General features: G+C 38.3%; 2 protein-coding genes and 1 long non-coding RNA gene across 3 annotated transcripts; 2 read left to right on the top strand and 1 right to left on the bottom strand.

Moving 5' to 3' along the window:
* Nucleotides 1–2,204: 2,204 nt before the first annotated feature.
* On the top strand, nt 2,205–3,450 carry LOC101127179 (olfactory receptor 10J1). Its single transcript, XM_004027066.4, has one exon. It carries the CDS (start codon nt 2,242–2,244, stop codon nt 3,202–3,204), a length of 963 nt encoding a protein of 320 aa, XP_004027115.2. The 5' UTR covers nt 2,205–2,241; the 3' UTR covers nt 3,205–3,450.
* Nucleotides 3,451–49,505: 46,055 nt separating this feature from the next.
* Nucleotides 49,506–88,730, top strand: LOC129527058 (uncharacterized). Its single transcript, XR_008671914.2, has 3 exons — nt 49,506–49,764; nt 77,751–77,855; nt 88,668–88,730. It is a non-coding gene; the product is annotated as an uncharacterized lncRNA (long non-coding RNA).
* A 12,705-nt stretch (nt 88,731–101,435) lies between these two features.
* On the bottom strand, nt 101,436–102,365 carry LOC101128282 (olfactory receptor 10J5). The gene has a single exon (XM_004027067.5). The coding sequence runs from the start codon at nt 102,363–102,365 to the stop codon at nt 101,436–101,438; it is 930 nt and encodes a 309-aa protein (XP_004027116.3).
* Between the last annotated feature and the right edge of the window lie 41,814 nt (nt 102,366–144,179).

Raw genomic sequence — 144,179 nt, 5'->3', positions numbered from 1 at the left:
CATATACACACTCACAATGTGCTTATTCAAACAATTAAAAATCAACTAAATAAACCAGCTTCCTCAAATGTTATTTCAACTTGAAGCAAAAACTTTCCCCAGGCTCCCCAAGCGCTAGCCTGGAATTGAGTAAATGAGCCCTATACATAATGAGACCTCCAGGTACCTGATACCTGCATCCTCCCAGCCCCAGGGGGGTGGCTCTCAGAATGTCTTCAGGGAGTGACCCCCAGAAGCCCAGCTGCCTGATCCTGGGAGAGCATCTCCTCTGGCTTCAAAGACTTTTCCACACAGAGGGGTTATCAAGAATGCCTATGACTCTCAAACCTGACTATATTCCTACTTGTGTGTGTTTATGCCCTGCCTGCTCAGCCTCAGGTCCTGCCGTAGGCACTCTTGGTCATCTTGCTCACCTTGCTCACCCTATGCCTATCCTTTGTGGCCAAGGGAGCCTGACATTTCAATCTTTACTCCTCGGCCTCCTCCAGCCCAGCTTTCCCGTTGTGCCTCAGTGCTAAGCAGAGTCATGTGAGTGGTCTTTAGAAGAAGGACTGAAGTGGGGCTCATTACATATGAGCTGACTTTAATTTATTGTAGTATTTCAGGTCCTATCACAGCTGGACAGGTCTTCATAAGCTATATTTGCTCTTCCTTCCATTTCCTTTGAAGAATTATAGACTTCCAAGAGTGGGGAGGATGCTAACCAAATCATAATAGCCATTCTTCTACCTCAAGACAGACAAGTTTCAGCCAGATAAGATGATATTTTAGCCGTGTGTTTCTCAATGGGAACTTTATTGGTATTTGGAAGAAGGCAATTCTTCCTTGGGCAGAATCACCACAAGTTTTGCAGGACATTTCACATCATGAATGGCCAAGAGCTTCTGTGCTCATTATTGTAACAGTCAAAAGCTCTGCCAAGCATTTCTGATTTCACCATAGAGGCACCATACCACTCCGTGGCTGGACTACTACATAGTTTTTGCTCAGAAGCCTCACAGAAGACAAATGTCTTTAGACATATATTTTAGTATCAAATGATTTTCTTTGTTGGAAAATATTCTCTATTGCAGCTTTACTTTCTTTTTAGCATTCTTAGTGTAAATGATTAACAGCTGGTCATCAACTTCTTTTAACTAGATTTTTATGAACTTGAAGAAAGTCTCCGTGCGTACTAACCTTCATCATTGATGTGATTTACTTTATGCAAAACTTCTCTTTCTGAATATGCATAAGCAAATCAGAATATCATTTAAATACCCTAGAGAAGCTTACTGTTTAAAGAGATAAAAATGTGAAATATTACATAAATTGAACTGATCCCCTTCCTTCAACAAAATGATGTATCTTCAGTGTAGCTGTTTTTTTATATTCAGGGTCTGCTTTTGCTTTAGGTGAGGGACACTTAAATTTGCTGTATCTTTCCTGATACAATTGTTTATCTCTGCGGAGTGGGTGTAGGCTTACTCACAAAGTTGTATTGGCTATAAATTTGCCTTCTAGTTTAGGGAAGGTAAAGATGTAGCATAGTTTATAACATACGTGAATCAGTGCTCTGAACTGTCAGCAGACTTCATCACTCAGACAGAAGTGGGGAGAGGCTGGTGGTTGGCTAAGATTTTCCTTTTTCTTCTTGAAGACAAGATGAACCTTTCTACTTTGCTTCTACTTCTTAAAGGACGTGCAAGGGGGATGATTCATAGTCTTGAAAGAAAAGACATCACTAGTCCATCCCTAAACAAATTATTTTCAAGCACCCAATCCATGCATAATTTGGAGCTAGTGAAATATGAAAAGATGTAAAAGGTATTATAAAGTTGCTAAGTGTTTGTGTGAGGTGAGGCAGCAATAATGGGGTAAAAATAATCCAAATAAACATGAGAACCTCCGAGTGTAATACGGTTTTATGAAGGCTTGAAAATGTGCACTCGTCTCTGAAGAGTAGGAAAGAAATAAGAGGAGAAAAGAGAAGCCATTCCAGATGTCAGGGAGGAAGAGTAGAAATGAAGTAGGAGCATGTATGGTTATACAGTGAAAAAGTGAGACTATATGATTCTGTGATGCATGGAAAATTATAACAGATGGTCACAGAGTAAAAATATTTTAAGTAAAGATAAGTAAACCCAGGGATTAACTTAATCCACTAGGAAATATATCACCAGATTTGTAACTGAGAACTATTGAACTTCAATCAATTTCAGAAATGTGCTTCTACTGCTTTACTGAGACTATGTGACTTTTATGCTTTTATGTTTCAGATTTGGGAACCAATCAATGAAAAGAGAGAACTTTACTCTCATCACTGACTTTGTTTTCCAAGGTTTTTCTAGCTTCCACGAGCAGCAGATCACCCTTTTTGGCGTGTTCCTTGCACTATACATCTTAACCTTAGCAGGCAATATCATCATTGTGACCATCATCCGAATTGATCTTCATCTTCACACACCCATGTACTTCTTCCTGAGCATGCTGTCCACTTCAGAGACTGTATATACATTGGTCATTCTCCCAAGAATGCTCTCCAGCCTCGTAGGTATGAGCCAGCCCATATCATTGGCAGGGTGTGCCACACAGATGTTCTTTTTTGTAACCTTTGGCATCACTAACTGCTTCCTGCTCACAGCAATGGGATATGACCGCTATGTGGCCATCTGCAACCCCCTGAGATACATGGTTATTATGAACAAGAGGCTGCGTATCCAGCTTGTCCTGGGGGCCTGCAGCATTGGGCTGATTGTAGCGATAACACAAGTGTCATCTGTATTCAGGTTACCCTTCTGTGCTAGAAAGGTGCCCCACTTCTTCTGTGACATCCGACCTGTGATGAAGCTCTCCTGCATTGACACCACTGTCAATGAAATCCTGACTTTGATTATCAGTGTGCTGGTGCTTGTTGTACCTATGGGTCTGGTTTTCATTTCTTATGTTCTCATTATCCCTACAATCCTCAAGATTGCTTCAGTTGAGGGCCGGAAGAAGGCTTTTGCCACCTGTGCATCCCACCTCACTGTGGTCATTGTCCACTACGGCTGTGCCTCCATTGCCTACCTCAAGCCCAAGTCAGAGAACACCAGAGAACATGACCAGCTGATCTCGGTGACCTACACTGTCATCACTCCCCTATTGAACCCTGTGGTATACACCCTGAGAAACAAAGAGGTCAAAGATGCTCTGTGCAGGGCTGTTGGTGGGAAGTTTTCCTGACCATTTAGGAAGAGTTCTCCTGAGGCTGTCAACATCCACACTAGGCAGGAATATGAGGTGTAAACTCACAAACGCTTGGCTCCTAGAGACCTGCCCCTTAAATAAGAGGCAAAAGAGGAATGGCAGTTTCATACAACTGGGAGTCTGAAGCTTTAAATAAAGTCACTGGATAGAGTGTTATCCCTATTTTTGGGGATAAATAGACAAACAAGGATAAGATATGCCTAAATGAAAGGTCAGAAAGTAGTGTGGGCTGAGAATTTTTTACTGATCTTTTGGTTTCTTTGTGAATCTCCACCTAATGAAGGCAATAGAAAGCCCCTTGAGAAAATAGAATCCAAGACACACTTTAAATCTTTTTCCTATAATTCCTTTCTTCCTATACTAGAGCACCAGGGCTTCTGCAACTGGATTCCCTATTGGAGTATGTTTATGACATGTCAAGTAATAAGTTACTGTGTGGGGAGGGAAAGTGGCCTCAGGATTAGATAGCCCAGGAGAAATAGATGTTCTCTCCTGGATGTGTTAATTTATCCCAGATTATAGCAAAACTGCTTATTAAAGATGGTGAGCATACACAGTTTAATTAGAGATGCTGGCAATTCTACAGTCATCATGACAGTGTTTTGAGGGCACAATCTGAGATACTCCTGGATCCTTTCAAATTTGGTTAAATCAGAAAACACATAATGGGCAAGAGCTATGAACTAGCCTCTGTGCTAGGTCCTGGAGAAATAAAGATTAAAAAAGCTTTCTTGTCTGGCTTCAGGAAGCTACAAGCCTAGTGGTAAAAACAAGCATTTGACAGTATGGTTTCAGTTCTTTATGATAAGTGGCATTTACAAACAATTAAAGAAGAACTCAGAAAAAGAAAGAAAGGGAAAGGGGAAGAGAGAGAGACTGTTGGAGATGTTAGGGAAGTCTTTAAAGAGGAGGGGACCTGTGATTTAAACTGTTTTTAAAACACAAGAGATTGTCTGAATGATTAGAAAGAATTCCAAAGAGAAGAAACAATGTAGCTACAGGTATGAAAGCAAAAGGACTGATCAGGTAACGAAAAATGATTCAGTTGTGCTGACTCCAGGACATGGAGGAGGTGGGGATTGAAGGAGATAAAACCAGAAGGGTAGGTTGGGGTCATATTCTGAAGGCCTCATATGCCAAATTAAGGAATTTCAGCTTTAACTTTTTTTTTTTTAAAACAGAGTCTTGCTCTGTTGCCCAGGCTGGAGTGCAGTGGCACAATCTCAGCTCTCTGCAACCTCCACCTGCTGGGTTCAAGTGATTCTCCTGTCTCAGCCTCCTGAGTAGCTGTGATTACAGGTGTGCGTCACCACATCCGGCTAATTTTTGTATTTTTAGTAGAGACAGGGTTTCTCCATGTTGGCCAGGCTGATCTCAAACCCCTGACCTCAGGTGATCCACCCATCTTGGCCTCCCAAAGTGCTGGGATTACAGGCGTGAACCACTACACCTGGACAGTTTTTACTTTTAAACATGGGAACTACCCAGGACTTAGGAGAACTAGGATTCAGTTTGTGAAGCATCTATATGAATTCTTAACATCTTTATCATACTTAGCTCCCCTGAGATATCTAAAAAGCCATATTGGGGGAGGGAGACTTTGGACTCCAAGCCAAAAAGCTCATGAGTAAAAAGAAAATGTGACTAAGGTATTGGGGAGAATACACAGAAATAATTATGTACTTAAGATGAAGCTGAATCAGACTGTCATAGAGAACATGGAGTGAAGGCTGTCCAAGGACTGTCATGTAGATTTGGGGTTTGAGATACAGATGAGCACCGAGGGAAGAATAAGGATTTGCTGCCAAATCAGTGACTAGGCTGGGCCTCAGACCTGGTGGCAGTATGGTCTCAGGGCACACTTTCTACTAGGCTGAAAGTGTGGACTCTTTAATCAGAAATGCCTTCGAACAAACAAACAAACAAACAAAACAGCAGAGATCCAAAGGACACATGTATCTGCATTCCAGACCATAATAGAACTACTAGGGCATTTTTCAGGATTAACAAGGTCAATGGCAAAAATAAAACCATATCTAAAGTTCTCTAAGAACATCATAAGGTGGCTAAAAGTAACTAAGACAAGTTGTTAACTGACAAGAAAAAAAACTGAAAAATTAAAAGCAAAACATTGCTGGTAAAGATTTTGACAGGCATTCAGTAAACATTCATGAAATGTTTACCAGTCATTCAATAAACATTCATAAAGTCTTTACTATGTGCCAGATACTATGCTAGACATAAAAAAATCTTGAAGTAAGCCCTGTACTATCCCTTAAATAGTTTCCAGTCTTGAAAGGGAGATGGTTTTATGCAGAATTCACCGTAATTCAATGTGATGGAGAAATGAACAAAGTATGCTTAATATTTAATGACAAAAATGTAAGCCTCGGGATATTTTTTCCTGATCTATATAAAGCTAAATTTCATCAAGCTAAGAATGGACTTTGCACGTTGAAGTTCAGTGAAATAAATGCCTGTTACCTGGACAGTAAGGTTGCCTTGATCTGTGTGTAGTGCTATCTCCTGGGGCCAAAGGCTATGCAGCTCCTGCTGGGCATCCCTCAGAACATTTCATCACCATGGAATTTTAGAATATTTATCACTCAGGTTTTTCAGAAATCTTGTTTGAACAGAATAGCTTAACAGTCAGACATTATGGAATCAAATGTTTTCAACATTCCCTTTTTTTGGAATTATTTTAGTCATCATTCATGCTCGGTATCACTGCTTTCATACTGTAGCCTCTTGCCACAAGACAATTTCCCAACCATTATCTCACTAGGTCCTCAGAACAATCTCAAGGGAGACAAAGATAAGGCTCTCATTATACAGATAATAAGACTGAGATAGAAAAACGAGTGAAGGCAGAACTTGAACTTGCACCAGTTGGCTGGCATTTTCTGTTTTCCTAGAATAAATCCTCACCCAAGGGCGACTCACAATGGAGATAGTGATGTACTAGAGAAATCAAACTAGGCAAAATTTACATTCTCCGGGGCCTCAAACATTCCAAATAAATCAAAACCTCATCCCCAAGGCTTTTCCAAGAGAGGTTCTATATAAAAGGGCCACCTGGGACCCTTACTCTAGCCAGTGGGGACTCACGAGGAAGAGCATCTCCAGCACAGCACAAGCTGTAAAGTCTTATTCATGCAGAACCAGCTAAGAATTTAGGGAACATGAGTATCCATTTTCTCCAATATTAAAACAAATCATAGAAAAGCATTTAGAGCTCCACAAGCAAACCTAACCCTTACTTAAACAGATTCAAGAATTCAGTAGACACTGTGTTGCATTAGATCTGGAGCTAGGTGCTGGGAATAAGTGGTCAATTATGCCAAGTGTCTGGCCTGTGGACAGAGAGACTGATATATATATTTCGTAGACTAATGAGTGCTAAACTAGAGCACAGAAGGAAGAAAGCTTTAGTTCCAATTGATGTTTCTAAATTATAAATAACGAATAATAAACGCAGGTTCTTGGCCAGTCAACCAGCTCACCTCTCTTCAAGCACATACTAAACACCATTAGCAATAGAGGGACAGATCATGCAATAGAGGGATTTGAGATCTTTATGGTGGTGCAGGACTCTTTTATGTAAGGAAACTTCCACAACTCAAACTTTAAACTCTTATTTCTGTGGATACCATCAAAGACTTTAGAAAGCATGAATACCTCACTCACTCACTGCCTAGTAGAACTGAGGCTAGGATATGTTAAATGCCTTTGCAATATTTCTGTTGGACACACACTCCCTCCTCCCCAGCAATCTACAGACATATATCTCTGAGACATCTGTAAGCCCAAAGGAAAGCCTATGCACTTGTACTGGGTGGGGGTAGGGAGACACAATATAAACCTGAAGGCCACTGAACTGAGATAGAAGTTAATGATTCACCCACAAAGACCTCTTGAAATTGAGAGTCACAACATGTAAGCAACTCAACCAGGAATAGAGAGTTAATGAATGAGAGAGCTAAGGCTTGAATTCAGTCTGCTGACTTCAAGCCTTCCCATTCCTTATGTTGTAGCTGTGAGAAGTGACTGGTAAAAATGGGCTCTTAACCAAAGTCCACCATGGGATCCCAGTATTCACTAAAAGAAAACTTTCACCATGGGATCCCAGTATTCACTAAAAGAAAACTTTCAGTGGGAATAGAACAATGAGAACACATGGACACAGGAAGGGGAACATCACACTCTGGGGACTGTTGTGGGGTGGGGGAAGTGGGGAGGGACAGCATTGGGAGATATACCTAATGCTAGATGACGAGTTGGTGGGTGCAGCGCACCAGCATGGCACATGTATACATATGTAACTAACCTGCACATTGTGCACATGTACCCTAAAACTTAAAGTATAATAATAATAAATAAAACATTTAAAAAAAGAAAAAAAAGAAAACTTTCATACTTTAAACAAAGTAGATTAGATTAAGTAAATAGGAAGATCTATTCAATAGGGTTGGGAAAACAGAGAAAGAGTATGCAGAAAGAGTACGCATTTTTCTTTGGCGATAGAATTTTCTTATCAAAGACTAGAAGTGGATGTTGCAGTTTCTAGATGTCACTCTTGAGGCTTTCAAGGATCCTCAAAATAGCTTCAGAATAGGCTGTGCTCCCACCAGAGTCTGGACTTTCTTCCTGTCTTCTCATTTGCCATCTATCAGCCATCTTATTTTTTCCTCATTTGGCTTCTGGACCCCTAGCCTCAATAGCTCCTTCACTGTTGCCCTGGAAATGAGCTTACTGTAGCTTCTTATGGCCTGTGGACCCTTAATGTAATGTGTTAACAGCACCAGCATATAGTTTATAAAGCATTTTCATTTGACCCTCACCACATGTCTGTGGTATTGGTAGAGATAATATCATTGGCACTTTATCTGTTAGGAAACTAAGGCTCAGAGGAGAGATGGGTAACTCTAATAGGTAGTCAAAGTCATATAGCTGGTGATTGTCAGAATTACTTAAACCCAGGTAGTTGCTCCAATCCTTCTTATTGCACTATTCTTCTTTGCTTAAGAGAAGTTCCTTTCATTTACTGTGTAGCAACTGAGGTTTAGCTCCAGCATTCCTCCATCCTGATAACCGAACACATCTGTATTTAAACATTTTCTGCCTTCTTTGGAAATGACAGCAAAGCATGCCCTCAGGCATGCTGTGTTGTTGCATTATTGTGGTTCAGAGGAGAGTTTTCTAGCTGGTTCCATATTGCCTCAACTTCCCTAAATATAAGGGCTTACTTTTTTACCCCCTACTGTAACCTCAATTTCTCTCTAATGTTCCCTTCTTCTCTTGTACTATTTCTACCTCTTCTTCTTCTTCTATTCTAGAGGCTTTTATCTTTTTTCTTTGCTCTTTCATGAGGGACTATCTACAAAGGTATTTTGGGTGGGAGAATTGCTAAGCCACTTCTCGATGATCAATAAACTTCCAGCTGATTGCTGTCAACAAACCTCACTAAACTGCAACAAGATGGACATCGCATCTTGGTTCTAAACTCTCAGAAAGTTTCCTGCATTGTTCAGACAAGACTGGTAAGTGTTTCACTGCTAATTTCACTCCTGTGTGGTTCCTTCCTTTGAATTTGACCAGCCCAAAGCTATATCTAGTTTAAGAAACTAAAAAATCTGCTCTCCAAGTGTGCATGCAAATATTTCTATTGTATACCTTTTGGAACTTAAAAGTCAAGAATTTTTCACTTTTGTTTCTCGAGCTTTTTAATTATCTCAATTTTTTCAAAGGAATTGAGGAACTGAGTGACCAGAGTTTAATTCTGTGGACTGGAGATAGGAGGTGGGGAGAGGAAAGGCCTTTAGGATGAAAGTAAAATATAAGATGAAATGGGGGAAGGAAGGAAAACAATGGAAATATTTTTCAAATTTATTTCTCTAGTCTTTCATTCGATTTGTTGATTTCTTGATTTAGAATGTTTATCCCACAGAACAATTTAGACTCTAGGCTTTCTGTTACTGGGCAATTTTAGCTAAGTTTCTTATTTCTAACCAAACTAGGAATGAATGGATGCTACCGTTAGTGTTCAATCTGTACAACGTCTTTTTAAGGTTTAATCAGAGCAAAAGGAGTTTAGAAGTTATCATTCCATCCTTAGAATCAGAAAAAGCTGGACAAACTAAAAGCCAATAACTTTTTTGGACCCATTAGAGAACTGAGGTTGCAAGTCAAGTTGCCACCTGGATATCTGAAGAGATATTACAGCTAAGACACAGCTGAGATCTGCCTCCTTTCAGGAGGCACTGGAGCCATAAACTAGAGTACTCGAATGGCAATTTTGATGAACTGCTGGGAGCTGAGTATGGACTAGCTCGACAGTGAGAAATTCCTAGGGGTCACAGTCTTATAGGAGCTCCCACACTTTCATGGATTTTGCATACAGGAACCTCACCAGATTCTCATGGTGAAGATTCAAAAAGGATCTCCTCTTGGCTCTGGCAGGGGGAAGGGAAAATTAATCATTGTGAAATACACTCACATCCTTCTCCATAACAAAGGCCTGTATTTCATAGAAAACTAACTTTGCTAGAGTCTTAGGTCAGGGGAAGGAATCCTTTCTATCCAGTCACCTTTACCCTTTCCATCTCAACTAAGAAGGAAAAATTGTCAACACTGGTCAGGACTTCAAATGAACAGATGGGCAATTCTGCAGGCAGGGAAAGGAGATGACCTGGGGAAAATATACTAAAGGAGAAAATCATGTGATGGTCACAGCTTTGAGACATGGGCCAACTAAAAGACTGAGAACTAATTAGTAGATAATAGAAAACTTCTTCCACCCTAAATTACCACCATACCAACAGGGCTCCAGTATAATAACAGTGGATTACAGCTGAGAGAGTGTCAGATGCAGACTTTTTGAGGAAGAGTACTTATGGGAACCCAAAGTCAAAAGGAGAGACAAAAACAAGGACAGGAGAGGAATTTGAAGTCTCTGATCAGATTAGCATAAATTCTTGCATTAAAGGCCTATTTATGTTACTTTCTATTACCTAATACAACATGTACAGCTTTCAACAACAACAAAAATTATAAGGCATGCTGAAAAGAAAAAAACAGAATCTGAAAACAAAAGTCAAGCATCAAACCAGATTCAGATATGTCACAGATATTGGAATTATCAGTCAGAGAATTTTAATAACTATGAAGATCTAAAATACATGATAAGGGCTCTAAAGGAAAAAGTAGACAACATGCAAGAAAGATGGGTAATGTAAGTAGAGAGAAAACCTAAGAAAGAATAATAAAGAAATGCTAGAAATCAAAAACAGTGAGAGAAATAAAGAATGCCTTCCATGGACTCATTATTACATTCAACATGACCAAGGAGAGAGTAAATGAGCTTGGAAATTTTTCAATAGAAACTTCACAAACTAAAATGCAAGAAATAAAAAAAAGAGAAGAAAATAAAACAGAACATCAAATAACTGGGGGAAAATATCAAAAGGCATAACATACGGAATAAGAATAACAGGAAGAGAAGAATGAAAGAATGTAATAAAAAAATTGAAATAATAATGACTAAGAACCTTCCAAAATTAATGACAGGCATGACACCACAGATCCAGAAATCTTAGAGAACACCAAGCAAGGTAAACCAAATGCTCCTACGAAAAAATAAGCAAACAAACAAACAAAAACTCCACTTAAGCAAATGAGTCATATTATATCCCAGGCTCAGAAAATCAAGGACAGAGAAAATCTTTAAATAAGCCAGAGGGAAATAATTATCTTAACTACAGAGGAGTGAGAATAAGAATTAATGCAGACTCCTTATCAGAAACCCCTGCAAACAAGAAGAAGGTGGAGTAAAATGTTTAAAGTGTTAAAATAAAAAACACAGCCACCTAGAATGGAGAGCAAAACTATTCTTCAAAAATAAAAGAGAAACAAAGACTTTATCAGACAAGCAAAACTAAATGAACTTAATGCCAAAAGACTTGCCATTCAAGAAATGCTAAAATAACATATTTATGAAGAAAAAATTATATAGGTCAGAAACTTGAATCAACATAAAAAAGGAAGAAAGTAGATTATTCTTAATTGAACTAAAAAAACTAGTTTTTTTTTAAACTTTTATTTTAGGTTAAGGGGTGTGTGTGCTTCTTTAAAGCAATAATAGTAGCAATGTACTTGGATAGTGGAATAAATAAATAAATAAAATAAACAAAAAGTAGCTGGGAAGAATTGGGAATAATCATTATTATAAGATATCTACACTACATGTGAAGGCAGAGTGTTTTTTGAAAGTGAACTTAGATTAGCTTAAAATGTATATTGTATACTCCAGGATAACTATTATAATTTTTAAAGAACGAAAACTGGCTCCCTCTCCCTCTCCCTCTCCCCACAGTCTCCCTCTCCCCACTGTCTCCCTCTCCCTCTCTTTCCATGGTCTCCCTCTGATGCCGAGCCAAAGCTGGACTGTACTGCTGCCATCTCCGCTCACTGCAACCTCCCTGCCTGATTCTCCTGCCTCAGCCTGCCGAGTGCCTGCAATTGCAGGCACGCGCTGCCACGCCTGACTGGTTTTCATATTTTTTTGGTGGAGATGGGGTTTTGCTGTGTTGGCTGGGCTGGTCTCCAGCTCCTAACCGCGAGTGATCTGCCAGCCTCGGCCTCCCGAGGTGCCGGGATTGCAGACTGCAGACGGAGTCTCCTTCACTCAGTGCTCAATGTTGCCCAGGCTGGAGTGCAGTGGCGTGATCTCGGCTCGCTACAACCTCCACCTCCCAACCGCCTGCCTTGGCCTCCCAAAGTGCTGAGATTGCAGCCTCTGCCCAGCCACCACCCCGTCTGGGAAGTGAGGAGCGTCTCTGCCTGGCCACCCATCGTCTGGGATGTGAGGAGCCCCTCTGCCCGGCTGCCCAGTCTGGGAAGTGAGGAGTGCCTCTTCCCGGCTGCCATCCCGTCTAGGAAGTGAGGAGCTTTTCTGCCCGGCCACCCATCATCTGAGATGTGGGGAACGCCTCTGCCCCATCACCCCGTCTGGGAGGTGAGGAGCATCTCTGCCCGGCTGCCCCGTCTGAGAAGTGAGGAGCCCCTCCGCCCAGCAGCCGCCCCGTCTGGGAAGTGAGGAGCATCTCCGCCCGGCAGCCACCCCGTCCGGGAGGTGGGGGGCAGCCCCCACCCGGCCAGCTGCCCCATCCAGGAGGGAGGTCAGGGGCAGCCCCCGCCCGGCCAGCCGCCCAGTCCGGGAGGGAAGTGGGGGCGCCTCCACCCGGCCACCGCCCTGTCCGGGAGGTGGGGGGCACCTCTGCCCAGCCGCCCCTTCTGGGAAGTGAGGAGCCCCTCTGCCCGGCCGCCACCCCATCTGGGAGGTGTACCCAACAGCTCATTGAGAACGGGCCATGATGACGATGGTGGTTTTGTCGAATAGAAAAGGGGGAAATGTGGGGAAAAGATAGAGAAGTCAGATTGTTGCTCTGTCTGTGTAGAAAGAAGTAGACATAGGAGACTCCATTTTGTTCTGTACTAAGAAGAATTCTTCTGCCTTGGGATGCTGTTGATCTATGACCTTACCCCCAACCCGGTGCTCTCTGAAACATGTGCTGTGTCCACTCAGGGTTAAATGGATTAAGGGTGGTGCAAGATGTGCTTTGTTAAACAGACACTTGAAGGCAGCATGCTCGTTAAGAGTCATCACCACTCCCTAATCTCAAGTACCCAGGGACACAAACACTGGAAAAAAAAAAAAAAAGAACAAAAACTGGTATGCTAAGAGACAATATGGAGTTATAAACCACAGAATACAAAAAAGAAGAAAACAAACAAAGAACAAATGCAATAAATAGAAAACAGTTGCTTCAATTAAAAGACAGACTGTCAAGGTTATAAAAAACAAGACTCATTTAAAGGTTGTTTAAATATGAATGGTCTAAATACATTTAATTAAAAGACTGTTGAGGCACACAGGATTCATTTATAGGTTGTTTATAGTTTCTATCTGAATAAAAACCCATGTACACAGCTTAAAAATAAAGAAATGGAGAAAGATATACCATGCTAACACTAATCCAAAGAAAGTTGCAGCAATTATATTAATTTCAGACAAAGCTGAATTCTGAACTGGGAAGATTATGAAGTATAAAAAAGGGTATAACATAATGATAAAAATATTGATTCTACAAGATGAAAAAATATATAAATGTGTATGTTTGGAGCAAAAAGACATCAAAATACATGAGTCAAAAACTTTTAGAACTGAAAAGGTAAAGCACCAAATCTATTATAGGTGAATACTTAAATGCCCTTTCATCAGTAATTGTTTAAGAACACAGAATATCAGAAAGAATATAGAGGAACTAAACAGAACTATCAACCACTTTCTCTAATTGATATTTATAGAATACCCCACCCAATGACAATGGAATACACATTCTTCTCAAGCTCACATGAAACATTCACCAAGATAGACATTCTGGAGCATAAACCACACATTTACCAATTTTTAAAAATAGAAATTATACAATGTATCTTATCAGATCACAGTGAAGTTAAAACCAGAAATCAAGAACAGAGGATAGCTGGAAAATCCCAGCATATGTGAAAGTTTCTATATAACACATTGGTCAAAGAAGAAGTCTGAAGAGAAATTTTTAAAATATATTTTGAGCTGAAAGAAAATGGAAATACAACTTATCATTTTTGACATGCAGAAATAGTAATATTTAAAGGCAAATTTAAATCATTAAATGCATACAAAAGAAAAGAAGAAATATTTGGCATCAATAACATAAGCCTTGTCATAAGAAACCAGGGAAAGAAAAACAAAGCAAGCAAAAGAAAAATAAATATCAGCAGAAATCAATAAAATTGAAAGTAGAAAAACATTTGATATTGACTATCAGCAAAGTTTAAAGCTGATTCTTTGGAAAGATCAGTAAAATTTATAAACCACTTGAAAGAGAAAGAAGAAAAATAAAAGAACACACAAATTAGCAATACCCTAAATGAAAAAGGGGCCATAACTACTGACCCACTGATATTAAGAAGATTATAAGGAAATAGGAAAAACTCTATGCCCAGAAATTTGACAACAACTTAAATGAAATAGGTCAATTCCTTGAAAGATACAATGTACCACAACTCACACAAGGAGAAATAAAGAAACTGAATAGCCTTATATGTATTAAAAAAATAATTTAATAATAATTAGCCTTTCAAAAAATTAAAGTAACAGGCCCAGATGGTTTTACTGGTGAATTCTACCAAATAATTAAGTAATAAATAATGCCAATTTTCCACAGTCTCGTCTAGAAAGTGGAAGCAGAGAAAATGTTTTTTGAGTAATTCCATGAAGTCACTATTACCTTCATACCAAAATCAAATAGACACATTTTTTAAAAACATAGACAATATATCTAATGAATGTTAAGGTAAAAATTTTGACAAAATATGAGTAAATCAAATACAACAATATATAAGATAAAGTATACACCATGACTAAATGTCGTTTATTTCATGTATTCAAGGCTAGTTCAAGATTCAAAAGCCAATCAATGTAATCCACCAAATCAACATGATAAAGAAGAAAAATCATATGTTTATGTCAGTTGGTGCAGGAAAAGCATCTGACAAAAGCCAATGCTGACTTCTGATTTAGAAAAAGTAAAATTCTCAGCAAATTAGGAATAAAGAAGAACTTTATCAACTTGATAAAGAATATTTTTTAAACCCACAACTAACATTATACTTAAGGTGAGAAACTGAATTCTTTCCCCCTAAGATCAAGAGCAAGACAAGGATGTTTCCTCTCAGCACTTCTATTCAACATCCTACCAGAAGTCCTGGTTTCTGCAATAAGACAAGAAAAAGAAATAAAAGGTATATAGATTGGAAGAAAGAATTAGTGTTGTCTTTATTAACAATTGCCATTATTGAATAAACCCCAAAGAACCTACAAACAAAGCTTCCAGGACTAATGAGTATGGTAATGTAATAGAATACAAGGTCACTATACAAAAGTCAATTGTTTTTCTATGCACCAGTAATGAAAAAATGAAATTAGAAATAAATACCACAAATAATAAAATAAACATAAATCTAAACAAAAGTGTAGAATTTTCATATAGAAAACTACATAACACTGAATAGAAAAATCAAAGATTATCTAAATAAATTGAGATATTTCATGTTCTTGGATTGAAATAGTCAATATTGTTAAGATAGCATCTTTTGGAGGAGGAGCCAAGATGGCCAAATAGGAACAGCTCCGGTCTACAGCTCCCAGCGTGAGCAACGCAGAAGACGGGCGATTTCTGCATTTCCATCTGAGGTACCGGGTTCATCTCACTAGGGAGTGCCAGACAGTGGACGCGGGTCACTGGGTGCGCACACCATGCGTGAGCTGAAGCAGGGCGAGGCATTGCCTCACTTGGGAAGTGCAAGGGGTCGGGGAGTTCCCTTTCCGAGTAAAAGGAAGGGGTGACGGACGCACCTGGAAAATCGGGTCACTCCCACCCAAATATTGTGCTTTTCGGACCGGCTTAAAAAACTGCGCACCATGAGATTATATCCCGCACCTGGCTCGGAAGGTCCTACGCCCACGGAGTCTCGCTGATTGCTAGCACAGCAGTCTGAGATCAAACTGCAAGGTGGCAGCAAGGCTGGGGGAGGGGCGCCCACCATTGCCCAGGCTTGCTTAGGTAAACAAAGCAGCCAGGAAGCTCGAACTGGGTGGAGCCCACCACAGCTCAAGGAGGCCTGCCTGCCTCTGTAGGCTCCACCTCTGGGGGCAGGGCACAGACAAACAAAAAGACAGCAGTAACCTCTGCAGACTTAAATGTCCCTGTCTGACAGCTTTGAAGAGAGCAGTGGTTCTCTCAGCACACAACTGGAGATCTGAGAACGGGCAGACTGCCTCCTCAAGTGGGTCCCTGACCCCTGAACCTGAGCAGCCTAACTGGGAGGCACCCCCAGCAGGGGCACACTGACACCTCACACGGCAGGGTATTCCAACAGACCTGCAGCTGAGGGTCCTGTCTGTTAGAAGGAAAACTAACAAACGGAAAGGACATCCACAACAAAAACCCATCTGTATATCACCATCATCAGAGACCAAAAGTAGATAAAACCACAAAGATGGGGAAAAAAACAGAACAGAAAAACTGGAAACTCTAAAACGCAGAGCACCTCTCCTCCTCCAAAGGAACGCAGTTCCTCACCAGCAACGGAACAAAGCTGGATGGAGAATGACTTTGACGAGCTGAGAGAAGAAGGCTTCAGACGATCAAATTATTCTGAGCTACGGGAGGACATTCAAACCAAAGACAAAGAAGTTGAAAACTTTGAAAAAAATTTAGAAGAATGTATAACTAGAATAACCAATACAGAGAAGTGCTTAAAGGAGTTGATGGAGCTGAAAACCAAGGCTCGAGAACTACGTGAAGAATGCAGAAGCCTCAGGAGCCGATGCGATCAAGTGGAAGAGAGGGTATCAGCAATGGAAGATGAAATAAATGAAATGAAGTGAGAAGGGAAGTTTAGAGAAAAAAGAATAAAAAGAAATGAGCAAAGCCTCCAAGAAATATGGGACTATGTGAAAAGACCAAATCTACGTCTGATTGGTGTACCTGAAAGTGATGGGGAGAATGGAACCAAGTTGGAAAACACTCTGCAGGATATTATCCAGGAGAACTTCCCCAATCTAGCAAGGCAGGCCAACGTTCAGATTCAGGAAATACAGAGAACGCCACAGAGATACTCCTCGAGAAGAGCAACTCCAAGACACATAATTGTCAGATTCACCAAAGTTGAAATGAAGGAAAAAATGTTAAGGGCAGCCAGAGAGAAAGGTCGGGTTACCCTCAAAGGGAAGCCCATCAGACTAACAGCGGATTTCTTGGCAGAAACCCTACAAGCCAGAAGAGAGTGGGGGCCAATATTCAACATTCTTAAAGAAACGGATTTTCAACCCAGAATTTCATATCCAGCCAAACTCAGCTTCATAAGTGAAGGAGAAGTAAAATACTTTACAGACAAGCAAATGTTGAGAGATTTTGTCACCACCAGGCCTGCCCTAAAAGAGCTCCTGAAGGAAGCACTAAACATGGAAAGGAACAACCGGTACCAGCCGCTGCAAAATCATGCCAAAATATAAAGACCATCGGGACTAGGAAGAAACTGCATCAACTAACGAGCAAAATCACCAGCTAACATCATAATGACAGGATCAAATTCACACATAACAATATTAACTTTAAATGTAAATGGACTAAATGCTCCAAATAAAAGACACAGACTGGCAACTTGGATAAAGAGTCAAGACCCATCAGTGTGCTGTATTCAGGAAACCCATCTCACGTGTAGAGACACACATAGGCTCAAAATAAAAGGATGGAGGAAGATCTACCAAGCAAATGGAAAACAAAAAAAGGCAGGGGTTGCAATCCTAGTCTCTGATAAAACAGATTTTAAACCAACAAAGATCAAAAGAGACAAAGAAGGCCGTTACATAATGGTAAAGGGAGCAATTCAACAAGAAGAGCTAACTATCCTAAATATATATGCACCCAATACAGGAGCACCCAGATTCATAAAGCAAGTCCTGAGTGACCTACAAAGAGACTTAGACTCCCACACAATAATAATGGGAGACTTTAACACCCCACTGTCAACATTAGACAGATCAATGAGACAGAAAGTCAACAAGGATACCCAGGAATTGAACTCAGCTCTGCACCAAGTGGACCTAATAGACATCTACAGAACTCTCCACCCCAAATCAACAGAATATACATTTTTTTCAGCACCACACCACACCTATTCCGAAATTGACCACATAGTTGGAAGTAAAGCTCTCCTCAGTAAATGTAAAAGAACAGAGATTATAACAAACTATCTCTCAGACCACAGTGCAATCAAACTAGAACTCAGGATTAAGAAACTCACTCAAAACCGCTCAACTACATGGGAACTGAACAACCTGCTCCTGAATGACTACTGGATACATAACGAAATGAAGGCAGAAATAAAGATGTTCTTTGAAACCAACGAGAACAAAGACACAACATACCAGAATCTCTGGGACGCATTCAAAGCAGTGTGTAGAGGGAAATTTATAGCACTAAATGCTCACAAGAGAAAGCAGGAAAGATCCAAAATTGACACCCTAACATCACAATTAAAAGAACTAGAAAAGCAAGAGCAAACACATTCAAAAGCTAGCAGAAGGCAAGAAATAACTAAAATCAGAGCAGAAATGAAGGAAATAGAGACACAAAAAACCCTTCAAAAAATTAATGAATCCAGGAGCTGGTTTTTTGAAAGGATCAACAAAATTGATAGACCGCTAGCAAGACTAATAAAGAAAAAAAGAGAGAAGAATCAAATAGACACAATAAAAAATGATCAAGGGGATATCACCACCAATCCCACAGAAATACAAACTACCATCAGAGAATACTACAAACACCTCTACGCAAATAAACTAGAAAATCTAGAAGAAATGGATAAATTCCTTGACACATACACTCTCCCAAGACTAAACCAGGAAGAAGTTGAATCTCTGAATAGACCAATAACAGGACCTGAAATTGTGGCTATAATCAATAGTTTACCAACCAAAAAGAGTCCAGGACCAGATGGATTCACATCTGAATTCTACCAGAGGTACAAGGAGGAACTGGTACCATTCCTTCTGAAACTATTCCAATTGATAGAAAAAGAGGGAATCCTCCCTAACTCATTTTATGAGGCCAGCATCATTCTGATACCAAAGCCTGGCAGAGACACAACAAAAAAAGAGAATTTTAGACCAATATCCTTGATGAACATTGATGCAGAAATCCTCAATAAAATTCTGGCAAAACAAATCCAGCAGCACATCAAAAAGCTTATCCACCATGATCAAGTGGGCTTCATCCCTGGGATGCAAGGCTGGTTCAATATACGCAAATCAATAAATGTAATCCAGCATATAAACAGAGCCAAAGACAAAAACCACATGATTATCTCAATAGATGCAGAAAAAGCCTTTGACAAAATTCAACAACCCTTCATGCTAAAAACTCTCAATAAATTAGGTATTGATGGGATGTATCTCAAAATAATAAGAGCTATCTATGACAAACCCACAGCCAATATCATACTGAATGGGCAAAAACTGGAAGCATTCCCTTTGAAAACTGGCACAAGACAGGAATGCCCTCTCTCACCACTCCTATTCAACATAGTGTTGGAAGTTCTGGCCAGGGCAATTAGGCAGGAGAAGGAAATAAAGGGTATTCAATTAGGAAAAGAGGAAGTCAAATTGTCCCTGTTTGCAGATGACATGATTGTATATCTGGAAAACCCCATTGTCTCAGCCCAAAATCTCCTTAAGCTGATAAGCAACTTCAGCAAAGTCTCAGGATACAAAATCAATGTGCAAAAATCACAAGCATTCCTATACACCAACAACAGACAAACAGAGAGCCAAATCATGAGTGAACTCCCATTCACAATTGCTTCAAAGAGAATAAAATACCTAGGAATCCAACTTCCAAGGGATGTGAAGGACCTCTTCAAGGAGAACTACAAACCATTGCTCAAGGAAATAAAAGAGGATACAAACAAATGGAAGAACATTCCACACTCATGTGTAGGAAGAATCAATATCGTGAAAATGGCCATACTGCCCAAGGTAATTTACAGATTCAATGCCATCCCCATCAAGCTACCAATGACTTTCTTCACAGAATTGGAAAAAAACTACTTTAAAGTTCATATGGAACCAAAAAAGAGCCCGCATCGCCAAGTTGATCCTAAGCCAAAAGAACAAAGCTGGAGGCATCACACTACCTGACTTCAAACTATACTACAAGGCTACAGTAACCAAAACAGCATGGTACTGGTACCAAAACAGAGATATAGATCAATAGAACAGAACAGAGCCCTCAGGAATAAGGCCGCATATCTACAACTATCTGATCTTTGACAAACCTGAGAAAAACAAGCAATGGGGAAAGGATTCCCTATTTAATAAATGGTGCTGGGAAAACTGGCTAGCCATATGTAGAAAGCTGAAACTGGATCCCTTCCTTACACCTTATACAAAAATCAATTCAAGATGGATTAAAGACTTAAACGTTAGACCTAAAACCATAAAAACCCTAGAAGAAAACCTAGGCGTTACCATTCAAGACATAGGCATGGGCAAGGACTTCATGTCCAAAACACCAAAAGCAATGGCAACAAAAGACAAAATTGACAAATGGGATCTAATTAAACTAAAGAGCTTCTGCACAGCAAAAGAAACTACCATCAGAGTGAACAGGCAACCTACAGAATGGGAGAAAATTTTCGCAACCTACTCATCTGACAAAGGGCTAGTATCCAGAATCTACAATGAACTCAAACAAATTTACAAAAAAAAAAAAAAAACAACCCCATCAAAAAGTGGGCAAAGGACATGAACAGACACTTCTCAAAAGAAGACATTTATGCAGCCAAAAAACACATGAAAAAATGCTCATCATCACTGGCTATCAGAGAAATGCAAATCAAAACCACAATGAGATACCATCTCACACCAGTTAGAATGGCAATCATTAAAATGTCAGGAAACAACAGGTGCTGGAGAGGATGTGGAGAAATAGGAACACTTTTACACTGTTGGTGGGACTGTAAACTAGTTCAACCATTGTGGAAGTCAGTGTGGCCATTCCTCAGGGATCTAGAACTAGAAATACCATTTGACCCAGCCATCCCATTACTGGGTATATACCCAAAGGACTATAAATCATGCTGCTATAAAGACACATGCACACATATGTTTATTGCAGCATTATTCACAATAGCAAAGACTTGGAACCAACCCAAATGTCCAAGAATGATAGACTGGATTAAGAAAATGTGGCACATATACACCATGGAATACTATGCGGCCATAAAAAATGATGAGTTCATGTCCTTTGTAGGGACATGGATGAAATGGGAAATCATCATTCTCAGTAAACTATCACAAGAACAAAAATCCAAACACCGCATATTCTCACTCATAGGGGGGAATTGAACAATGAGATCACATGGACACAGGAAGGGAAATATCACACTCTGGGGACTGTGGTGGGGTGGGGGGAGGGGGGAGGGATAGCATTGGGAGATATACCTAATGCTAGATGACGAGTTAGTGGGTGCAGCGCACCAGCATGGCACATGTATACATATGTAACTAACCTGCACAATGTGCACATGTACCCTAAAACTTAAAGTAGAATTAAAAAAAAAAAAAGATAGCATTTTTCTCAACAGATTTACAGATTCACACAATTCTAATCCAAATCTCAGCAAGGTATTTTGGAAATATTGACAAACTGCTTCTAAAGCTTTTATGGAAAGATAAAGCATCTAGAATAGCCAACACAATACTGGACAGAACAAAGTTAGAAAACTGAAAGCTACCGAAATTGAACTTGTATCCAAAATGTACAAAGAACTCTTACAACTCAACTATAACAAAACAAGTAACCCAATTTAAAAATGAGCCAAATAACTGAATAGCAACATCATCAAAAATCTATAGATAGCAAATAAGCACATGAATAAATGTTCATCATTTCTTATTAGGAAAATGAAAATTAAAATAACAATGAAATACCACCACGTAGTTATTAGAATGGCTAAAATTTAAAACACTGACAACTCCAATTGCTGGTGAAGATGTGGTACAGTAGGAACTCTCAATCATTAAGGGTTGGGATGCAACATGGTATAGCTACTTTGGAAGAGAGTTGGACAGTTTTACACAAAGATAAACATATTCTTGCCCTATGATCCAGGAACCACACTGCTAGGTGTTTATCTAAATGATGAAAAACTTTTGTCCACAAAGAAATCTGCATACAAAAGTTTATAGCAGCTTTCTTCATAGTCTGTAAAAATTGGAGTCAACCAAGAAGTCATTCAATAAGTGAGAAGGTAAATAATCTGTTGAACACCCACACAATGGAATCCTATTCAGTATTATAATTAATAAGCTTTCAAACATTTTAAATTTTGATGACGTTTTGAATTTTAATGAAACCCAATTTATCACATTTTTCATGGATCATAATTTTAGTTTAAAGAATCCTGCCTATATTTATGTGAGTAGTCTACTTTGACTTAATTTTTATATCAGACGAGACTTAGGTTGAAGTTTATTATTATTATTATTTTTGCCTGTGAATCTCTAAGTGCTCCAGCATCATTAATTGTTGAACAGGCTATCTTTCTCCATCAAATTACTTCGTAATCTCTCTAAAAAATAAGTAGGACATATTTGTGACTATTTTAGTTTCTCTATTCTGTCCTATTGATCTGTTTATCTATCTTTCTACCAATACTTAACAGTCTTTATTATTATAAATATATAATAAGCCTTAAAATTTGGTAGACTTATTTCTTCACTTTACTCCTTCTTTCCTATATTATTTTAACTATTCTAGTTCCTTAGCTTTTCCATATAAATTTTAGAATAATCTTTTCTATATCTACAAAAAAATTCTGAGATATTGATAGAAATTACATTATTTCTATATGTCAATTTAGGAAGAAGTAATGTATTCACTACGTGAGTCTTCCAATCCATAAACACATATATCTCTTCACTTACTTTGATCTTTGATTTTTTTATCAGCATTTATAGCTTTGAATATACAAATCCTATACATATTTTGTTATACTTACTGCTATTTCACTTTTTTCCAGTTGTAAATGGCTTTTTGCTACTAATTTCAGTGCCTGTGTGTTCATTACTAGTATATAGAAATACAATAGATTTTTGTAGGTATATCTTACATTTTATGATCTGACTGAACTCACTTATTAGTTCTAAGAGATTTTTGTAGACTCCTTGGAATTTCTACATAGACAATTATGTCTTCTGCAAAGAAAGACATTTTATTTCTTTTTTTTCCAATCAGGATGCTTTTTATTTCCTCTTTTTGCCTTATTGTGCTAGCTAGTTATAGCATTGTGTTAATAAAAGGAAGTGGACATATTTACCTTATTTTCAAACCTATAGATAAAGCAGTCAGTCTTTCACCATTAAGTACAAAGTTAGCTGTAGGATTATCATCATATTATGTCTCTCTCTTTCTCTGGTCATTTTCTTTTCTCAGAAGCCTACCTTACCTCATATTACTATACCCAATCCTGGTTTCTTTTAATTAATACTTTCATGATTATTCTTTCCCATTTGTTTATTTTCTACCTGCCTATATTTAAGGTTAATTTCTACTAGACAGCATATATTTAGGTCATGTTATGACATCCACTCTGCAATCTGTTTTGATTTGGTATATCTAGACCATTTATGTTTTATGTAATTATTAATATGCTAGGACTTAAATCTGCTATTTTATTTCTTTTCTATTTTATCTGTTTTTTTGTGTTTCTCTTTTTCATGCCTTCCTATGGGTAACACGGATATATTTTCAAATTCCATTTTGATTTTTCTGTTCCATTTTAGATGTAGATTTTGGTATAGATTTTTGGTGGTTGTGGTAAGTATTATATATCCAAAATTTATCATAGTCTTGGTGTCATCAGTTTACCAGTTTGAGTAAAGAGTAGAAATCTTACCTCCATTTATATCCCTTTATCCTCCTTCTTTTATAACATAATTGTCTTAAATATTTCCTCTACACAAATTTAAAACCACATCAACCCTTATAGCACTGACAGTTATAATTTTCATTTTAGCCAAACATAACTTTTAAAACTCCAGAGAAGGAAAATCTATTTTATTTACCTCTATTTTCACATTCAATTTTCTTTCTTCCTCCCTGATATTTCAAGCTTCTTTCTGGTACTGTTTCCTTTTTAAGAGAACATTCCTGTCTGGGAGGGAGAGGTATGTCTCGTTGCCACTCCTATGTGACTTCCACTGAGCCTATGAGTGGGGTGGTCTTATTACTACCGGCTGGCAATATAAATCCTGACATGCAACTCAACCTCTTCTGACCCCATCCCAGCAGGGGAGGAGCTGGGCCCCTCATTACTGCTGGGTGGAGTGGACATAGACATTCAGAAAGAACTTCTATTGGCCATTCTTTTAGGGTAAGTCTGCTGGCAACAAATTCTTAATTTTCTTTTATCTGAGAATGTCTTGTTTTCCCTTTTATTCCTGAGGGGTATTTTTGCTGGGTATAGAATTCTGAGTTGTTTTGTTCAGTACTTTAAAAATGTGGTATTGTTTCCTTGTAACTTTGTGGTTTCTGATCAGAAATTCTCTCCATTTGAGTCTTTTTGTTTGGTTGGTTGTTTTTGTTTTGTTTTGTTTTGTTTTGTTTTGTTTTGTTTTGTTTTGGTATAGGTAATTTGTTGTTTCTCTAACTGCTTTCGAAAATTTTCCTTTTTCTATAGCTTTCAGAAGTTGGACTATGATGGATCTTGGTGTGAATTAGTTTTAATTTATCTTGTTTCAGGTTCTGTCAAGTCCTTGAATATGTAGCTTTATGTCTCTTGCCAAATTTGGGAAGTTCTCAGCCTTTAATTCTTTGAATACTTTGAAAGAATTATTTGAATTCTTTCAGCTCTGTCCTCTTTCTCCTTTGGTTCCAGGAAATCAGTTACACAAATGATAGCTCCTTTGTCATATCCTCCCAGGTCCTTGAAGCTCTGTCAATTATTTTCCATCTATTTCATCTGTTTTTCAGACTGGATAGTTTCTATTTTTTAATCATCCAACTCACTGATTCTTTCCTCTGTCCCCTCCTGTCTAGTGTTGAGTACATACATTGATTTTTTTTTTCAATTCTAAAATTTTCATCTAGTTCTAATTTATATCTTCTTTTTTGCTGAAAATTTCTATTTATCTGCTAAGATCTTCTATTCTTTGTTTTAAGCATGTTCATAATTGCTCATGAAGCATTTTTATGGATGGCTGCTTTAAAATCTCTCAGCTAATTCTAACATTTGTATCATCTTGATATTGGCATCTGTTGATTGCCTTTTATCATTCAGTTTGAGGTATTCCTGGTTCTTGATAAGATTCATGATTATCTATTGAAACATAGATATTTTGTATTATGTTATGAGACTTTGGATCCTTTTAAAAATATTCCTTCTTAGCTGGCTTTCTCTGACACTGCTGTTGCAGAAGATGTGCCACCTCATTAATGTGAAGTAGGGACAAAAATCCAGGTTCACCACTTGGCTTCCACTGACACCTAAAGGGAGGTCAATCTCCTTATTACTGATGGGTGAGGATGGGAATTAAACTTTCTCACTAGGCTTCCACTTAAACCATCCTGGCTCGGAGGGATAGGTGTGCCTTGTTACCACTCCTGTGTGACCTCCACTGACTTCCACTGACACTATGAGGGGGATGGTCTTATTGCTACTGGCAGGTAGTATAAGTCCTGACACTCAACTTGGCCTCCTCTGACACCACCCCAGCAGGGAAGGAGCAGCACACCTCATTACTGCTGAGTGAAGAAGACATAGAAGTTCAGGCTCCTTATGTTGTCTCTCCTCAACATTTTAAAACATTCTTTTTTGTGTGATGCAGAATATTTAAGCACTCCAAATCTCTCTTCCAACCAAAATATCCAAATTCACCTTAACTTGGATGACAAGTGAGTGCTTTACTTTAGCATAGTCCAATCTCTTTAAAGAGCAGTTGGAATTATACCTCTCAATAATATTTTGCTTTAAATTACATATTTGGGTTACTTCCTCTGTAATGGGTTTTCTGATTTTATTCCAATTTTCTTGCTGAGTTTTCACCAAAGTTAATCTTAGCCTGTCAGCATTTAAAAAAAAAAGCAAAGACATCATTTATGAGGATATATGCATATTGGTAATATTGCAATAGAGTTGTAATACCCATAGCTTCATTATTAAGATTGTGAACTGCTGAAATCCACCAGAAAATAATTTTTTAAATTTTTAATTAAGTTTTTTAAAATTATCACATAGGAAAGTTGACGTGTGTGTGTGTGCAATTCTATAAATTTAGCAAATATTCATTTGTGTAACCAGCACCACAATTAGGATACAGAACCATTTGGTCATCTAAAAAACTCTCTCATTCTATCCCTTCAGTCACAACTCTCATTCACCCCAATCCTAACAATTACTGATCTATTCTCTATTACTGTAGTCTTCTCTTTTCAAGACTATAAGGTAAAGGGAATCATACAGTATGTGACCTTTTGAAATTGTCTTCTTACACTTAGCTTAATACTACTGAGATGCAGCCAAGCTGCTGAGTCAATCAACAGCTTGTTCCTTTATAGTGCTGAATGGTATTTCATTGTATGGATGTATCTCTTGTTGTTTGTTCATTGAAGGAGATTTGGGTTGGCTACAGTTTTTGGTAATTATGAATAGAGCTGCTAGAAACATTAGCCTATTGGGTTTTGTGTGAATATAAATTTCCATTCTATTTGGATAAATAGCAAAGAATGAGGTATCCATGTCATATAGTGAGCGTATGTTTAATTTTATAAGAAACTGCCAAACTGTTTTCTAGTGGCTGTACATTTTTTCTTTCCCAATGTGATAATTCCAGTTGTTCTGCATCCTTGCCAGTAGTTGGTAATGTGTATGTGTGTGTGTGTGTGTGTGTGTGTTTTATCTTTTAGCCATTCTTTTACATGTGTAGTTGTATTATAGAGGTTTTACTTTCTATTTCTTTAATGGCTTATAATACTGAATAGTTTTCCATATGCTTATCATCATTACATCTTATGGTGAAGCATCTGTTCAAATATTTTGACATATTTAACTGGATTGTTTATATTCCAAGTCTCGGATTTTGAGAGTTCTTTATATCTTCCGGATACAACTCTATTGTCATATATATTTTTTGCAAACATTTTATCCTGGGCTATTGCTGGTATTTTCATTCTCTTTACAATTACTTTCACAAAGCAAAAGTTTTTTATTTTGATGAAGTTTGATTGATCAGTTCTGTCGATTTTTGGCACCATGTCTGAAAACTCTTTGCCCAATTCCAGTTCAGGAAGATTTTCTCCAAAAAGTTTCATAGTTTTAGATTTACATATGTATCTATAACATATTTAAGTTTATTTTTGCATAAGGTGAAAGTTAGGTCAGGTTTCATTTTCCTATTGAAAAGATTATCCTTTCTCCACTAAATAGTTATTGTATTTTTGTCAATTGTACATATTTGTGTAATATTTACCATTGTCATTCTGGAATATAATACGTCTTTTGTAAGATCTGCCCTCTTCCCATCACGTATCTTTGTATTGCTTCATTTTGTCTTCATTAATTCACTTATTTCTAGGAATTTTGCTAGACATTTTTAGCTAGGAATTTTAGCTGGAAATAAAGGTTGTATGCTTGAGGCAGGAGAATAGGGTCTGGAGGCAGGGAACCTAAGGCTGTTTCATGCCGACTTCCTAGAACTAAATTGAAAGGAAAATCCTAACTTTACACGCCTAAGTAACAAAAGGACCAGAGGCTACTCCCTTTGACCTTTTCTGCAGACAGATGGGAAATTGTCTGTCCGCAACAAATCAGACTGATTGCAGGTCCAGACTTCCTTTGCAAGTTTGTAACTTCACTCCAGCTTCTGAATGGTTGCTGTCCACAACCAATCAGATTGATTGTGGGTGGAGTATTCGTTTGCATGGAAGTATAACTTTGTAACTTCACCCTAGCCTCTGATTGACAACCAATCAGATGTTTGCACAGGAGTGTGACCTTTGTAACTTCACTTCAGCCCCTGGTTGGCTGTTTTCTGCAACCAATCAGACTGATGGCAAGCTACCACTTCACTGACATGAGGTGAGCATGAAGTGGCCAATGGGAAAATTCTAGGGAGTATTTGGACCCAAGAAGATTCTGTATCCTGGCCCTAGAACTACCGCTCAGCACACTCCCACACTGTAGAGTGTACTTTCATTTTCAATAAATCCCTGCTTTCATTCTTTCATTCTTTTGTTGCTTCATTCTTTCTTTGCTTTGCTGGCGTTTTGTCCAACTCTTTGTTCAAAACACCAAGAACCTGGACAACTTGCAATCACGACCCTCTACAGGTGACATGCTGACTGACACTGTGTCTTTCAGTCTTCTCAAAAGAGTAGAAAAACTTCTCCAAGTGGCATTGCTCTTCATTACATAGAAACAGAAACAGACTTTTTTTTCTTTTTTGAGATGGAGTCTTGCTCTGTCGCCCAGGCTGGAGTGCAGTGGAACGATCTGCAAGCTCCGCCTCCCGGGTTCACGCCATTCTCCTGCCTCAGCCTCCGGAGTAGCTGGGACTACAGGCACCCACCACCACGCCCGGGTAATATTTTGTATTTTTAGTGGAGACGGGGTTTCACCGTGTTAGCCAGGATGGTCTCGATCTCCTGACCTCATGATCCGCCCCCCTCGGCCTCCCAAAGTGCTGGGATTACAGGCGTGAGCCACTGCGCCCGGTCAGAAACAGACATTCTTATTCCTACAGAGCCCGTCATGACAACAGCTGCCCTGCAGCACCTCTTCCAGACATCACAATGGGAAACAGGAAATACGCTGTCCCTCTCCAATCTCTGCCTTCATCTCCCCTCCCCTTGTACAAGTTCCTTCACAGAAGTTCTTTCACATAAAAATTATTTTGTGCAAATGGATTCCTGTGGACTTCAACTCTGACAAGTCTGAATCCCAGTGGAAATGTAAGTTAGCCTCAAACTGAGAACCTCATACTACATTCAGAATATGTTTTAATGTTTCCAAAATGTCACCAACAATGAGATGACAGGAACCTGAACCAAAAGGATGAGAGTAGAGATGGAAAGTAAATGTTGTTACAAAGGCTAAATCAGAAATTTGTCCCAGATCTAGTATGGATCATGAAGAAGAAGATAGAATGAAAGAACACTCTTACCATTCTGAGTGCCGAAAGCAGGAGGTGGTTCCTAAAAATATGAAGTTTGGGTGAGTTCGGTTGTAAACACATTTAGTTAGAGATGACTTTAAAGACATTAAGTGGAAATACTCAGCAGAAAGTTGAAAAGATAGGTAAGAAATTCTTAGAATATAAAATAGGGAGCTATCAATATAAGGTGAAAAAGTTAAGCTATGAGAATGAACAATATCTCTGAGAGAGAGAGATTATAGGGAAAGAAAAGCAAAAGGGTGAGGATTTAGCCTTGAAATTAATGAGTAGCATTCAAATGGTCACCAAAGACCAGGCAAAGAGAGGTGCCAAACGCAAACAGAAAAGAGGTAGTTGAAAAGGGGCAAAGAGCTTTCCTTTGCTGCAGGCACTAAATTAATTTTTGCTTTAACGTAAGGAGTTTGTTGTATATTTGTTTTGTTTTGCTTGCTATTGTTACTGTGTGTTTGCTGTACCAGCTGATGCTCAGGAATACCACTCTCTACTTGGCCCTGCTTTATCTTCTTCTATAAGGAAGAAAATGCTTTCTGCTCTCTGAGGGGTGGGAAAGCCAGGAGACTAAACTTTCACACTATCACCAACAATATAATGTCCTGTAATGATAATTTTCTAATTTTACCCTTTCAAAAAAAAAGAGAGCATTTCTGCTTTCAGCAGTTTTATTGCTACCAGATATCTTCTGATTAATTATTTGCCTTTATGAATAACTGTTCTTTCCAAAACAATCTAAGAGGTTCCTTATATATTCCAAGACTTAATCAGATTATACACAAGGAGGTTTTCAAATTAAGTATTTCGTTTTCCAATTACAAATAAAAATACTGTGGACCCATTTGGAAAAAATAGGATATTATAAAAAATACATAAAGAAGAATGAATGAATCATTCAAAATCCAACTAACTGGACATTATAGAAAGAACATTTCTTTTAGTTTTTTTATGTTGAGATAATATTTAATATAAAAGTCACATTTTACTTTTTCACTTAATAAAGTAAAAGATTTTCTCTATAGTATTACAGACTCTTCATAAGCATAATATTTAAAGCATGCAAAATAATTCAGCATAGGTGTGTCCAATATTTATTAGTCATTAGCCAGTTTTTAGCATTTGAATTGCAATCTAATTTTTTTAGTACAAAAATATTGTAGAAAACTGTAGTTTTTAATTTTTAAAATCATCAATTTTTTACTAATTCCCACATAAAATAGATTTAATATGAACATCAATTTCAGTTAAATGCAGAAAGGTGATGTTTCACTGCATATGAAATTCCTCAGGTCCTCTCTGCATGTGAAATTCCCATCATGCACAAAAATGATCCAAAGACTTCTTTCTGGGTAATGAATACAAAACTAGAGTTAATCCTTCTCCTTTGCTGTATTAATCCCAAATCTCTCTTCTCATAACTCTATTTCCTTTTCCTTTTTAAAAATCCTAATTACTTTAAATTATTTTCTGCCATGAAGTTCACTGGGCTTTGGTTATTTATAGGTATCCTATACAATGAGAGAAGAATGTCTATCTTCATTATGTTCAAGTACCCAGATAAATGAACCTGCTGTTATAAGGTATTATCTTAAAGCCTTTCTGATGTTTTCTCTTAGGACTTGATTGCAATGAAATGTTCACACTGGGGCTGGGGTACATAGAATACTAGGCAGAGAGTTATTTTTGTGGTTTAAAAATTTGTTACCAACAGTTTATAAAATTTTTCAACTAAAGCAATTTTTAAAAACATGTAATCTGAGAATAATATGGTTTCAAAATTAAGCTGTATGGTGTTTTCTCTACAAACAACTTCTACTGCTTCTCTTACTATACCTTGCTAGAGTTCTACTTTTGACCGTCTTACTCTTTGCCTCCAAAGTTTTGGGGCAGACATGCAGTTTGGTCCTTTTGTTGAGTCACTGAGCACAAGACATTGGAATGATCTAGTACAAAGGCTTCATTTTATAAGTGAGGTAACTGGATCTTACAAATTTTAAGGAATCTGTCCTACATCATGCAGCTAGCTGGTACATGGCTGATTTCAAACTAGTGTATTTTCCAAAATACTATGCTACATCATAAAGAGGGATAATTACAAGTTAGCTGAAAACATTTCTTCTGGGAGGGTAAATCATTCAGAGAGAAAAATTGGGATGACTTTAGGCTTTAATTTAAAAACCGTTTGTAAAGGTATGAACCATACAGAGCAAGAGCATAAATCTGACTCAGGATAAATCCACCCCACTTTAGCCGTGGTGATCTTACCTTCAGTGAGAGATGAAAAGAGGAATCTTGAAGCTTATTTTACCAAATGACTTCAGTTGTATATTAGTCCATTTTCACATTGCTATAAAGAATTGCCTGAAACTGGGTAATTTATAAAGGAAAGAGGCTTAGTTGACTGACTCATGGTTCGGCATGTCTCGGGAGGCCTCAAGAAACTTACCATTATGGTGGAAGGCAAAGGGGAAGCAAAGCACCTTCTTCACAGGGTGTCAGGAAGGAGAATGAACACAGGTGGAACTATCAAACACTTATAAAACCATCACATCTCGTGAAAACTGACTCACTATCATGAGAACAGCTTGGAGGAAGCCGCCTCCATGATTCAGTTGCCTCCCCCTTGTCTCTTCCTTGACATTTGGGGATTATGGTGATTATGGGGATTACAATTCAAGATGAAATTTTGGGTGGGGACACACCCAAACCATATCAAGACCACTTTAATTACAGTGGCTATTTTAATAACCTCATCGTCCCCAGTAATCTTGTGCTGCATATATACAAGGGTTGTGGGTTGGGGCATATTTGTCACGATAAAAAAAAAACAAAAAACTTGTACATATGTTTCCCAGGATAAAACTTCCAGTATATTCTCAGAACCAATGTTAAATTAATTTTTGTTTTCATGTAAGGAGTTTTTTGTATATCACCCTTAGTTGATTCTGCCCAAAACTAAGATCTTCTCCAAAATGATTTTTTCTTCATTATTATTTATATAACTAGCTAGGACTTTAAAATGGCAGTTTGCCTTACTAAAAAAGTAAAGAAAAGAAAAGCTAAAGGGAAAACTAAAGGTTCTGCTTTTTTGAGCACCCAACTATATAAGTCAATACATGTTTAAAAACAAGATCTCTCTATATCCTCCACTACCAAGTATTGTGTTTTGCACAAACCAGTTCACCATTAAATATCTATGGAAGGAGAGAAATATCCATGGAAAGGAGAAAAAGAAAGAAAGGGGAGAAGGAAGAAAAAAAACGTATGAGCTTTAGACAAACAAGAAAAAGAAAGAACTAACATAACCGACATCTAACCATTTGTTGGACATTTGCCTTATAGGCTTATTTTATCCTAACAAAGAGAAGAGGAATTTTATCTATACTTAGCTGATGAAGGAAATGAAGTTCAAAGTTCATGTATAGTTAAGGAGCCATGAAGAGAGAAATTCAAACTGCTACACTTCCAGCTCTCCCTGTCTTCACTATGGTATTTTCCTAGGATTACTGTAACGGCTTCCTGACTCTCCTTGCTTCCACTTTAGCTTCCCTAAAAATAGTAACTGCTCAGCAACCAGAGCCTCTTTAAAATATAAATCAGATTGTGTCACTGTTCCCTGTGTGAATCATTCTGGTGGCTTCCTTTTGCATTTAGAATAAAATGTAAATTTCTTCATAAGTCTAAAAAGCCCTACCTGACCTGGCCTGTACTTCTGTCTCCAACACCCTATCACTCTCACTCTCACTAGCCTCCAGCCATACTATTTTCTAAGAATACAAGAATACAAAGCCTACACCCAGCCTTGGCCTTTCAACTTCCCAGATTCCTCCTGCCTGAAATGCTTTCCTCTGCAGGCCAAATCTGACTCCCCCACCCCTGCCTGTTTTTCTAAATAAAGACTTACACGGGAGCGATGGCTCAATTCCAGCACTTTGGGAGGCTGAGGCAGGCAGATCACGAGGTCAGGAGTTCGAGACCAGCCTGACTAACATGGTGAAACCCCATCTCTATTAAAAATACAAAAATTAGCCTGGTGTGAGGGCGCACACCTGTAATCCGAGCTACTTGGGAGGCTGAGGCAGGAGAATCACTTGAACCTGGAATGCGGAGGTTGCAGTGAGCCAAGATTGTGCCACTGCACTCCAGCCTGGGCAACAGAGTGAGATTCTGTCTCAAAAAAAAAAAAAAAAAACAAGACTTATTAGTACACACCCACACCCATTCCTTTATGTATTACCTATAGCTGCCCTAAATTATGACCTATTGGCCTCTATCTGTTCACTTATATGATGTTTCCTTCTCAGTTGCTGCTTCCAAAGAGAGGCCTTCTCTGACTACCCAGTCTAAAATACCTCCTTGCCACAAATCTTATCATCCTATTGTCCTTATAAGATTTATTTTACTCATTTATTGATGTATTAATTATCTAACTCCTCTCTCTAGAATCTGTGTTCTATGAGAGTAGTAACCTTACAAGTCTTATTTATAACATTTGCCAGTTACTAACATAGAGTCATCTCTTGATAAATAGTTTTAGTAAATGAATATACGATGGAACACTTTGTTTTTATTACTCCAAAATTCAAGATTTTTTATTACATAATGACTCTCTCTAACAACAAAAGAATGTCTGGCCATAGGAAAGAACAATGTATAATTAAGCAATTTTTGTTCAGTTCTGAAAATCTTTTTGATATTCAGCAGAGATAGGCATCATACCATCCTCTAGAAAACCGTAAAGTCTATGAAACACAGAGTACACATTTGTAGAATACATATTTGTAGCGTACTCTCCAACTTAATGGGCAGTGCCATATGAGATCAATTTATAACAACCAGGCAAAAGCATTTGGAAGGTTTCCGCATGGGGAGGAGTTCGTTCTGGGTTAGTCCTGGAAAACACTTCAAAGTAAGCAGTGTATCTTTTGAGCTCAATAACTTGACTTTTGTCTTCATAGCATTCCCTCTTTCCACTGATGCAATCACTACCCTCCGGCTGATTAATCATGATATACCCAAACAGTATCAAAGCTGCTATGGTCTGAATGTTGTGGTCCCAAAAATTCGTATGTCAGAAGCTAATACCCAATATGATACGAAGGGGCCTTCAAGAAGTGATTAAGTCATGAGTGCTGCACCCTCATAAATGTAATTTGTACCCTTATAAAGGAGGCTTAAGCAAGCTTCCTTGCCCCTTCTGCCAACTGAGGACACAGCAAGTGCCATCTATGTGAAACAGGCCCTCATCAGAACCAAATCTGCTAGCACTTTGATCTTAGACTTCTCAGCCTCCAGAGCTATAAGCAATAAATTTCTGCTGTTTTATAAATTACCCAGTCTAAGGTATTTTGTTACAACAGCCCAAAAGGACTAAGAAATAAGCCCATAAGACAGCTACCCAAGCTTGTGACAGCCTTTTCTGATAAAGTTTACTCATCTTGAGGTTGATTCCTTAAATACCTTTATCTGCTACTAAAAGTTGATGGTAATACACTGATCATGCAAATAAAAAGCTGGTAACAAGTCAGCTGATATGTTGCTCCCTACTTGAAAGAGCTGTTCTTGGAAAGCCATTTGCCTTCATTTAGGGTCATTAAGAAAAAAGATATTTTAAACCTTTTTGCAAGCCAAGTTACTATCATTACCTCCTGGATGTCCCTAAATGTATAATATTCTATCAACCAAGTCTTGGGGTAAGAATGGCTCTAATTAGTTGGGACATCTGTAGTAATTGTAAAGTGAGTATATAGGATTAGATAATCTCTAAGTCACTTCAATTCCAAAACCCTATGCTTTTATAATGAACTTTATGGACTTCAGAGCAGTGGGGAAGTATATGGAGCATGGACCCTGAATGAAACATCACATTGATGGGAAATAGAATGTCGTTTTTTTGGGGGGAAATACCTTAATCTTGTTAAGCCGTAGTTTCCTAGGTACAATATAGACATAATAATGCCTGCCTCTTCTGTAGTTATGATAATTACAATGCGCTAATTGCATATAAAGCAACTTAGAGCTGTAGCTAGCTGATAAATGAAACCTAGTTTTATTATTATTGGGATTCTAGTGTTCTCAACTCTCAATATATTTATGGTAGTATGATACTGAATATTACATTGGTTATGTTCTGCTAAAATCATCATCTTAGGAAATGAGACATACTAGAGATAAATTTCAAAGAACTGGAAGAATATGGAAGAGTTGATAAAGTGAGTCAACAAGGATGAGCTCTTGTCTTGGAATTTGGAGGGTTAATTAACACAGCTACACAAATGAACTATGACCTATTTTTGACCTTAAATTAAGAAACTTGTTATCAAAGGGAGATTATTAAGGACACATGGGGGTAGGAAGGGACATAAATGAGAAAAATATGTGTTGGCCTTGTCTTCAGACTGATGAACTGCTCTTGTAGTGTAAAACAAGATGGAACCTGCCTTGTTATTAGAACGGAATGTGCAAGCTGCAGGTAGACTATATCAACCCAAATGTGATGAGGAATGATTGTCTTACACTAAGGAGGCTTGAGACTTGGTAAAGCTCCTTATTATATTTACCAAATTTCTTAGCATTGAAATCTTTACTTTCTAAACTTATCCAATTTATTCTGTGTAATGAAATGAAGAAAATCATATTTCCCAAAATTCCTCTTAGGGAGACTTTGTATTTATTCAAAAGAAATTACTTTTTTTGGAGTATGAGACCCTAAGGAAATGCCGAAGGAACACAATACAGCAATTAAATTGTTCCGCTTACTGAAGGGATGAGGAATTTTAACAGGCGTGTATCTTAGAGGCGGAGGAAGAGGCCAGTGAGGCAGGAAGATAGTGGAGAGAGGGAGGAAATAGTAGGAGGGAGCCAGAAACCCTATTCATTGAGTAACAGAGAAGGGATTTAGGAAAACATTAGAAATGACTAATTGGAGGGGGTGTTAGATTTGCTTTAAGGGTGCAATGTAAAGTCCTTCATCTATTTTCTTTTACAGCTCTTCAAGAATACCATTATCATTGCTTACCCAGGCTTTTGGAGATTATTTTGCAGACTTGAAGAGGTGCCAAGTTCTGTGTTCAGGTTAGTACAGGGAGAAAACAGAATGTTCCAGAGTTTCATAACTTAGGGGACAGGGTGGGAGAGCCAATATCAGAGTCAGATGTAGTCATATTTCTTTGTGGTTTCTCATAATGTTTTTAATGAATTTTTTAAAAAAACCTCATGTAAACTGTAATATGGATAATTAAAACCAGAGAAGCAGGAGAACTCTAAATGCAACAGAAAGACCCTCACAAGAGGGAGATGCAAACTTAGAAGGTAGAGTTCAGGGACTAGTTCTGGCATTAATGTCCAAAAGAAATATAATTAAATTACATATGTAATTTTAATGTTTCTAGTGATCAAAGTTTTTAAATGCAGAAATAAAGAAATAAAATTAATTTGAATAATGTATTTTATTAAGTCAATATTTATTTAAAATATCATTTCACCATTTAATTAGTAAAAAATTATTGATGAGACATTTTACATTTACTTTATACTAAGTCTTTGAAATTCAGTGTGCATTTTATTCTTATAGAACAGTTCATACTGTTCTATACCGGACAGCACTGACTTAAATTGTCAGTCCTATACCTAGTTACATCACAGATGGACAAATTGACAGTAAATCCATCTTTTGAATATTATTGACATGATTTGGGGTTGAAAATTAATACTCTTGATTATGAATAAATGGTTTAAGAAAGAAGACCCAAGAGTTATTGAATATTACTACATTTAGCTGCTGTAATAAGCAATTCCATATATTATCACATTTAATCCTTTTCAAAAAGCATCTGATGAGGGATCGTTATTGAGATGGAAATGGTGGACTCATGTTCAACATCTACTTCACTTTTCTAGTTTGCCTTTCCAAATGGCAGAGAGTGAAAGGCTAAAAAGTATATTTCCTGGACTCCCTTGAAACTACAGTTCTCAAGGTGATTTTGGTTCAGCCCATCAGATATTTAGAGGCTGGTAGTAAGACAGAGACTACATATCTTCCTCTTTTTTTTTTTTTTTTTTGCCATTTTTACTGACAAGCACAGGGACTGATTTTTCAGCAGCAGAATTGAACCAAGGTGCCATCTTCCAGCCTTTCCTTATGGGTACTGAGAAGCAGGGCCCTGGGCAATGTTGCTGGAGTAGATTAGAGCAAATGCAGTGCAACTCTAGAGGAAGCATCTCTCTAAATATGTGAACTTTTGAATTTTGTGGATTTCTAATGCTGGTTGTAACGGTGTACATTGTGGAGCAATCTGCATCCTAATTGTAAAAGAAGCAGGTGTTCCTTTGACTCAATTCTGCAGTATGGATGCAGAGGCTTCTCCTCAATGCTCATGCTAGATTCTGTTCCTTTCATCCAATGGTTCTGAAAGCCATTGCCACAGAACATCACACTGATCCACCATATCAATCACATCATGTTAATCAGACAGGGTGAGTGCAATGTGGCTAGCATACTAGAGGGTTTGGTAAGATACATGTACTACAGAGAGAAAGAGAAAAAAAACTCTGAACACTCAGAAATTTGTCATTTTGGTTTCAGAAATCCCGTGGTCAGAGGTATGCCACGACACTCCCTCCAAATAAAACAAGTTGGTGCATCTCACATCCCCTACCACAAAAAAAGGAAGCACAATACTTAGTAGGCCCCTTTTCATTCTGGAGGCAGTAAGTCCACAAACTAGGTGTAATGCTCTAGCTTTTATATTACATGATAGCCTTGCAACTTTGAGTAGGACTTGGAATAGAAGGAGTTCTGCAGCAGATACAGGTTGTAGTGCAATTAGACCTGTCACTTGGGCTATATGATTTAGCAGACCTTATTTTGTTGTAGCTGTCAATGGTAGAAAAATACGTAGTGTAGAACATATGGCAAGCTCTAGAGGAAGAATCACAACATGAGTCTTTGAGGTTCTGTAGCAGGGTTATGCCTTCTAGAGCAGAGAATCACAAACTTTTGGAAAATCAGACCCTGGCAAGCTACGAGGCCCTAGTAGAGATAGAATGTTTGGCAACAATGGACACCAGTGATCATGCATTTAGAATTTTTCTTCATGAAGTAGATCTTGCTTGACCTTCAAAACTGTAAAGTCAGATAGGCCCAGTAACAATTATTCAAAAGATCCACAGTATACATCAGAGACAGCACAAGCAGGACCAGAAGGCAAAAACATAAAAGCAAGTTGCATAAACATGTAAACTAAATCTCCATGTCACCAGCCAGGGTGGTATCTGCATCACCCTTCCTTAGTTCACTATGAAGGTTCTGCATAAAGAAAATGTACTAGCTTGGTTTGTGGATGCATCAACTCAATATGTGGGTACAAGTCAAAAATAGATGCATTATAGCCTCACTCCAGGATAGCCTTCAAAGATGGTGCAGAAGGAAAGTTTTCCTAACTGGTGGGGCTTTGGATGGTACACTTGATTATTTACTTTTTGCTAAATGAGAAGTGCCCCTACATTAGAATTTGCGTAGACTCATAAGCATAACAAATAGCCTGACTTGTTTGTCAGGAACCTAAAAGGAAAAGGATTGGAAGATTGAAGACAAGAAAGTCTGAAATAGAGGCATGTGGATGTATATGTGAGAGTGGACATGAAGTGTGATCTTTGTATCACACATTTGTTACTACCAGGAAGCATCAACCATAGAAGAATCACTAAACAATCAAGTAGATGGAGTGACTCAGCCACTTGATATTAGCCAGCTTTTATCAGTGATCAACTTAGTCCTGATTTGATAGGAACATCTTCAACAGTGCCAGAGGTAGAGGCTATGCATGTATTGCCATTCACTAAGCTTTTGATAACTACTAGCACCTCTGATTATCCACCTGCCAGTAACAGAGACCAATAATGAACTCCAAGTATGGCACTATTTATCAAGGAGACAAAACAGCTATTTATTGGCAAGTTGACTACATTGGGCTCCTTTCTTCCTGGAAGGGTTAGAAGTTTATTCTCACAGGACAGAAACTTACTCTAGGTAATGGTTTGCTTTTCCTGCCCGGAGAGCCTCTATCTGCACCTCTACTAGGGGGTTTACAGACTACTAGATCCTCAAGCATGAAATCCTGCTCTATAAAGCATCCAACCATTGGACCCACCTTGCAGCAAAGGAGGTGCAGGAGTGGGCCCATGACCATGGGATCCACTAACTGTACCACGAACTGAATAATTTAGAAGCAGCCTTCCTGAGAGGATATTGGAATGACCTGCTAAAGACATAGCTGAAGTACCAGCTTGGAATAAACCATTTGCAAAGATAAGGTGCTTTCTTCCAAAACACAGTGTGTACACTGGATCAGAGACATCTGTCTATATGATGCTGTGTCACCAGTGGGAATAATGCATAGGTCCAAGTCCAAGAAGTAAAAACAGAAGTTTCCCCACTTACCATCATTTCTGTGTCCCCTTGGGAGAATTTGTGCCTTCTGTCTGTTTATTCTGAGCCTTGCAATGTTAAAGGTCCTGGTGCCCCCAAAAGGCCCACCCTACACAGGACACATCAAGGGTGCCATTGAATTACAACCTATGACTGCCACCTGGGCGTTTTGGACTTTTTATATTCAAGGGCTAGCAGGTAAGAAAACGAATCATCATTGTGACAGCAGGAAGAGGTAGGGATGTTTTTACACAATAGGGACACCAAGAAATAATTGTGGAACTCAGTGATTCATTTAGATTAGATACTTCTTGGTAATTCCTTGACAATTGTGATTGTGAATGTTCAAGTGCAATAACCTCTACCTGTGAAGGACGTGATTACTAGACTCAGACATCTCAGGAACAAGGGTTGCGGTGAAACCACAAGTAAGCCACTGAGAACTTTAGAAGTGAGAGCTGAAAGTGAGGGGGAAGTTAGAATTAATAGATGAAGAAGAAAATAATAGTATCAGTTGTGGCCCCAAGACAGACTGCAAAGATGAAGGCTACAGTTTTTCCCACTAATCTCCATCATCTAGGTTTCTCTTCAGAAAGAAAGGCTCCGTAGAAGCCTTAAAGAGGCACTGCCTGAAGGTATATTGAAAATGTATCCATGCCATATAAAAGGTAGACTATTAAAGGTGTGGAGATAACCTGTTCAGATTCCCTCTTCAAGAAAGAATTTGTTACCTATACGCAAAGAGTGTGGACAGATAAGAGTCTCAAGATGTTAACACCTCCAAGTCCATGGGGGCTTTTGATTCAAGGTCATATTCTTTTGGGGGTCTCCCAGCCAATGACTAAACAAGACTGTGGTACGGAGGCCATTTCTACCAATATGGGATTCCTTTACTAAGTCGTTATCTCTCCAGTGTTCCCCAATGGGTTGGGAGGGACTTTGTCAAATCTACAGCACAGCCTGATCACACACACTCCCTGTCCTCGCTTCCTCCCTTTTGCTTTCATAGGTCACTCCACAATAGACCTTTCACACTCCTATCTCCAGTTCAGATTCTGTTTCCTGAAAGACTCAGATGAAATAAAGTGTTACCTTTTTTCATGAAGGTTTCTTCTTGGTAGGGAGAAGTATCATAAACAAATACATAAATATACAAATATAATGTCACACATTATTTTTAATAAAATAATACAGAGCAAGGGTAATACAGAGGCTTTTTTTTTTTTTTTTTTTGAGACGGAGTCTGGCTCTGTCGCCTAGGATGGAGTGCAGTGGCGCGATGTCGGCTCACTGCAAGCTCCGCCTCCCGGGTTCACGCCATTTTCCTGCCTCTGCCTCGCGAATAGATGGGACTACAGGCGCCTGCCACCGCGCCTGGCTAAATTTTTTGCATTTTTAGTAGAGACAGGGTTTCACTGTGTTAGCCAGGATGGTCTCGATCTCCTGACCTCGTGATCCGCCCGCCTCGGCCTTCCAAAGTGCTGGGATTACAGGCGTGAGCCACTGCGCCCGGCCAGAGGCATTTTTATTAATGGGCTGGGCTTGTAAGACTTCTGTAAAAAAGCGACATGTGAGTAGAGACCTGAGTAAAGCACAGAGATATGAGATATACAGATATCTGAAGAAAGTGAGTATGTTTTTGCCTTATATCACATTCAACACAGTGGCTTTTCCAAATCACCAACTATAGCCCTACTCATTCCATTCTTAGTCAGTGACTTGGTATCCTACCTTACCAGGAATATTAAGGCATTTTGACATGTGTTCCTTCAAATCTCTCCTCTTAACCAAATGTCTCTCTGTATCTTTATTCTACCTCTGTTGCCCTGTGACCCTCTTTGGGAAAGAAGAGTCTGCTCTCATGGCCAACACTAATCTCTCCATTTGTAACTGAAGACAAGCAATGTAGTGGTGTTCTCAACTGCCAAGGAAAAATTGTGCATTTCTGCCTCCGGGGAACACTGCCATTTTCACAGAGTATGAATCAGAAACTGCTGATGCTTCATAAAATAAGACAGATGACTCTCAGTGCCATATTGCAAAAGGACATGTTCAGTAGACTGTTCATTAATTTATTATTTAGTGAGCACCTGCTTATGTGCCTCATATTAGCAGTGATAATAGAAAGATAGCCAGGACCCCAAATCTTTGGCCAGCTGTCTCCTGCTATAAATTCTTAATAGGGCATGTTCGGCACAGATTACACTCCAGGAAATTGCATACATTTGTCCCCAAATAAAGTCCAGTGTCTGATGACCAGGACTGGTTCACATGTGCCGTCTGGCATTTTTTTCAGCTGGTGCAGATGTAAAGTCTTAGGATAACCTCTTTGGCTTTTCCCACCAGGTCTACTACAGGAATTTGGCTAGCTGGGGTTTTTCGTTTGTTTGCTCATTTGTTTGTTTGTTTTAATGAAACCGTAAAAGGAGGGACAGAAAGAAGATCCTGAGAATAAGAACTCAAATCTCCCTAAGGCCCAGAGTACAGTCCAGGCTTCCCTCACTCCAGGAGCTCACTCCAGGCTTCTCTCTGTGCCCTTTCCAGTACTGTCGGCCTGTCCTGATGCAGACATGCTTCAAAGCCTGGGAAAGTAGGCACTATTGCTGTACCAGCCCCATTGGAATAAGGGCAGAAGCAACAATAATTCCAACTGACAACCTTCTTGAAAAAAACATGTAACCTCTTTGACCAACCTTTTAAAAAGATATACCTGTTTCTTTTACTCCTCCCAACATCAACACTCTATTATAGTGCCCCAAGAAACCTAAGAATCTTTTTGCTTTTATTCTAAAGCTGATAATTGCTTCTGTTGTCAATGATGTATCCTGCTTTTATGACCTGTCAGAAAATAAATAATCATATAATAAATAACTGACAAATCATTACACATAAAGTTCAGCATTTTCCATGTCTAAGTGCATCAGAATTTAAGTTCAGTTCTTACTCTTGCCATTGTTGTCTGGATAAACTTGGAAGGATTACCTCCACACACAAACATCATCACTTACACCTTGCACCTCTGGATTCTTTCTAACTCTCACAGAAACTTTGTTCCTATTCCTGAAATTGTGATTTCCCATCTTTATGAAGACAATCAAAACTTTGGGAATCATGGTGATGAGCTCTTAGAAAACCTTTATCCACTTCACAACTGGATGAATTATCTTCTTTCTTTCATCAAGATCAAGTCTGCCACTTGTTCGGAACCCAAATCTAGCACTATAAAACTTCAAAACAATTCTTCCAAGTGTGTAATAATATTCAATGTGTTCTTAAACACGATGTCTGCTATGACCCCCCAAAAAATTTTTTTAATTGTAAAGTGAGCATAGCAGAAAGTGTTAGCTCCATTTTATAGGAGAGAAATGTGGTACACGTTTTTTGTGAACCTGTCAAACTCCAAATGTTTTCTTCACTGTAACTGCCTTTACTCTGAATCCATATTGTTTAATTCTCAAAATTTGTCTCTTTGTAATGTGACCCTATCTTTGATCAGAGTTGGTTGAATCAGAGAAGTTTATCAAATCCCAGTTGGATCACTCTGATTCCCTCATTTAGGAATTTGGAACTAGGAAAGAAGTAGAAATTGGGAAGTAAAAATGTAGAGAAGAAAATGAAACAGGAGAGTCAGGAAGTGATGGGGAAAGATGAAAAGAAACTGTCCATGTAGATTAAACTATAACATTAAATTGGTAGTTTTTGTGAGGAAAATAGCCATCCGAACAGAAAAAAAGGAAGTAAATAGATTACAGACAGAAATGGAGACAAAAAAGTGAGAGAGAGTGCTAAAACTTCCCAACTCCATCATCTAATGTCTTCTTAAGTTGTGGCTACATTCTTGCACTTAAGTTTTATGGGATGCTGCTACAATTTACAATGAATTTTTCTTTTTCTTAAGCTAGGTCTAATTGATTTTTACATTTGCAACCAACATGAAAAATAAGATTCAAAGTGATTAATAGTACCAAAGATCACATTGTCTGATAATGAAAACTGAAAAATTCAAAAGCAAAGCCCAGGTCCCCTGACTTCTAGTGAATTAATTATGATGGGTTATTTTATCTTAGAGACATCTGTGTAGATCTAGATGGAGCAAAGATAGAAAGATTTGTGCATCAAAGTCAAAAGGAGGAAGACGGTCCCATAATTTTAAAAAGCAAAGATGATTGTAAGGTTGAATGTTGGCCTTGAAAAGATATGTCTACCGGGAACCTGTGGAGGTGACCTTATTTTGAAAGTGTCTTTGCAAATACAATTAAGTTAAAGATCTTGAAATGAGATTATCCTGGATTGGGTGGATCTTAAATCCAAAGACAAGTGTTGTCCTCATAAGAGGAGAACATGAGAGAACAATTGAGTATACTTAATGAAATAATTTTCACAGAAAAGAAGTCAATGTGAAAACAGAGGCAGAGATTGGGGTGATGCATCTGCAAGCCAACAAACACCAAGGATTGCTGGAAACACAGAAAGATGGGAGAGAGCCATGGACTTGACCAGCTCTGCAGAGGTCTTGATTTTAGACTTCTAGCCTCCAGAACTGTGAGAGAATAAATTTCTGTTGTTTCAAGTCACCAAGTTTGTGGTCATTTTTTATAGCAGCCACAGGAAACTAATGCAATGCTTAACAATATAAATAAATATGGAGAATGAAAAGAAATTAGAGAATAAGAACTAAAGAATACATTACTATAACCTGGGATATTTAAGCTATAAAGTCCGTACGAGAAGGATAGGGTCAGTATTCACTTGATTCAGGTGTGGTCATCCAGCTTTTATTTAACACTTTGTAAGTGCTGGGGAGACACACTGCCGAGGATACAGGGAGGAGAAGAAAACATTTGACTTCAAGGAGCTCCCAGTTTGTAAGCCTGTGTTGAGGCTGAGTTGTTGACACCCATGCTGCTAAAGAATAATTATTATTCTTAAGTTTACTGCTAAATTTTATTTCTTTGGAAAAAATTATTGAGAAATTAATTGTTTTCTTTTTTCTGTTATGGCCTCATTAGAGAATACATGTCTTTTTTTTTTGCTTCCTCATTAACACCAACAAATATGTTATATGCTTCTCTACCACTTCTTACTTTGGAAGCTCTTTGACTGCAGGAGAGTAGTAAACTGTATTTTTTCCATACACTTCAAAACGAGAAAGGCCACCAAGTGGGTATGGTTGGAGACTGTAGCTTTGGGGGGGAGGTGGGTGGCACAGTTTCAAGGGAGTTCATTCTCCTAGAGGAGGAACAGGAGAAGATGGGTCACTTGAAAAAGCTCCATGTCATGGATTCATGAATATCTGCACATTCTTCAAACACAGCACCCCACAAGCAGAAAGATCCCAGAGGACAACAGCCGTATGAATGCCCATGGAGATTAAACTCTGTGAAAAGAATAATTTTGCAGATTATAATGAAACTAGAACCTGTGAAGGCATCTTTTATTTGTGGTGGAATCAAGGAGAAGAAGTAGACCATAAGATATGAGTTCTCCCACACACATTTTTTCTTTCACTGAAAAAGAAGAGCTTATATGATTTACAGAGTAATGAATCAGACTAACGTACAGCTGATTAGTTCGTTTGCAATTTTAATGAAAAATTCAGTTTCCTATAATGTATATTTTATACATAAAATGAACAGTATATGTTTTATAACTCTTCAAGTGATGGCTACATCTCAGGGTGATTACTTAACACTTGAGTATACTTAATGAAATAATTTTTCTAGGAGGAACTTGTGATAAATAGCTCCAGAAAACCCTGTGACTATCTCGGAAAGTTTCTTGCTTCTTCTTAACAAATGGAACAAGAAACAGAGCCTCATGCATTTAAATTTCATGTTCTCTTAGTACCTTGTGCTCCCAATGTCACTAGATTGTGAAAGTTCTTCAACCTCTTCTCACTTACTTTACTAGGGGGAGACATGACAAGCTTTACGTGTTGAAAATACAAAGAGCCTGACCCTACAGGAATCTTTCTTTCCAGCCTTTTTCATCGCGAGTACATGCTTTTGATTTTGATCATGGTTAAATAGAAAATATTTAGATTATAATTTCTATCCACAAGGATATAATTTCTATCCACAATTTCTAACCAACAAGATTCCCCGTGACTCACCTGGCACAGAAGTTGGGAAACTTCAAGTTGATTTCCAGGCCTAAGTATGGAACAGTCTTTATCACTTTCCAAAATGTAGCCTGTCCACATTTTCTTGTGCTGCATAAGCCCAGCATCCCAATATAAAACAGTAGAGAAAAAGAAACTGATGCTGAAATTCTCATGGGCTTTGATGAGCAGAAACTTGGTAATATAATTAATTTGATTTAGAAAAATAAAGAAACATGACATTTGTTATCCCTAGAGATTTATAAATTGATTCAAACTTATCATTACCGCACGTGGAGAATCCGTGCTTAGGAAGGACTACCTGTGTTTATTCCTCAAAAAATCAGGGTAATTTGAGCAAAGTTGAAAAATGTTGACTAAAGACTCATCTTGGCCAGGGCACAGTGGCTCACACCTATAATCCCAGCACTTTGGGAGGTCCAGGCGGGTGGATTGCTTGAGCTCAGGAGATTGAGATCAGCCTGGGAAGCATAGTGAAACCCCGTCTCTACAAAAATACAAAAAATTAGCCAGGTGTGGTGGCACGCCTGTGGTTCCAGCTACTTGGGAAGCTGAGGTGGGAGGATTGTTTGAGCATGGGACGTGAAGGTTTCAGTGAGCTGAGATTGCACCACTGCACTCCAGCCTGGGTAACACAGCAAGATCCTGTCTCAAAAAAAAAAAAAAAAAAAGACTCATCTTTAATCTTTTGTGATGATTTGTTCATTATGCTTAATATATATGATCTGCCCATAGCTTTAAAAAATGATGTAGTATTAGTCTGTAAATCCTCCTTTCTTTAGTATTACGTCTTCTAAAAGCTTATGCTGAATGCATACTGCCTCAGCTACCAACTCAGAAAGGAAAACCCCACTGGTATCCAAATCAAGTGTAGTAGACTGAGCCCTCTCCCTTGTAATTACTGCCACTCCCACTTCTCCAGACACTCTTTCCACCCCATCAGCTCACCAACAAAACTTACTTTCTATGTATGTTGCAGTGGCAAGCACTGGTCTGTTGTCCCTCTGGGCCTTGATCTTGAGTAAAAACTGGTTCTCCTTCTAGTGCTATATTCTTTTTGTTGCTCAAAACACAACACTACCGACTTGAAACTGTGACATTTCCTATTTGCTTATATTGTTGTTGGTATTTCTTTCTATCATCCCAGCAATACTCATGTATAAGATCTAGGGACTTCCTGGCTCTCAAAGAATCTGAGCTCTCAATATCCCAGACTGAAGGCCCAACCCAGCCTTTGATCAGAATTATAAAGTGCATTTATTGCATAAAAAAACAGTTATCCTGAACACAAAAATTAGATGAAAATAAGATCCTTGGAAGTTTTTGCTGCATAGCCGTTTTAGATATATTTATTAAGCACCTATTGATCCATCACTAAATAAATTTACTGTGCATATTTGTTAATATTCAAGAAACAAAATGGACAAGTTCTCTGCTATTATTCTAGTAGTTATGGAGAGACAATAAATATTTAACAAATAAATACATAATATTTCAGACGGCAAGAAATGCTAAAGAGGAAAAGTCAGGCAAGGGAAGTAAGGAGTGCTAAGAGCAGGGTTTCTATTTTATATGGGATACTTCAGGAAGACATTACTAATGAATGACTTTGCAGCAGAAACTTGAAGAAATGAAGGAGTCAATCATGCAACTTCATGGTCAAAAAGCATTCCAGAAGAAGCAGAGAATCATTTCAAAGACCTTGTGGCAGTACTGTGCTGTGCATGCAGGAGGAACAGAAAAAGAAAAAAAAAAAAAAAGCCAGTATGTATGAAACTGAGTCATCTGGAAGGGCAGTGGTTCTCAAATGTGGCTACATTTTGAAATCACCTGGGGATATATTTTTTTAAATGATGCCTTGATTTACCAGCTAGATATTGTGATTCAAATGGTCTGGGGCATAACCAGGACATTAGGATTATTTTGAAAGCTTCCCCAGGATATTCTAATATGCAACAAATTTGGACTAGAAAAATATGATAAGGTTGCCTAGCAATACTTGAACCCACAGTGTCTTTAACACAGAGTGGAATGAAAGGGTCTTTGTGTTGTTCTCCAACTGTCTACTGTTTGTTTCCGTGGCAAAGTAGGTTGAAAGTTGGATTTAACTAGGGTTGGATATTTTTTAGGTAAATGCAAAGGAAAGAGAAATTAGCTGATACTCTGCCAGAGAGTGATTATAAAAAGGGACCATGGAATCTAAGGTGGGTAAGAAGAGAAGCTAGGACAGGAGAAGAGTAAGAAACAGTGTTAGGAGCAACAAAGTGCTATTTAGGTCAAAGATTTGTTCCCTCAGATACTAAAAGGAGAGAGCTGGAAATATAGGCAGTGACGGACATAGTGATTAACAGAGGGGATATAGTTTTTGATAATGGACAGATCTAGCATAAGACATAGAAATATGTGGCTGAGCTAGAGTAAGAACAAAAATTATCGGAGGATAAGACAAAACAAAAGCACCAAGGTTTTGACAGGATAGTCTACATGGTTATTAAAATCACTAAGAATTATGATAATAGCATTACAGAGAGTGATAGTAATGTAGGAATTAAAATATTCAAGGAAGTAAAGGGAGTAACCAGAAGTGTCTTTAAATGACAAACAAAAAAGGACCGGGCGCAGTGGCTCACGCCTGTAATCCCAGCACTTTGGGAGACTGAGACGGGTGGATCATGAGGTCAGGAGATCAAGACCATCCTGGCTAACACGGTGAAACCCCGTCTCTACTAAAAATACAAAAAAAAATTTAGCTGAGCATGGTGGGGGGCGCCCGTAGTCCCAGCTACTCGGGAGGCTGAGGCAGGAGAATGGCGCGAACCCAGGAGGCGGAGCTTGCAGTGAGCTCAGATAGCGCCACTGCACTCCAGCCTGGGGGACGGAGCAAGACTCCGCCTCAAAAAAACAAAGGGAGAGACAATTCCAGTAGTGGAGTCTGATAGCAGGAGTTTCAAAGCTGAAAAATTTTTAAGGAGGATGGAGAGAAATGGACTGGAAGCAGCAGTAAGGAGCAAAGAGCTACCCTATCCCCAGGACAGAAAATATCTACTCTATGAGGGGCCACAATAGAGACAGAGCTTCAAGGGAGTGCCAGATTTCAGTGTGAACACAAAGGTGAAGGAAACATTCAAGAGAAGAGACAAAGATATTAGGGACCTTGCCAGTAACGTGCCATGGATCCCCTAGGGAAACGATATGGCAACTGGAAGTGGAGAAAGAGCAATTTAGACTGTGAATGAAGACCTCAGTCGAGAGGGGTGACTTGGTGTATTTGATGTGAATATGTGTCAAGCCATTCAGACAGTGTCAGGTATAGAGTAAGTGCTCTATAGTCAGCCACTATTGGTTGTATGGTGACTGATGAGTACAGAGATGTAGGTCATGATGGAATTAGTTCCAATGGACTCCTGGGATGGTTGCATTGATAAATACATGATTTGGGGGGCAAACTATGAGTACAAGTCTTTACAAAAATTTGTGGAGTTCTGGTCTTGTATAAATGGAAGTAAGTACAGGACCTAAAAAAAGGAATGGAGAACCTAGATCACCACAGCTCAATGAAGTTAAAGAAAAACTATTAAGAAAGTACTTCACAAACCTCTGGAGAAAAAGAATGTCTTCAGTGGACCTGAAATTTTTAGGAATTCCTGAAAGCTAGAAAACAGCAGGGTACCAATGAGTATTGTGTGGTGGTCGTAGCTTAATGTTTACACACTCTCACATACTCTTCGCTTCAAATAATGGAGCCTAACTCCTCTCTCCCTGAGTGTGACCTTTGCTTAGTGACTTGCCACTAATGGAGTAGAATGTACAATAGGGACTGCATGTGACTTCTGAGGCTAGGTCATAAAAGGCACTGTGGCAGTATCCTTGCTTTCTTCCTAGGATCAGTAGCTCTGGGAGACGCCAACTGTCCTATCTCTAAGGACACTAAGCAGCCCTGAAAGAGGGCACACATGAGAGAATTTAAGGTCTTTCGACAACAACCAGCTCTAACTCACTAGCCATGTGAGTGACCCCCTTGAATGCTGGTCCTCCAGCCCCAGTTGAGTCTTCTGATGAGCCCAAGAAAATACCTTGACCCATGAGAGGCTCTGATCCAGAACCAACCAGCAAAGTCACTCCCAGTGTCCTGACCCACAGAAACTGTATGAGCTGGTAAGTTTTTTGTTTTAAATTATACTTTAAGTTTTAGGGTACATGTGCACAATGTGCAGGTCATCATTCTCAGCAAACTATCACAAGGACAAAAAACCAAACACCACGTGTTCTCACTCATAGGTGGAAATTGAACAATGAGAACACATGGTCACAGAAAGGTGAGCTGGTAAGTTTTGAAGTAATTTGTTATGCATAAGTAGATGGTTAATACATTATGTTTGAGCTTTGATGTTAGACTAGACATACTTTTTTATTTTTTTAAAATAACTATAATTGGCATGTAATAATTGTACACATTGTGGAGTATATAGTGATGTTGTGATACATATATAGAGGGTAATTAGCATATGCATCATCTCAAACATTTATCATTTCCTTGTGTTGGGTACATTCAATATCCTTCTAGCTATTTGAAACTACATAATATATTATTGCTAACTTCAGTCATCCTACAGTGCTATAGAATGCTAGAACCTTTTTAAGTAGGAAAATTTTCTCATCCCTTTAACTCCTTTTTGGGGGCATGACCCATTACCCCTTACATTCTTCTTAAGCTGGATGCATACCAATTTAGGAACAGGACGGGGATGGGATGGGGTGGGAGAAGAGATCTTTCTCTTCACCTACTTACTGAACCTTGACTAATAGACTTCTCATCCTGCAGCAAGTCATGTACCTTGCACAGAGTGCAGAAGGTTTATATTTTTATAACATCCCTCAAAGCACAGAAAAGAGACGAATTTCTTAGTACAGTAATGCACAGGAGCTGTACTAAGAGGCAGTCACTCTTGGCAATGTAAAAAGTCTGATGGACTATAGATGTTTGACCCTGAGGCCATACCATCCACAGCATCTCTTTTGTTGTATTCATTCCCTCTACAATTTATTGAATTTTGCTTTCAAGCTACAAAAGCAGTACCTACTTGTTTGAACAATAAAACAACTGTCAGCATATAAAGAAAGTCAACAGTCTCTTCACTTTTCCTCATTCCCAAAGTAATCAGTGTTAACGGTTTATTCTCTATCCTTTTACCCCTTATCTTTCTGCATTAACAAATATAAAGATACCTATTTCCCTTTGTTTCTTTATGTTTACCAAGACTAAACCACATGCATTACTCTGCAATATGCATTTTTTCACTTAGAATATGCTATAACTGTCACTTCAGATTAATACACACAGGTTTAACTCATTTTATGTAGCTGCATAATATTCCATAGTAAATATGGAGTATAATTTATTCAACCATTCTCCTGTTAATGGTTGTTTTACATATTTACAATTAAAATATAGTGTGACAATCATTCTTTTAAATATATTTTTACACACTGGGACCTATTAGGTTGTTAGACCTTAGTGATTTATGAGTCAATGGGTATTTTTTTAAATTTTATAACAGTGTTCCAAGTAACTTTAAAATATTTGTAGCCTTTCACAGTGATATCACCAATATATGAATCCCCATTTCTCCATATTCTTGGAAGGGCTGAAGAGTTCTAAACTTCTGTAACTTAAGGCAAAAATGATATCCCAATACCGTTTGACTTGCACTTCCCTGATTAGATGCTGAGAATCTTCTAATGTGTTTTGGGACACTGGCTATTCTTTCAGTATCCACAAGATTTGCTGAAGAAGACAAGAGAGGATGGATATTTTATTTTATTTTATTTTGTTTTTTGAATTTTAAAATTTAGTTGAATAGACTTTATTTTTTAGAACAGTTGTAGGTTCACAACAAAGTTGAGCAGAAAGTACAGAAAGTTCTCACATACCCTCTCCCCACTCCCACATACAGCCTCCCCAACCATCAATATCCAGCACCAGTTACAATCCATGAACCAACATTGATACATCATTATCAACCAAAGTCTAAAATTCTCATTAGCATCCTCTTTGTGTGTTGTACAGACTATGGGTTTTGACAAGTTTACAGAGACATATATCCACCATTATATAATCATACAAAGTAGTTTCAAAGCACTGAAAAAAATCACCTCTGCACCACCCATTCATCTTTCTGATGATAGCCCCTGGGGATGTTGTTTATATAACTAAGTCATCTAACACAACCTGTTAAGAGAAAGTTAGATTCTTTCTGAAATGGGAAGATAGATATGGTAGAGATGGCTCCCAATGGCTACAGTGGAACTCTGGACTGATATCCTTCTGTTACCCAGCGTAATGCCTATGTGACATAGCTGAATTTCTACTCTGCCCTAGCTTTGCTGATCTTTAAGAAAAAGAATACCTGCAATAAAAATTTTCCTTTATAGCCAGACCAGCTGAAACTGGTTATAACCAAGAGAGATCAACTTCAAAAAAAACCTCAGGTTTCATTATAATCTCATTTCCATGCTAAATGACACTCCCATCAGTGCTGTGACTGTTGACAATCGCCATGGCAATGACCAGAAGCCATAAAACGACAAAAAGGAAGGGAGAACTCTGGTTCCAGGGAGTTCACGGCCCATTTTTGGAAAACACATGAATATTTCTCCCCTTACTTGTAATGTCATTAAAGAAACATTCATTGAAGAAATATTATATTTTAGCCCTCTCACCCTTCACTAGTGGAGAAATTGATTTGTGAGCCATGCCCCCACATCTGAATTCTATGGCCATCGAATAAAGTTTGCTCTGCTTGATGCTCACTTTTAGTTTTGTGTATTGGCTTCATGACAGGAAACAAGGAAAGACTCTATCTTTTGGGGGACCAGCTTTGTCAGGAACACTTCTGCTGAAGACAAGATGAATGATGCAGGCAATGTTGAATGCTACCGGATATCAAAACCTGATAATTTTTAGGGATACAGAAAAGAAGAGAGAAGCTTGAACTGTTGATTCAAGTCCTATTGAGTGGTCACTAAATTCACTCATACTACAAGTTCAGATTCGCAGAGAAAATACAAATTCTTTATTGTCTATAGCTGATTTGCTTCCTGCCAGGTCTCTAGTCATTGGTTAACAGGAATAAACAAGTGTATTACATAGTTTAGTCTTAGTCCTATGCAGTAATTTCTATAGTTCATTTAGATAGTAGCCTCTCATTTGGAGAAAAACACAGTCTCTCAGGTAACCTTTCCCACCCTTTTCTCTCTTCCCAAGATCTTGTTGAAACCAAGGGCTAATCTTTTTAGTCACTTGCTTTTTGTTGATTTTTTTTAACCCATGTAGCTGAACGCCACACTGCTAAACACTATAACTTAACCTTCATGAGCTCCCTTAGAGATAATGCCTCTGATGTATATGTCACCATGGTAACAATTGCTTAAGTTGTTTTCAGGAACTTGGGGGTCAGCTTTTGTCCAACTTAAACCAGTTAAGACCACTGACCTTTCAACTGGGCCTGCACAAATGCTCAAGAGGCGAGCTTTTGATGTCAAAGAGCCAAAAATTCTTCTCTCAAATCGTGATAACACCACCATTTTCTGAACATGCATCCTATAAGGAGCCATGAACACCAACTACACTTGTGCACATCATCAGTTACCTCATTTATCCCTACTGCCAATCACTTTTCTTCATGCTTTAGACCACCTCGCTTCTTTACCCCATGAATATCCCTGAGCCAGCCTTATCTTCAGGGAAGCCGATTTGAGAGCTGTTCTCCTGTCTCCTCTCTGGGTTTCCCTATGAATAAATCTTTCTCTACTGCAAAACTCATCATTTCAGTAATTTGCTGTCTGCATGATGGGCAGAATGAGCTTGGTTCTGTATCAATATCGGGTAGTAGTGAGAAGGGTGTGTGGGTGATGCTTCATAGGTGGAGAAAAGAGGAAAAAGTCTCCCTGTCTCTGCGTGTACCCACCGGTCTCCAGATCTCTACTATTGTCCTCCTGCTGGTTGTAATTCTGTAATGATTAATTTGATATGTCAACTTAACTAGGCCATGATACTCAGATGTTTCATCAAATATTATTCTAGTCTAGATATTTTCGTGAAGGTTTTCTTTCTTTTTTTTTTTTTTTTTTGAGATGGAGTCTCACTCTATACCCAGGCTGGAGTGCAGTGGTGCAGCCTCAGCTCACTGCAATGTCCACCTCCCAGATTCAAGCGATTCTCCTGCCTCAGCCTGCTGAGTATCTGGGACTACAGGTGCCCACCACCATGCCGAGCTAATTTTTTTATATTTAGTAAAGACAGGGTTTCAGCAAGTTGGCTAGACTGGTCTTGAACTCTTGACCTCAGCTGATCCGCCCACCTCGGCCTCTCAAAGTGCTGGGATTACAGGCATGAGCCACCATGCCCGGCCCTTCGTTAAGGTATTTTTAAGATCAGACTAACATTTAAATCAGTAGACTTTGAGTAAAGCAGATTATCCTTTATAATGTGCGTGGCCTCATCCAATAAGTTGAACGCTTTAATAAAAAGAGACTGACTTCCCTGAAGAGGAAGGGATTCTGCCAGCAATCCACCTTTAGACTCAAACTGCAACTCCTCCCTGGGTCTCCAGCCTGCTGCCTTACCCTGCAGATTTTGAACTTTCCAGCCTCTCCAATCATATAAGCCCCATTCCTAAAATAAATCTCTCTTTCTTGATAGATATATACATAGATAGATAAAGACAGGGTGATAGTTGCTTCCTTGGACCACCTGTCTTCTGGTTTATCTGGGCAAAAAGATACACACATATACACACACTTATATGTATATACACATGCATATATGTATATACATATGTGTGTATATATATGTGCATGCACACACACACACACACACACACTGTAGTCTGTGGCTGGTGAACAGATGATCCACTCTTCTGGCTTGGGTTATTCTTCCATGACATCATCCATATCTTCCTGAGCCAAGGTGGACTCCCAGCTTTGGGTGTTTACCACATCTTCCTGCAGAACCCTTGGCTTGGCAATTCTCTCCTCTTCTCCAGCCTCAGTTGTGTTGTTTACTTTCCTTGCCACAAGTTTCCCAGAAGTCCCATATCTCTTGATCTATTGTCCTTACCTAAAACCGCTGAGAGTGTCTTGGAACTGTCACGTATGCCTTCTCTCTTATCGAGGTTGAGCTGCCTTGTTTTGGACTGCAGGCTCCTGCACATCAGATATCTGGAATTCAAAATCAGATCTGAGTCAGGAGCTGTCTGTTCTTAACATTGCCTTTACTTCTCAAATGTTCCCTTCACCCAGTCCGAGCTGAAGACCCACATTTTGAATATAAGACTCTCCTCCCTCACACTGATCTTCTTGTCCCTCAGTGGAAAGGGAGCAGGGCCTTCTTAGACTTCCCTTATTTTTATCTGTTTTGTATATAAAGAATCAATCCTCATGGAATAGCTACCAAAGGTAGAAATACCTTCTTCTCTACACTATAGGAAAACTTTAGAATTTACTTTTCCTCAGGGCCAATTGTTGATAGGTAAGCTATGTATGGGAGGAATGGAGTGCTTCTAAAATAATTTAGCAAATTATTTCATAGCACAGTAATCTAGCTTGTAAAGTTATTTACCTATTGCATCATCTCATTGTGTCAGAAGCCAAGTATTGTCTGGGTCTTCCTTCTTTCATCTCTTCTATAACATTTATTAGCATTTTCCTCACCCCCACTCTATCCCAGATGGAGCCACAGGCCAACTAGGTGAAGGACACAGCCTCAGCATGTCAGAAGAGAAACACTTATATTATGCTCACGGTGTACTCTTCTAAACAGTTATTTATATTAATTTATTTAGTCATCATAACGGCTCTACAAAGTAGACACTAATACCATTCCTGCACTTGAGGAAACTGGGGTACAGAAAGTTTAAAAGCTTGCCCAAAATCACACGGTTATAAGAAGCTGAGCCAGGACACAAACCCAGACAGTCTGGCTCCAACATCTTTGCTATTAATCACTCCTATAGCTGCTACTATATTCACTGTGAATCATGCTCCTGGAATTTTTGTGCCATACAGCAATCCTATCGGAACGCCAACTGAGAGTGATCTATTCTATCCTAAGCCCCGAGTTCATCTCTGTGTGGCCATTGTGGGTCCAAGTCCCTGGAATGATTTTTCTCTCAGCTTCACACTGGTGAGGCTGTCAGGGAAGGTATTAGCACAAACAGGTGAAATTCCATGCCAAGTCCCAAGCACAACGTTACAAATCACTTTTATCTTCCATGTGCTCTATGAAAGACATCTAAGCCACTTCCCTAAAATGACCTGATGGCTTTTGTCACCCAAGTGCCAAGGACTACCTAAGCTTAAGGTATATGGTAGTGAACTAGGAATTTCTGGAGAATATAGCTGAGGAGAGAGGACAGTAAGGCCTCTGATGCTATGAACTGCTCTGGACTCTGGGCATGGCTAGCATGGACACTCTAGCAGCTAGCTTGGTGCCTGCCCAAACACCTGCCCAAGTTTTGTGCTTGAAACCCAGTGTGTCCGGAATTGGTGGGTTCTTGGTCTCACTGACTTCAAGAATGAAGCCATGGACCCTCACGGTGAGTGTTACAGCTCTTAAGGTGGCACGTCTGGAGTTTGTTCCTTCTGATGTTCGGATGTGTTTGGAGTTTCTTCCTTCTGGTAGGTTCGTGGTCTCGCTGGCTTCAGGCGTGAAGCTGCAGACCTTCACGGTGAGTGTTAGAGCTCATAAAAGCAGTGTGGACCCAAAGAGTGAGCAGTAGCAAGATTTATTGCAAAGAGCAAAAGAACAAAGCTTCCACAGTGTGTAAGGGGACCCCAGCGGGTTGCCACTGCTGGCTGCGGCAGCCTGCTTTTATTCTCTTATCTGGCCCCACCCACATCCTGCTGATTGGTAGAGCCCAGTGGTTTGTTTTGACAGGGTGCTGATTGGTGCATTTACAATCCCTGAGCTAGACGCAAAGGTTCTCCAAGTCCCCACCAGAGTAGCTAGATACAGAGTGTCCATTGGTGCATTCACAAACCCTGAGCTAGAGACAGGGTGCTGATTGGTGTATTTACAAACCTTGAGCTAGATACAGAGTGCTGATTGGTGTATTTACAATCCCTGAGCTAGACATAAAGGTTCTCCAAGGCCCCACCAGAGTAGCTAGATATGGAGTGTCCATTGGTGCATTCACAAACCCTGAGCTAGACACAGGGTGCTGATTGGTGTATTTACAATCCCTGAGCTAGACACAAAGGTTCCCCACATCCTCACCAGACTCAGGAGCTCAGCTGGCTTCACCCAGTGGATCCCGCACCTGGGCTGCAGATGGAGCTGCCTGCCAGTTCCCCGCGGTGCACCCGCACTCCTCAGCCCTTGGGTGGTCGATGGGACTGGGCGCCATGGAGCAGGGGGGCGCACTCATCGGGGAGGCTCGGGCAGCACAGGAGCCCATGGAGGGGGTGGGAGGCTTAGGTATGGCGGGCTGCAGGTCCCGAGCCCTGCCCCACGGGAAGGCAGCTAAGGCCCGGCGAGAAATCAAGCGCAGCACCGGTGGGCTGGCACTGCTGGGGGACCCAGTACACCCTCCACAGCCGCTGGCCCGGGTGCTAAGCCCCTCGGGGCCGGCAGGGCCGGCCAGCTGCTCCGAGTGCAGGGCCCGCCAAGCCCACGCCCACTCGGAACTCCAGCTGGCCCGCAAGCGCCACCTGCACCCCTGGTTCCCAGCGCCTCTCCCTCCACACCTCCCTGCAAGCTGAGGGAGCCAGCTCCGGCCTTGGCTGGCCCAGAAAGGGGCTCCCATAGTGCAGCGGTGGGCTGAAGGGCTCCTCAAGTGCTGCCAAAGTGGGAGCCCAGGCAGAGGAGGCGCCAAGAGCGAGCGAGCGAGGGCTGTGAGGACTGCCAGCACGCTGTCACCTCTCACCAGGACCCTGGTAGTGTAGGCTCAGGAGAGACTCTCCTACTCTGTAGATTGCAAAAATCTGAAAAGCATAGTAGTTCTCGGGGTGGGTAGCACAGTCCCTTACTGCTTCCCTTGGCTGGAGGGAGGGAGGTCCCCTGGCTCCTCGCACTTCCCAGGTGAAGCAACACCCCATCCTGTTTCTGCTTGCTCTCTGTGGGCTGCACCCACTGCCTAACCAGTCCCAGTGAGATGAACTGGGTACCTCGTTGGAAATGCAGAAATCACCTGTCTTCTGGGTTGGTCTTGCTGGAAGCTGCAGACAGGAGCTGTTTCTCTTCAGCCATCTTGGCCTGTCCCCCCATACAAATTTTAAATAGGTTTCTTTTTTATGGCTGCAAAGAATGTTATTGGTATTTTTTTTTTTTACTTTTTTCTTTTTTTTAAATTTTATTATTATTATACTTTAAGTTTTAGGGTACATGTGCACAACGTGCAGTTTTGTTACATATGTATACATTTGCCATGTTGGTGTGCTGCACCCATTAACTCGTCATTTAGCATTAGGTATATCTCCTAATGCTATCTCTTCCCCCTGCCCCCACTCCACAACAGTCCCCGGTGTGTGATGTTCCCCTTCCTGTGTACATGTGTTCTCATTGTTCAATTCCCTTGATAAGAATTGCATTGACTCTGTAAATCACTTGGAATACTATGGACATTTTAACAATATTGATTTTTCCAATCCATACACACACAATATCTTTCCACTTAGTTGTTATCTCTCCAATTTCTTTCACCTCTGTTTTATAGTTTTCATTGTGGCATTCTTTCACCATCTTGATTAAATTTATTCCAAGGTATTTTATTTTTTGTAGCTATTGTAAATGGGATTGCTTTCTTGATTTCTTTTTTAGATTATTCATTATTGGTGTACAGAAATGCTACTGATTTTGTATACTGATTTTTTATTCTGAAACTGTATTGAATTTGTGTATTAGTTCTAGCAGATTTTTGGTAGAGTCTCTAGTGTTTTCTACATATAAAATCATGTCCGCTGGAAACAGGAATAATTTGACGTCCTCCTTTCCAATTTGTATGCCTTTTTTTTTTTCCTTTCTTTTCCCTAATTGCTCTGGCTAAGACTTCCAGTACTAAGGTGAATAGGAGTAGCAAAAGCTAGTATTATTTCCTATTCTAGATTTTAGGGGGAAAGCTTTCAACTTTTCCTAATTTAGTATGGTGTTAATGTGGATTTGTCATATATAGCCTTTATTGTGTTGAGATATGTTCCTTTTATATCTAAGTTACTGAGAGTTTTTATCATGAAAGGATGTTGAATTTTATCAAATGTTTTTTCTGTATCCACTAAAGCGACAGTTCTTCTCCTTGATTCTGTTAATATCATGCATCATGTTTATTGATTTGTGTGTGTTGAATCATCCTTGCATGCCTGAAATGAATTCCACTTGAGTATAGTGAATGATCTTTTTAATGTGTTGTTGAATTCAATCTGCTAGTATTTTGTGGAGAATTTTTGTATGTATGTTCATCAGAGAAATTTGCCTGTAGTTTTCCTTTTTTGTTGCTGTTGTGTCTTTGTCTGGTTTTGGTAACAAGGGATGCTGGTCCTATACAATAAATTTTGTATTTTCTTTAATATTTTAGAATAGTTTGAAAAGTATTTGTATTGGTTCTTCTTTAACTGTTTGGTAGAATTTAGCACTGAAATCATCAGGTCCTGGACTTTTCTTTGGTGGGAAACCTTTTATTTCTGAATCAATCTTCTTACTCGTTATTGATCTGTTCAGAATTTTTATTTCTTTTTTTTTTTATCTCTGCATTCTTTTTTTTTTTTTATTATACTTTAAGTTTTAGGGTACATGTGCACATTGTGCAGGTTAGTTACATATGTATACATGTGCCATGCTGGTGCGCTGCACCCACTAACTCGTCATCTAGCATTAGGTATATCTCCCAATGCTATCCCTCCCCCCTCCCCCCACCCCACAACAGTCCCCAGAGTGTGATATTCCCCTTCCTGTGTCCATGTGATCTCATTGTTCAATTCCCACCTATGAGTGAGAACATGCGGTGTTTGGTTTTTTGTTCTTGCGATAGTTTACTGAGAATGATGGTTTCCAATTTCATCCATGTCCCTACAAAGGACATGAACTCATCATTTTTTATGGTTGCATAGTATTCCATGGTGTATATGTGCCACATTTTCTTAATCCAGTCTATCATTGTTGGACATTTGGGTTGGTTCCAAGTCTTTGCTATTGTGAATAATGCCGCAATAAACATACGTGTGCATGTGTCTTTATAGCAGCATGATTTATAGTCCTTTGGGTATATACCCAGTGATGGGATGGCTGGGTCAAATGGGATTTCTAGTTCTAGATCCCTGAGGAATCGCCACACTGACTCCCACAATGGTTGAACTAGTTTACAGTCCCACCAACAGTGTAAAAGTGTTCCTATTTCTCCATATCCTCTCCAGAACCTGTTGTTTCCTGACTTTTTAATGATTGCCATTCTAACTGGTGTGAGATGGTATCTCATTGTGGTTTTGATTTGCATTTCTCTGATGGCCAGTGATGGTGAGCATTTTTTCATGTGTTTTTTGGCTGCATAAATGTCTTCTTTTGAGAAGTGTCTGTTCATGTCCTTCGCCCACTTTTTGATGGGGTTGTTTGTTTTTTTCTTGTAAATTTGTTTGAGTTCATTGTAGATTCTGGATATTAGCCCTTTGTCAGATGAGTAGGTTGCGAAAATTTTCTCCCATGTTGTAGGTTGCCTGTTCACTCTGATGGTAGTTTCTTTTGCTGTGCAGAAGCTCTTTAGTTTAATTAGATCCCATTTGTCAATTTTGTCTTTTGTTGCCATTGCTTTTGGTGTTTTGGACATGAAGTCCTTGCCCACGCCTATGTCTTGAATGGTAATGCCTAGGTTTTCTTCTAGGGTTTTTATGGTTTTAGGTCTAACATTTAAATCTTTAATCCATCTTGAATTGATTTTTGTATAAGGTGTAAGGAAGGGATCCAGTTTCAGCTTTCTACATATGGCTAGCCAGTTTTCCCAGCACCATTTATTAAATAGGGAATCCTTTCCCCATTGCTTGTTTTTCTCAGGTTTGTCAAAGATCAGATAGTTGTAGGTATGTGGCGTTATTTCTGAGGGCTCTGTTCTGTTCCATTGATCTATATCTCTGTTTTGGTACCAGTCCCATGCTGTTTTTGTTACTGTAGCCTTGTAGTATAGTTTGAAGTCAGGTAGTGTGATGCCTCCAGCTTTGTTCTTTTGGCTTAGGATTGACTTGGCAGTGCGGGCTCTTTTTTGGTTCCATATGAACTTTAAAGTAGTTTTTTCCAATTCTGTGAAGAAAGTCATTGGTAGCTTGATGGGGATGGCATTGAATCTGTAAATTACCTTGGGCAGTATGGCCATTTTCACGATATTGATTCTTCCTACCCATGAGCATGGAATGTTCTTCCATTTGTTTGTATCCTCTTTTATCTCCTTGAGCAGTGGTTTGTAGTTCTCCTGAAGAGGTCCTTCACATCCCTTGTAAGTTGGATTCCTAGGTATTTTATTCTCTTTGAAGCAATTGTGAATGGAAGTTCACTCATGATTTGGCTCTCTGTTTGTCTGTTGTTGGTGTATAAGAATGCTTGTGATTTTTGTACATTGATTTTGTATCCTGAGACTTTGCTGAAGTTGCTTATCAGCTTAAGGAGATTTTGGGCTGAGACAATGGGGTTTTCTAGATAAACAATCATGTCGTCTGCAAACAGGGACAATTTGACTTCCTCTTTTCCTAATTGAATACCCTTTATTTCCTTCTCCTGCCTGATTGCCCTGGCCAGAACTTCCAACAATATGTTGAATAGGAGCGGTGAGAGAGGGCATCCCTGTCTTGTGCCAGTTTTCAAAGGGAATGCTTCCAGTTTTTGCCCATTCAGTATGATATTGGCTGTGGGTTTGTCATAGATAGCTCTTATTATTTTGAAATACGTCCCATCAATACCTAATTTATTGAGAGTTTTTAGCATGAAGGGTTGTTGAATTTTGTCAAAGGCTTTTTCTGCATCTATTGAGATAATCATGTGGTTTTTGTCTTTGGCTCTGTTTATATGCTGGATTACATTTATTGATTTGCGTATATTGAACCAGCCTTGCATCCCAGGGATGAAGCCCACTTGATCATGGTGGATAAGCTTTTTGATGTGCTGCTGGATTCGGTTTGCCAGTATTTTATTGAGGATTTTTGCATCAATGTTCATCAAGGATATTGGTCTAAAATTCTCTTTTTTGGTTGTGTCTCTGCCCGGCTTTGGTATCAGAATGATGCTGGCCTCATAAAATGAGTTAGGGAGGATTCCCTCTTTTTCTATTGATTGGAATAGTTTCAGAAGGAATGGTACCAGTTCCTCCTTGTACCTCTGGTAGAATTCAGATGTGAATCCATCTGGTCCTGGACTCTTTTTGGTTGGTAAACTATTGATTATTGCCACAATTTCAGGTCCTGTTATTGGTCTATTCAGAGATTCAACTTCTTCCTGGTTTAGTCTTGGGAGAGTGTATGTGTCGAGGAATGTATCCATTTCTTCTAGATTTTCTAGTTTATTTGTGTAGAGGTGTTTGTAGTATTCTCTGATGGTAGTTTGTATTTCTGTGGGATCGGTGGTGATACCCCTTTATCATTTTTTATTGTGTCTATTTGATTCTTCTCTCTTTTTTTCTTTATTAGTCTTGCTAGCGGTCTATCAATTTTGTTGATCCTTTCAATAAACCAGCTCCTGGATTCATTGATTTTTTGAAGGGTTTTTTGTGTCTCTATTTCCTTCAGTTCTGCTCTGATTTTAGTTATTTCTTGCCTTCTGCTAGCTTTTGAATGTGTTTGCTCTTGCTTTTCTAGTTCTTTTAATTGTGATGTTAGGGTGTCAATTTTGGATCTTTCCTGCTTTCTCTTGTGGGCATTTAGTGCTATAAGTTTCCCTCTACACACTGCTTTGAATGCATCCCAGAGATTCTGGTATGTTGTGTCTTTGTTCTCGTTGGTTTCAAAGAACATCTTTATTTCTGCCTTCATTTCGTTATGTACCCAGTAGTCATTCAGGAGCAGGTTGTTCAGTTTCCATGTAGTTGAGCGGCTTTCAGTGAGATTTTTAATCCTGAGTTCTAGTTTGATTGCACTGTGGTCTGAGAGATAGTTTGTTATAATTTCTGTTCTTTTACATTTGCTGAGGAGAGCTTTACTTCCAACTATGTGGTCAATTTTGGAATAGGTGTGGTGTGGTGCTGAAAAAAATGTATATTCTGTTGATTTGGGGTGGAGAGTTCTGTAGATGTCTATTAGGTCCACTTGGTGCAGAGCTGAGTTCAATTCCTGGGTATCCTTGTTGACTTTCTGTCTCGTTGATCTGTCTAATGTTGACAGTGGGGTGTTAAAGTCTCCCATTATTAATGTGTGGGAGTCTTAGTCTCTTCGTAGGTCACTCAGGACTTGCTTTATGAATCTGGGTGCTCCTGTATTGGGTGCATATATATTTAGGATAGTTAGCTCCTCTTGTTGAATTGATCCCTTTACCATTATGTAACGGCCTTCTTTGTCTCTTTTGATCTTTGTTAGTTTAAAGTCTGTTTTGTCAGAGACTAGGATTGCAACCCCTGCCTTTTTTTGTTTTCCATTTGCTTGGTAGATCTTCCTCCATCCTTTTATTTTGAGCCTATGTGTGTCTCTGCACGTGAGATGGGTTTCCTGAATACAGCACACTGATGGGTCTTGACTCTTTATCCAACTTGCCAGTCTGTGTCTTTTAATTGGAGAATTTAGTCCATTTACATTTAAAGTTAATATTGTTATGTGTGAATTTGATCCTGTCATTATGATGTTAGCTGGTTATTTTGCTCATTAGTTGATGCAGTTTCTTCCTAGTCTCGATGGTCTTTACATTTTGGCATGATTTTGCAGCGGCTGGTACTGGTTGTTCCTTTCCATGTTTAGCGCTTCCTTCAGGAGCTCTTTTAGGGCAGGCCTGGTGGTGACAAAATCTCTCAGCATTTGCTTGTCTGTAAAGTATTTTATTCCTCCTTCACTTATGAAGCTTAGTTTGGCTGGATATGAAATTCTGGGTTGAAAATTCTTTTCTTTAAGAATGTTGAATATTGGCCCCCACTCTCTTCTGGCTTGTAGGGTTTCTGCCGAGAAATCCGCTGTTAGTCTGATGGGCTTCCCTTTGAGGGTAACCCGACCTTTCTCTCTGGCTGCCCTTAACATTTTTTCCTTCATTTCAACTTTGGTGAATCTGACAATTATGTGTCTTGGAGTTGCTCTTCTCGAGGAGTATCTTTGTGGCGTTCTCTGTATTTCCTGAATCTGAATGTTGGCCTGCCTTGCTAGATTGGGGAAGTTCTCCTGGATAATATCCTGCAGAGTGTTTTCCAACTTGGTTCCATTCTCCGCATCACTTTCAGCTACACCAATCAGACGTAGATTTGGTCTTTTCACATAGTCCCATATTTCTTGGAGGCTGTGTTCATTTCTTTTTATTCTTTTTTCTCTAAACTTCCCTTCTCGCTTCATTTCATTCATTTCATCTTCCATTGCTGATACCCTTTCTTCCAGTTGATCGCATTGGCTCCTGAGGCTTCTGCATTCTTCACGTAGTTCTCGAGCCTTGGTTTTCAGCTCCATCAGCTCCTTTAAGCACTTCTCTGTATTGGTTATTCTAGTTATACATTCTTCTAAATTTTTTTCAAAGTTTTCAACTTCTTTGCCTTTGGTTTGAATGTCCTCCCGTAGCTCAGAGTAATTTGATCGTCTGAAGCCTTCTTCTCTCAGCTCGTCAAAATCATTCTCCATCCAGCTTTGTTCCGTTGCTGGTGAGGGACTGCGTTCCTTTGGAGGAGGAGAGGTGCTCTGCGTTTTAGAGTTTCCAGTTTTTCTGTTCTGTTTTTTCCCCATCTTTGTGGTTTTATCTACTTTTGGTCTTTGATGATGGTGATGTACAGATGGGTTTTCAGCGTGGATGTCCTTTCTGTTTGTTAGTTTTCCTTCTAACAGACAGGACCCTCAGCTGCAGGTCTGTTGGAATACCCTGCTGTGTGAGGTGTCAGTGTGCCCCTGCTGGGGGGTGCCTCCCAGTTAGGCTGTTCGGGGGTCAGGGGTCAGGGACCCACTTGAGGAGGCAGTCTGCCGGTTCTCAGATCTCCAGCTGCGTGCTGGGAGAACCACTGCTCTCTTCAAAGCTGTCAGACAGGGACATTTAAGTCTGCAGAGGTTACTGCTGTCTTTTTGTTTGTCTGTGCCCTGCCCCCAGAGGTGGAGCCTACAGAGGCAGGCAAGCCTCCTTGAGCTGTGGTGGGCTCCACCCAGTTCGAGCTTCCCGGCTGCTTTGTTTACCTAAGCAAGCCTGGGCAATGGCGGGCGCCCCTCCCCCAGCCTCGCTGCCGCCTTGCAGTTTGATCTCAGACTGCTGTGCTAGCAGTCAGCGAGACTCCGTGGGCGTAGGACCCTCCGAGTCAGGTGTGGGATATAGTCTCGTGGTGCGCCGTTTTTTAAGCCGGTCTGAAAAGCGCAATATTCGGGTGGGAGTGACCCGATTTTCCAGGTGCGTCCGTCACCCCTTTCTTTGACTCGGAAAGGGAACTCCCTGACCCCTTGCGCTTCCCAGGTGAGGCAATGCCTCCCCCTGCTTCGGCTCGCGCACGGTGCGCGCACCCACTGGCCTGCGCCCACTGTCTGGCACTCCCTAGTGAGATGAACCCGGTACCTCAGATGGAAATGCAGAAATCACCCATCTTCTGCGTCGCTCACGCTGGGAGCTGTAGACCGGAGCTGTTCCTATTCGGCCATCTTGGCTCCTCCCCCAGAATTTTTATTTCTTCATGATTCAACTTTAGTAGGTTGTATGTGTCTAGGAATTTATCAATTTCTGTTAATGGTTTTCCAATTTATAGGCATATAGTTGTTTATAATAATCTCTAACAATCCTTTGTATTTCTTTGATGTCAGTTGTGATGTCTACTTTTTCATCTTTAACTGTATTTATTTTAATCTTCTCTCTTTTTCTTGATTGGTCTGGCTAAATGTATGTCTGTTTTGTTTATCATTTAAAAACTCTTGGTTTTATTGATCTTTTGTAATTTTATAGTGTAATTTATTATTTCTTTCCTTTAATATTTTTGGGTTTAGTTTGTTCTTGTTTTTCTAATTCCTCAGGTGCAACATTACGTGGTTTATTTGATATCTTTCAAATTTTTGGTGTATGCATTTATTGCTATAAGTTTTCCTCAAATAACTGACTTTGCTGTATCTAATAGATTTTGGTATGTTGTATTTTCATTTTCATTGTTTGAAGAAAGTTTTAATTTCCTTTTTAATTTCTTAATTGACCCATTTGTTATTCAGGACTGTATTGTTTAATTTTTGTATACATTGATTGTTTTCAAGATTCCTCCTGTTATTAATTTCAGATTTTATCCCACTGTGGTCAGAAAAGATACTTGATATGATTAAGATATTTTTACATTTTTTTGATACTTGTTTTATGGCCTAACATGTGATCTGTCCTGGAGGACATTCCATGTGCTGATGAAGACTGGATTTTATAGCTGTTGGGTGGAATATTCTGTAAAAGTTTCTTAGATTCATTTTATATAGAGTCCATTTGAAATCCAATGTTTCTTTACTGATTTTCTTTCTAAATGATCTGTCCATTGCTAAGCATGGGGTGCTTAAGTCCCCTACTATTATTAAATGTTACAGTTTATCTCTCTAATTAGATTTATAACATGTGCATTATATATTTGAGTATCCAAGTGTCAGATGCATATAAATTTATAGTTGTCATGTCCCCTAGTTGAATTGACACCTTTATAACCATCTTTGCATCTTTTTTACTTTTTTAACTTAATGTCTAGTTTATCTAAGTATAGCTACTTTTGCTCTCTTTTGGCTTTCATTTGCATGAAATATCACTTATCCCATTTCCATAGAATATCCTTTTTCATCCCTTTACTTTCAGTGTATGTGTGTCTCACAGGTAAAATGACTCATTTGCAGGCAGCATCTAAATTGGTCTTTTTTTCTTTTTTATCAATTCACTCACTCTATATCATTTAATTGGATAACTTAATCAATTTACATTCAAGGTTATTACTGATAGGTAAGAACTTACTACTGTCATTCTGCTAGTTATTTTCTGGTTATTTTATAGATCTTTTGTTCTCCCTCTCTTGTTGTTTACCTTTGTGGTTTAGTGATTTCTTTAGTGATGTTTTGTTTCCTTTCTCTTTCTCATACGTGTATCTGCTGTAATTTTTAAAATAACTCTGGGTTTACATCAAACATTACAGCTATAAAATACCATTATAAGTTGATAACAACTTAGCTTTGGTCACATACAAATATTCTAGACTTTTACCCTCTTCCCCACAATTTTTCATTTTGTTGCCTTAATTAAAATCTTTCTATGTTGTGTATTTCTTAACAGTGTATTTAGTTTTGGTAATTGTAGATGATTTTTAACCTTCATACTAGACATTTGAAAGATTTACATACCACTATCACAGTAATGCAGTATTCTGAATTTGATTATGAGCTTTTCTCTCAGTGAGTTTTATATTCTGTGATTTAATGGTAATAATTAAAGTCCTTTCACTTCCAGTTAAAGCATTCCCTTAATCATTTGTTGTAAGGTCAGTATAGCAGTAATATGGTTTGCCTGTGTCCCCACCCAAATATCATCTTAAATTCCCATGTCTTGTGGGAGGGACCCAGTGGGATGTAATTGAATCATGGGGACAGGTTTTTCAGCAGTATCACTTATTCGTGATAGTGAATATGTCTCACAAGATCTGATGGTACTATAAGGGGGAGTTTCCCTGCACAAGCTCTCTCTCTTTGCCTGCTGCCATCCATGTAAGATGTGAGTTGCTCCTCCTTGCCTTCCACCATGATTGTGAGGCCTCTCCAGACACGTGGAACTGTAAGTCCATTGAACATCCTTCTTTTGGAAATTTCCCAGTCTCAAGTAATGTCTTTATCAGCAGCATGAGAACAGACTAATACAAGCAGTGATACATTTCCATAGCTTTTACTTGTCCGGAATTTTGTGTCTTCATTTTTGAAAGATAGCTTTGCTGAGTATAGTATTTTTAGATGATGATTTTTTTCTTTTAGCACTTTGAGTAGGTCATCCTATTCATGATCCTATTCTCTCCTGGCCTGCAAGGTTTCGTCTGAAAAATCTGCTTATAGTCTAATGATGGTTCACTTACATATTGACTTGATGCATTTAGAATTCTTTTTGTCTTTGACTTTTGATAGTTTAATTATAATGTACCTTGGAGAGGATCTCTTTGAGTTGAATCTAATTAGGATCCTTCAAGCTACATGGATCTGCATATTCATATCTCTCCCAAAACATGAGACATTTTCAGCTATTATTTCATTCGATAAGTTTTCTATGCCTTTCTCCATCTCTTCTTCCTATGAAAATCACATAATGCAAACATTTGTTCATTTAATGGTTGGTGTCCAAAAGGCCTCATTGGATTGTTTTTGCTATTTTTCATTCTTTTTTCTTTTTTTCCCCTGACTGGGTTATTCAAGAGACTGGTCTTCAAGTTCAATATTCTTTCTTCTGCTTGATCTTAGACTGCTGTTGAAGCTTTTAAGGGTATTTTTATTTCATTTACTGAAGACCTCAACTCCAAGATTTCTAAGTTTTTTTTTAAATGATAACTATCTCTTTGTTGAGTTTCTCCATCAAATCATGATTTATTTTCTTGATTTTATTGTATTTTCTATCTGTATTCTCTTACATCTTCCTGAGTTTTCTTAAGATCATTATTTTGCATTTTTTTCAGGTAATTTGTAAATTTCCATTGCTTGAGGTCAGTTACTGCAGATTTCTATTCCCTTGGTGATGTCATGTTTCTTTGCATTTTTGTATTTTTTGTGTCCCTATGTTGATATCTGTGCATCTTGTGGAATGGTCACTTCTTTCAATTTTATACAGTGGCTACCAGAGGGAAAGATTTTTGCCTGCAGATGTGTCCTAGGGTATTGTTTGAATAGGGTGCATTGGCTTTGGCTCCATGTGGGCTCAGAAATATAGTCTCCATGCAGTTCCTTTAACTGTAGTCAATGTCACCATGCCTTCAAATACCTTAGAAGCCTAGGCTGCAGGAGTTTGTGCAGCTGTTCCACTAGATTGGGTGTAGCCACCCCACTAGCGGGTGTGGGGTTACCAGGCCATTCTGCATGGGTGCATAGAGGCTGCTCTGCTGGGGTCATTCCCAGCCTCCCTACTGGAGGCAAAAACAGCAGTCTGTTTTATCAGTGCCTGAGGTCAGCTGGACCAGGGTTGGGCATGTCCTTTTTACTGGGGAAAGGGACATGAGGCTGCTTCACCAGGGTCAGGCAATGCCTCTTTCCTAGGCATGACTATCTGTTCTTTGGACAGTGGGGCATCAACTGGGCCTGGGTTCCACAGTTACAGCTGTACTGCTGGGCCTACACTGCAAGTAAATGAGGTTGGCATGCTACAGGCACTGGGATGGAAAAGATGAAGTGCCTCCTAGGCACTTTATTCTTAAGGGGTATGGGGCTATGGCTACTTGACTAGGAATAGTTCACTACCATGTATGGGCATGGTGTAGTGGTGGTGGAACCTTGGGGATGGGGAGATGCAGTGGCTACTGGCCCTGGAACATGAAGTACTGGAGAAGTGACTTCAGTCTTAAGATGGCACTTTAGGGTAGCAGCTTAGATCATGGAGGAGGGAGCATAATGTGGGCTGCTTCTTTGAGGTAATATGGCCATGTGAACTCCAGGCAGTTTCCTTGACTGGTCTGGGGGTCTTTGCAGACTGCAGAGTTCTCCAGCAGCAAAGACTGCAGCAAGTGTCCATGGCTTTAATTGGAGCACTTGGGGGTCTCCCATTCACTTTTTCCCAGTAGGAAGAGTCCATCCTGATTCTAAGCTGATCCTAATTGGGGAGCTGGGGTGGCAAAGACAGGGTATTTTGTTGCCTTTTTAATGCAGCCATCTCAAATCTCCATGCCTCACAGGGTCTCTGTCATTCCCCTGTTTTACTCAAGCACTCTCCTTCAGATACTGTAGTTGAAATGTGATTGTTTATTGTTTTCGTCCTTTTTTGTGCAGAGACAAGCATTAGGCAGCACTAACCAGCCATCCTGCTGATGTCACTCCCTTCTACTTCCTTCCCTAGAAATTCTCAATGTGAGGATTTCATCACAAGGCCTTTTGTGAAGGCTTTACCTCTATCCATCTTAAGAATTTCTCAGTAAACACAAAGGGCAAAAACAAAAAACAAGCCTCTTCCCTTTAAGTGTACAAGCTAGTAGATCCACATCTCTTCCATTTACATTGACCTATTGGATATAATGTGATCATATGGCATCTGTTGTTTTTAGGGTTTCCAAGTGAGATATTGGTGGATCACTAAGAGTCTCTTACACATTCACTAAACCAGTGATGGTTCTTAATATAGGCTGTCCACACATTGATGAATGTGCAAAATGATTCATTGGACTGGGAAGAAAATACTTAACATTTTATTTATTTGTATCTATAACATAATAAAAATAAGGTTTACAGATATGTAATGTGCATATTGGCAATGATACACTCAGAGCCTATTTGAGATGGATTCATTTCACATACAGTACACATGCTTTCCTGAGTGTGAATCTATGGCCCAGGGCCATTAACAGTAGGGACCCTCACACATTATGCACTTTCAGCATATTGAATATTAAGACAAAAATAATGTACATGTATCTGTCTACATAAGTTTACAGATGATCTCATCTAGTTTTTATTACATTAACCATCATAAGAGGAATGAGGGACTTAAAAAGATTCCTGTGAGAAATTGCAAATTAAAGAGACTCTTCATAAAGCAAGCACAAGCAAACAACCAAAAAGTGGAAGTCCTATTACTTTTCCTGCTAGAACAATCTCTTTATTGGCTACACTGTGAGCTGAAACAATTACACATTTACTTCCACTATTATTAATGATGAACTTTGCATTGATGATATATAGTGATGTAAGAGACTAGCTAAACTTGATAAAAAATTAATATTATATATTTCAAATTTAACTCAACTATTTAAATGTTTTATTTTTGTGTTTTTAAATGCACAGATTAGTATAATCAACTATGTATAACTTACAAATAAATGAATTTGTAACTAAGAGATGAATTCAAAAAATTATAAAGAAAATTGTGAATGTTTAAAAAATAGGTTTGAAGACCACTGCACTACACCCATCCCAGTCTCCGTCTTAGGAATGTAATGAGAGTTATGTTATAAAACTGCCAGCTTCCTTCAATAGGGAAAATGGTCATGACATGTGTCTTTTCCCTCTTCTTGAGAAGAGGGAAAGGAGCTGGCATTCAATAGAAAATAATGAAGAAGAGGTATTAGAGAAGAGAATGATGGAAAAAAATCAATCTTCCATCACAGGAAGAACATATAAGATAATATTTCAAGTTAAGGTAAGTGAGCAAAGACAAGTCAGTTCCTGGTTAAGATACCGGGTAAAAAAGAAAAGACCACCAAAAGAACAAGGGTGAGGCTGTCTCCACCAGAGAACTGATTTACGGACTGTACAAACATTAGAAGGGCCCTTCTTTTTCTCTTGGTGGATCTTTGCATGTGCTGAAGGCTGAGCTGCATTATTAAGCTCAGCTCCACTAGCTGGGGGAAAGAACACCGTTGCTACAATCCTGCTCCATAATAGCCTTTCTGGGAATGCTGTCTTCCAGTTAGCCCAGTAAACCAGAGAAGAGCTGTCTTTCTCTCCAGGGAGCCATGTGGGCCACAGCTTATCTCTTCTCCTGCCTGGATCCCCCAGAGTTTTTTCCAAGGGCAGAGGAAGTTTGCATGAGACGTGCTGATGCTCTCAGGTTTTGTCCTCTCTTGGGAACTTTGTAGACTTCATGTCACCAGCCCCCTCCACTGGAAGCACTAAGTTTTTCCTTGTCCTAGGTGCTGAGGGTTCTCAAGAGAGGTAGAGCCCTTTATTTTTCTGAGCCAGAGGAGCGAGATTTCCAGCTATGAAAGAAAGCAAAAACTTTATTCCTAATGATGTTAGTAGCTGGGGCCTTCCCCATACCTCCTAGTTTCTGAACTCTCTGTGCTGCTGAAAAACAAAGACAATGCAAAGTCAGGTCCTAGTTCATCTAAAGAGATCAATGCTGCTCTTACATCATTTCTACGATAAAATGATGTCAATAAGAACAGTTTCTTCTCAGTCCACTCCATATTCTCAGCCTTCAGCAAGACAAACACCATGCACTGACATATGAGGCATAATGTTCCTTCTCTCCAAATCAGACAAATGTTAGAAAAGAATTGCAGTGAATTAGAAAAAAAAGAATGAAATCTAAGACCACTATCCTATTCTCTGGCTTCTTCCTCCTCCCTTGCATGCAGCCACGTATTCAAAGACAATTTCATCCCGTATCTTAAAAATCCCATTGCTCACCACAGGCAGTTTCACCCTTTAGTTCTTTCTTACATTTTACAAATTCGAGCTATCTGACTCCTCTGTTCAGTCATTTTAGGCTCTGAAGGGGCTTTTATCAAATAAAACCTAGTATTAAAAAATGAAATAGGAGCTGGAATGTCCAGGCTGACATTATTCTTTCCAAAATATCACTAATGGATAGAATTATTTCTCCAATAATGCAGCCAACTTCGTGCAGTTAAGAGGAATGTCTTTTTATAGAAATTCTCTATTTCTATCTCCTGCCCACACCTCTCCAAGGACAGTATTACTTCAACTCCCAGGGAAGACCTCCCTTTCTGGGATAGAAAGTTAATTCTTCCTTGTTGGAGACCCTCAGAACAAGCATTCGAGCAGATCAACCACATCCACATACAGAGTTAAGCCTATAAGGGCCAAATGCTCTACCCCTAAAAGAGATTCTAGAGCAGTGAAAAGTAACTTTAAAATTTCATTGATCAGTAAAATTTCCCATTTTTAAAATTTCGCCAAGTAATTTTTTAAAAATCTGTCATTATTACTGCTTTATTAAATTAACAATATTTTATATCACCAAACTACCAAGGCATCATTGTAGGGACATTTCTTTAATTTAGTGTTTTATTTAAATAGGTTTATCATTATTTTTCTAATTTACCATGTAGCCCTTTATTTCTTTTTTTTCCCCCTCAAGCTAGGGAAAAATAGTGGAAATTTGACAAATACAAGTCTTTGTGCTATCCATTGAGCTAGAGGAGAGTAGCAGAGAGCAAGCAGCTTCCAGGAGTTTATTCTGTTACGTGTTAAAGGTGAAAGACAGGGAAAAGAAGTTGACATGATCATTCTGGGCTCGAAGGACACATTTTTACAGGCTTTTAACCCATAGGATGTAAACTTTTTTTATTATACTTTAGTTCTAGGGTACGTGTGCACAACGTGCAGATTTGATACATAGGTATACATGTGCCATTTTGAAGATAAAACTATGTCTTGCAATTCTTCAGATTCCCATGGAGTCAAACAAAGAACGTGTGGGCAGTACAAACATAATAATATTTTTATTTTATTAGGTATTGCTTGCTTTAATTGATTTTTACAATTTGTCTCACTTATTCAATACTTAACATACATTTATTTGCACACTTATTTTTCTTCTGTTGTGCAATCTTGTGTACTTTAACTAAAAATTAAGCCCCTAAAAATGGATAACTTTAATTTTTATATAGTTGGGTAGCAGATATAAACCTCAGTCTATGAATATACGGATACAATAAAATGTACTTTTTCTTCTCTTTTTTTTTTTTTTTTTTTTTGAGACAGAGTCTCGCTCTGTCGCCCAGGCTGGAGTGCAGTGGCTCGATCTCAGCTCACTGCAACCTCCGCCTCCCGGGTTCAAGCAATTCTTCTGCCTCAGCCTCCTGAGCAGCTGGGATTACAGGCACCCGCCACCACACCCAGCTAATTTTTGTATCTTTAGTAGAGATGGGGTTTTACCATGTTGGTCAGGCTGGTCTCGAACCCCTGACCTCGTGATCCACCCATCCTGGACTCCCAAAGTGCTGGGATTACAGGCGTGAGCCACCACGCCTGGCCTAAAATTTACTTTTTCTGTATTTTGGCCTATATCTTTCCTTTTTTATTGATACACATAGTAATACATATTTATGGGGGTACATGCGATATTTTGATAACTACTATGTGTAATGGTCAAATTAGGGTAATTGGGATATTTATCACCGCAAACCTTTATCATTTCTTTGTGTTGGGAACATTCGAAGTTTCTTTGCTAGCTATTTAAAAATATACAATAAATTCTTGTCACCCCGATGGGTTAACAAACACTAAAATTTATTCCTTCTAATGGTATTTTTGTATCCATTCACCAATCTCTCTTCATTCTCCCCTCTCTCCAAGCCTTTCCAGCCGCTGATTATCACCATTCTACTTACTATCTCCATGATATATATTTTTAGTTCCCACGTATGAGTGAGAACATGTGATATTTGTCTTTCTGTGCCTGGCTTACTTCCTCTAACATAATATCTTCCAGATTCATCCATGTTGTCACAAATGACAGGATTGCATTTTTATGGCTAAACTGTAGTCCATTATGTATATATCCTACATTTTCTTTATCCATTCATCCATAGATGAACATGTAGGTTAATTCCATATCTTGAGTATTGTGAATAGTGCTGCAATAAACATGGAAGTGCAGATATTTCTTCAATATACTGATTTCCTTTTTTTAGGTATATACTCAGCAGCAAAATTGCTAGATCATATGGTAGTTTCTATTTTTAGTTTTATGAGGAACTTCTATATTGCTTTTCATACTTGCAGTACTAATTTACTTTTCTACCAACAGTGTATCAACATTCCATTTTCTGCACATCCTCACTGGTATCATTATTTTCAGTCTTTTTGATAATAGCCATTTTAACTGGCTATATCATTTTAACTGGTCATTTCATTGCAGTTTTGATTGCATTTTCCTGATGATTAGTGACATTGAGCATTTTAAAATATATATTTTGGCCATTTGCATGTTTTCTTTTGATAAATGTATATTCAGGTCTTCCTCCCCCTTTTAAGAATGAGATTATTTGGGATTATTTTTGCAATTGAGGTGTTTGAGTCTCTTGTTTCTTTTCTCTTGCTGCTTTTAGGACCCTCTCTTTGTCCTTGACCTTTTGAGAGTTCGAATGTTATATGCCTTGGAGTATCGTTTTTGAGTTTAAGCTGCCTGGTGATCTTTGACATTCTTGTGCTTGGATCTCTATATGTTTCTCTAGGCTTGGAGTTTCTCCAGTATTATCTCTTTGATTGAACATTCTACCACTATCTCTTTCTCCACTCCCTTTTTAAGGCCAATGACGCTTAGATTATTTTTGAGGCTATTTTTTAGATCTCACAAGCATTTTTCATTTTTTCCTTTCTTCTCCTCTGATTGTGTGCTTTCAAATAGCCCATCTTTGAACTCTTTTTTCTGCTTGATAAATTCTGTTGTTGGGATACTCTGATGCATTTTTTAGTTTGCCAACTGTATTTTTCAGCTCCAGGATATCTGGGTGTTTTTTTAAATTATTGCTTCAATCAAGAGATTTTTAAATTTATCTAATAAATTTCTAAATTGTTTTCCTGTTTTCTTAAAGTTTATTGAGCTTCCTCAAAACAACGATTTTTAATTCACTTTCTGAGAGATCACACATTGTCACATTGTCTTCACTTTAGGATGTCACTGGTGACTTCTTTAGAACATTTGTTGAGGTTATATTTCCCTGAATGTTCTTGATGCAGGTGAACATGCATCAGCGCCTGATGTTCTTGTTCTTACAAAGGTGCTTTCTTGTGTGAGTAGTTGTTCAGATGATTTTACTAAAGGAGGACAATTGCTCAAAGATTCTACTCAACCGTCTTCTTCACCCCCTTCTCCAAACCTGATCTATTCTTTTTTTTTTTTTGAGCCTCTATCCCATTGAGCTTTGAAAAAATATAGCCTCACTTTACTAGGGATTCCCCTTCTGTTCCCTAAGTTGTACCAGTTTTTCAGAGTCTTGTGAATATTCAACAGCACAACACTCCCATAGGAGTGGCCCTATAGGAATTGGGTCATCTGTCCACACAGGTAATCAACTGAAAGATGTCCATTATCTTTATCAGCTTCCTTTTCAGATCCAGTAGTTCTCTCTGCTGCTTTCATGCCACACCTGGGACATGAAATTATAGTGGAAGTATTTGACACAATTATCAGAAGCTGATAGAATAGTTAAATGAAAAATTGTATGGAGACAAAAAGTTTAAACAACTCATTAACAAACTTGATTGAATTTATATATACATGTATATAGATACAGATGTCACTACTCACCAACTGTTGAATACACACTCTTTTCAAGTGCATACAAAACATTTTTTAAACTTGACTATATGCTACATCATAAAGCAATTCTCAAAAAATTTCAAAGAATTAAAATCATGTAGTGTATATTTCCTGACTTATAATTAAGCCAGAAACCCAAATCTGTTAAAAAATTATTTTTAAAATTTTAAATATATTTTTAACAAACAGCAGGTGAGAAATAAATCTCAGTGGACATTAAAAAATAATTTATCTGAATGATAATAAAGATAAGCCATGTAAAAACTTGTCAAATATTGCTACAGCAGTGATTATAGAGCAGTATACAGCTTTAAATGCACATCTTAGAAAAGAAGATAAAAATCAATCAATTAAGCATTTGTAACTTAAACTAAGGATCTATAATTCAATAAATTAAGGCAAGAATTTGTCAAATAGAAAAGAATAAACTAGAGAAGATCAATAAAGCAAAAAGTTTGTAATTTGGAGAAACCAATGAAGTTAATATTCCCCTACCTAGACAGATCAAGAAATAAAGAAAGCAAGCACAAAAAACAAATATCATGAACCTATGGGCATGTGAAATCATAAGAAGATATTACAGATAATTTTATATCAAATATTTGAAAAGTTTTAGATAAAATAAACCTAAAAATATAACTCATAAAATCAAACACAAAAAAACTGAGAATCTAAATAAACTTATATTAAAGAAATTGAATTTATACTTTTAAATCTTTGTATAAAGACAACACCTGGATCAGATCAGATGATCGCTGTTAAGCACCAATCTTACAAAAATTGCTCCAGAGAATAAAAATGAGGGAACTTTTCCTAATTTATTTAGTAAAAGCATAGCCTGATAGCAAAATCTGACAAGGACAGTAGCAGTATTTAAACCTGGTTATTCATCACAATTGTGTTGGATTTACTCCAAGGATTAAAGCTGGGGTTAACATTTTTAAATCAATACATTTATTTCACCACAACTACAAAAATAAGAAAAGCATGTCATCATCTCAATCTATGTGGAAAAAGACTTTCATGAAATTCGGCATCCATTCATAATGAAACTCTTAGCAAACTAATCCCAGAAAAAAATGCTGCCAATACATTTTAGAGCATAGATTTATTTAGTCACATCATTCTGGCTGTTCAAAATATATTTTCGGTTACTCTTTAATTCTCTGCTGCTCAGGGTAATAAAGAACTGATTAATGAAGATCTTAATAACTATACACAAAGCCCTCTGTTTAGGAAAAAAAATCATTTTACAAGCTTAACAAAGCATTTAAAAATTAAATTTTGCAGGCAACTTGAAGCATAAGCAATGCAAAAGTAGTAGCAGAAACATAAGGAAAGTAAGCTAATAATGATCCAATTCAAATGCCAGTCATATTTATTTCTGAGTTCTTAGATGGGGCTTGGTGATAAAAAACATTTTAGTCTAGAGTTCAGAAGTGAACTCTTTTCCATTGCTCTAGAATATCAGGTTGGCAGATGTACCTCACTTATACACACACACGCAAAAGAATCTCTGATAGCCAGATTACTTCCACAAAGAACTGGTCCTTGTGGAACCCATTTCCATAGAAATCCTACTCGTGTCCCAGGACTGTCTTGGAATGAGCCCACAAAATATCCCTGCTATAGACCTTGCCTCACCATGCCTTTCTATTGACCCAGGGTCCAGCAATGCCTCAGGAGGACTCCTAAAGCTAGTAGCAGTGAGCGCTAAGGTGGTTAAATCTTCAATGATTTGGAGAGCAACATTTTAACCCCACTGTACAAACTGTATTCTTTAATTCTCGACTTAACTAGAACTAATTCACTGTCTTTGTACTAGGTTTTAAAGAAATGGAGCCTGCGGGTAAGGGTGAAGCTAAAGAAGGCTCAAGAACAAAGCAAATGTCTGCAGAAGTTTCTCTAGCTGTAGAACCAAGCTCACATAGTAAGTAATAGATTCTCTAAGAAACAAGAACTCACTCTTATGTATGCCCAAGAAAAAGAAAAGAAGAAAAATATTTACCCAACAAAATGTTAGGTAAGAAAAAAGCAGATTGAACCCTTTTATTAGCAGTTTTTTTCCCCACTTTTCCCACATGCCTTCCAGCCCACCCCACTACCTCTCCTATATGTCCGAGCAAAGTCCAATGCCAGCAGCAAGTTTGAGCAGGCTACACAACACCCTCACAAAGTGCTAAGTGTCTCACTAGTTAGAGGAGCTTCTGCCACAGAGCTCAGACCATTTACAGTTTACCTACATAGGGTAGGAGGTGGAGGGTGTGGAAGAGAATCAATAATTTGGATTTTTCACTTCTTCACATATCTATGTGTCTTGAGTCTGAGCTTCAGAAAGGTACAAAGAGAATGACCTTTGGCTGCGAAATCAGTGATAGTTAATTATTAAAACTACCAGTTACTGTTTGCCTCCCAACCTTTGTGGCCCAGATTCCAGTAACGAGAAGATCCAGAAGCATTTGAAAGTAAGATGTATATAGCCAACATCTTCATGCCCCAGGAGCCCAAGTTTGGAGATCTTTGTTTCATTCTCAAAGGACAGCTCTACTTATCCTTCCAATGATCACTGCCAAGTTCTCTTTAGCCATGGTAAAGTCTCCATTAACTCTGGCCTTGTGGTCTGAAGGACAAATCCTTAGAGTATGTATGTTGACTTCTCTCACATTGATTAGAACAGTAGTTCCCAGAACAATGACAATGTGCTCCATCTTCCTCCCTCCCTCCCTTCCTTCCTTCCTTCCTTCGTTCCTTGTGCTTTCTGAATACTCACTATGAGCATTGCACAGGCCCAACCTTATTCAGCACCCTCACTTTCAGCAGATTGCATCACCTTCTCTTTTATAGAGATCTAAGGAGCCTTTCCACTCAGAACCCAAAACCCCACAGTGTAACCCTCTCTCTCTGGCCTAGTATCCTCTGGAAAAAAAAGTGTCCCTATTGCTGCACAAATTCTGGAGCTAAGGACAAACACCTTCACAAATAATTCCTGTTTCACGTGATGCAGTCTGAAGAGGATGTGGAAAATGCTGATAGATAATGCTGTGGAGTCAGTGTCATTTAGGGAAAAAAAATCACTCAACTGCTGATTCTGGAAATATTATTCTCTATAATCTTAACTTTAATCATTTAAGTTTAACCCGGTTCCTTTCTATTCTCAAGTTTAAAACCTTGCTATTATAAACCAATAAAGGTTTATCAGTGTCTACCTTAACCAATAAAGGTTTATCAGTGTCTACCTAGCACAATTTACATTTGATAGGTATGCCGCATATTTCTTAGGGAAACAGATATCTCCTCAGTGCAACCACATTTTGTTTATTTTCTAATAAAAATTTTTTACATTTAAAAATAAAAAATATATATCTATCATTATTATTGTAATCCTGTGACTAAAGTCACAGTGGTTCTTAGAGATTATTGTTTCCTCCTCTTCTCAATACCTCAGAATTCCTTCCACTATTGTCATGAGAATTTGGAATAGTAGTAAAAATTTGGAGGTCAATGGCAGTAGATTCCTAGAAAAATATTTTATAACTCTCAAAATTCAACAGTAAGAAAGCAAACAATCTAATTGAAAATAGGCAAAAAACACATTAATACTATGGAATATTGATCAGCAATATAAATGAATGAACTATTGATATATGCAAAACTTGGATGGCTCTTACATTGAGTTTGTTTTTCTCCATCTAGCTTTTTAAGATAGAAAGATAGATCACTGATTTTATCCCATTCCTCTAATCTTATATAAAAATGCAATGCTATGATTTCTCCCTAAGCTCTACTTTAACAGCATCATGACAATTTTTTAAATTTTCATTTAATTTAAAATACTCTCTAAACTTTCTTTTGATTTATTCTCTGAGTCATGGGTTATTTAAAAGTGTGGTGTTTAATTTTTAAACACTCAGGTATTTTATACATATATTTATGTTATAGTAGAAGATACTCTGTATTATTATACTCCTTTTTAATGTATTTTAAAGGATTTAGACTTATTTTAAATTCCAGCAAATGGTTTCTCTTCATGATTGTCCCATGAACACTTGAAAGGAAAGTGTATTCTGCCACTTTAAAATGGAGTGCTTTATAAACAACAAAGAGCTCAAGTTAGCTAAAACTGTAGGTATCCTTTTTTTATTCGTCAACATTTTCTTCCTTTTTCTTCAATTCTTTTTATTTTTTCTTTAATTTTATTGATTTTATGTCTACTTGTTACAATTATTGAGGGAGAAGTATTAAACTATCAATATAGCACAATATAATTGTGAGATTGTCAATTTTTCCTTTCAGTTTTATCAGTTTCTGTTTTATTTATTTTGAAACTCTGGTATTAAGTGCATAGATATGTTATGTTGTTATGTCTTCTTCATTCTTGATGTTTTTTATCATTTTGGAATGATAATATTTATGATAATATTCTTGTCATACTACTCCTATTTATCCATGATAATGTTCTTTATTCTGGAGTCTACTTTGTCTGATATATCATATGAAACCTATGATGCTTACTGTTTTGCATGGCATACATTTTCCATCCATTTACTTTTATCTATTTGGTATTTATAATTAAAGTGCACTTCATACAAACATTATATAAGAGGTACTGCTTTTTTAATTCAGTTTGGGAAACTTTAACTTCTAATTGAGATGTTTAGTCTACTAGGTTGAATTGCTAATATGTTGCTAATATGGTTGGGTTTAAGTCTCCCGTATGGCTATTTATTTTCTATTTTATTTATTTGTTTTTCCTGTAGTCCTCCTTTCCTGCTTTGTTTTGCATTAATCATGTATTTTTAGTGTTATATTGTACCTGTTAGATTGGCTTTTTCAGCCCCTCCATCCCCTCTTCCTCCTCCCTATTTTTCTTCATCATTGATCTATGATTTATATTATAGACATTTAAGTTTCCAAAGTCTATCCTTAATTCACATTATATCATTTAAACATAACACAAGAAAATTAAACAGTTTGATGCCATTTACTCATTCCTCTTCTTTGTGCTGTTTGTAATTCATTTTATTTCTACATATGTCAAAACCCTGGAGTTCACCATTAAGTATAATTATGGCTTATTTTAAAGGACAACAAATTGTACAAATCTAAAACAAATCAATCATTATGCTTATGATAATAGCTGGCAGTTGAGAAGATTCTTTCCTATTTCTAGGTTGCCAGAAGATTTTTCGTGAATGAAGGCTAAATTTTGCCAATTTTTTTTCCTGAATCAATTTTCAGTTAATCACATGACTTTTCCTATATACAGCAAATTGTAGTAACTGATTTTTAAATGTTAAACAAACCTTTTATTCCTGGGGTAAATTTTACTTGTTTATATGACCCATTTTAATTATTGTTGGGTTTTATTTACTAGCATTTTGTTAAAGAGCTTTGCATCTGTATTTATGAGGGAGGTTTTTCTTTAGTTTTTCTTTTTTTATGTTGTGCATGAAGACTTTGTCTGATTTTGATATCAGAATAAAGCTGGCCTTATAAAACTAAATGGAAAGTATTTTCACTTCCTTTTTAATCAGAAAGTTTGTGATGAATTAGTACATGTTCTTCCTTAAATCTTTTATAGAATTTACTAGTGATGTCATTGAGCCTGGCACATTCTTTGTGGGAAAATTTAATTTAATTTAATTAATTTAATAGATATATGGCCATTCAGATTTTCCATTTCTTATATTTTCTTGAGTAAAATTTTATCACCTGTGACTTTTGAAGAATCATTCACTTCTTAAAAGTGGTGGAATTTATTGGCACAAGTTCTTCATAACATTCCTGTTTTAATCTTCTTATATTTACAGAATTTATAGTTGGAGTCCCTCATTAATTATGTCTTCTTCTCTTTCTTGGCTCATCTAACTAGAAGTTTATCTTATTTATTTATTTATTTATTTATTTATTTATTTATTTATTTATTTATTGTACTTTAAGTTTTAGGGTACTTTTTTAAAAACTTTTGGGCTTTTTGACTTTATTTTTGTTTGCTTTTCATTTCATTGATTTCAGTTCTCCTCTCTGTTATCTTATTCTATCCAATTTGGCTTCAATTTTTCTTTCAGCCTCTTAAAATGCTTAATCATTGAATTTGGACATTTCTTATTTACCAATATAAGCCTTAGAAACTACAGATTTCTGTCTAAGAACTGCTTGATGTTTTTTCTACAAATCACTAAAGCACAGTTGATTGTTTTCCAATCTTTTCTCTCTGTGTGCTCCTTATTTTGATAATTTCTATTGCTTTGTCTTCAATTTAAATGCCCTTTTCTTCTGCAGGTTCTAGTCTGCTACTAATCTTATCCAGTGAAATTTTTATTGCAGATATTTTCTTTGATTTCTAGAAGTTACATTTGGTTCTTTTACCTCACTCATTCCTCTCCTTATTACATCCATATTTCCTCTTAACCTTAAACAAATTTGTACTATTTGTAATTGTTTTAGCATCCCTGTTTGCTAACCCCATCATCTTTTTCATTTCTGTCTCTTTTTTTCTCAACTGACTTTTCTTCTGATTATAGGTGACGTACTTCTGCTTCTTCATATATCTAGCAGTTTTTTAGTGAATATTGGAGATTTTTATTTTATGTGTGGAGAGCTGCATTTTTTTCTTATGTATTTTAAAAGAGTATTGAACTGTGTTCTGTTAGGTATTTGAGTTACTTGTAAATAAGCTTGACCTTATTGAACTTTCTTCCTAAGTTTGATATGGCATTTCGCATTACCCATTACTTCAGTGTTAGAGTAGCCCTACCACTAAGGTATGGCCTTATTGAGATCTCAGTTGAGGGCCCACAGTATTCAGTTAAGCATCTCCAATCTAGCTGGTTACAACATCCCCCAGCCAAGCGTAAACTTAATAATCTCTGTTTAGCCCATATCTTCCCATAATTCTTCTCTGCCAGCCTTATGGTATCTGGCCCAGTGTACACATAGTTTAGTATTCTGTTACAGACACGAGGGATGCTTATGCAAATTTCTGTAACTCTTATTTTGTGCAGCTTCCTATTTTCTCATGCTCTGCCTCATAATTTCCAGTTATATTGCCAGTGTGATCCACCTGGCAGGTTTCTTTAGTATAGGCTGACTTCACCAATACCAAATTCCTGCAACATGGTCAGCTTCACCAACATCCATCTCTTGCAGTACACAGTAATTAATAGCACCAAGTTTCCCTCAACATCCCTCTTTGCATGGTGGAGTGCCTCTAGTAAGACATATTCTTCTGAATAACTTTCCCCAGTACATTAGAGAGCATCTTTTTTGGCAAAATTTCAAAAGTATAGATCCCATCAAGTTCTCTCTGAATGGCACATTGCAGCATCTTAATTGCAACATCACAGCCATACAGTGGATCAATGCTGAGACAGGGTCTCACTCTGTCATCCAGGCTGGAGTGCAGTGGCACAATTACAGACTCAGTGCAGCCTCGACATCCTGGGTTTCAAGTGATCCTCCCACCTCAGCCTCCTGAGTAGCTGACAGGCACATGCCACCATGCCTAGCTAGTTTTTGTATTCTTTGTAAAGATAGGGTTTCACCATGTTGCCCAGGCTCATCTCAAACTCCTGGGCTCAAGAGATCCACCCACTTGTGCTTCCCAAAGTGCTGGGATTACAGACATGAGCCACTATGCCAGACTGTGCCCTCTCTAATAAAGTCTGGGTATAAGCCCTGATGCAGGAAGGGTTGCCTCTGGGTGCATGTCAGCTTTTAATGTTTATCTTTATTAAATTTTCCTTAATGCACACATTAAGTTTCTGGATAAAAGATGATTTCTTGATAAAAGTTGATTTCTTAACATGTTCAATGTACAATCAATAGCCAAAATGACATTGCAGTATTAGTCTCTCCACACCCAAAATCCTGCATTATAAGACCCAAATAGAAAAAAAAATTGATACACAAGTGGCAGAATTACTCTCTATGCAAGAGATGAAGAAACATAAATGTCCTCCATTTATAAAGGGGAAAAATCATTTTTATCCCTCCCCTTCTGAATCTCCTTGGAACTGAATAGGAAAAGTCCTTACTCTAACTCTTTGGTTTGTATATCACTTTCTCCAAGAGGAAGATAAACCCAGTGTCTATGGCTTTTACAACCTAAATGTTTCTTCATGGCCCTGGGGTTCTCCCCATTTGGGATGTAAACAACTAGGCAGATAATGCTTTAATTTTTGTGCCTAACCCAAAATTACTATTTGGCTCCTGAGATGATAAGGTTTACAGTATGGAAGCAATTGGCTCCACCATTAGGGAAACAAATGTTTACAGATTTAATACTCAGTGTATCTAAAAAACAAAATGTTTCTAGAGGAAATGAAAGCAAACATTCTCTATTCTTATAATGTATACATTTCCATGTCTCTGAAGACTGAGGTTTTGTAAGAATGCTAAAAAAATCCATGGAAAATTTGTTTTTTCACACTACTCTATCTTAACCCTAGGGGTAGTGACTGTTACTTATATCTGCTATTCCTATATTCTTTAGAATTATTTTTGCTAATTACTATCAAATGCCTCATTACTCAAGTTCCCTCTTGTACTTAATAATTCATTACATTAAACTCCCTATTCAAATCACTGTGTGTTTTTTCTCCTAATTGGACCCTGACTTATACAGTATGAGAACTTACCCTCTTATTCATGCATCTTTATTACTAAGGCCTCTAAAGTATGTGTTACCTTCCCTTTGACTGATCCAATTTGCTTAACTTTATCAATATAAGTAATAAGTGTGATGTTCTATGAAATTTTATGACAAACAACATTTTTGTGATCTATATTATGATGGAGGGCAGCAGAATTATCATAGCCCTAAGGCAAAACTGTGAAAGTACACTATTGGTCCTGCCAGGTAAAAGCAACTGCTTCTGGTTCTCCTTAAAGTTAACGTGGAGAAATAGTCACTATTTCAATAGCTACATACCAACTGCCAGGTGCTATGTTTGTTTGCTTCAATAGAGATACTACATCTGGAGGAGCAACTGCAATTAGTGTGACAAGCTGATTAAGCGTACAGTAGTCCAGAGTCTTCCTCTAATTTACATCTAACTTTTTCACAGACCAAGTGAGGATTAAAGAGGGACATGATGGGTATAACCACCCCTGCTTCTTTTAGGTCTTTTAAGATGCCATTAATCTCTACAATTCCCATAGTAATGCAGAATTGCTTCATATGTACTATGTTGGTAGGAAAAGGAAGTTCTAGGGGCTTCTACTTAATACTTCCTATTATAATGGCCCTCATGCTATGGGTCAGGGAACCACTTTGAGTATTCTGCCAGTTGCTATGTATGTCTATTCTAATTATACATTCAGGAACTGAAGAAGTAGACACAGGGTAGGTCCTTGAACCAACTTACCAGAGAGTATGTCAGACCAGAGCTAACACTACTTCTGTCATGTGACTTAAGTTAATACAACAGAGCATCATGGTCTTTCAACCAGTTTCTAGACCTATCATAATTCACAGAACCATGACCCTCAATTGAAAGGGAGTTCAAGACTTCTTGGGGAAGTATCACTGATGCAAGCACACACTGTAAATCTTCCACCAAAACTTCCCCCAAAAGGATCTGTGGCCGTATACTAGAGGTATATACATATACTCCATTGAGAAGTAGAAAATACTCAGACATTTCAGAATAACTTGACCTTGTCCCTGAATTGATGCTAATATCTCAAAACCCAAAATGTGACTGTGGCCCACCAAGCAAAATGAAAGCTTACAATGGTCACATGAGCAAAATGGCATGTTCTATAGATGCCAGTTAGCTTCTTTCCTCAGACACTTTGCTTATACAAAGGTCTGATGAAAAAAGTGGCCACGTTAGCAGGGACAGAGACTACACATGGATTCAACAATATGGGCTTCCCCTTACCAAGGCTGACCCAGCTAACACTGCTGTTGAGCACATAATTTGTTGAGAATGGAGACAAATAGTAAACCTTAACTATAACACCATGCCTTGTGAAAAATGGCCTCATAGCAAGTTGATTATCTGAACATCTTTTATAATGGAAGGGGAAGAAATTTGCCTTTGCTGGAATAGGCTTGTATACTAGACGTGGATTTGCTTTCCCTGCCTGTAATGCTTCTGGCAGCACCACTGTCTGTGGGTGCACAGAATGCCTTAAACACTTTCATGCCATTTCCCATAGCATTGCATCTGCTCAAGGAACTAATTTAACAATAAAGGAGATACAGCAATGGGTTCACGTCCATGGAATAAACTTGTCTTACCACAAGCTTTATTGTCCAAAAATAGCTTATGTACTTGAAAAATGAATGGCATACTAAAGACTTAGTTACAACACTAGTTGGGAAATATCTTGAAATTATAGAGTTCTGTTTTATAGAATGTAGTGTATGTTTTGAATCATACTGTTATATAGTACTGTCACCCCATCATAGCTAAAATTCAAGGGGTCAGGAGTTAAAGGGTGGAAGTGGGAAGGATTTCTTTTATTCCTATTACTACGCCTAATAATTCACTTACAGAGGTTTTTAGCCTGTCTCAGCGACCTTGAACTTTGCTGGTTTTAGCACCCCCGGGGAAAATACTTCTACCAGAAAACATAACAATAGTCCATTTAATTGGAAGATGAGACTGCCATCTGGCCATTAGTGGCTCCATATGTCACTGAACCTACAGGCAATCTCCTGTTACAATTAATTCATTATATTAAATTTTCATTGTTGAAATTACTATGTGATTTCTGTCTCAAGAATGGGCCATGGCTGATATACTGGTTTTCTTAACTATAAGCACTCAAACTATAATTTCTATGTACTGGTTTAGCTGAATTTCACAAGATTTAATACTTTTTGTCTTCATTTCTATTCAACTTATAATATTGTCTGATGTTCCTTATGGTTTCTTCTTTAATCCGTCAGTTATTTAGCTGTGTGTTGTTTAATTTCTAAATGTTTAAGAATTTTTTATTTTTTTTGTCTTATTACTAACTGAATTTCATTATGGTCAGAGAAAGTCGGCATTATTATAATTTTTATAAGTTTATTGAGTCATTGTATGATTCATCACATGTTCTCTCTTGATTCCATAAGCACTTGAAACGACAGTATGTTCTGTTTTTGGTTAGAATGTCCTTAGATATCAATAGGTCAAATTGATAGAAACTGTGAAACAGATGTTGTATATTCTTATTTTATGTCTACTTGTTAAATCAATTGATAAAAGAAGACGACTAAAATCCCAATTAGAATTGTGAGTTTGTCTGTTTCTCTTTTGATTTCTCCTAGTTTTTGCTTTATTTATTTTGAAGTTCTGTTATTAGGAGCAGGAGCATTTAAGATTGGTATGTCTTACTGATGAATTAGACCTTTATCATAATGAAATCATTTTCTCATCTATGGTTATATTTATTGTCTTTATGTCTACTTTGTCTGCTAATGATTTAGAAATAAACGTGAAAAACGTTTTTAGGTAGGTGGAAATTCAAATAATTTCTACACTACCAAAAATGCTATAGAAAGTTCCGGAATGTACAACCACTCTAGTAGAATTAGAGTTTGCATACCATATGTTTCTCCATACTTTTTTCAATATATCTACATATTTTTATGTTTGTCTTATAAAATAAAGTATACTTGGGGTTTGCTTGTTTTCATCTATTCTGGTAAAATACAATGACTGCCTTTTCACAGACATGTTCAATATACTTAGGTTAAACATAATTACATATATTGTTGGATTTAAGTCTACCATTTTTCTAATATTTAGGAGATGAGATCTCACTCTGTTGCCCAGTCTGGAGATCAATGGCATCATCACAGCTCACTGCAGCCCCAAATTCCTAAACTCAAGCAATCCTCCCACTTCAGCCTCCCAATAAGCTGGAACTACAAGCACACACCACCATGCCCTGACATTTTAAAAAAAAATTTTTCTTAGAGATAAGAGTCTCACTGTATTGCCCAGGCTGATCATAAATTCCTGGCCTCAACTAATCCTCCTGTCTCAGCCTCCTGAGTAGTTGAGATTAAAGGCACGAGTCCCCACACCCAGCTTTTGCTATTTTTTCTATTCGTCCTATCCTTTACTTGTTCCTCTATTTCTCACTGCTTTCCTCTTTTGGATCAAACAAATTTTTTAGTATTCTATTTTATTTATCTATTGTCTTCTTAGCTATACCTCTTTGCATTATTCTAACTGCTGCTCTGTGGATTAACATGCATTCATAACTCATAACAATTTTTCTTAGAGTTAAATTGTACCACTTTTATTAAACAAAAGCATTTGATAAAAGTATATTTACATTTGTCTTTTCCTTTGTGCTATAGTTGCCATAAGTATGATGTCAACACACATTATAAACATTATAAATCTTACAATAATATTTCATATTTTTCTTTAAATAATACATTATTTAAAACAATGGAGAAAAAAAGATATTCCTTTATATTTACCCACATATTTGCCATTTTCAATTGTCCTTATTCTGCAAATATAAAGCTTGCATCTGATGTCACTTAACTTCAGTCTGAAGAACTCCCTTCAGCATTTCTGGTAGTGCATAAATTATCTCAATTTTTACCTACCTGAAATTATCTTTACCTTTACCTTGAATAAAATTTTTGCTGGATATAGAATTCTGGCATAACACTAAAAATGTCATTGAATTTATTCTGGCCTCCATTGTTTCTGATTAGAAGTCAAGTAAAATTATTCTTGTTCTCTGCTATGTAATATGTCTTTTTTTGTATAAATTTCAGGGATACAGGCGCAGATTTATTATATGAATATATTACGTAGTGGCAAAGTCCAGGTTTTTAAGGTAAGTGTCACCTGAGTAGTGTACATTGTACCCATTAAGTAGTTTTTCATCCCTTACCCTCCTCCCACCCTCCTACCATTCCAAGACTCCTGTGATAATTATTTCACAAAGCCTGTGTACATGTGTACACATTATTTAGCTACCACTTATAAATGAGAACATGCAGTATTTGACTTTCTGCCTCTGAGTTGTTTCACTTAAAATAATGGTCTCCAGTTCTATCCATGTTGCTGAAAAATACATGATTTCTTTCATTTTTGTGGCTTAGTATTTTATGGTGTGTGTGTGTGTGTGTGTGTGTGCGCGTGATTTTCTTTATTCAATTACCCAATCACAGACATTTATCTTTGCTATTGTGAATAGGGCAATGATAAACATGTGAGTGCAGGTTATGTTTTTGATATAATGATTTATTTTCTTTGGATATATATCCAGTAGTTGGATTGCTGTATCGAATGTTATCTCTATTTTTAATTAATTGAAAAATCTCTGTATTGTTTTCCATAAACATTGTAGTAATTTACATTCCCACCAACAGGGTGTAAGCATGCTCTTTACTCTTTACTCTGTATTCTCCCCAACATCTGTTGAACCATCCTTGCATCCACAGAATAAAATCCACTTGATTACGGTGGTATTTTTTTATATGATAAAAAAATGCTTATAGTTAAGAAAACCAGTATATCATATAAAAGGATGGTTCAATCCAATCCTTTTATATGATATTGGATTCCATTAGCTAGTATTTTGTTGAGAATTTTTGCCTCTATGTTCATCAGAGATACTGGTCTGTAGTTTCGTTTTATTGTTGTCCTCTTGTAGGGTTTTGGTTTTAGGATGATACTAACTTCATAGAATGAGTTAGTGAGGATTTACTTCCTCTCTATTTTCTTGGAATAGTTTCAGTAGGATTAGTACAAATTCTTTGTATGTTTCATAGAATTGGATGTGAACTCACCTGGTCCTGGGATTTTTTTGTTGTTGGCAGAATTTTATTACTGACTCAACCTCACTCTTCATTATTGGTCTGTTCAGGATTTCTACCTCTTCCTGGTTTAATCTTGGGAGATTGTATATTTCCATGAATTAATACATTTCCTCTAGGTTTTCTAATTTGCCAGTGTAGAGTTGTTCATAGTAGTCTCTGATGTTCTTTTGCATTTCTGTAGTATCAGTTGTTAATATCTACATTTTTATTTATAATTGTGTATATTTAAATCCTCTCTGTTCTTTTCTTGGTAAGTGTAGCTACAGTTTATCAATTTTGTTTGTCTTTTCAAAAACCAACTTTTCTTTCATTGCTCCTTTCTATTGTTCCCTTGGTCTCAATTTTGTTTAGTTTTTCCCTGATCTTTGTTATTTCTTTTCTTCTTCTAGCTTTGGGTTTGGTTTGTTCTTGTTTTCTATTTCCTTGAGGTGCAATTCCAGATTGTTAATTTTTTATCTTTTTATTTTTGGTGGGAGGTTTTTGGTGTAGGCCTTTGACACTATAAACTTTCCTTGCAGCATTGCTTTTGCTATATTCTAAAAGTTTTTCTTTTGTCTCTGTTTTATTAAATTCAAAAGTTTTTCAAACTTCCAATTTAATTTTGTCATTGATGCAAGATTGTTCAAGAGTATGCTGTTTAATTTCCATATATTTGTATAGTTTTGAGAATTCCTCTTGGTATTGTTTTCTAGTTTTATTTTGCTATGTTCTGAGAAGATACTTGCTATGATTTAATTTCTTTCAATTTACTGAAGCTAGTTTCATGGCCTAACATATGAACTGTATTGGAAAATGTCCTATGTGCTATGGGAAGAATGTATATTCTGCATTTGTTAGATAGAATGTTAAGTCAACGTCTGTCAGTTTCCTTTGATCTAAAGCCTAATTTATGTCCAATGTTTCTTTGTTGATTTTCTGTCTTGATGATCTTTCTAGTGCTGTTAGTGGGTGTTGAAGCCCCCCCACCATTATTGTATTGCTCTCTCTTTGTGTCTAGTAATATTTGCTTCATGAATCTGAGTGCTCTGGTGTTTAGTACATACATATTTATGATTGCTTTATATTATTGTTGAATTTATACATTTATCATTATATAATAACGTTCTTTGCCTCTTTTTAATGTTGTTGATTTAAAGTATATTTTATCTGATATAAATACAGCTATTCCTGCTTGCTTTTGGTTTCCATTTGTGGGGAATACCTTTTTCCATCCCTTTGCATTCAGTCTATGTTTTTACCAGTAAGGTAAGTTTTGTAGAAGCAGCATACAGTTGGTTCATGTGTTTTAACTCAGCCATTCAATATCTTTAAAGTGGAGCATTTAATCTATTTACATGCAAGTTTAAGATTGATATGTAAAGTTTAGTTCCTGTCATAATGTTAATTTTCTAGTTATTTTGAACATTATTTTTTTCTTTTTTATCTCTGCTTGTCTTTGTGGTTTGGTGGAGTTGTGTCATGTTGCCATTTGATTTCTTTCTCTTCTTCCTTGTATAATTGTTTCTACAAGGTCTGTGAGGTGTATATTTTTGTGTGTTTTATGGTGGCAAATATCAACCTTCCATTTCCATGTTTAGAACTCCTTTGAGCATTTCTAGTAGAACTGGTCTGGTAGTAATGAATTCTCTCAGCATTTGTTTGTCTGGGAAATATATTTTTTTCTCTTTCATATAAAAAGCTTATTCTTGCAGCATGTAAAACTCATGGTTGACAGTTTTTTCTTTAACAACTCTAAAACTAGGCTCCTAATCCCGTCTGGCTTGCAAGGTTTCTGCTGAGAAATCCACTGCTAATATGATGAGGTTTCCTTTATGGGTGGCTAGACAATTTTATCTTGATAATTTTAGAATCTTTTACTTTCTTTTTTTTGCTTTTATTTTTATTTTTATTTATTTTTTATTTTATGCTATTATTATTATTATTATTATTATACTTTAAGTTTTAGGGTACATGTGCACAATGTGCAGGTTAGTTACATATGTATACATGTGCCATGCTGGTGCACTGCACCCACTAACTCATCATCTAGCATTAGGTATATCTCCCAGTGTTATCCCTCCCCCCACCCCCTCCCCCACAATAGGCCCCAGAGTGTGATGTTCCCCTTCCTGTGTCCACGTGTTCTCATTGTTCAGTTCCCACCTATGAGTGAGAATATGCGGTGTTTGGTTTTTTGTTCTTGCGATAGTTTACTGAGAATGATGATTTCCAATTTCATCCATGTCCCTACAAAGGACATGAACTCATCATTTTTTATGGCTGCATAGTATTCCATGGTGTATATGTGCCACATTTTCTTAATCCAGTCTATCATTCTTGGACATTTGGGTTGGTTCCAAGTCTTTGCTATTGTGAATAATGCCGCAATAAACATACGTGTGCATGTGTCTTTATAGCAGCATGATTTATAGTCCTTTGGGTATATACCCAGTAATGGGATGGCTGCGTCAAATGGTATTTCTAGTTCTAGATCCCTGAGGAATCGCCACACTGATTCCCACAATGGTTGAACTAGTTTACAGTCCCACCAACAGTGTCAAAGTGTTCCTATTTCTCCACATCCTCTCCAGCACCTGTTGTTTCCTGACTTTTTAATGATTGCCATTCTAACTGGTGTGAGATGGTATCTCATTGTGGTTTTGATTTGCATTTCTCTGATGGCCAGTGATGGTGAGCATTTTTTCATGTGTTTTTTGGCTGCATAAATGTCTTCTTTTGAGAAGTGTCTGTTCACGTCCTTCGCCCACTTTTTGATGGGGTTGTTTGTTTTTTTCTTGTAAATTTGTTTGAGTTCATTATAGATTCTGGATATTCGCCCTTTGTCAGATGAGTAGGTTGCGAAAATTTTCTCCCATTTTGTAGGTTGCCTGTTCACTCTGATGGTAGTTTCTTTTGCTGTGCAGAAGCTCTTTAGTTTAATTAGATCCCATTTGTCAATTTTGGCTTTTGTTGCCATTGCTTTTGGTGTTTTGGACATGAAGTCCTTGCCCATGCCTATGTCCTGAATGGTAATGCCTAGGTTTTCTTCTAGGGTTTTTATGGTTTTAGGTCTAACGTTTAAGTCTTTAATCCATCTTGAATTGATTTTTGTATAAGGTGTAAGGAAGGGATCCAGTTTCAGCTTTCTACCTATGGCTAGCCAGTTTTCCCAGCACCATTTATTAAATAGGGAATCCTTTCCCCATTGCTTGTTTTTCTCAGGTTTGTCAAAGATCAGATAGTTGTAGATAAGCGGCCTTATTCCTGAGGGCTCTGTTCTGTTCCATTGATCTATATCTCTGTTTTGGTACCAGTACCATGCTGTTTTTGTTACTGTAGCCTTGTAGTATAGTTTGAAGTCAAGTAGTGTGATGCCTCCAGCTTTGTTCTTTTGGCTTAGGATTGACTTGACGATGCAGGCTCTTTTTTGGTTCCATATGAACTTTAAAGTAGTTTTTTCCAATTCTGTGAAGAAAGTTATTGGTAGCTTGATGGGGATGGCATTGAATCTGTAAATTACCTTCATGCTAAAAACTCTCAATAAATTAGGTATTGATGGGATGTATTTCAAAATAGTAAGAGCTATCTATGACCAACCCACAGCCAATATCATACTGAATGGGCAAAAACTGGAAGCATTCCCTTTGAAAACTGGCACAAGACAGGGATGCCCTCTCTCACCACTCCTATTCAACATAGTGTTGGAAGTTCTGGCCAGGGCAATTAGGCAGGAGAAGGAAATAAAGGGTATTCAATTAGGAAAAGAGGAAGTCAAATTGTCCCTGTTTGCAGACAACATGATTGTATATCTAGAAAACCCCATTGTCTCAGCCCAAAATCTCCTTAAGCTGATAAGCAACTTCAGCAAAGTCTCAGGATACAAAATCAATGTGCAAAAATCACAAGCATTCTTATACACCAACAACAGACAAACAGAGAGCCAAATCATGAGTGAACTCCCATTCACAATTGCTTCAAAGAGAATAAAATACCTAGGAATCCAACTTACAAGGGATGTGAAGGACCTCTTCAAGGAGAACTACAAACCACTGCTCAAGGAAATAAAAGAGGAAACAAACAAATGGAAGAACATTCCATGCTCATGGGTAGGAAGAATCAATATCGTGAAAATGGCCATACTGCCCAAGGTAATTTACAGAATCTTTTACTTTCACATTGACTTTAGACAGTCTGTTAACTATATACTGTGGTGAAGTCCATCTCGCTATGTATTTTCCAGGTGTTTGCCAGGCCTTTTGTGTCTGGATGTCTAAATGTGTTGTAAGATAAGGGATGGTTTCATCAGTTATTTTTTTAAACAGATCTCCTAAACTTCTTGGTTTTTCTTTTCCCTCAAGAATAACAATGATTCATAAGCTTGGTCATTTTCTGTAGTCTCATACTTCTTGAAGGCTTTGTTCCTTCTTTTTATTCTCTTTACTTTATTTTTGTCTCATTGGATTAATTCAAAAGACCTGTCTTCAGATTCCGAGAGTCTCTATTCTGCTTGGTACAATCTATTGTTGAAGGTTTCAACTGTATTTTGTAACTCCTTCAAAGATTTTTTCATTTCCAGAAAAAAAATTAAGATATCTCCTTAGTAAATTTCTATTTTATATCCTGAATTGATTTTTGGATTTCTTTGTATTCATTTTTAGATTTATCTTGTATTTCACTGAGCTTCTTTAAAATCAATATTTTGAATTTTTCTGGCTTTTGAAATATTTTCTTTTGGTTAGGATCCATTGCTAGAAAATTACTGTGTTCCTTTGGGGCATCATAAACCCTTGTTTTTTTAATACTTCCAGAATAATTATGCTGATTTCTTTGCATCTGGGCAAACAGTCACTTCTTAATTTTGAATTTACTTTCATTAATGCAGGCAGGAACTTTTTTTCTTGGGGGTGTCACTATGATTTATGTTGGACAGGGTCATTTGACTGTGCTTCTGGGTGCATTCAGTAGTAAAGACTCTATTATTTTCTTGGTTATAAATAGCCATAGTGTGCCAGCTTTCTAAAATGCTGGTTGTTGTAGTGGTGTATCAGGTGGGTGAGCAGGCTCATTGCCCCCTGACAAGCTAAGGTGGCATGGGCAATGGTGTTAGTAGAAGTTGGGAAAGTTTGTCTCCTTCCCAAGTGCTGCACTGTTGTATCAGATTTTGTATTGGGTTGTGCCAGTCAACTTCCTAGCCAGTAGATGACATTTTCAGGTAAGAGCCAGCTGAGGTGGTACCTGTAGGGTTTATGCTTGAACTGTGTTAACACCTGGAGAAGTGCTCCAGTGTTTCATGTGGTGGGTTGGGCTCTGGAGCACTCAAGAGCTTCAGTCCCACCCTCCCTCTACGAGGGGATGGTGGAGCCAGGGAGGGGAAGCCTACACTCAGGCCCTCCAATAGCAAGTGCAAGCACCAGCCCTGACAGGGTGGTGGGGGAGTCCTCAGGTCCCTGGAGGAAGTTGCTGAGGTCTCTTTATGGTAATCCCAGTACCACAAACTCAACAGGTAAAAATGGGATAAGTTTCTCCTTCACATCTCTGTCTGGGCATTCAGGATGTTCAGTTAGGTTAGACATTGCTATTTGCTTCTAGGCTGCAATTATGTTAGCAAATTTTGTATTGCACTGTGTGGGTTCACCTCCTGGCCATTAAGTGGTGCTTGCAGGTGAGAGCCAGCTATGGTGATAGCAGTAAGTTTATGCTTGACCTTTGTTAACCAAGAGAAATGCTCAGGTGTCCCAGGTGTTGGGTTGGGCTGTGGAGCTCTCAGTGGTTCTAATCTCATGCTCTGCCTCTGAGGCAGGGGTGAGCAGACAAGCTGGGGAGGGCTGGGATGGTGAAGCCTGCACTTGGGCCCTCAATAGTGGGCATATGTGCCGGCCCTGACAGGAGTCAGAAGGCAGTTCTTAGGCCCATGGAGCAATACTTCAAGGAGGAGCAAAGCACCTGTTACCACGCCATAGAGCCGGCGTGGGTGGAGAGGCAACTCATGCACCACAGCCGAGTAGGCAGTAGTGAAACCCACCTTGCTTTAATGCTTTCAACCTGACAAGCGTCCTTGCCACAGCTTGCGGCTGGCAGCAAGCTGAGACAACCAGCCAAGTCACAAATAGTTTGTCTTCAGATGGCAAAACTGCTGCAGGCCATAAACTCACTGCCTGTGTCAAAACCATGGCTTCCAGGCCAAATCTCTTCAAGTCGTCTTACAAAGACAGGGTGATCAACTCCCATGCCTGTGGCTAAAGCCCACATCACATTCACCTCTGTTCTAGCCATGAGGACTCCTCCCGTACTCAAGGCCAGATAACAAATTTCCCTACCAAAATTCTCCAAACCAATAACTGCCTCCTGTGCTGGCTGGCAGTTTCTTGGGCACTCCTGGTGTTTTTTTTTTTTTTTGATAAAATTTCGCAGTGTAAATTTATACACAGTATTTTGCTATTTCCAAGTGGATGAGGTGTGCTGACAAGCTTCTAATCTGCCATCTTGGAAAAAATTGTTATTTTAACCTGGTGACTTTCAAGATTTTTTATCATTTCTGGTTTTAAATATTTGACTCTGCTTACATATATTTGACATTTTTCTATTTACCCTACCTGGAATTCACTCAGATTCTTGGATCTGTATCTTATATTTTTTAATAATATGAACATTTTAACCAATGTTTTTTCAAATATTTTTGTGACACATACTATTCTCTCTTTCTGAGACTTCAAGTACATGTACATTAGATGTCTTGTATTGTAGCACAGGTCATTGAGACTCTGTTCATTGTTATTCATTTTTTCTCTGTTTTTCAGATTCAATAATTTTTATTAATCACTCTCAAGTTCATTGACCCTTTTTTCTACCAACACCAGCCTACTGTTAAACAGTAAATTTTTATTTCACGTATTTTAATTTTCAGTTCTAGATTTCTTGAATGAGATTCTACATATGTTTACTTATTATAAGAATATTTTTCTATAACTTCTTGAGCCTATATACACTAGCTACTTTAAAATCCCTGACTACTGAATGGAGTCATCTTAGGGTTGACGTGTTGACTCATTTTCTCTTGATAGGGGCCACAATGTTGTTTTTTTCCCAATGTTGAGCATTTTGTAATTATATACTGAAAATTGTGGATGATAAATTATAGAGATTCTGGATTCATTAACCTGGGGGCACTTGCTATCTCTGAGTAGGCTTAATCTCATGAAGTTTTACTAGAATAAAGTTCTTGAACTTGTCAAACTCATTCACCTTGACCTGCTACAAATACATGCAAGGATGAAATTCACCAGTTGAGTTAGGAATTTTTTCTCTGGGTCTTCACAGTACTCTGTGTATTGCATTAATGACACTGCACTGAAATGGGTTGCAAGTAGATTGTTAGCTACTCAATGCAAGACTAGGGCCTTATTTATCTCTACATTCCTAGTGCCTAACCCAGTGTCTGACACTCAGAGTGAACAGACATTTCATATTTGTTGAAGTAACAAACTAAATAATTAAAGAATCAGAAACTATACAATTCTGCACAAAGTTCATAAAATACTGGAATATGTGAGTCTTTTAATTCAGGAGCAAAGATGATATAAGCTCAGTTCCAACCGACAATATCACTGAACCACAACACAAGATACAGTTAAGTGCCCATGGTAAACGTTTTTAAAAAATACATTCATGATCATCAATATATTTTATTTACAGGGTCAGGGAAGGAATTAGAACATTTTAGAAAAAGTTCATCAATTCTGAGTGAAATGAAGTTTTAGGATCTCAAAAATAAAGTTTATTCTTTGTACTTTATTCTCTGATAAGAATTAATACTGTGTGTGTGTGTGTGCGTGCGTGCATGCACACGCAGGCACGTGCACACGTGTGTTTGAATGAATGGAGGAAGTAATAAAAATAGACAGAATAAAAAGCATGGAATTCAGGATTACTAGATTTGTAGTTAAGGCTCACTTCTATTTTAGTCCTACTGCTAGTTCTAACAATGAATATGACCTTGGAAAAGTAATTTAAACTACCATTTGCAATGGATATATCCGAAAACTGTGGGACTAGTACCTTACAGGAGTGTTATAAGAATCAAACGGGATGATGAACACAAAAGACCTTTGTAAACTCTAAAGAGCTATATAAACATTAAAGATCGTTATTAAATGAAATAATACAAATAAAGCATTTTATCGCAATGCCCATTATACCTAAAGCTTTTAAATGTTAGCACCCTCCCACAAAAATATACATGTGCATGCATGTATACATATACACACACACCGCACACACTCACACTTGTGTTCACACCTTAGCGGCACAACAAAACTAACTTAGGTTCTTGTACCCTTTAACTATGTCATTTTCAAAGTTAAGCTCTCTGTGACACATACTACCTGCTTATCCTTGGCTTCAGTTTATCTCTCCTGCCCACTTCCATGCTTTCTCTTCTCCCAGAAACATTTGCACCCATCAATAAAATGTTTTATTCCACTCATTGTTGGGAGTGATGGAGCCATTGTCTCCTCTAATCCATTATAGGTTACAACTGATGAATGTAAAAGGATATCAGGTAAAACTAGTTTTTCTCTAAAGAAGTTACAAAATCAACACTGTAAAAATCATTTACAGAAGTTATAAGATCCATAATAGTCTTTTCATAATTTTCCTAAAGATAAATGTTTAAATGTCTTAACTCTTGATTTTATATGTCAAGCTATCAAGCAATTATTTTAAAGATTGTCAAAATAATGGTCCTGCTTATAGCTAAAACATATTAATCCAGTGTGCAATTTTATGTGACTAACTAATGTAAATATATGATAAATAGTCAGTTGAGTTTATTAGGCAATCCTGCAATGAAGGCAAATAACTTGAAGTATGCACTCAGGATTGTCACCTGTACTCTGTTATTTTCTCTGTTACTTGATTTTAGGTAAAAGGAGTCTATCAGACAAACAGAAATAATATAACAAGATGTATCTATCAAAAAATACACCTGAGGAAACCCTTGGACAAGACTTTATACTCAATAGATGTTCACACATTCATTTATGCAAAGGTATATTAAGCACTTACTTTTTGCCAGATTAGTATTCAACAGGGCAATGGGCATACAGGTGAATAAAACACCCGCCCAACTAACACTTCTGCCTTTTTCAGGTTTGTGTGTCTCTGTCAGACTCTTCTCTTTCCCTTATCATCTTCCCTCATCCTTTGCAGACACCAGTTGACCCAATGCCACAAAAAGTTAATTAAATATCACCTCTCTGTGAATGTTTTCTGACCTTCTAAATAGATTCCTTTTCTGAACAACGCCTCTGACCCCAAACAACAATCCTGTGCATATGCCTTTAGCAAGTTTTTGTGCTTCTTGTTATTTTGTCTGCCTTCCCACTGGACTGTGAATAACATGAAACAGAATCTCTGCATTAGTCGTTATTGTAACCCCAGAGATAGTTAATTGCTTGACACATAGTGCTTGAAAAAGGTAAATAGATTTAATAAATATGTGATATTATGTTTCTGGTGAATAAAAGAGCTTCGCAAAAAACATATTAAAATAATAAAAGTATTTGAAATGTACAAAAGAAGAAAAATAAAGGAGTATGGATAGAGTGAGACATTGGGGAATAATCATGCACTCAGGATGAGTACAACAAATAAAGACAACAAAACAATTGAGATAGTGAAAATAATGCCACATTTACTATCAATATAAGCATTTTGCATAGACAATAGGAAGCAGCAACAAAATGACTCACTCTTCCTAATTCATCCTCCAGGAGGGACCTGTGACCACATAAACCTATCCACTCTTATGCTATTGCACTTTGCCTGTAGATGCTGCTTTCTCTAGTGAGTCTAAATCCATGCAAAGTATGTAAAACAACTAACACTAGTGGGGTATTCACTCATCCACAAAGTGTTGGAGGAGCAGGAATAGTATTGAAATACTTAAGGAATACAGGAGGGAATACAGGAAGGGATGGAAGAAGACAGAAAAACTTTCAATAAGACCACACTTGGCCTCTGATATTCCCCCATAACCCATTATTCCTCAACCTCCAAGCTGAGAACCACCCATACCTTCCATATTCTCTAACTAGTGTAAGAACAGCAACGCCTATATAGGCAAAACTGGACCAGGTCAAAGGATCCTTATTTAAGAGGGTGTAAGGATATTGTGGATGTCAATAGTCTCTGAAGGAAGAAAGTTGGATCTGGTCTCATATTTCTGTTTGGATTTGAGGGAAGAAATACTTATGCCTGAATTAATTCTCTAAGAATACGATGAAAAGGTCACATTAACACCTATATTAGAAATGTAGTGAATAATTTCAAAAAAGTTCAAAAATCCTCTGACACCCGCCCAGGCACCCCCTAGAAAACTATGAACCTCAGGTTGAGGCATCTTTTGGGAAGGATATCAGGCTGGTCAGTAGGGAGACCCTGCTATCAGCTGTGATGTTATCCAATTGGGACAGCCAGTTGGGGATCAAGGGGACTCTGTGCAGAGACTCTTCACCTCCAGTTTGTGACCTCCTCACAAAGGGATCTGTAGAAGACAGAGAAGATCACAGGTCACCTAAAAGACACTTAACCCTATTTCTGTGGTTAGGAACAGAAAAATAAAACTCGAGAGTAAGAGATAGGAACTGACTTGAGGATGGAACAACAGTAGATGTCATGAGTGTGTGAAAACAGATGTTTCCATACCTGTGTCTCTTAGAAAGTACCTTCCAGCTCTGTCTCAGAGTATAGATAAACTCTGGTGAGAAGATTCATAAAACAAAATATTCCCACAATGTTTCCCATTGAGGGTATACAATAATATAGCATAGTTATGCTTATTTTACAAATAAATATCTGGAAAAATTTGAAGCTTGCACAGTTTGCTGAGAGAATGGAAGTTAATGGCATTTACCTTGGACCCTAGAATTAGTACAACCAATATCTAAGACAACAACTTCAATGTCACTGAAGCTACTACATATAAATTAAAAATCTAAAAAGCTACCATAAGTTGAAAAGAGACGAGTCTTTATGAAAAGTGCATCTGGATAAAAATGTAGTTTCAGAGAAAAGCCACCAGTATGTGTTCTTTCTGCTTATCCCCTAGGGAACAGCAGACATTTCTGCCTTGGTTGCACAGAAGGAAGGAATACACATAGAAATGAACACTATTTGAGGAGCGAATACAGCTGGATAATAAAAGAAGAGACTTTTTTTTCAAAGCTGTTCATTTTTCAATCCGCAAGAATTAAGATATAATTACAAAATGACTGTCACATGGAATATTATTTGACTCCTGAGAATGAAAACTTTCTTTTTTATGTAAGCAGAGAGAAATAAAGGTTGGTTGGTGTCTCTGCGGCTTGTTTCCCTAACACCGCTGCCACCTATGTTCCCACTGCCTCTACTCCACATCCCCTAACCAGACAAGCTCAAAGATTTGACTGTCAGAGAGTTCAAGTAAAATGGGAGCCAAAAAGCTTTCAAAACTGAAATCTTCAAGCACAGAAACGAGTAGTCTTAATCCAGCTTGGAGTGATTCTTGTATCTGGTAACAAAATTCACCAGAGCAGAAATCCTGCTTTCTGCCATGCCTAGAACACTAAACAGACAAGCATTTCTATTCTCTGACAGTATTCTCAACAAATATTATATTTGATGAACTTGTGTATTGTGGCATGTTTGTGAGTAGACACACTACACTGGGCTAATGGTCTCTTAATGAAATAATCCAATCCATTAAGAAATATTTCTGCCCACAACTCTGCATAGGGCATCCTTTACCTCCTTGTTTCTCAGACTGTAAACAACAGGGTTCAGCAGGGGAGTGATGATGGTGTACGTCACTGAGAGAACAAGGTCTTTTTCTTTTGAACTTTCTGACTTCGGCTTGAGGTAGGCAATGGAGGCACAGCCACAGTGGACAATAACCACAGTGAGGTGGGAGGCACAGGTGGCAAAGGTCTTCTTCCAGCCCTCAGCTGAGGCAATTTGAAGGATGGAAGAGATGACAAGGACATAGGAGATAAATATCAGGCCTATGGGCACAAAAATCACAAATGAACTTACACCATAATTTATTATCTCATTGATAGTGGTATCAATGCAAGAAAGTTTCATGACTGGGTAAATGTCACAAAAGAAGTGTTCTACCACTGTGCCACAGAATGGCAAATTGAACATGGCTGTCACATGGAAAACTGCCTTAGTCAGACCAATGCCAAAGGACCCACACACCAGCTGGGCACATAGTCCGTTGCTCATGATGACAGTGTACCTCAGGGGTCTGCAGATGGCCACATAGCGGTCATACCCCATTGCAGTAAGCAGGAAGCAATTATTAGTGGCCAAGATAACAAAAAAGAACATTTGTGTAGCACAGCCTGCCAAGGAGATAGGTTGGTTATGAAAAATGAGGCTCAAAAGCATTCGTGGCACAATGACCAGTGTGTAAACCATCTCTGAACTAGCCAGCATGCTTAGGAAGAAATACATGGGAGTGTGGAGATGATGGTCAATGCATATGATAGTCACAATGATGATGTTAGCAACCAGAGTTAAAATGTAGACAGTTAGGAAAACCACAAAGAGGGTTATCTGATGCTTTCCAAAGCTAGAAAATCCCAGGAAGATGAATTCTGTCAGTTCTGTGAAGTTCTTTCCCTGCATTCTGCTATATCAGTGTCTGAAAGCAACAAATGGAGTCAACAAGGAGTAAATTCTCAACAGCAGTTGGACTTTAAAACAAAGAAAAATGATAACTGTACTGAGACTGAATCCAATTTCCTTCTTTTTGATCATGATGCTCATGCAGGGTCCTTGCACATGAAGAGAGAAGCCTACTTGTGCCTCTTTGGGGCTTTATACATATGAACATTGTCACTGTAGAGCAAATTACTTTCTGCGCATGGAGAGGGCTTCTGCATGCCTGCTCGCTTCACAGACATTATAGTGATGTTAGGAAGGGAAAAAAGACAGCAAGGAGAAAGCCATGCTCTATATTTCAACCAATAATGATATCCACTCTTTAAACCCTCTTAACAAGGAGGACTCCAGTGAAGCCCATGTCAAGAAAACCATAAAGATGAAAGTTTTGCAAAAAAAAAAAAAAAGATATAGCAGTTTGAAATATTTGAAGATGGAAAACTTTGAGACGTAGTCACTGGATTTCGTAACAGGGTCACCAAGGAGCTTTTACACAGTGTTTCAGTTGAATTATGAATATAGAAACTTGATTTTGGAGAGGTAATGTGGTCCAAATATGTTATTGTACTCTCAAAACAGAACAACTGCAACACAAATTCTGCCATTATCTCTCTACTAAAATTGATCACTCAAGTCCCATCAAAGAAATCTTTTTTTTTTTTTTTTTGCTGATTCCAGTAGGCCTTTTGAGTGAAGTCAGGAAGAGAGAGCTGTGACAGAAAACGTCGTGTAGTTGCCACTGTCATTATAAAGGATTGGGACAACTTGAGGTATAGAAGAGACTCCAGAGTTGAGAGAGAAATCTGCAGCTATCTGTAGCCCAACTGGCTTAACTATTTTTTAAAATATGGTGAACATACAATTTTGAGAAGCAGAGACACTAATCCCTTTTGTCAAGAAGCAAGCACGTATAAACTGTGTGGAGAGCATATATCTGATCCTATGGTTCCCTTTAGTGACCATCTTATTGTTCTCCCTTTATTTTCAGAAGTATTGAAACAGGCTTTCTTTCCCACTCTCCATAATTCCCTGCAAGTTGGCTTTGGCATGTTCATGCCCATGAGATTGTTTGCTCAAATGTCACCAAAGAATTCTCCATTGCTAAGGCCACTGGACTTTGTTTTATCTCCTTTTTCTCATCTTTCTCTGTTTAAACACTTCGAACTCCTACCTCATGGAAACATTCTCTGACCTTGGTTTCCATGAAACCACACTGTTTTTCTCTCTTCCCAGCACTCATTTCGTTACCTTCCATGAATCTGCTCATTCTCCCTCTACCATAATTACGTATGCTCTTCTCTGGTACATCCTTGGCCCTTGTGTGTGTGATTTTTACGATGATTGTTCTCAAATCTCTATTTTCATCACCAATCTTTTTCCCAAGTCTCCAGCTTACCTCCCTCTTGGCTTCTCTATTAATGTTTCTTGCAATCATAATAAATTTCATATTTTTGAAAGCAAACTAAACATTAACCTTTCTTATACTGATAAAAAGCTCTCTATTTCAATTTTTCTGTCTTCTTTAATGACCTTGCCATCATACCTGTACATTAATGGGTCAACATTTTGGAGCCATATCTATTTTGACATCACATTCAGTGGGCTTTTTCTTTAAAGTTATGTCTCCTCTCTGTACAATTTCTGAATTCACAATGACCTACTTAAGACTAGGGTACAAAATCTTCTAGCCAGAATAATGAAACATATTCCCATTCTAAAATTTATATGAATATGCGGAAGACCAAGAATGCTAAAACAATTTTAGGAAAGAAGTACAAAGTTAAAGAACTTACACTACTTCATTTGAAGACTATGGTAATCAACATTGTATGGTAGTGATGCAAGTGCAGGCAATAGAAAAAAATGAAGAGTCCAAAAGTAGACCCATATATATAACCACTGATTTTTGATAAAGTGCTAAGGTATCTCAGTGACAGTATTTTCAACAAATGTTGCTAGAAAAAATGAATGTCCATATGGGAAAAATAAACCTCAAACCTTATCTTGTGTCACATACACACACACACAAATTGAGAATGAATCATAGATATGTATATAAAAGATAAAGCTATACAAATTCCAGACAAAAGTAAGAAATAAAATCTTCAATACCTTGAAATGAGCAAAGATTTCCTAGATATAAAACAAAAAGCAGCAGTCAGAGCCAAGATGGCCGAATAGGAACAGCTCCAGTCTACAGCTCCCAGCATGAGTGATGCAGAAGATGAATGATTTCTGCATTTCCAACTGAGGTACCAGGTTCATCTCACTGGGGATTGTCAGACAGTGGGCGCCGGACAGTGGGTGCGGTGCATTGAGCGTGAGCCAAAGCAGGGTGAGGCATCGCCTCACCCAGGAGGTACAAGAGGTCAGGTAATTCCCTTTCCTAGCCAAGGAAAGGGGTGACAGATGGCACTGGGAAAATCGGGTGACTCCCACCCTAACACTGCGCTTTTCTGATGGTCTTAGCAAATGGCACACCAGGAGATTATATCCTGCGCATGGCTCAGAGGGTCCTACACCCATGGAGCCTTGCTCATTGCTAGCACAGCAGTCTGAGATCAAACTGCAAGGTGGCAGCGAGGCTGTGGGAGGGTCGCCCACCATTACCGAGGCTTGAGTAGATAAACAAAGCAGCCTGGAAGCTCGAACTGGGTGGAGCCCACCGCATCTCAAGGAGGCCTGCCTGCCTCTGTAGACTCCGCCTCTGGGGGCAGGGCATAGCCAAACAAAAGACAGCAGAAACCTCTGCAGGCTTAAATGTCCCTGTCTGACAGCTTTGAAGAGAGTAGTGGTTCTCCCAGCATGCAGCTGGAGATCTGAGAATGGACAGACTGCCTCCTCAACTGGGTCCCTGACCCCTGAGTAGCCTAATTGGGAGGCACCCCCCAGTAGGGGCAAACTGACACCTCACAGAGCTGGGTACTCCTCTGAGACAAAACTTCCAGAGGAACGATCAGACAGCAACTTTTGCTGTTCACCAATATTCGCTGCTCTGCAGCCCCCACTGCTGATACCCAGGCAAACAGGGTCTGGAGTGGACCTCTGGAAAACTCCAACAGACCTGCAGCTGAGGGTCCTGACTGTTAGAAGAAAAACTAACAAACAGAAAAGACACCCACACCAAAACCCCATCTGTACGTCACCATCATAAAAAAGGTAGATAAAACCACAAAGATGGGGAAAAAACAGAGCAGAAAAACCGAAAATTCTAAAAATCAGAGCACTTCTTCTCCTTCAAAGGAATGCACCTCCTCACCAGCAACGGAACGAAGCTGGACAGAGAATGACTTTGACGAGCTGAGAGAAGAAGGCTTCAGATGATCAAACTTCTCGAGCTAAAGGAGGAAGTTCAAACCAATGGCAACAAAGTTAAAAACCTTGAAAAAAGATTAGACGAATGGCTAACTAGAATAACCAATGCAGAGAAGTCCTTAAAGGACCTGATGGAGCTGAAAACCATGGCATGAGAACTATGTGATGAATGCACAAGCCTCAGTAGCTGATGCGATCAACTGGAAGAAAGGGTATCAGTGATGGAAGATCAAATGAATGAAATGAAGTGAGAAGAGAAGTTTAGAGAAAAAAGAATAAAAAGAAATGAATACAGCCTCCAAGAAATGTGGGACTATGTGAAGACGAAATCTACGTATGATTGGTGTACCTGAAAGTGACAGGGAGAATGGAATCAAGTTTGAAAACACTCTGCAGGATATTATCCAGGAGAACTTCCCCAATCTAGCAAGGCAGGCCAACATTCAGATTCAGGAAATACAGAGAACACCATAAAGATACTCCTCGAGAAGAGCAACTCCAAGACAAATAATAGTCAGAAACACCAAAGTTGAAATGAAGGAAAAAATGTTAAGGGCAGCCAGAGAGAAAGGTCAGGTTACCCATAAAGGGAAGTCCATCAGACTAACAGCTGATCTCTCAGCAGAAACTCTACAAGCCAGAAGGGAGTGGGAGCCAATATTCAACATTCTTAAAGAAAAGAATTTTCAACCCAGAATTTCATATCCAGCCAAACTAAGCTTCATAAGTGAAGGAGAAATAAAATACTTTACAGACAAGCAAATGCTGAGAGATTTTGTCACCACCAGACCTGCCCTAAAAGAGCTCCTGAAGGAAGCACTAAACATGGAAAGGAACAACCAGTACCAGCCACTGCAAAAACATGCCAAATTGTAAAGACCATCAAGGCTAGGAAGAAACTGCATCAACTAATGAGCAAAATAGCCAGCTGACATCATAATGACAGGATCAAATTCACACATAATGATATTAACTTTAAATGTAAATGAGCTAAATACTCCAATTAAAAGACACAGACTGGCAAATTGGATAAAGAGTCAAGACCCATCAGTGTGCTGTATTCAGGAAACCCATCTCATGTACAGAGACACACATAGGCTCAAAATAAAAGGATGGAGGAAGATCTACCAAGCAAATGGAAAACAGAAAAAGGCAGGGGTTGCAATCCTAGTCTCTGATAAAACAGACTTTAAACTAACAAAGATCAAAAGAGACAAAGAAGGCCATTACATAATGGTAAAGGGATCAATTCAACAGGAAGAGCTAATTATCCTAAATATATATGCACCCAATACAGGAGCACCCAGATTCATAAAGCAAGTCCTGAGTGACCTACAAAGAGACTTAGACTCCCACACATTAATAATGGGAGACTTTATCACCCCACTGTCAACATTAGACAGATCAACGAGACAGAAAGTTAACAAGGATACTCAGGAATTGAACTCAGCTCTGCACCAAGCAGACCTAATAGACATCTACAGAACTCTCCATCCCAAATCAACAGAATATACATTCTTTTCAGCACCACACCACACCTATTCCAAAATTGACCACATAGTTGGAAGTAAAGCTCTCCTCAGCAAATGTAAAAGAACAGAAATTATAACAAACTGTCTCTCTGACCACAGTGCAATCAAACTACAACTCAGGATTAAGAAACTCACTCAAAACCGCTCAACTACATGGAAACTGAACAACCTGCTCCTGAATGACTACTGGGTACACAACGAAATGAAGCCGGAAATAAAGATGTTCTTTGAAATCAACGAGAACAAAGACACACATACCAGAATCTCTGGGACACATTCAAAGCGGTGTGTAGAGGGAAATTTATAGCACTAAATGCCCACAAGAGAAAGCAGGAAAGATTTAAAATTGACACCCTAACATCACAATTAAAAGAACTAGAGAAGCAAGAGCAAACACATTCAAAAGCTAGCAGAAGGCAAGAAATAACTAAGATCAGACCAGAATTGAAGGAAATAGAGACACAAAAAAACCTTCAAAAAATCTAAGAATCCAGGAGCTGGTTTTTTGAAAAGATCAACAAAATTGATTGACTGCTAGAAAGACTAATAAAGAAGAAAAGAGAGCAGAATCAAATAGACGCAATAAAAAATGATAAAGGGGATATCACCACCGATCCCACAGAAATACAAACTACCATCAGAGAATACTATAAACACATCTATGCAAATAAACTAGAAAATCTGGAAGAAATGGATACATTCCTTGACACATAAACCCTCCCGAGACTAAACCAGGAAGAAGTTGAATCTCTGAATAAACCAATAACAGGATCTGAAATTGAGGCAATAATTAGTAGCTTACCAACCAAAAAAAGTCCGGGACCAGATGGATTCACAGCCAAATTCTACCAGAGGCACAAGGAGGAGCTGGTACCATTCCTTCTGAAACTATTCCAATCAATAGAAAAAGAGGGAATCCTCCCTAACTCATTTCATGAGGCCAGCATCATCCTGATACCAAAGCCTGGCAGAGACACACACAAAAAAGAGAATTTTACACCAATATCCCTGATGAACATCAATGCAAAACTCCTCAAAAAAATACTGGCAAACTGAATCCAGCAGCACATCAACAAGCTTATCCACCAGGATCAAGTGGGCTTCATCCCTGGGATGCAAGGCTGGTTCAACATACGAAAATCAATAAATGTAATCCAGCATATAAACAGAACCAATGACAAAAACCACAGGATTACCTCAATAGATGCAGAAAAGGCCTTTGACAAAATTCAACAACCTTCATGCTAAAAACTCTCAATAAGGTATTGATGGGACAAATCTCAAAATAATAAGAGCTATCTATGACAAACCCACAGCCAATATCATACTGAATGGGCAAAAACTGGAGGCATTCCCTTTGAAAACTGGCACAAGACAGGGATGCCCTCTCTCACCACTCCTGTTCAACATAGTGTTGGGAGTTCTGGCCAGGGCAATCAGGCAGGAGAAGGAAATAAAGGGTATTCAATTAGGAAAAGAGGAAGTCAAATTGTCCCTGTTTGCAGATGACATGATCGTATATCTAGAAAACCCCATTGTCTCAGCCTAAAATATGCTTAAGCTGATAGGCAACTTCAGCAAAGTCTCAGGATACAAAATCCATGTGCGAAAATCACAAGCATTCTTATACACAAATAACAGACAAACAGAGAGCCAAATCATGAGTGAACTCCCATTCACAATTGCTTCAAAGAGAATAAAATACCTAGGAATCCAACTTACAAGGGACCTGAAGGACCTCTTCAAGTAGAACTACAAACCACTGCTCAACGAAATAAAAGAGGATACAAACAAATGGAAGAATATTCCACGCTCATGGGTAGGAAGAATCAATATCATGAAAATGGCCATACTGCGCAAGGTAATTTATGGATTCAATGCCATACCCATCAAGCTACCAATGACTTTCTTCACAGAATTGGAAAAAACTACTTTAAAGTTCATATGGAACCAAAAAAGGGCTCGCCAAGTCAATCCTAAGCCAAAAGAACAAAGCTGGAGGCATCACGCTACCTGACTTCAACTATACTACAAGGCTACAATAACCAAACAGCATGGTACTGGTACCAAAACAGAGATATAGACCAATGGAACAGAACAGAGCCCTCAGAAATAATGCCGCATGTCTACAACTATCTGATCTTTGACAAACCTGACAAAAACAAGCAATGGGGAAAGGATTCCTTATTTAATAAATGGTGCTGGGAAAACTGGCTAGCCATAGGTAGAAAACCGAAACTGGATCCCTTCCTTACACCTTATTCCAAAATTTATTCAAGATAGATTAAAGACTTAAATGTTAGACCTAAAACCATAAAAACCCTAGAAGAAAACCTAGGTAATACCATTCAGGACATAGGCATGGGCAAGGACTTCATGTCTAAAACACCAAAAGCAATGGCAACAAAAGCCAAAATTGACAAATGGGGTCTAATTAAACTAAAGAGCTTCTGCACAGCAAAAGAAACTACCATCAGAGTGAACAGGCAACCTACAGAATGGGAGAAGATTTTTGCAATCTACTCATCTGATAAAGGGCTAATATCCAGAATCTACAATGAACTCAAACAAATTTAGAAGAAAAAAACAAACAGCCCCATCAATAAGTGGGCAAAGGATATGAACAGACACTTCTCAGAAGAAGACATTTATGCAGCCAACAGACGCATGAAAAAATGCTCATCATCATTGGCCATCAGATAAATGCAAATCAAAACCAAAATGAGATACCATCTCATGCCAATTAGAATGGTGATCATTAAAAAGTCAGGAAACAACAGGTGCTGGAGAGGATGTGGAGAAATAGGAACACTTTTACACTGTTGGTGGGACTATAAACTAGTTCAACCATTGTGGAAGTCAGTGTGGCAATTCCTCAGGGATCCAGAACTAGAAATATCATTTGACTCAGCCATCCCATTACTGAGTATATACCCAAAGGACTATAAATCATGTGCTATAAAGACACATGCACACGTATGTTTATTGCGGCACTATTCACAATAGCAAAGACTTGGAACCAACCCAAATGTCCAACAATGATAGACTGGATTAAGAAAATGTGGCACGTATACACCATGGAATACTATGCAGCCATAAAAAATGATGAGTTCATGTCCTTTGTAGGGACATGGATGAAGTTGGAAACCATCATTCTCAGCAAACTACCGCAAGGACAAAAAACCAAACACCGCATGTTCTCACTCATAGGTGGGAATTGAACAATGAGAACGCATGGACACAGAAAGGGGAACATCACACACCGGAGCCTGTTGTGGGGTGCAGGTAGGGGTGAGGGATAGCATTTGGAGATATACCTAATGTTAAACAATGAGTTAATGGGTGCAGCACACCAATATGGCACATGTATACATATGTAACAAACCTTCACGCTGTACACATGTACCCTAAAACTTAAAGTATAATAAAAAAAAAAAGCATAACCCATAAAAGAACGAAATCACAAATCAAAAGCTTCTAACCTTCAAACAACATCGTTAGAAAAATTAAAAGTCTCGGGCAGGTGCAGTGGCTCATACCTGTAATCCCAGCATTTTGGGAGGCCGAGACAATCTAACTACTTGAGGCCATGAGTTTGACACCAGCATGGGCAACATGGCAAAACCTCATCTCTATAAAAAATACAAAAATTAGCTCGTCTGGTGGCACACACCTGTAATCCCAGCTACTCAGGAGGCTGAGGCATGAGAATCACTAGAACCTGGGAGGTGGAGGTTGCAGTGAGCCAAGATTGTGCCACTGCACTCCAGCCTGGGTGACAGAGTGAGACCATATCAAACAGAAAGAAAGAAAAGATAAATGAAAAGGAAAACCGCAAATAGGAGTAAATATTTACAATACATATGTCTAAAATTGTAACTAGCATATATAAAGAATTCTTATAATTCAATAATAAGACACATTTTTCATGGACAAAATATTTGAAGAGACATTTCACAAAAATAAGATATAGAAATGGTCAGTAAGCACAGGAAAGAATGTTCAACATCATTAGCCATTAAAAACTTGTAAAATAAAACCACAATGAGATACCACTGCATGCCCATTTGAATGGCTGACATTTAAAAGCCTAACAACAAAGAATTTTGGCAAGTAAGTAAAGAAGTTGAAGCTTAAACATTGCTGGTGGAAATGTAAAATAGAATCATCAAGTTGGAGAACAATTTGGCAGTTTTTTATAAAGTAAAATATGTACTTACTCCATGACTCAGTAATTTTTTCTACATGTTGACACAATAGGAATGAAAACGTGTCCACATAGAGACAGGTATGTGTAAATGGCCCTCTCAGCTTTCTTCCTGAATGTCAAAAAACTGCAAATAACCCAATTGTCCAAGAAATAATGCATCCATATAATGAAACACTGCTCAGCAATAAGAGGAACAAATTTCTAATACTAACAGCAATATGGCTGAATCTTTAAAACAGTATGTTGAATCAAGTCAGAAACAAAAGAGTTAATACTGTATGATTCTATTTATATGATACTCTAGAAATACAAATCTAATTTATACTGACAAAAAAAGTGGTTGCCAGAATTGCTGGGGAATTGCCAAAAAAGAACACAAGGGAACTTATTGGGGTAAAAAAAATGTTATTGATTGTGACGGTGATAATACAGGTGCATAAATTTGTCAAAACTCACAAAAATGTATACCAAAAAACTTGGTAAACTTTGTTACGTATATTTTAATTGTATTGCATTGTATTATATTATGTCGTGTAATATTATATTGTATCATACTGCATTATACTTCATCAAAGTTAATTCATTTGGGCATGAATAAGATTTTATCCCTAGGAATCTGTTGCTACTAGACTTACCATCCTTTAGATGGGCTTATTATGATGGAAGAAACGTTGGAATTGACTGGGACTTGGGAAATCTGGAACCTGATCTGGAGTCTGTCAATGTGAAAACATGTGGTCTGGGGCAAATATGTCTCCATGGCCTCAAATGCAAAATAAGAAGCTTAAACAAGATTGTCTCTAAGTTCTAATATACTAATCATATATCGCTTATCTGGTCTGGTAAGCACACCTCTGCTGGGCTGATAAGGCCCTGCACTATCAGACTATTCTTACACAGCCAATCTGCCATCTTCACTATCTCCTCCACTGCAAAAAAAAAAAAAAAAAAAAAAAAAAAAGCCAACCTTCCCAGGGTCTAGGAACATTCCAATACCCATTGTCAAAGCTGTGCCTGTGTTCATATTTTTCTTCTTGCCTGGGCTGACCTCCACTCCCTGTTGCCCACCCAGATTCCAAGTCCTCTGTGCTTGGAAGCACATCCTTATCACTCTCAGTACTTTCTTAACATAAAACCCCCAAATGAAATTATATTCTTATTCTTCACTTAAATACAGAATTTTTAAACCACCAAATTAGATCTACTTTTAATGTTTAAAAATTGTTTCTTAGGGGTATTTCAAGACTCAGCTCATTGCCTAGCATCTTCACGAAATCATCTCACAACAACCCTGCTTCTCACTTCTCTTTCTTTCATAAAGCCTATACCCAATGGTGTGCTGGAGGCAGCTTGCACCAGCTCACCAGAGAAGATTGCTAACATTCTTTCTCAGCTCCATATTCTGTAGTATCATCTGGGTAGATTAAGATCTGCTGTAGAGAAATAGTGTTAACTGAGAAATGGACAATCAGTATCAGGACTATTTTTTTTCCTGGAGAGCTGATTGTTAAACATCTACCAACACACCACTGCCTTCATCCTTGTACCATATGCTGTGGCCCAGTCCATGTTATCTTGCATTGTTGTCTGTTTTCTCCCATGTGTCAGTCTTATTTCCCAAATTAGATTGTAAACACTTTGAAAGAATGTGCCAGGGCTGTTAAATCTTCTCAGTCCTTCACACAATTCACTCAGACAATCCTTCAATATGTACTAGGTGACTGAAGAGTATGAAGAATCTAGAATTATTATTGCATTATAATTGGAGCTCAATTTGCCAAGGAGACAGCATTAGCTACCCATGAAAATAGTGGGACTCAAACAATAAAGGATGCTTTTGTGTAGCATCCTGGTGTAAATCTCAGTGTTTTTCTTCTAATCCTTCTTCACATTTTCCCCCATGGAATCAGATGATAATGACAAACTAGAGCAATCATGGGAAGAGACAAAAAAATGTTGCATGGGAAAGAGAAGGGTCAGCTTTGACTTAGTGGCCAGTGATGTTAGAGCTTAGGAGGGATGAGTTTCTGAGTTGTCAATAGGTGTCAGGTCTTTATTAGTTGACCTTGCCACCTCCTTATCTCTGCTAGTTGGTGAATGTGTCCACCATCCATGTTGAGAGATTAGAGTAAGGAATAGTGTTAACAAAGTATCCCTATGCACCAACATTACCACCATTCCTGGATCCTTTCTTTTTCTTATTATTGTGTAAATTTAAAGTTCATTAATTCTTGAATCAATCCCCAGCTCTACCACCTAACTATGAAGACTTGAGCAACTTGTTAGCCTCACCAACCCTCATTCTCATCTGTAAATAGGGTAACAAAAGTACTGACCTCAGAGTAATATTGTGAGGATTAAATTATGTAATTCATTCAAAGCCCTTAGCACAAGGTAGATGTTCAACAGTTGATATTTCTTAAAATTATCTTTGATATTGATCTGTAATAGGAAGAAGGTATTCAAGAATTTTTTAAAAATCAACAAAAACAAAGAGAACAAAACAGTATGAGACAATAAAAGATGAGAGCACGAGAAAGAGAGAGAGAGATTGATGTGTAGATGATCCTCTTGGGAAAATAAGAGCACTGCAATAGACTGATAAAATAGCACAGCAAATGTTTTAGTCATGAAGATTATATGCCAAATAAAAAAGAAAAGAGGGACTAGAAAATTCTGAAGATGTGATAAGATACAAAGAAGCTGTTATAGAATTTACTGGTACTTATAAAAAGGTGTGTGTCTTTTATTTAAATCTGAATGAACCTATGAGAGAAAAGAATTTAAAATATTCAATTTATTTCCTGAAAATTGATGTTTCATGTAAATAACTACTAAAGAAAACAAACAAATAAACAAAACCCTATGGCTTCTTCTCCAGACATCTTGAAACACAAGCAAATTATAAGATGCCAGGCATGGATAAAATGACCTCTTTAAACATCTGTGATTATAATAGCTATTTGAAGAATCCAAAGGAATAAAAATCCTTGTTCATAAGATGAATGTGAGAAAGACTCTGTAAGGCTGTGCTTTTAGAACTTGAGTCCAGTTGGCATATATGTGATGTTTTCCACCCAGAATTCTAGATCCTAGCCCAGGATGGATACAGGAACAAGTAGGACTGGAACCTGCTCGAGCTAAGAAGGACACGAAGGTATCCCCATCACCTCTCAAATCTGGTCTGACAGTGTCTATAAAAAATAAACAAACAATAAAGCAAAAAACCTAGTTCCTCTTCAGAGATATATACTCTTACAATTACTTACTTCTCCAAATAGATTGTAGCTTAGAGAAAGAATGGCATGTGACATTTCATGGATCTCCCAGGCTCTGAAAGCTATGTCTATAGGAGGAGAAAAAGAAGTTCCTATAAACTCAGAGATCAGGAGGAAAATCTCAGAGGAAAAGCCATGTTGTCTACACCTCCTCTCCTGGGTCTCTTTTTCTCAATACTTTCTGAGTATCTCAAGGGAAGCAATAGAATTAGACTCCAGACAGATACCAAGGAGACTTATTAAAAATGGGAATTTTTAATTTTCCCAGTAGTTGGTACTTTGAGATTTCTGGAGCAATTCTCTTAGATGGTTTATCTTCCCCTATTTTTGACTACATCGAGGGAGATTTTATATATATATGGTGCAAGAATTTTTGTCTTTAAAAAATGATGGACTCCTGCTCGACAGAGCATTGGAAGTTCTGGCCAGGGCGATCAGGCAAAAGCAAGAAATAAAGGTATTCAAACAGGAAAAGAGGAAGTCAAACTGCCTCTGTTTGCAGATGACATGATCCTATATCTAGAAAACCCTTTATCTCAGCCCAAAAGCTACTTAAGCTGATAAGCAACTTCAGCAAAGTCTCAGGATACAAAATCAATGTGCAAAAATCACAAGCATTCCTATACACCAAAAATAGACAAGCATAAAGCCAAATAATGAATGAACTCCCATTCACAATTACTAGAAAGAGAATAAAATACCTAGGAATACAGCTAACAAGGGAGGTGAAGGACCTCTTCAAGGAGAACTACAAACCACTGTTCAATGAAATCAGAGAGGATACAAACAAATGGAAAAACATTCCATGCTCCTGAATAGGAAGAATAAATATCGTAAAAATGGCCATACTGCCTAAAGTAATTTATAGATTCAATACTATCCCCATTAAACTACCATTGACGTTCTTCACAGAACTAGAAAAAACTACTTTAAAATTCATATGGAGGCTGGGAGCAGTGGCTCACACCTGTAATCCCAGCACTTTGGGAGGCCAAGGCGGGTGCATCACGAGGTCAGGAGATCGAGACTATCCTAGCTAACATGGTGAAACCCTGTCTCTACTAAAACTACAAAAAAAAAAAAAATTAGCTGGGCATGGTGGTGGTCACCTGTAGTCTCAGCTACTTGGGAGGCTGAGGCAGAAGAATGGCATGAACCTGGGAGGCAGAGCTTGCAGTGAGCTGAGATCACACCACTTCACTCCAGCCTGGGAAACAGAGTGAGACTCCGTCTCAAACAAACAAACAAAAATTCATATGGAACCAAAAAAAGAGCTTGTATAGCCAAGACAATCCTAAGCAAAAGAACAAAGCTGGAGGCGTCACACTACCTGGCTTCAAACTATACTGCAAGGCTACAGTAACAAAAACAGTATGGTACTGGTACAAAAACAGACACATAGACCAATGGAACACAATAGAGATTTCATAAATAAGACTGAACATCTACAACCATCTGATCTTCGACAAACCTGACAAAAACAAGCAATGGGGAAAGGGTTCCCTATTTAATAAATGATGCTGGGAAAACTGGCTAGCCATATGCAGAAAATTGAAACTAGACCTCTTCCTTACACCTTACACAAAAATTAACTCAAGGTGGATTAAAGACTTAAATGTAAAACCCAAAACTATAAAAACCCTAGAAGAAAAGTTAGGTGATACCATTCAAGACATAGGCACAGGCAAAGAGTTTATGACATAAACGCCAAAAGCAATTGCAACAAAAGCAAAAATTGACAAATGGGATCTAATTAAAGAGCTTCTGCACAGTGAAAGAAACTATCATCAGAGTGAACAGACAACCTACAGAATGGGAGAGAAATTTTGAAATCTATCCATATGACCAAGGTCTAATATCCAGAATCTACAGGGAACTTAAACAAATTTACAAGAAAGAAAAGAAAAACAAACAACCCCATTAAAAAGGGGACAAAGGATATGAACAGACACTTCTCAAAAGAAGACATTTATGCAGCCAGCAAACATACGAAAAAAAGCTCAACATCACTGATCACTAGAGAAATGAAAATCAAAACCACAATGACCTACCATCTCATGCCAGTCAGAATGGTGATTATTAAAAAGTCAAGAAACAACAGAAGCTGGTGAGGTTGTGGAGAATTAGAAACACTTTTACACTGTTGGTGGGAATGTGAATTAGTTCAACCATTATGGAAAACGGTGTGGTGATTCCTCAGAGACCTAGAACCAGAAATACCATTTGACCCAGCAATCCCATTACTGGGTATATACGAAAGGAATATACTTCATACTGAAGGAATATAAGTCAAATGAAAGAGATGTTCATTGCAGGTATGTTCATTGCAGCACTACTCACAATAGTAAAGATATGAAATCAGCCCAAATGCCCATTAATGGTAGACTGGATAAAGAAAATGTGGTACATACACACCATGGAATACTAGGCAGCTATAAAAAGGAATAAGATCATGTCCTTTGCAGGGACATGGATGGAGCTGGAAGCCATTATGTTCAGCAAAGTAACACAGGAACAGAAAACCAAACACTCCATGTTCTCACTTATAAGTGGGAGCTGAACCATGGGAACACATGCACACAGGGAGGGGAACATCACACACTAGGGCCTGTTGGGGGATGGGGGGAGGAAGAGCATCAGGATAAATAGCTAATGCATGTGGGTTTAATACCTAGGTGATGGGTTGATAGGTGCTGCAAACCACCATGGCACACATTTACCTATATAACAAACCTGGACATCCTGCACATGTATCCTGGAAATTAAAATTTAATTAAATTAAATTTTTTAAAAGACTGTGGATTAGCCTCTGTAGTGTTTCCAAGGCAGAGGGCACTATGTGAGTAGGTAACATTTGGTATTTTCCAAAGACATCAATTTGTTAACTAATTCCATTTCAGCAGTATAGATTTTCTGAGAAAATCATAGCCTGAGTATTGGCAGTTAGACTCTTTCTGGGAGACTTTTCATTGGGCATGTCAAGTTCCTGGCGTCCAGGGTTCCCTATATTTGCACAATGCCAACTCCTCTTGCCTGATGCAAATTCCTGTCTCCTGCATGTCACTCAAAGTTCTTCTGAGACAGTTGCAAGTGATGTTTTGATTTTTTCATTTGACTTCTGTTTATTTTTCTCTTTACTACATGGAAGTTATGGAATGGTGTGAAGACTTGTAATTGCTTTTTATTCCATAAGACCATTCCATCAGCTTAGAATTGTGCATTTTTGATTTAGTGCACGTACACACCGGGGTCGTAATCAAGTAGTCATATCAACTGTGGCACCTGCTTCCATCCAGTACAGTTAAATGTCCTTAAACCTCCACAGCATTTCAATAAAAATCAGAATAATGAATTCTTGAGTTGTCCCCAAATCCTGTTCTACTTCATGTTTTCAATCCCGTAACCCCTTAACTCAGTCTTTCCTCAAGTTTATAGTGACCTTGATATCTTGCATAACTGTTAGGACCTTAGAAGTTATCTGAAGCATATTCATAAATCCCTTAGTTAATCTTCAGTTATCTCCATGATCTCTGCCTTTCACCTGTCCTATGTTTGTTTCAGCTCTTCTGACAGAAGCAATGTCATCACTAATTCTTCCTCTCCCAACATTGTTTTCACATGTGTATTTTTTTTAATTTCAAACTTATGAAAAAGTTGCAAGTATAATACAAGTAACTCCTACATACCCTGTTCCTAGATACACCAATTGTTTACTTTTTGCCTCATTTGCTTCATCATTTCTATCTCTAAATTATATGAGAGTAAATTGGAGTCATCATGCCCCTTTACTCTTAAATACGTTAGTCAGTGTTTCCTGGGAAAAAGAAAATTCTCTTATATAAGGTGATCAAATTACAAAGACACTAAATCAAGAACCACTGTCATTCCTAAACACTAGTGTCATAAAACATAAATTAAGACATAAAGTTCAGTTTTCCACATCACAATTCCAATACATCCCCTTCTGATTTCTGCTTACCCTTTATTGCTTTCCCCCAAGGCCTTGAGGGAAACAATGACTTATTCCAGAAAAGAAAGAGTAGAACAGTTAGAGCCCCATCACCTCACCTTTTCTTACCTCGTATTACCTCTCCTTCTCCCACCTGATCAAGAACATTGTTTCTGAGAAGGGTAGTCTCCTCAGAGTGACTGATCACCCAACAGGAGTGTTCATTTAGAAACAGTGAAAATGCTCATCCTCATTTTTTTCCATGACCTAAATAGTTTCTCTTACTTTCTCCTTGACCATGGCTCATGTATCTTCCCAGGCAAGATTGAGTCCTATTTTTTCTCTTCAAATTTTCCTTTTTTATTTTTCTCAAACTTAAAGACAACTTGAAAGTACAGTAACTCCGTTTTTAAACATTAGAGAGTAAGTCGCTGACACAAAGGTCATCACTCTCAAATATTTTAGTATTTCCAACAAACAAGGACATTCTCCTTTGAAACCACAAAGCAATCATCCAATCAGAAAATTAACATTTATTAATTATTACTATGTAATCCTCAGATTCCCAGTCAATGTTTTTCCAGGTGTGTCGAACACTTTCTTTATAACAAAAATGTCAAGCTCAAAAATCAAAGTTTTCATTTATTGTTATTAACTTCCTTAAAACTGGAAAAGTTCCTCAGTGTTTCTCTACCTTCCATTACCTGAACACTTCCAAAGATTATAGGCTGGTTATTGTGTTGAATGTTCCTAAATTTTTATTGTTCAGATATTTTCTTATGACTAGATTTATGTTATGAGTTGTTGGCATGACAGAAGGAATGCTGTGTTTTTTTCATTGCATGCTATCAAGAGGCATGTGATTCTGAATTATCCCATTTCTAATGATGTTTGCTTAATAACTTGATTAAGGTTATATAAATCAAGATTCTCTCTTCTGAAGTCACTCTTTTTCTCTTTTAAATTAGTAAATATTTTTCAGGGAGGTAGTTTGAAACTAAATATCTTGTTCTTTAACTTTTAAATAATTTTTTATCTATATCGTTTTGGATTCATGGCTTACTATCTTATTTAATGATTTATAATTACATTAATTACTTATATTAGTGTTCGATTATTGCCAGTGTGGTCAGTGGGATCTCCTTTAAGCTAGCTTTGCTGTCCTTTCAACTGGTCTCCATTATCATTAATCATCAAGAAGGTGCAAATCAAAACCAAAATCAGCCATCACCTCACATCTGTTAGAATGACTATTAAAAAAAAAAGATAACAGGTATTACCAAGGATGTGAGAAAGTTAAAACCCTTGTGTGCTGTTGGTGGAAATGTAAAATGGTGCAGTTGTTTTGAAAAATATAGGTTTGTTAAATGGAAGATTTTCAGAAAATTAAAATGGAACTACCACATGATCCAGCAATCCCACTTCTGGGTATATATCCAAAGAATCTAGATCAGCATCTCGAAGAGATATCTGCACTCAATGTTCATTGCAGCATTATTCACAATAATCAAGACATGGAAACAATTTAAAACCTGTAGGACATTATGCTAAATAAAGTAAGGCTGTCATGATCTCACCTACATGAGGAATCTAAAATAGTTAAAGTCATAGAAACAGAGGAAAATGGTGGTTGCCAGTGACTGGGGAGAGAGAGAAATGGAGAGATGCTGTTTCACGGGTACGTAGTTCCAGTTATACGATATGAGCAAATTCTAGAGATCTGCTGTATATCGTTGTGCCTATAGTTAACAATACCATACTGTGCACTTAAAAATTTGTCAGAAGAGTAGATATTATGTTAAGTGTTTTCATCAAAATTATAAAAAATATCTTTAATCCATGGGAATGCGTGTTGTAAAGGTCTTGACTCAGAGGGAGTATTTTCCTTTCTTTTCCCTTTTCCCAAGATAATTATCTTGTCACTTAAAAAAATCTATACAGATTTGCATTACTGCTTATTTAATTCAACAAAATATTTACTAAGTCCCTACTAAGTATAAAACAAAGGGCTAGCTGGCAGATGGAATGAAGAGAAGGACAAACTACTTTAAGGATCTTCCCATCTCTAAGGGTGTTTAGATGGCACCCTGTTACATATATAAATACCTATAATATGAAGCAGAATATTGTAATTACCAGAGAAATTTCATAATAACAACAATGATGTTGAAGCACTTCCTATGCTTCAAAGCACTGCGCTAAGTACTTAGTGTGCATTACTAGCCACTCAAACCCCATGAATGTGGGGGTATTCCTGTTTCACACATGAGGAACTATAGGTTCAAAACGTTTGGATGCTTCCCTAAGTGTCCACATTTATAAAATGAGAAAGCTAGATTTGAAATCCAGGTTTGTCTAATTCCAAAACCTTTGCACTTCATCACTATGGTATTCAGAAGATGAAAACATCCTAATTTATTCGATCAGGAGAGACTTCATGGGGAGGGCATAAGAAATAGAATTTTAAGAAGCATTGGAGTTTCAGAAGCAGAGAGATATGTCTGAAAGCTACTTCAGTTATAAAGAAGAGAATGGATCAAAGTATTTAAAACGAGAGACCCAGGGCATATAATAGGATTATAAGTAGATGAGTTTGACCACACAACAGGACTTGTGGAGGAAGCAAGGTCAGACCAATAGATTGGGAAAGAATTGTGAATCACTTCAGATCCCAGGATAATGATTCTGCATTTCATTCAAGACACAAGTGGTAGCTTAAGCAAACTCCAACTGTAAACCTCACTCAGACTTTCAGGGAAATGACAAAATGGGGAACTGCTTTGAGAAAGTGACAAGGTGTGACCCACTCTGAAGATTAGAACAGGAGAAAAAAAGGTTATGGATGGGAGTTACTAAATCAGGAAAATCCATCCAAGAATGTTGGGAGGAAAGATGAAGCAGAGTGGATGAAGTGCTGGCAAAAAAAAAAAAAAAAAAAAGGAAAAGAAAAAGAGGAGTGTTCAGGAGTAGAGTAATCACAATAAGGTGTAGAGCTGATTAATATAATTTAAAATGTAGAATAAATGGAATAATAAATATCTGGGGTTAAGAAATTTCAGTTTGATGTTTGGGGAAAAAAAGCAAGGTTGAGTTATTATGACTCCATTCATGACCATTTAACCGCAAGAGACATGGGGGTCACTGTTAAAGCCCAGCAAGAAAGTCAAGAAAATAAAATCTACATAATGCATGGCACACAATAGACATTCACAGAAAGTGTGTTTAATGAATGCATGCATGCATGTGTGCATGTTAAGAGAGTATCAAGGATTATAAATCATTCTACTACAAAGAGACATACACACGTTATGTTTATTACAGCACAATTCACAATAGCAAAGACTTGGAACCAACCCAAATGCCCATCAATTATAGACTGGATAAAGAAAGTGTAGCACATATAAGCCATGGAATGCTATGCTGCCATAGAAAAGGATGAGTTCATGTCCTTTGCAGGGACATGGATGAAGCTGGAAACCATCATTATTAGCAAACTAACACAAGAACAGAAAATCAAGCACCACATGTTCTCACTCATAAATGGGAGTTGAACAATGAGAACACATGGACACAGGGAGGGGAACATCACACACTGGGGCTTGTCAGGGGCTGGGGGGCTGGGGGAGGGACAGCATTAGGAGACATAGCTAATGTAGATGACGGGTTGATGGGTGCAGCAAACCACCATGACACATATATAACTATGTAACAAAACTGCACGTTCTGCATATGTACCCCAGAACTTAAAGTATAATAAAAATAAATAAATAAATAGATAAGAAGATATAGAGGAGAGGTTTTCATATTACCTAATGCAATGAAGCGAGAAGTAATAATAAGTATGGCGGGTGGCAAAAATCAATCTCAAAAAAAATCTTAAGCACCGGGAGCAACATATTGAATTTAATAAAATGTTATTTCACTGAAAAAAAAGAGAGAGTATCACCATATATGGTTTTTAAACTTCGCCTTAAATGGCTGGGGTCAGAAGATAACAAAACTGTCAGTCAACCGCTGACCTCTCAGAGAACGGTTACTAAGTATCTGGGAAGGCAAGTCACAATATGAAAAGGGAAAGGGAGAGAGGCAGGTGAGACATGGTCAGAACAATTCCTCAGAAACTGGAAGGGATATCCTCCAATTTTTTGAATCTCCTTAACAAAATGCTGGCATATTATACTAAATTAATGGGGGGAGTGGATAGATTTTCAGTGTTTATATCAGAAAGCAGAATCCCAGAATGTTCTACAAACAGACGACTACTTCGCAGAACAAAAAAGAAAGAAGAGGCCTTGTTTCCACAGCCCGTTAGAGGCCCAAGCTCAGGGAGACCCTCCACGTGGCTCAGAAGCTCATGGAAGAACACAGGGTCCTCAGACAGAGTGGAGAGTAGCATGATGCCCTCTTGAGATGGCCAGCCCAGCCCCTCATCTCATCCATAACACTGCAGCTCTGTAACCACTGTCTTTCCAGCAGCAAAATCTGGGTCACAGGACTCGGAGCTCTAGCAGTCACTTGTGTATAATAAATAACTCCCATTGATTTTCCAGCCCAGGGTCTCACCCTTCTTTCCCCAGCAGCAGCTCTGATTGCTGACACCCAGGGGGCAGGGCTGGAAAATTACTCACACATTATTGGTGCTCTTCCTCCCCCATCCTCACCCAAGGTGCGTATAAACCCTGAATAGCCTGTGGCCTAAGAATGTGAATCTCTACATAATAACTAAGTTAGAAGCTGGGTGGGCACAACAATTGTGCTGTCTGATACCCTCATCCCGGTCACTGCTGCTGCTGTAAGAGCCCAAGCTAAGAACATGGACAAGCTACTGTTTGGGTTTCTGTCCTCACTAGCCTCGTGGAAGCCATTGCTCAGACAAGTAGGGAGGTCAAAGGTATATGACTATGTGGAGTAAGGTAGGTGGGGGTGTCAGGGATAGATGGTAGGAAGAAAAGACAAGAGGTTACCGAATATAAAATTGAATTTGTGATTTTTTTCCTGTTCACATGATCAGGTGAAGATTATATCTTTTTTTTTCTCTCAAAGACATGATTGGGAAGGTGTTTATTTTTCCTAAAGAATCGAATAGTGCTCATGTGAGCTTGATCACACAGCTGGAGAAACCTCTACAGAACTTCACTGCGTGTCTTCATGCTTATACCGACCTCTCCCATGGCTATCGCCTCTTCTCCTACAGCATCCAGACCAAGAGCAATGAGATGGTCATTTTTAAGCCTCAAATTGGAGAATACAATCTTATCATTGGGGGTGACAAGGTTTTCTTCAAGGTCTGTGAGAATTTCCCCACCCTGGTGCACATCTATTCCAGCTGGGAGTCCTCCTCAGGCATCGCTGAGTTCTGGGTCAGTGAGAAGCCTTAGGTGAGGATGGGGCTAAGGCAGGGTTTCTCTGTGGGAGCTTACCCCAAGATTGCCCTGGGTAGCAGCAGGGTTCCTATGGAGGCAAGTTTGGTAAGAGCCAGTCCATTGTGGGAGAGATTGGAGATGTGTACATGTGGGACTCTGTGCTGTCCCCAGAAGAAATCTGGTTTGTGTATCAAGGTATCTACATCAAACCCAATATTCTGGACTGGCGGGCATTGAACTGTACAATGCAAGGTTATGTGGTCACCCAGCCCCATAAATAGAGTTGAAGTTCTGCTTCAATAGGACAAAGTTACTGGGAAGGAAATCCCCAACATGAAAGACCAGCTCTGAAGACAATTCTACTTCATGCCTTATGTCTGTTTCTCTGTTTTCTCTGAATTTCCTATCTATTGAACTGCTTAATTTACAATAAAAGTACAATGCCTTCTAGCATTTGTTCAGTATTTTTTCATGGCCAAAAACATCTCTCATTTGGAAGTCACGTTTTTAAGTGTTTCCATTATTCAAAAAATGGGGCACAACCAGGATACAATGAAAAAAAACTTGGAATAAGAAGGAAAAAGTAAAAGGTTTAACACTTGATTAGTACTAGAAACTTTTAGACTTTTCATTTAATGAAGTTTATTCTTATTTTACTCACAACTGACAATTAATTAATCACAATTGTTTATGTGGAATTCAATTGAAGGATGCCAGATTGGATTTCCAGGTCACAGTTAATAGAAATAGAACAGTTCTGGGGTTGCTCTACCCATGAAGAGCTCTTGCTCCTTTCTTTATGGCACATCCCTAGACCTGTTCCAGTAAAACACATGCATGTAAACCAGGGCAGCAGGACTATTGGGACCATATGGGCCAAAGTGAATCTTCCTCATAGCCAGTAGCCCCAGAAGTGCTGTATATAATTAAAGATCATACAATGTCCCACAGTCATCAAGAAAATATGTTCTGAACAGTACTCATGTCACCTTTGCTTAAAATCCCCTATAAAATTCCCAGACACTTGCATAATAGAGTTGTCATTTGAGCCTGCAAAGGTTTCCTAAATGCTAAGGAAGAGCTGCTACATGTATTTCTTACAAGTCCCATTAACTGGTAAGAGAATGGTAAGTAGACCAGGATAGGCAGGTGTTTTGTTGATATGAGAAATGTTTTACTTTCCTCTGCCATCTCCTGACTTAACCACATATTTTCTGTTTATAATACATGTATTAATCTGTTTTCACACTGCTATAAAGATACTATCTGAGACTGGGTAATTTATAAAGAAAAGAGGTTTAATTGGTTCACAGCTCCACATGGCTAGGAAGGCCTCAGGAAACTTACAATCATGGCAGAAGGTGAAGGGGAAGCAAGGCACGTCTTACATGGTGGTGAGAAAGAGTAAGCAAGCAAAGGGGAAGAGCTACACTGTAAAACCATCAGCTCTCATAAGAACTCACTCACTGTCACAAAACAGCATGGGGGAAATGGCCCCCCTGATCCAATCACTTCCCACCAGGACCCTCCCTCGATATGTGGGAATTACAATTTGAGATGAGATTTGGGTGGGGATACAGAGCCAAATCATATCAATACATTTTTTCATAATTTTGTATTTTTCATACTGGAAAGAACAAACAAAATCCTACCTTTTCTATTTGATGAATATAATGGCAATAATCTTTTGCCAGCATTAATTTAATGCATTTTAGTTTTTCCTTTAAAATATCTCTCCCATGTGGCCTTTCATCCCTAGGACTAAGATATGTGATATATTGTTCCCAGGTAGGCATAATTTAGTAAGACAAAAAAGTATTTAAGTGTGAGTGTGAGATATCTACATATGAGGAAGTGTGGAAAAGTCCACATGTGGGAAAGTCCACAAAACCCATTCTGGTGCAGTTGCAAGCTGGTGGTGCCTCTGTCAGCCAGGATCCCTGAGTGATGGTATATAGCAGAGCATCTCACAGTGCACAGTGTACAGTGGATATGTACTACATTATTTCAAGCTACTGAGAGTCCAGCTTCTATTTGCTGCTGAAACATAGCCCTGTCCAATCTAAGATACCTACTGAATGATAGATAAGGGAAAAAGAAGGAAATAAATCACAGGAAAATGTGTTCCTTCTGTCCCTTAAGGGTTGTGTGAAGGAAAAGGCAGACTGAAGAGAAAGGGAATCAATTAGATTTGTGTGTCCTCATCCCTCCTCTCTGGGCTGCCTATGCTAATCCAGGAATCATCTCATCAAAACGAATGTGGTGGTTCAACTCAGTTTGGGAGAGGGGCCTAGAAATCTAGCTTAACTTGTGATCTCTCTTTCCAAATGGGGAATATGTTTCCTCAGACCCTGAGAGAAGTTCATAAAGCAGGTGGTATGAAAGTCAATAGGGTTTATATGGGACCCACATGGGAGAAAGAACATTCCCTTTTCTATACCCAGTCACCATCTTTGGGAAGTGCAGGGAAGAGCATGGAAGTGGCAGACATTGGTCAATTATTCCAGAAGAATACCATCTAAAGGGATGACTTAAATTATCAGTCCAGGCACCCCACCACCACCACATTGTCTACTGAGTAGTGATTCATGAAGAAGACCAGAGAGTTACCATGTGAGTAAAATACTCAGCCCCACTACACAGATAGACCCATTGGGAACTTGTGGAAATGAGACTGCTCTTCTGTGAAACATGGAGAAGTTCTGAGGACTGGCTTATAGCACTTTGATATCACATAACCACTTTATTCCTTCATTCACTTGTCTAATAAGCTAATATTTATTTCATGTCTACTATGTGCCAGGCCCTGTGCTAAGCACAGGAGATAAAGGACAGAGCAAAACAGATGAAATCTCTGCCCAAGGAGTTTCGTCACTGGAACAAATTTCTCCAACTCAACAATTAACTAATGTTGTAAACTTTGGCTCCTGAATATTGACATTTCTCCAACCTCTAGTTAATGCTATACCTTTCCTCCCAATCTCTTCTTCAAGAGAAGAAATAAACCTTTTTCAGAAGTATTAATTCGCATTCGTAATGTCTACAAGTTACAATAGTCAGTTAGTTGTGTTAATTGAATTGGAACTCTGGTAACCTTCCCTTGGTACCTTTTGTAACTGTCAGATACATTGGCAGTGATAGCAAAGGAGAAAAAAAATCCCAACTTGGGAAACACTTGTGCCATTCATAACCCAACAGGGAAAAAAAATTATCTGCATAGCACAGAGGCCCAGAAACATAACTGAAGAAAGAAACCAGAGTCAGAGATCATGATCATTTCTGACCCTTCCAGTTGTCATAGAGCCAATGAAGCCCTGGAGAGCAATGGATATATTGGTGTCCTAGGATAAATGCCCAGTGGGCAGAGCAGTCATTAACATCAATGTCCCTTTTTTGATCCTCTACCATATTCATGGGTAAGTCTATTACCTATGGTGGGGATGAGGCAGGGAGTCTACAGTAAGCTCTTCCCGTGCAATTTACTAAGGAATTTTCCAGGAAAAAAGCACATGATATGGTTTGGCTAATACAGCACATGTGGTAATACTCTGCTCCATACCATTATACCCCACAATTTACTTAGTGCAGTTCAGTGTAGATTCTTGAGAATACAGTAAATAATAGTCTACTTAAGACTACAATAAAATTTAGCTTCAGATTGAGTTGAGGTGACAAAAAGTGAAAGATTTGACCTAGAAGTGTTCATTGCTAGTTCCTTTTGAAATGTGAGACTGAACTTTTCAGATGACCCAAGGAGATGTCCCAATGCTGACATGAAAAGAGGAACCAGACATGGATCACTTTGACCTGATATAGATAATAGCTCTTTGGGTTATAAATTAACTTCGTTTGGGCTTCAGAGTTTTCCATTATCTTCCATGACTAAGCATCATCTTAAGTTTCACTACATAAATTTAATACTATTTTACCAGTCAAAATGGTCAAATATCAGCAATTTCATTTATGTATTTCAACCTAATAGATACCCAGAGAAACAACCTCAGAGTTGGGATAGTATGGTGTTTACATCTGGAATAATACAACTGTAGGAGTCAGGGTTGACTGGAGTATTGCAGCTGATATATTGCATGAGGCCTGGTGGCTCCAAAGGGCCCACTCAGCTATGTCTCTAGGAGATAAATGACCTCCAATGGAAACAAAAATGTGCTGCAGTGATGTATTCCTTCAGTGCAACCTCTTGGGTACCATCTCCCCACCTCACAAGCACGGACAAACAGATGAAAGAGTTGTTAGAGAAAGAGAGGGAGAAGGAACAGAGGAAAGAGAAGAAAGAAAAAGAAGGAGTTGATAGATAGAGAAAAGATGTTGTAGCCATTTGGAATGCCTTCAACTGCCAATACTCCAACTCCTTCTGGACTAACAGTGGCTTAAACTAACAAAGATACATACTTTTTCTATGTCTCATACCAAGAGGCTCAAAGCAAGTGGTCCAGAGTGGTGCATTTTTAATGTCTCATTCCAGATCATGTTGATTCTAGCAATGTAGGTCACAAAATGGCTTCAGCAGTTCCAGATATCACATTCACATTCAAGGTAAGAAGAAAGAGAAAGAGGCAAGAACCACAAATATCCATCCCATTTTTTAGAAAAGCCAAAGTTTTCTGGAAGCCCTCTGCCCCATCCCACTCCATGCAGAAATCTGCTGTGTCTCATTGGCTGAAACTATGTTACATGCAAGATGCTGAATTACTGGGTATTTAGTGCCAGCAAGGTTGTAGCAATGTTGTTTTTCTGAAGCAGCATTCCAGCATCTAGAGACTAGCTTCATGGGTTTCAAGAGGCAGTTGTGGTAGTAGTGGCGGGAAAAACAAAACAAAACAAATCTGTGATCCAGTGTCTGGCCACTAGCTACCTTGCTGCAGACAGGCATTGGCCTCAGAGTCAGTGGCTTTCTGAACCCTGGGTCACTATTGCAGTGGGGAGTTTGTGAATGCTGCAGGCCTGGGAGTGACCTCCTGATCCCTCACCTTCCTGACTTTTGCAGAGACTGAAGCACCCCTGGTGGGCTAGCTCAATAATCTTGTTCTGAGAGTCATTCCTAAAGACACAGCTTACAGCCTGCTTCTACAGTCCTTTGTGACTTTGTAAACACTTAATTACATCGTTTCAGCATCTTTCTGTTTAAAACAGCTTGCATGGTTTCTGCTTCCTGCAACAGGACTCTGATGCACCAGCCTACTTACTGTTTTGCCACAGGTAGTGAAGTGAAAAGCAGGCTCTGCAGGGCCTCAGCCTCTGCCCAGGCCTGTCAAGAAGAAACTAACAAGAACTAATTTCCTCAGCCTCCCAGAGTCTCCCTAAGAGAACACATATTTACCTTTCAGGCACAGTCTTAATCACAAAGACCTGAATCTTTGTAAATGTCCATGGTTCTGACATTATTTCTTTCTTGAACAAATGACACTTCATTTGCATCCTCAGCTTTTGGTTTCCGGTTCTCTTTATTTTTCTTTTTTTTTCTATTGTATAAAATGACCTTAGGACTAACATACTGACACATGAATACATCACGGGATATTCACCCTCCAGAATGTATAATCATTTTTGGAATCTCTTTCTCTAAAGAACAACTTGTTTGAAATTTGTTAATGAATTTCTTCTCTCACAGAGTCACCTTCAGCGAATACAGTTTGTGGAGATGGAGAGTTGTACAAAGATCTTTGCTGCAACTGTGAGTTGACTGGGGTCAGTTGTGGCTGGGCCATGACAAGGACCTGACCTGAATGAACCTCAAAACCACCAGAATATAACTTGTCCAGAGTGAGGGGATGTGTGTACTTACCACTACGTGCTCAGCACCTAGAACAGTGCCTGACACAGAGTGAGAGCTCAATAAATATCGTTGAATGAAAGGCTATATAGTGGTACCTCAGAGTCCACACTTCACTGAGCCTCCAACATCATTTAGTCACCAAGGCAAAGTCATTGGAAAGGATGCTATCCTCACTTCCCTGTCTCTATGCTGCCTTTCTTCATCCTCTTACTTAATGTATATCAAGTATTAGATTCCCTGGCTTCCCTCTGAATAATAATACAAGGACTGAAGAAAAAAAACATGAGGCCTACCCCAGGGCTCTTAGGGACTCATTTGCTGGCTCTAGGGTTCACTACTCCCAAGGCTAGTCTCTAGCCTTGGTGAAAAAGCCTTAAATCCCACTGCTAAAATAGTGTTGTATCACTCTTCTACCCCAAAGAGAGGCACATTAAGGGATGGATTACCCAGTCAAATAGATCTGATTGCCAACTCTACCAGGTAAGTAGCACTAAAATGTAATGAGATGGGCAAAATTATAATATTTAAGGAATTAAATTTGAGTAAATATTTTGGAAATCAACAGAGGGATATGTGTGTGTGTGTGTGTCTGTGTGATGTGATGGTGTGATGTGTAGTAGAGTAAGACTGCCAAGGACTATACTTAAGTCATCATAGATATATTTTAAATAGCTGGATTAGATAGTAGTTTAAAACACAAACACTTATTATCTCACACAGTGTCTGAGAGTCTGAGAGTCAGGAATCCAGGAGCAGCTTAGCTATGTGGTTCTGCCCAGGGTATCTCGTGAGTTTGCAAACATGTCAGCCAGCATGCAGTCATCTCAAGGCCAGCACTAGTGGATCCACTTGAAGATAGCCCACTGACAGCTAATGACAGACAGCTACATTTCCTACTGGGTCTTGGCAGAAAGCTTCAGTTTCTCACTAGTTCCTGGGTGTCTTCATCTGAGTGATCCAAGAGCAGGTGAGATTGCAAGCAAGAAGCCGCAGTGCTTTTTATGACCCCATTTCTGAAATCACATTTTCATTTTCCTTTCTACTCATCAGAAGTGACTCACTAAGACCAGTTCACACTCAAATAGAAGGGGAAGCTCCATGTCCTGAAGGGAAGAGTATCAAAAAATTTGTGGACATTTAAAACCACTGTGGTCTCCGAAGGAAGGTGGATCTGGTTAAGTACATGGTGTTTGCTAAATTCACTATGCAATTTTAGGATGAAATACTCAGAGTATTGAAAGGTGTTCCCTCTTCTCTCCTCCCCAACAGTACCTAAGTTTTCTTCTAAATAAATATTTGACAGCTATTTAAAGAATACTTCCCAGATTGTGAAAGAAAGCATATAAAGAATGAAGGATAAGGCAATTGGACAATTTAAGCCCTCTCTGGCCTTCCTGCCTTATATAAGGGGAGGAGAAAAAAAAACTAAAAAACTTTTCTGAAGGTCACAGCCCAAGGACTCTGGCCCACTTGAAAACACCAAAAATAAAAAATAAAAGCTCCAGCCTGGCCAACATGGCAAAACCCTGTCTCCACTAAAAATACAAAAATTAGCTGGGCATGTTGGTGTGCACCTGTAATCCCAGCTGCTCAGGAGGCTAAAGCAGGAGAATTGCTTGAACCCAGGAGACAGAGGTTGCAGTAAGCTGAGAATGCACCACTGCACTCCAGCCTGGACAGCAGAGCAAGACTTCATCTCAAAGAAGAAAAAAAAGCAAAACAGAGATTTAATCATAAGATGATTGGACATTTATCCTCTCCAATACCTTACTACCCCATCTACAGAGCTCCAGCATAACAGTGGATTACAAGTGATAGAGTAGCAAGACACGGACTCTACTTAAGAAGGAGTCTCTAGAAACACCCAAGGAAAATAGGCAGACAAAAATGAGAACACTAGAGGAACCTGACAACTACAGCTACAGGAAACAGTAAACACAGCCTCACTCTTCTTAGCCAGATAAATGTATCTAAAACCTCACACTAAAGCCTGTTTACCTCAGTTCTTATTGCCTAATACATCATGTATAAATTATTAAAAATTACAAGACATCCCAAAAAGCAGGAGGAAAAGTCAGAAGAGACAAGTAAGCATCAGAACCACGTACAGATAGAGCATAGGTCTTGGAATGATTAGAAGCCTGGGAATTTAAAATAACTATGATTAATATGCTAAGAGTTCTAATGAAAAAAGCTTCTGGATTCTTTCCTTGACCATATCCAGTCTACTGACAAATCCATCAAAGGTATTCTTAATTTCTGCTACAAATTTTTTTATTTCTAACATTTTCTTTTGGTTCTTTTCTAGTTTCCTTTGCTCTGCTTACATTATTCACCTGTTCCTGCATATTGTCCATTTTTCCCATGACAACATCTAGCATATTTTGTAGCTGGTTTTGAGGGAATTGCCTAACAAGAGAGGGCCAAAATACATAAGGCAAAAACTGACAGAAATAGGAGAAATTGACAAACTCGCTATTATAATCACAGTCTTCAACACCACACCACACTATCAGTAATTGACAGATCCAGCCAGCAGAAAATTAGAGAAGATACAGTTGAACTGAATAGCAACAGAATTTAATTGACATTTATGGAATCCACTGTTCAACAACAGCGGAATACACATTCTTCTCAAGTTCACATGGAACTTTTACCAAGATAGATCACATTCTGAGCCATGAAACACAACTTAACAAAATAATAAACATCACCCAAAGCATGCTCTCAGACCCCAATAAATACTATTAAACTAGAAAAAAAAAACAGAAGATAGCTGGAATGTTCCAAAATATGCAGATTAAACAACACATTTCTAAATAAAATGTAGGTCATAGAAGACATTTCAAAAGACATTTTAAAATGTTTGAACTAAATGAAATACAACTTATCAAACTTTGTGAAGTGCAGAAAAAGCAGTGCTCAGAGGGAAATTTGTAGTATTAAATGCATATATTAGCAAAGAAGAAACATTTAAAATCAATAACCTAAAATTTCACCTTTGTAAGCTAGAGAAAAAACAGCTGTACAAACCTAAAGCAAACAGAAGAAAAGAACTAATAAAAATTAAAACAGATATCAATGAAATTAAAAGCAGGAAAAAATTGAAAGAGAAAATCATTGAAATTAAAAGCCAGTTCTTTGAAAAAAATTAATAAGATTGATAAGCCTCTAGCCAGGCTAACCAAGAAAAAAAAAAAGAAAGAAGTCACAAACTGCTAATATCAGAAATTACTACCAATCCTATGGATATTAAAAGGATAATAAATGAATATAATATAAATGTCTCCATGCTCTCAAATTTGCTTACTTACTTAGAAGAAATGGAAAAATTATTTGAAAGACATAATTTACCAAAACTCACACACAGAGAAATATATCATCTGAATAGCTCAATATCTATTGAAGAAATTAAATTGATAATTAATAATCCTCCAAAAATAAAAACACCAGGGCCAGATGGTTTCACTGGTGAATTTAAGAAACAAATATTTAAGAAGAAAGTATATTAATTATCCATAATCTCTTTCAGAAAATAGGAGTGGGAACACCCAACTTGAAAAAGAGCATCTTTTGCCAAATCCACAGATATGACCATACTTGATAAGGAACTAGATGCTTTTCTCCTAAGACTGGGAAGATGTCCCCTCTCATCATTCCTATTTAACATTGTATCGAAAAAGTCTTAATGCAATAAAATGAAGAAGTAAAAGGTATATACATTGTAAAAGAAGAACCAAAACTGTATTTGTTAGCAGATGACATGATTATCTATTGTTGACTGAGAAAAAATAAAAAGCCTTCCTGGAACTAATAAGCAATTATAGCAAGTCTGCAAGATAATAAACAAAAGTGTGCTGTTGGTTAATCTACAAAAGTCAGTTGCTTTCCTGCAAACCAGCAATGAACAATTGGAATTTGAAATTAGAAACACATCATTTACATTAGCATCAAAAAAATGAAATACCTAGATATAAATTAACAAAATACATGCAAGATTTATATGAGGAAAACTATAACATTGATTTTAAAAATCAAAGATCTTAATAAACAGAGATGTATTGGTTTTCCCAACTTGATCTATAGATTTAAGGCAATCACAATCAAAATTTTAGCAAATTATTTGTGTATATTAACAAACTGATTTTGAAGTTTATATAGAAAGAAGAAGACCCTGAATAGCCAACCCAATCCTGAAGGGGAACAAGAAAATCCTAGAGTCAGCACTATTCAAGACTTTAACAAAAAATGATGTGGTACTAGAAAAAGAACAGACAAGTGGATCGATGGAACGGAATAAGAGTCCAGAAATAGACCTACACAAATAAACCGATCTTTAACAAAGGGGCACAGGTAAGTCAATGGAGAAAGGATCATCAAAATATGGAGCTAAAACAACTTGCTAACTACATAAGACTACATGGATCTAGACACAAAACACATACCTTTCACAAAAAAATTAACTAAAATGAGTTATAAACCTAAAGGTAAAACACAAAACCATACAATTTATAGACGATAATAAAGGAGAAGTTTAGGTGACTTTGGGTTTGAGAATGACTTTTTAGATAAAACACCAAAAGAATAATCCAAGAAAAAATTGATGTTAGACTTTATTAAAATTATAAACATTTGCTCTGTAAAATACTTTGTTGAGGAAGTGAAAAGACAAGCCACAGACTGGTAGAGAATATTTACAAAACACATATCACATAAAGGACTTCTATTAAAAATATACAAAGAACTCTTAAAATTCAACAATAAGAAAATAAAAACCCAATTAAAAATGGGCAAAAGGTCTGAAAAAACACTTCACCAAAGAAGTATTCACATGGCAAATAAGCATATAAAAAAGATACTCAACAATGTGTCTCCTGAGAGAATTGAAAATTAAAGCAATAAGATACTACTACACACCTATTAAAATTGCTAAAATAAAAAACCTGACAATACCAAATACTAACAGGGTTGAAGAAGCAACAGGAATGATCAGTCATTGCAAGTGGAAATGCAAAGTGGTATTGCCACTTTAGCATCCATTTTTATAGCTTATTAAAAAATACAACATAGTCTTACCATAGGACCCAGCAATCACACCAGGTGTTTACCCAAATGAATTGAAAATTTATATCTATACAAATATCTGCACACAAATGTTTACAGCAGCTCTATCTATAATTCCAAAAACTAGATGCAACCAAGATATCTCTCTTTTTTTATTTTATTATTATTATACTTTAAGTTTTAGGGTACGTGTGCACAATGTGCTGGTTAGTTACATATGTATACATGCGCCGTGCTGGTGTGCTGCACCCATTAACTCGTCATTTCGCATTAGATATATCTCCTAATGCCATCCCTCCCACCTCCCCCCACCCCACAACAGTCCCCAGAGTGTGATGCTCCACTTCCCGTGTCCATGTGTTCTCACTGTTCAATTCCCACCTATGAGAGAGAATATGCGGTGTTTGGTTTTTTGTTCTTGTGATGGTTTACTGAGAATGATGATTTCCAATTTCATCCATGTGCCTACAAAGGACATAAACTCATCATTTTTTATGGCTGCATAGTATTCCATGGTGTATATGTGCCACATTTTCTTAATCCAGTCTATCATTCTCGGACACTTGGGTTGGTTCCAAGTCTTTGCTATTGTGAATAACGCCGCAATAAACATACGTGTGCATGTGTCTTTATAGCAGCATGATTTATAGTCCTTTGGGTATATACCCAGTAATGGGATGGCTGGGTCAAATGGCATTTCTAGTTCTAGATCCCTGAGGAATCGCCACACTGACTTCCACAATGGTTGAACTAGTTTACAGTCCCACCAACAGTGTAAAAGTGTTCCTATTTCTTCACATCCCCTCCAGCACCTGTTGTTTCCTGACTTTTTAATGATTGCCATTCTAACTGGTGTGAGATGGTATCACATTATGGTTTTGATTTGCATTTCTCTGATGGCCAGTGATAGTGAGCATTTTTTCATGTGTTTTTTGGCTGCATAAACGTCTTCTTTTGAGAAGTGTCTGTTCATGTCCTTCGCCCACTTTTTGACGGGGTTGTTTGTTTTTTCTTGTAAATTTGTTTGAGTTCATTGTCGATTCTGGATATTAGCCCTTTGTCGGATGAGTAGGTTGTGAAAATTTTCTCCCATGTTGTAGGTTGCCTGTTCACTCTGATGGTAGTTTCTTTTGCTGTGCAGAAGCTCTTTAGTTTAATTAGATCCCATTTGTCAATTTTGGCTTTGGTTGCCATTGCTTTTGGTGTTTTAGACATGAAGTCCTTGCCCATGCCTATGTCTTGAATGGTAATGCCTAGGTTTTCTTCTAGGGTTTTTATGGTTTTATGTCTGATATTTAAGTCTTTAATCCATCTTGAATTATTTTTTGTATAAGGTGTAAGGAAGGGATCCAGTTTCAGCTTTCTACCTATGGCTAGCCAGTTTTCCCAGCACCATTTATTAAATAGGGAATCCTTTCCCCATTGCTTGTTTTTCTCAGGTTTGTCAAAGATCAGATAGTTGTAGATATGTGGTGTTATTTCTGAGGGCTCTGTTCTGTTCCACTGATCTATATATGTGTTTTGGTACCAGTACCATGCTGTTTTGGTTACTGTAGCCTTGTAGTATAGTTTGAAGTCAGGTAGCATGATGCCTCCAGCTTCGTTCTTTTGGCTTAGGATTGACTTGGTGATGCAGGCTCTTTTTCAGTTCCATATGAACTTTAAAGTAGTTTTTTCCAATTCTGTGAAGAAAGTCATTGGTAGCTTGATGGGGATGGCATTGAATCTATAAATTACCTTGGGCAGTGTGGCCATTTTCATGATATTGATTCTTCCTACCCTTGAGCATGGAATGTTCTTCCATTTGTTTGTATCCTCTTTTGTTTCATTGAGCAGTGGTTTGTAGTTCTCCTTGAAGAGGTCCTTCACATCGCTTGTAAGTTGGATTCCTAGGTATTTTATTCTCTTTGAAGCAATTGTGAATGGGAGTTCACTCATGATTTGGCTCTCTGTTTGCTGTTATTGGTGTATAAGAATGCTTGTGATTTTTGTACATTGATTTTGTATCCTGAGACTTTGCTGAAGTTGCTTATCAGCTTAAGGAGATTTTGGGCTGAGACAATGGGGTTTTCTAGATAAACAATCACGTCATCTGCAAACACGGACAATTTGACTTCCTCTTTTCCTAATTGAATACCCTTTATTTCCTTCTCCTGCCTAATTGCCCTGGCCAGAACTTCCAACACTATGTTGAATAGGAGTGGTGAGAGAGGGCATCCCTGTCTTGTGCCAGTTTTCAAAGGGAATGCTTCCAGTTTTTGCCCATTCAGTATGATATTGGCTGTGGGTTTGTCATAGATAGCTCTTATTATTTTGAGATACATCCCATCAATACCTAATTTATTGACAGTTTTTAGCATGAACCGTTGTTGAATTTTGTCAAAGGCCTTTTCTGCATCTATTGAGATAATCATGTGGTTTTTGTCTTTGGTTCTGTTTATATGCTGGATTACATTTATTGATTTGCATATATTGAACCAGCCTTGCATCCCAGGGATGAAGCCCACTTGATCATGGTGGATAAGCTTTTTGATGTGCTGCTGGATTCGGTTTGCCAGTATTTTATTGAGGATTTTTGCATCAATGTTTATCAAGGATATTGGTCTAAAATTCTCTTTTTTGGTTATGTCTCTGCCCGGCTTTGGTATCAGGATGATGCTGGCCTCATAAAATGAGTTACGCAGGATTCCCTCTTTTTCTATTGATTGGAATATTTTCAGAAGGAATGGTACCAGCTCCTCCTTGTACCTCTGGTAGAATTCGGCTGTGAATCCATCTGGTCCTAGATTCCTTTTGGTTGGCAAGCTATTGATTATTGCCACAATTTCAGAGCCTGTTATTGGTCTATTCAGAGGTTCAACTTCTTCCTGGTTTAGTCTTGGGAGGGTGTATGTGTCGAGGAATTTATCCATTTCTTCTAGATTTTCTAGTTTATTTGCTTAGAGGTGTTTGTAGTGTTCTCTGATGGTAGTTTGTATTTCTGTGGGATCGGTGGTGATATCCCCTTTATCATTTTTTATTGCATCTATTTGATTCTTCTCTCTTTTCTTCTTTATTAGTCTTGCTAGTGGTCTATCAATTTTGTTAATCCTTTCAAAGAACCAGCTCCTGGATTCATTAATATTTTGAAGGGTTTTTTGTGTCTCTATTTCCTTCATTTCTGCTCTGATTTTAGTTATTTCTTGCCTTCTGCTAGCTTTCGAATGTATTTGCTCTTGCTTTTCTAGTTCTTCTAATTGTGATGTTAGGGTGTCAATTTTGGATCTTTCCTGCTTTCTCTTGTGGGCATTTAGTGCTATAAATTTCCCTCTACACACTGCTTTGAATGTGTCCCAGAGATTCTGGTATGTTGTGTCTTTGTTCTCATTGGTTTCAAAGAACATCTTTATTTCTGCCTTCATTTCGTTATGTACCCAGTAGTCATTCAGGAGCAGGTTGTTCAGTTTCCATGTAGTTGAGTGGTTTTGAGTGAGTTTCTTAATCCTGAGTTGCAGTTTGATTGCACTGTGGTCTGAGAGACAGTTTGTTATAATTTCTGTTCTTTTACATTTGCTGAGGAGAGCTTTACTTCCAACTATGTGGTCAATTTTGGAATAGGTGTGGTGCTGAAAAAAATGTATAATCTGTTGATTTGGGGTGGAGAGTTCTGTAGATGTCTATTATGTCCACTTGGTGCAGAGTTGAGTTCAATTCCTGGATATCCTTGTTAACTTTCTGTCTTGTTGATCTGTCTAATGTTGACAGTGGGGTGTTAAAGTCCCCCATTATTAATGTGTGGGAGTCTAAGTCCCTTTGTAGGTCACTCAGGACTTGCTTTATGAATCTGGGTGCTCCTGTATTGGGTGCATATATATTTAGGATAGTTAGCTCTTCTTGTTGAATTGATCCCTTGACCATTATGTAATTGCCTTCTTTGTCTGTTTTGATCTTTGTTAGTTTAAAGTCTGTTTTATCAGAGACTAGGATTGCAATCCCTGCCTTTTTTTGTTTTCCATTTGCTTGGTAGATCTTCCTCCATCCTTTTATTTTGAGCCTGTGTGTGTCTCTGCATGTGAGATCCGTTTCCTGAATACAGCACACTGATGGGTCTTGACTCTTTATCCAATTTGCCAGTCTGTGTCTTTTAATTGGAGCATTTAGCCCATTTACATTTAAAGTTAATATTGTTATGTGTGAATTTGATCCTGTCATTATGATGTTAGCTGGTTATTTTGCTCGTCAGTTGATGCGGTTTCTTCCTAGCTTTGATGGTCTTTACAGTTTGGCATGATTTTGCAGTGGCTGGTACCAGTTGTTCCTTTCCATGTTTAGTGCTTCCTTCAGGAGCTCTTTTACAGCAGGCCTGGTGGTGACAAAATCTCTCAGCATTTGCTTGTCTGTAAAGTATTTTATTTCTCCTTCACTTATGAAGCTTAGTTTGGCTGGATATGAAATTCTGGATTGAAAGTTCTTTTCTTTAAGAGTGTTGCATATTGGCCCCCACTCTCTTCTGGCTTGTAGGGTTTCTGCTGAGAGATCCGCTGTTAGTCTGATGGGCTTCCCTTTGAGGGTAACCTGACCTTTGTCTCTGGCTGCCCTTAACATTTTTTCCTTCATTTCAACTTTGGTGAATCTGACAATTATGTGTCTTGGAGTTGCTCTTCTCAAGGAGTATCTTTGTGGCATTCTCTGTATTTCCTGAATCTGAATGTTGGCCTGCATTGATAGATTGGGGAAGTTCTCCTGGATAATATCCTGCAGAGTGTTTTCCAACTTGGTTCCATTCTCCCCGTCACTTTCAGGTACACCAATCAGACGTAGATTTGGTCTTTTCACATAGTCCCATATTTCTTGGAGGCTTTGCTCATTTCTTTTAATTCTTTTTTCTCTAAACTTCCCTTCTTGCTTCATTTCATTCATTTCATCTTCCGTCACTGATACCCTTTCTTCCAACTGATCGCATCGGCTCCTGAGGCTTCTGCATTCTTCATGTAGTTCTCAAGCCTTGGCTTTCAGCTCCATCAGCTCCTTTAAGCACTTCTCTGTATCGGTTATTCTAGTTATACATTCGTCTAAATTTTTTTCAAAGTTTTCAACTTCTTTGCCTTTGGTTTGAATTTCCTCCTGTAGCTCAGAGTAGTTTGATCATCTGAAGCCTTCTTCTCTCAACTCATCAAAGTCATTCTCCTTTCAGCTTTGTTCCATTGCTGGTGAGGAACTGCATTCCTTTGGAGGAGGAGAGACGCTCTGCTTTTTAGAGTTTCCAGTTTTTCTGCTCTGTTTTTTCCCCATCTTTGTGGTTTTTTCTACTTTTGGTCTTTGATGATGGTGATGTACAGATGGGCTTTTGGTGTGGACGTCCTTTCTGTTTGTTAGTTTTCCTTCTAACAGATAGGACCCTCAGCTGCAGGTCTGTTGGAGTTTGCTATAGGTCCACTCCAGACCCTGTTTGCCTGGGTATCAGCAGTGGTGGCTGCAGAACAGCAGATTTTCATGAACCACGAATGCTGCTGTCTGATCATTCCTCTGGAAGTTTTGTCTCAGAGGAGTACCCGGCTGTGTGAGGTCTCAGTCTGCCCCTACTGGGTGGTGCCTCCCATTTAGGCTGCTTGGGGGTCGGGGTCAGGGACCCACTTGAGAAGGCAGTCTGCCCATTCTCAGATCTCCAGCTGCGTGCTGGGAGAACCACTGCTCTCTTGAAAACTGTCAGACAGGGACATTTAAGTCTGCAGAGGTTACTGCTGTCTTTTTGTTTGTCTGTGCCCTGCCCCCAGAGGTAGAGCCTACAGAGGCAGGCAGGCCTCCTTGAACTGTGGGGAGCTCCACCCAGTTCACGCTTCCTGGCTGCTTTGTTTACCTAAGCAAGCCTGGGCAATGGTGGGTGCCCCTCCCCCAGCCTGGCTGCCATCTTGCAGTTTGATCTCATACTGCTGTGCTAGCAATCAGTGAGACTCCGTGGGCATAGGACCCTCCGAGCCATGTGTGGGATATAATCTCTTGGTGTGCCATTTTTTAAACCCTTTGGAAAAGCACAGTATTAGGGTGGGAGTGACCCGATTTTCCAGGTGCCATCTGTCACCCGTTTCTTTGACTAGGAAAGGGAACTCCCTGACCCCTTGTGCTTCCCAAGTGAGGCAATGCCTTGCCCTGCTTTGGCTTATGCACGGTGCGTTGCACCCACTGACCTGCGCCCACTATCTGGCACTCCCTAGTGAGATGAACCTGGTACCTCAGACGGAAATGCAGAAATCACCCGTCTTCTGCGTCACTCACGCTGGGAGCTGTAGACCAGAGCTGTTGCTATTTGGCCATCTTGGCTGCCAGAGCGATATCTCTCAATAGGTAAATGGATAAACACACTGTGGTACATCTATACAATGGAATATTACTCAGTAATAAAAAGAAAATAAGTTATCAAGCCATAAAGAGACATGAAGAAACCTCAAATGCATATTTCTATGTAAAAGAAACCAGTCTTAAAAGACTACATACCGTATGATTCCAGCTACATGACATTGTAGATAAGGCAAAACTATAGAGACAGAAAGATCAGTGGTTGCTAGGGGGAGGCAGTATAAGTAGGTAAAGCAGAGGGGATTTTTAAGTAGGGAAGCTATTTTGTATGACATTGTAATGGTAGACACATAAAACGCATTTGTCAAAACCCAAAGAAATGTACAACACAAAGGGTGAACTCTAATGTTATGCATGTTAGTGAATAATGATGTATCGGTATTGGTTTATCAATTGTGATAAATGCACCACATGAATGCAAGGTATTAATAAGGGAAACAGTGGCTGGGTGCAGTGGCTCACGCCTGTAATCCCAGCATTTTTAGAGGCCTCGGTGGGCAGGTCACAAAGTCAAGAGACTGAGACCAACCTGGCCAACATGGCGAAACCCTGTCTCTACTAAAAATACAAAAATTAGCTGGGCGTGGTGGTGCACACCTGTAGTCCCAGCTACTCGGGAGGCTAACACAGGAGAACCTGGGAGGCAGAGGTTGCAGTGAGTTGAGATTGGGCCACTGCACTCCAACCTAGTGACAGAGACAGACTCCGTCTCCAAAAAAAGAAAAAAAAGAAAAAAAAGAAAAAAAAAAGAAACGGAAACTGTACAGGGGAACTCTGTACTATCTACTCAATTTATCCGTAAACCTAAAACTGTTCCAAGAAATAAATTCTATTCATTTAAAAAATATGTATGATCATATAATCGATTTTAAAGGCATTTAATAATAGCATTCATTCATGTTTTAAAACTCATAGGCTAAGAGTTCTTCCTTCCATTAATTTTTAAATTTGTTCTCTATTTATACTTTCTTTTAGCAGCCTTTTTTTTTTTTTAACAAAACTGATAGGTAAAGGAGAGGAATATAAATGATAAAGATAACTAACATTATAAAAGTATTTACTATGTACTAGCCACTGTACTAGATCTTTCATGCAAAATTAATATATTTAAACACCACAGAAACCCAGTGAGGTAGGTACTGTCATTATTCCCATTATCGCAGATGGGCACCTAAGACACTGGGAGGTAACTCATAGAGTTCTCTCAGAAAGAGGCAGACACAGGATTGGGAGGGAGCCAGCGTCTGGGGTAGGAGTCCATGATCTTTCTCTCTACACTATACTTCCTAGATTGCAAATATGAAACTTAATCTCTTGTGTCCAGAAACAATTTTTTGCCTCATTACTAAACAAACCCTTCTCTCTTGAAACTCGTTCCATGCCATTTTTTCCTCCCCCCAACGCCCACCTTTACCATCATAAGTCCCAGAAGTCTCTCCTGCTTTCTTCAAGAGCTACATCATCTTGGGGTTAGAATCTTCCTTTTGTGTACCTCTGTTGGACACACTCACTGAAACACACGTAAGACATGGTCCTGAGGACACAGAGTACATGGGATCCTCAAACTGTAAACATAGAACAACATTCTTAGGATGTTTACTCCTACAACTCTGGGCCCATGCAAATGGATGTCCAAAGGAGGGAGGCACAAGCTGGTTGGACCACAGCAGTGCCAAACGCCAGTTTAATTTTAAGTGTGGTTGTGCAGCAATCCCTTTATCTATTTATCCCATCTCCAGCCCTCCATCACGTTACCCAAAGATCTGCTTCAATCTTTCTGTTTTCTTTATCTTCAAGCTTCCATCTCACTCAGCAATCTTGGCAGACAATCTGCTTTTGAGTTTCCAGAAGGTCAATTTGTCTAAGTGGGGTTTCCAATGTCTCTTCTCTCCTTCTACTGAAAAAGCTCTGTCTCTCCCTCTCTACCTCACTCATTTCTAAGAACAACTGTTCCTCCTCCTGACAAAAACACTAATCTGCCCATATGACCAGCAGAAACATTTAGGAACAAGATTATATTTAGCTTCCAGAAGTGCCCCCAAATGAGACAGTAACAACCACAGAAGTTTTAAAAAATAAAACTAAGGAAGAAAATTTTACTTCATATGGTAGATGTGTTTAATAAAATTTCTCTAAACATTAATTTTAAGAATAAAATCATTATGGACCTACTTAAAACTCAGTACAGAAAACTCACTTAGTTGTACTCTAAAAACGATAGGATTCTATGGCAGAAGTTCTTGCCAAGGAATGCATGCGGAAGTGGCATGTACCACTTCCAGACCATCATGGTAAAGAAGCAGGTGAGGCTTTTTCATTGTACTTCTCCCGTTGTCACCTGGAGGTAGAACATCCATCACAAGACTTTTCTTAGAAGCCCTAAGAAAAGCAGAGCCATATGATATAGTGTCCTTGAGTTGAGAATTAGAGGAGAACTTCTTGCCAATCAGGAGAGTGTAGTTATATTTTACATGAGCCAGAATTAATATTTAATTATTTAAGTATTATTTCTTAATTATTAAATATTATTTCTTAATTCTTAATATTAAGAATTAATATTAAGCCATAAGATTTTGTAGTAAATCTGTTACCACAGCAAGTATTACCCTTACCTAATATGGGTGTTGTCTGTTCTCAACTTTTTAAATCTTGCTTCTTTCTTTACTTGTTGCAAAGCAAAACTCAAAGATGCCTTAAACAGGCCGGGCGCGGTGGCTCACGCCTGTAATCCCAGCACTTTGGGAGGCTGAGGCGGGTGGATCATGAGGTCAGGAGATTGAGACTATCCTGGCTAACACAGTGAAACCCCGTCTCTACTGAAAATACAAAAAATTAGCCGGGCATGGTGGTGGGCGCCTGTAGTCCCAGCTACTCGGGAGGCTGAGACAGGAGAATGGCGTGAACCCGGGAGACAGAGCTTGCAGTGAGCCGAGATCGCAT

The sequence above is a fragment of the Gorilla gorilla genome, chromosome 1 (assembly GCF_029281585.2).
Source record: "Gorilla gorilla gorilla isolate KB3781 chromosome 1, NHGRI_mGorGor1-v2.1_pri, whole genome shotgun sequence".
Lineage (NCBI taxonomy): Eukaryota > Metazoa > Chordata > Mammalia > Primates > Hominidae > Gorilla > Gorilla gorilla.
This window is presented reverse-complemented; position numbering and strand designations above follow the sequence as displayed.

Bases quoted from the DNA above. Each gene is read 5' to 3' on its own strand.
- LOC101127179 (XM_004027066.4), top strand. From the start codon at position 2,242: ATGCTTTTATGTTTCAGATTTGGGAACCAATCAATGAAAAGAGAGAAC.
- LOC101128282 (XM_004027067.5), bottom strand. From the start codon at position 102,365: ATGCAGGGAAAGAACTTCACAGAACTGACAGAATTCATCTTCCTGGGA.